Source organism: Tympanuchus pallidicinctus, unplaced genomic scaffold (assembly GCF_026119805.1).
Source record: "Tympanuchus pallidicinctus isolate F22 unplaced genomic scaffold, pur_lepc_1.0 scaffold16, whole genome shotgun sequence".
NCBI classification, from domain to species: Eukaryota; Metazoa; Chordata; class Aves; order Galliformes; family Phasianidae; genus Tympanuchus; species Tympanuchus pallidicinctus.
In genome coordinates, this window is record NW_026294679.1 from 27,812,141 (window position 1) to 27,956,319 (window position 144,179).

Genomic DNA, 144,179 nt, shown 5'->3' on the forward strand with positions numbered 1-144,179 from the left:
TGAAAGCAGTATTATTCATAACAGTAGTTCATGGAGGATGTGTAAAAATATCCAGGAGCAATGTCAGACAGGTACCTTGCACTGAAGTCCTAGCACTAAAGTGTAAGAGTCACAGACTGTCCCATGCAATTCACGTCTGACTCAAGAGGTACGTCCTGCATGTAGGTGGTGTGATGAGAAACCTGGGAGCCTTCACTCCCCTCCCACCCCATGAGTGTGTTGGATGTGACTCAAAACTCCTACATGCAGTGGGGTGTTCACCATCACGCCTTTCCAGGCAATGTGCACAGGGCTGAGCGAGGCTTGGCTAACATGAGCCGGCAGTGAATGCTGTTCTGATGATGCTCAGACTCAATCCCTAAAACCTTTTAAAATTGTTGAAAGAGTTGCTAATGATCCTGTTTTATAACAAACATTTACAAAATGGCACTCTTTATGATTCATTTTAGAAATTGTAGAGTTGCTCTCCTTTGAGAGAGAAAATCTCACTGTGTTGACCTACCAAGATTTTCTGGCACACACATGGTCTGTATTTCATACCTTTGGCTTTGGTTAAGCATTTCCAAATAATGACAACTGTAGCTACGATTGCCTGCTGCTTGTAAACAGCCACAGACTCCTAATTCTGAGTCGTGCTCTCCAGGGCCCATTGAGAATGCTCCTAGACAGAGTGCAAACAAACAAACAAAAGATGTTTAGGATTATACTGTAATATTAAGTCACAGGTCCTATAGAATGTTGAAGATTTTGACCATCTCAATTTGCTCGATTGCTTCAACTCTAAACTGCCCCAACAGAATGAAGTACTCTCAGGCAAAAAAATAAATGGAATTGGTATATGATGCTGAAAAACTATTTACATGCATCTTTGGAGTAAAATACAATTCATATAAAGGAGTCAATAAAGAGACAATGTGACAATAAAATTACTAAGCCGAATGAAGACGCACTACAAGCTATGCTGTAGTCACTGTATAGGATAGCAATAAAAATCTGTGACACTATTTGAGTACAGTACATTATGATGTAACTAGAGAATGGAGAGCATGTGTTTGGATTTTCCCAGATAACAAGTACACAGCCATTTCACCACAGAATTTCTCATAACTGGTTTCATATGCAGTGTGCATTAACCACTGATAACTGTGGCAGCTATTGAGGAAGGAGCATGTGAATATTCTCTTACCTTGCTGATGTTATTCTGCATCTCTCTCAGGAAAAAGGCAATTTTAAGAAATTGCTGATGCTTTTAAAATAGAACAAAGTATCAAATAAAACACATTAAGATATGTATTGATTACTGGCAGTGCATTTCAGAACTGATCTGGAAGTTGTTTTGTCCAGCTGTGACTGTGCTATAAAGAAGGATTGTACCAAATTGCTATCTGGCCAAGAGCAGAAATTGCAGCAGCCAGGACAGCCAACAGTGTCCTCTGTGTTTATATGAGACTCACCACAGTTCCCAGCTCTGCAAGCAAGCTCTCCAAAGCAAGAACTGCTTTGCCTGTCCTAAATTTAATCCAGTGGAAGAAATCTTTTATATTATTTCACTGTCCTTTACTGACCCTCAGCTCTTACCGGTAGGTCTTGGTGCCAATATCTTAATTTTTCATTTTATGCTGGTTGCTTTAACAATGTGCTCTTTGGCAGTGAGCCATGTCTACAGCACTCTTACTATTAAAATGCCCTCTCTCTACTGCAGCTGTCCATTTGCTTTATGGTCTGATCAGCCAGTAGAGTGTAATTTAAGAGAACAGGAATAAGTCATAGTTGAGGGCACAAAGTGTAAGCTGATTGCTGTGTGCAGGTCTGTCCTTTGGAGATTTTGAACATAATTTGTCATACTACCTGTTTATTTTTTAATTAGTGCACTATGTGAAGAGGAGGAATGACTTGCTATGCTGCACACAGTGGATAAATAAAATCAATGCTGCCCTTATGGAAATACTCTTGGTACCTAGAGCACTCAGGAGTGATGCAGCTTTCAAAGTGAATGCAGCACTTACTGCTTTTCTTACTTAAATGTTAGTACAGGTCTAAAGGGCAGGATAATTTGAATTAGTAATGGCAGTAATTTTACAATTTGAAGAGAGCAAGAGGATGATTAGTTCTTAGGAGACTCTCACATTGTAGGCTTTATCTTCAGATGTTAACGAGCCAAACCAAACTGTAAACTTTACTTTTAAGTGAGACACATTTTATAAACTGTCCTATATGCCTGTAGCAGTGGATGTTGAGAGACAATGCAGAGAGTGGCTTACTGCAGCAATGAAAACAAAACCATCTACTGATATAAGCCAAGGACTGGGTTGATATCCTGTCTAGTAAACAAGGGAAGAATGGAACCAGAAATTAATGGATCCTAATTGACATGTCAGGAATTAGAACCAACTAGCAGACAGGATGGTGGGGGATGACTGCTCCAGATCTTTTCTGAAGCCATTAAAAAGTGTGGGAAGTGGCAATGGAGAAAAGCGAGGAGGATGGAAGGAATTTTTCTGTCATGTTTGTCATCCTTAGTATCCCTGGGATTTAAAGAAGTCCACTTGCTTCCTCCCCACACCCTTCTCAAAAGTGCATAATTACTGGGCCTGATCAGCAGTACACATTGAGTAGAAAAGCCAGAGACAAGGAATTGAGATTACCATCTCATCCAGGCCAGCAAACAAAAGCTGGAAAGAACCCTTTTTCCTCCTCTGCTTTTTTTCTCTCCTCTCATTTTTTACTTAAAAAAATATTGGCAATAGCAAGACATGACTTGCTCAGCCTCAATATCCCCATAAGCTGTTGGCCTGTAAAGCAGTTAAAAGCAGTGACTCAGATGGCTTAGTGATAGTGTAAATTTGCCAAGTCTCAGAGCAGCCAATGTGAATGAGTGCCTGAATTCATCCCTCCTAGAGCAAATTGGCAATGTATAGGAATTAATACACATGATATATGTTTATATATAGAAATAGATGTAAAAAAAAGCAAGAAAGGAAAATGAATGATAAAAATAAGCAAAACTACCCCCAAAAGGGATCCAGGTTATCTTCTTAAAGTTTAGTACAAACAAGAATGCATCAGACCTGAGATAATTTTTTCTTTTCTGCAATAAGAATTATCTTTGTAGAAAGAAGACCTTCAGTATATTCACACTCTCACTCTTCCCCGAGTTTATTTGTAAGCTGTCAAATACACAATTTACTACAGTAATACAAATATAGCCTCCTGCTGCTGACTGCATTTTGATATGGAAATGTATTCTGACTGTAAGTATTATTTTACAGAACTCAGTCCTTGCAGAGCAAATATAAAAACCACTCTTACTAATCTGTTTCTGCTCTTTCTGTTTACTGTGCACATTTATGAACTTTTGGTGTTCACTCACTGTTGGCAGTGACAAAAGACCATCTAATATAATGCTTGAAATGTATTACTAGCTTTTGACTGAGTAATTTTTAAAAGAAATTACACGCTCCAAAAAATGATAATGGATAATAGGATCTTTATCTCGAAGGAGTTGTAGAGGGAATATAGTAAGATTCAATTCGCAGCCACCGACCGGGTCACATCTCAGTGAAGAAGATGTATTATTTCTGACAGCCATTATGGGCTGATGGCTGTGAAAAGAGCAACAGAGTAAATTTCATGGTCCTAGTCTAGACCTCAGTGGTCAAACTTACAGTGAAAGCTAGTGTTCTCCATGGGTGTTAATATTTCTATCTTGCAACCATGTGGTCTTCATTCTATAAAGCCAGATGTCAGTAGTTTTGGTAAAATGACCATGGACTGACTACACATGGATCTTGAACTGTCTTTTCCTTTCAAGATTTTGTAGAGAAGATGTGCTGGCAGGGCAATATGTTCCTTGCAGTTTTTTTTTTGTTTGTTTGTTTTCCAAAACTGTGCATAAAGAAAGGATTTTTCTTTCAAACTCCTTAATGTGATACCTTTATCACCACAGATTTCTAAATTTATAAGAGACCCAAATCATCTGCCACTGAGTTATTAGTCATGGAAAAATCTGAAAGAGGCTATCCACGCATTTGTGTTGTGCTGGTTTTTTTTTCTTTTATTGTTAGAATTCATGTTTGCCATCAGCTCTGCACAACTGGTAAGTTCTGGTGCATGTAAACTATTCTTAACATAACTTTGTGAAACTGGGGAAGAAAGCAAGCAGCAGAGTGTTTTTTTTATGATCTTTAGAGTAGTGAAAGATTAACTACTTTCTTTTCCAGTAAGGACCAATTCTATGCCACAAATCAGAGCAAATTATTAATTCTCTATATTTAAAAGGTAACACACTATCCCTGAAGCTGAGCGCTTTGTGAATGAAATGGAGAAATGTAGCAAACGATCTTTCTGCAGGGCATTGTGCAAGGATGCAAGCCTTCACAGAATCACATAATCATAGAGTGGGTTAGGTTGGAATGGACAATTGTATTATAAACACATAGGGCTAAGTAAGTGTGCATCTGTGTTGGAATATTTCTCCCTTCTGCACTAAAGCACAAAAAAAATAAAATCATATAAGACATGTAAGAAAATATCTGTACTGTCAAGACCAAGAAGCCCAGATTCTGCAAGACCAGCTTTATGACTAAAACTGCACAAAAAGGTGCATATCCATGGAACACTGAAATAACATCACTACAGGTATGTAAACATCAGATCAGCCCAGCTGAAGCTCCGATGGTGTCAGTGGCATTTGCTCTGTGGCTTTTCTTTGCACAGCCATGGCACAGCTCAGCAGCTCTTAAGAATTCATTACAAAACCAACATGACATCAAAAGAATGCATGGCTGGTTCTGTTACCAGTGAGATTTGATAAAGGATATGAATTCCCACAAAATATTTTTCAGGGTGAAGTGAGTTAACTTCTAAATGGTGTTGAGTATATTGCACTGTCTTGCAGGAGCAACCATATGAAAAAATTCAGGTGAATCAAAAAAACACACCAGTTGCATCATGTGCCAGTCTCTCTTCTTGCTCATCCAGCTGAGAAAACAATACTACTGACTTTGTTAGCTGAACTAACAATAGGTAACAGAAACAACAGACGTTAAATGCTTATAAAGGTATTTCACTTTTCCAAAGCAATAAGGCACTGATATGAGAAAAATAATCTAACTTGTAATTCATTTTCTATACCTGCATTACTATTAAATGTGTAGTATGTCTTGGCAGTGCACATTGTTGGGGCTGCAGGCAAAACGATAATGTCTTCCTACATGCCTTCAATCAAAATACTAATTTTAGAATATATTTCTGGACTGCATTCATTTAAGCAATAATCCTGCAGATTCCCTGTGCTAAAGCCAAAAGCTTCTGAGGATGGCAAGTGTCTGTGCATCCATCTTGAACTTGCAGAAGATACACAGAAGAAGATAAATGAACACAGAACGTGTTCATTTACACAGAATGTGTTCATTTAAAGTGAATTCCAAATAAAAAATTCCCCAAGCTGATACTGAATCTACAAGGTACACCTGGGTACTGAGAGTATCACAAGACTGCAAATCCTTGTCTCAGCTTTTTTTAGAAAACCAGTAACCTTGGACACTAATGTATTAAAATTGCCAAGTAAATTCTGCTTTTAAAATGACAATAGATTTCCATGACTCATGAAATGGCACAGTAAGCTGTACCAGCACCTACCTGTTCAGTGACTAACAAACTAGGAGGTTCTCATGCAACCAGAAGCACTGATGTAGAAAACAGATTTAAGGGCTATTATTCTTCTATCTGATACATACATTTTAATTCATTCACTGAATATGCTAACTGTATGTTTAGCTAAGTGCTTATAATTGGCCCCAGGTGTAAGATTCTAAAGATCATTATCGTTGTCTCCATACTGATACTCTTGTGTATCCACCTAGAAAGAGGGTACCCCATATTATCATAAGGAATTAAAGGCAATATGAAGAGTGCATGCTAGGGGCATCCACCACTTCAGGGAAAAATGGTGGGCCTGGTTTTTTTACTCCTCACTTCAATATTTCATAAGATCATATTCGCTTACCAGCAAGATTCCCTTTTTCCTTCTCATTTGGAAAACCTTCATCTGTCTCTTATTTTAAATGTGTATATTTGTTTCTCTTCTTTCTAGTACCTGATTCCCCTGTTTTATCCCACCTTTGCACCACTCCAGGTCATCTGCAACCAGATAAATAGTGCTTAATATTCTTATCTGCAGCTCTTTCTGTGATCTTTGCATTTTCCACAAAATCAAAAGACTCCCAGGATACCTGGACTATAACAGAAGTACAGGCCCAGGGAGAAAATGACGTTCATTTCTCCTAGCTAGTGTCTGCACTACTACTCATGATTTAAATGCATCAGCAGCACATGCTGATGTTTTCTTAGCATCAAATACAGCCTTCTAAACACAAACTACCACACTGCTTCTACCAGGATGAAAGGTGCAGTTATTTACTTAGGTGATTAGAACAGTAAGGAGTTCTATTCTAAATAAAATCAACATTAAACAATCTTTTTCCATCTACTGTCTTGCTAACTACTCTGGAATCAGCAAGACAATTTCAGCTGCTGAATTTTCACCTTAATAAGGGTTGTTATCTTTGAAGATTTTCTTAAGAGTTAATAATGAGGTATCTCTTTTCAAATGAAATGAATTAAAATGAAAATGCCTCCAAATCCCTTTTCCCTCTGGATACCAAAGTATGCCTTGAACTAATTACTGTCAGAAATTTAATCTCTGAAATGATAACTTCTTTATCTTCAGTGCTTTCTGATGAACGTGAAGAAAATGATGTTCCATGCAATGGTTTGTACCTCTGTACGTAACTGATGCAGCGGCTGAATCTGGAGTCTTAGGAGGAATTAAATGCTATAAACATAGAGCAGAGTGCCTGTCACTGCCTGCAATGGAAGAACCAAGGTCCAGGTGATACTATTCTTACTTCAGTAAGTGAACAATACATTGAGGACTATAGTCCCCTTTCACCAATCTCCTCTTTTACACATAAGTACTATATCCATACTCAGCACCTCTCCTTTTGTTACTGATTGAATTGTGTGCAATATTTGGCCTCACTTTTTTCAATACATACAGCTACATTGCCAGAGTATCATTTTGTTCTTGAAAATGCATTGCATTGTATTATAAAAATGTAACATAAAAACAAAATCAGACACCTAAAAAATGGCTGTAAATACACAGTTTGAAGTGATATTGAAAGATGGATGAAAGCCAGGCACTCCTTAAAAGCTTATCCACCTCCCTGTGCATTCAGTGTAGGTTTACTATTTTATCAGTGCTTATCTGCTATTACTTTCACTACGTGCATCTCTGTGGCTTGAATTAGTTCTGCAGTTGGCCTGCATTGTCAATAGAGGTTTCCTTTAGCTTGTCTGTGTTGTCCTCTTTTCTGCATCTCCAAGAATTACATGCACCTCAGTCATACCTGTTCTTAACCACCAGCATTTAGATGAATATCTCCCAATATTTCTTATTTTACTCCAGTTACTATTACAGCTTTCTTACATTCAGAGTATTGGATTTTATGTTCTTCCTCTATGCCATTTTGGTAGGGTTTCATCCTGGGTGTTGGTTCAGTCATAAACACACAGATTTGAGGTGAGGATCTGCTGATTCCAGATCTTTGCCACTGGCTTTTCAGTTTGACCCTTGCACCTTGTATACCCCAGTTTATGTGAAATGAATTAGAACTAGCCTTACCTCTGCTAACATGTATTCCAGGGATGCACTCATGCTTGCAGAGCTCTAGGAGTTCCCTGATTTTAAATGATTTAAAGGAGAAAGTATTTTTCATAGCTATTTTTATAGTAAGGCAGGAAGGGCAGCAGTTTTATTCACTATTTTGCACAAAACTTTTGGTCTGTAAGAGTTTTCTAATCGATTTTTCACAATGTGGACCAAAGACATATTTTTAGCCATTAAAATGCCAGTCATGCTGTTTAGAATTTGTCCTTGAGCCTTGTGACAGACATCTGAAGCACAGCCACTATTATTTATTGCATGCATTTCTAAAATAGTTCAGTCTTTTTCCAGCTTGCTGCTATCTACAGTTAATAATTATTAACTCAGAGAAAAACACCTTCAGCATCTCCAGGTTTAAAAGTACAGCAGAACCTTGCTAAATGTCTTACTAGATAAATCAGCTATTGAATCTCTGGCGCCAGTGTTTCTGGCAAAATCTCTTGGGATGATGGCTTCAGAAGTCCATGAATCAAGGGAAGGCACCTGCTTACAAGAATAACATTTCTTCTGTTTTGCATTTGTGAGAATCCAGCTTTCTCACTTGACAGGAAAGCAAGTGGCCAACACGCACTGCAGCCAAAATGTTTGACTTTCACAGCGGTTTCCAAAAGATTCAGTGGTAAGGAAGGACCCTGGAGACAGTGACAGCATGTCCTTCAGCTGATACTGAGGTGAACCAACCAATTCCTTCTGAAGGAACAGTCAAGAGCAACGTGTATAAATTGCATCTCCAACAGGCCGAGGTTGCTAGTTAAGAATCATCTAAATGGCCACTTACATTCTCCAGATGATTGCCAACGCCTAAAGAAAAAGGAAAGGAAAGAAGCACAGGAGAGAAAAAAAAAAGCCTTATAAGACAAAACATTTCTGATGTGACATTTCATGATTTTTCCAAATGATTCTGAGTATACAGTGTTGCTGTACGTAATGTTCCTGTGGAGCGCTGAGACATTCAGTTAATTATTGAGCTGTACTGGGTAGGTTGGTCACACAAATTTAGATAAGGTCAGCTCTTTTCTCGGAGCACATGTTACTGCCACGTGCACACAAAAAAGGAAAAGCAATTGCATTTTTTAATCTGCATCTTTGAGCTCTTTATTTTCGTTGCCAGTTAATACTAAAAATGTAATCTAGTCACTGAAAAAATGGAATTTCAGCTTTCATTTTTTATCTTTGGATGCTTTCACATGTTCTGACAAGAAAGATTAGGGTCAAATACATATAGGGAATAAAATTGTTTCTGAAATCCTGAAATGTATTTTGAAACTGCTGTTTGCTATTGGAACAGTCTGCTTCTTTTTTGTTTCTGTTTGTTTGCTTTTTTAATGCCTCACAGTTAATTGAAACTAATGGCTTTCATATGAAAATTTAATATAATTGAGGAAATATTCATGGAAACAGTAACACTGTATTTAATTCCTTTCTGCAGTCTGCTTCAGCTATGAATCTGGACTCACAAACTGGACGGCTCTTAGAAGGATCCTCTCTTGGATGAAATAAATGAGAATTAATACTTTCCATTATTATGTACCTTTTCATAGGGTTGCCCAGTTGGTGGGAATTTTCCTTAAGAAAGGAAGGGAGATTATTCTGCAGATCTGTCACTGCACCATCAGCTTCCTTTTGTCATTTCTAAGCATTTTCTGAACGTGGCTCAGAAGGCTCATTTTTGTTTTCATCTGCTGAGTGATGCTGATGATCTCTCCCTGTGGATGAATGTTAAGATGAATGCTGTCAAATGAAAACAGATAGATACATTTGATGCTCTTATATTTGTATTCTTTTGCTGTTTGCTTTCTTGCTTTTTACATTTGATTTCTTAATATGTGTAACTCCATTGCTATCTTATTCACTCCAAAATTTACCAAGATTATAATTTATCAATATTGATCAGCTTAGGAAAAGCAGACATACAAAACAGAGGGAGCCAACAAACAGGAGGGGAATCAACTCTTTGAAAAGGTTGATAACTGCAGGACAAGGGGAAATGGTTTTAAGTTGAGGGAGGGGAGATTTAGGTTGGATGTCATGGAGATGTTCTTTATTGTGAGAGTGATGAGGTGCTGGAACAGGCTGCCCAGAGAGGCTGTGGATGCCCCGTCCCTGGAGGTGTTCAAGGCCAGGCTGGATGGGGCCCTGGGCAGCCTGGTCTGGTATTAAATGGGGAGGTTGGTGGCCCTGCCTGTGGCAGGGAGGTTAGAGATTCATGATCCTTGAGGTCCCCTCCAACCCTGGCCATTCAGTGATTCTGTGAGATTTCATTGAATTCCAGCCCGTTATTCTGCTACATTTGGATGGAGTTATTAGAAACAGTCTGAGTTATTTTTTCTATTTTGTCATGTTTTCATAGATTGGGTTAAAAGAAATCTCAAACACACTAGATAAATTTCCATAATAATGTCAGTACTGGAAAGATATTTTTGGATTCTGAGATTATTAGTCAACATTTCAGTAACAAACTGTGGTGAAAATGTTTCTCCAGCCTGATTTAGAATAATTTTTATTTATACAAAGTGATATAATTTCCATACCTATAAATCAAGCTGAAAGAAAATTTTTTTACCCATGTGTCAGGAGCCTCAAAATTCCTACTGACTCAGAGGAAATGTTAGACATTTGTATTCCTTGGGGCATTCAGGCTATGTGCATACCAACTAAGCTGGAATTAAAAATAAGCTATATCAGACTTAAATGAAATATATGCTAATTTGTTTTAACAGTTAGATACTGAGGGAAACATATTTTAAAAGAAATGAAATACTGCATAGTTGGATTTTAGGCACGTATGATATAATTTTATTTGCTACCTAGAAATGCTTTTGCATACTGTGGAAACACGGCTACTGAGGACGTGCAGAGAAAAAGGCAGTATTTTACAAAGTAGTTTTAATTAGACTGATGAAGTAGTTTAACTAGTCTGTTACAGCTAAGCAGGTCTAAATCACTTAGACTGATGTGGTGTTTTGAAGCATTATGGCTGGACAGCTCTTAGAAGAAAGGGCAACAGCAGTGGCATGGTGTAAGGATTGCCCCAGAAAGGTTTTAACTCAGTTCTCACTGAACTGGTCCAGGCAAATTCTTCAACAGCACTGCCCCAGCAGAGAAATGATAACATCAAGCACATGATAAAAACATAAATATGGGAACTTTGTCTTAGGAAGTCCAAGGCAAACCTCTGAGCCAAGTACCTAAATAACAATGTGGCTGCGTGACTGATAACGGACAGTTCTTTTTTAAATGTTATCCTGTGCATGGATTTAGAAAGCAGTAGGTAGCAGTAATGTCTGAAAGCGTGTCTAATGCTCAGCACTTCATTTCAGTACAGCTGGATTCTCTTTCAACCAAGTATGAAAAATACAGGACGGAAGTGCAGCTCGGCTATCACATATCTCAGCAGTGAGCTTCTGCTCATTTCTGTTTTCCCACATGTACGCAAAAGAAGATGCAGTGATGGTGAACTGGTAAAGACCTCAGCTTGCAACCAGCAGAATTTCCTACTGAAATTATTAAATTATACATATATATACATATATAGTAATTACTAAGTTTATGTAATATGAAATTAAATATATAATTATTGAATTTATCATACAATTATTTGTTATACAAAACTGTGTTTTTTGTGGACCTAATGCACAGAAATAGTAAACACACATATATGAGCACAGTCATGCAGATACTTCTGTATATGACATTTGCCCATTGTTTTCTGTCTTCATTATTTCAGAAAACAAGTTAATCAACTTTTCGAACTTGTTCTAATACATATTTCTAAGGTACTATGAAAATTAAGTTATTTACATGGTTTACAAAAGTACAAGTTGAAAAGGCAAGAGATCCCCTCCAACCTAAGCCTCTATCACTTTATGATTTTGTTTCTTTGACTCAGAGAACCCTGCCAGCCTCAGCTGTGCTGTGACTCTATGAAAACCATGTAAATGGCTTTATTTTAGCTAGGACAAATTGAGGGATAGTATTATTACTTAGTAATGAGGTAGTGTACAGCAAGTCAGCTGAAGATGAAGGAACCAGCAAGATTATGGCTGGATACTCTCAAAATACTTGCTTATTACAGGGAAAACTAGGCCTTCCTACTGCTCCCTGCATTTGCCGAAACCTGAACAAACCAATGGGAACATCCATCTTTGGATAACAAGTCCCTGATCTGCAAACTGATGGAGGGTGGCACAGTAACTGTGCAAATGGCACACTCTACTCATCCAGCTCTCACACTCTTCTCCGTGTGTTCTTCACATCTATTGCCACGTCTGTGGTTTTTGGAAGTAGCAGCACAGTTCTGCACCACGTGAAGCGGATGAATGAGCTTCTAGTCCATCTCCCAGGACAATAACATCACTTTAAATCAATTGAACAGAAAGTCCTCAAGATGAAGACACATCAAATATTAAACTGATATGGAAAGATAGCGCACTTGATCATGGCTAGATCTTAGTCTGTAGTCTGACAGTAGGACTCTCAAGACTGTCCTTTTACTTCAGCAGTCAGAAGCTCAAGTACAAGTAATGTGTCCCCTTCTGAAGTTATTCGAAACAGCTATGAGTTTTGCATCTTAATTATGAAGCTCTAAAAGCACTGTGGCAATTTGTTAAATGTCTGAACACATAGTAGATGTTCTCAAGTCTACCCTGAATTATCTCTAGGCTATTCTTCTTTTATATATATATAGATAGATAGATATTAATTTAGAGTTTGCCTTCATAATAATTTTTGAATAGTAGGAGTTAACAAGGTGATTCTACCACCATTTCCAGGTCAGCAGACAGTGTATGTGCTCTCCTGTGCTGCTACAAGTGTTCCTGGTCCTCTGATCTGGCAGAAAAGCATGATGATAGGGAACAATTTGTTCCTTAATCAGTTTCACCTAGAGCTACACCACTGAGGCTCCACAATTGTTTTCTGAGCAGGTATTTACAGTGCTGAGGATGAAGACATTACTTGCCAGGGCCTGAGAAAGGCAGTGGGAATTTAAGAATACTCTGGTCAGTCTGTGATATAATTTATCTTAATTTTGGGAAGGAAATTGAGAAGTTGAAGGAAATTTCAGTGGGAACAGTAAAGTCATTCTGTACAAAGTAGGAACAAGTCAAATCTGTGCTAATGCTGTTGATGTTTACATCATAGCTCAGAAGCTGAGAATGACTGAAAGAGGATGACTGTGCGGTTAAAGCAAGGCCGCCTGACTCAGGAAATCTGAGCTCATTTCCTGGCTTTGCTATCTCTTCAGCTTTGCGCAAGAGATTTTATCTCTCCACTTATGATTTCTTTTTCTTCCTGTACCATCGGGGAACAATTATGCTCCAAATTGTTCTAAGAATAAATCCATTAATGTGATGGGTACATTCAAGTTCAGGCTAAAAGACATACAAAAGCTTTGGCTGGTGTTTCTTATTTTTAAGAAGGCCTTTACGCTGCCTATGGGGCAGATGTACTGGAGTTCTCAGCCCATGTGTGCAAAGGTGCTGGTGGGGCTGACACTGCCAGGAAGGCTCACCCAGGGCAGCGTGCCTGACTGCTAGGAGGAGGCTGTACCAAATGATGCTTATCAGCAACAGGGCTTTTTTTCTTCCACATGAGCACAGCTTGAAGTTACCGCATGGCCCTCCTCTTCTGGGAGGGCTGCAAAGCAGGTGTACAAGGGTTAAGAAATTATGCTAAATTTCAGCCAAAACAGAGAAATGAAACTTTGAAGATCTGAAGCTCAAGCACAGAAATGCAGATGCTGAAACAAAAATCCCCAAACAGGAAAGAAGCAGAAACATGTGCCCCAAATAAAGGCATGGGTATCAACAGAGCCACTACAGTCACCGAAGCAAGCGTAAGGAGCCCCAGGGAAAGAACAGTGTAGAAGCTTTGATTGTTGATTGTTGTTGAAGCTTTGAGCTGTTGGTGGGACATCAGGCCAGGAGACGCCACCAGCAGTGCAACAAGAAGAAAGGCCTGGCCCCACCTGGCTGGCAGCACTGCTTCGGGCTCTTCATGCAGCGGGCACATCTGAGCGCTCTGCGTGCCTCCCTCACAGCTGGGATACCTGCAGGCCTATCTGCCTACGCTGTAACACACAGCCCGTTATTCCGCCCTGCTAACGGCCACCTCAGGGCAGACGTGCAGCCCCCCCAGGAGAGAGAGCGAAGGTCAGACCGCTCACACCACCTCCTGACGGCCGCGGGGAGGGCAAGCCGCGCTCCGCCCGCCGTGACGCCGGGGTGGGGCGGGGGACGCGGAAGGGAGGCGGCAGGCATGCGCGGCGGGGCCGAGCGCTCTGCCACTGCCTCCCGGGCCATCCGGGCGGGGCGGCGCGGCGCGGGGCGGGGCGCGCGGCGGCCGCTACCTGAGCGCGCGGCGAGGCGCGGCGCGGCTTGAGGAGGGGGCGGCGGCTCCGGCCTGTGCCCGGCACGGCGGTGAGTGCCGCTGCGCTGCTGAGCGTCCCTCAGCCGGCGGCAGCGGGGGGTGGCGGGAGGGGGCCGTGGCATCTCCGGCCCCGCAGGCCGTGCGGCCGGAGAGAGGGGAGGGGCGCTGAGGGCTCTGCCTACCGGCTCGGCTCCCGCGGGCACGGCCGCGCCCCGGGGCATGCTGCGTGCCGGCGGGGCTCTGCTAGCCGCCAGCCCTACCCCAGGTGTGCGCGGGGCCATGTGGGCGGCGGGCGAGCGGGCCGGCCCCGTTCGGCCCGCGGTGTCGGCTTCAGTCGGGCGTATTTGCGGGCTGCGAGGAAAGCGCTGGGATGTTATTTTCCGTGATGTATTTCAGCTATGCTGCGGCTCAGATTTTCCTTGCACCGTCCGGAGCGCGTTAGGCGCGTCGCAGCGATTTCTGCGCTGTGACACGGCTTTGCTTTGCATCGCGCGCGGCACGGCGCCGCTGCCCGCGCTTTGACGCGCCGTGAGCCGCCGGCAGCAGCAGCACTCGGCTCGCGGCGCTCCGGCCTGCTCGGCTGCGGCTGCACCGCGCACGCTGCGCGGCAGCTCCCTGCTGTAGCGGCGCGGGGGGAGCCGGGCAGCGGTCTGAGGTAAGAACGGGAGCTGTGGTACGACGGCTTGGGGAGCAATCGGTGATTACTAGGGGTGGCGATTCCCGTTCTTAGAGGGTTTGTTTCCGTTGTACGTGGGCCTCTAGGCTTGGTTTAGTGCAGAGCAGGAAGTTCTGTCGTTATCACGGTGTTAGAAACAGAACGAGATGATGTCCGACGTCCTCTTTGTAGTGCTTTTGTGATGGGGAACGCTTGAGGCATTTCTTGCAAGTTGGAATATATGTTTTCTGAAGGGGTGAAGAAGTGCTTCATCATGTTAGTGTGACGCAGTGAGTATTTAATCTTGTGCAGTCGCACTGAATGGAACTGAATGGCTTCTCAAGTATCTGGCTCACATAGCCATAAACCGTATGGGCCCATTTAGGATTCAATACTTCCAAGCTGAAGAGGTGTCACCAAGCAGATGTTAACCTAGGATCCGTGTCAACATACAGTTTGCAGCAGCTAAACTGTGAGTTTGATCTTTGTTCACAGCTAGCACCTTTCAGAATAATAGTCTCTATGTTTGGGCTCCAGAAATGGCTGAGTAGTGTCTTTAATCATAAGACTGCTTTAAAGAATAGAAATACTTGGGATTTTGGAGATTTCCACAGTTACTTTTTGTGCATTATGATACCTCGTATTTCTGACTTTAATTATTAGTATGTATGACTATATGAAACGTGAATAATAATGACCACAACTAACATGATGATCTCAATTAACATAGTGTTATACTAACAAGTAATCCTGTTTAATGGAACTGCTCGTGTAAAAGCTTGCTGGAGTAAAACCTATTAGTTTTGGACCTGATCATCCTTTAAGATGGATTGGTTGTTTGGAATAAACCATTTGCAAAGAAGAGTTGGCACAGGCTTTTCTCAATGTAAAGCCATGGCACCTTCAGTCTTCAAATGAACTTTGCTTGTGTGCAGTTTCTGAAAGAATGCAGGTCTGTGGAAATGAAGGAGACAAAAGGGAGTGAAAGGTTACAGTTACAGGTGTGGTTGTGTTGTTTTCTTTTTGCCACTGTTGCAAATTGTAAACAGCAGTGCCATCCCTTAATTAGAAGCTTTCAAGAAGGATTAAATTATTTGCCAACAAGGATGCTAACAAGATGAAAATACTAATGGTGGTTGTGATAATTAGGTTTAAAATCCTGTATTGTGATTCAACTGAAGCGATACAAAGGCTTATGTAAATCTCTGTGTAAATGCGTGTATGTTAAAGTAAGATCGAAACAGCGTTAAACTAATCATTCCGAAGGTGAAGCTGAGCTAGTCAGTGTGGGTCTCTGTATTTCTTCCTACTTCTGGGACGCATATTGAAGCTTGCTTCTGAACTTCTATCAAGTTAGATGCAGTTTTGAGGATGTTCTGAGCATACTGTACTATTCTCAGTCTAAAGCAGCTTGATTCCCAGAGCCTTAGAGATCTGGATTTTACTTTCTAGCTACTTTCCCTCTGTTCTAAAGGGGAGGACTTAGCTGGAACACTTCTGTTGACTGTATTGTATAGTGAGACAGGACTGCTGGGACTGGGGAGTGTTTTTCTTTGATTATATGGGGAACTTGTGACACGAGGTCTCAGTGAAATGCCTTTTTCACAGTACAGTTTGTTGGGATTTTCGTGAGCTCTTAGTCTCTGTGATGATTTGAGGTAGTGATCTGCAGAGTACATTTTAATGGGTTTGATTGAAGAGGAAGTATGGTTACTGTTGGCAGTGCTTGCTCTGCTTGGAGTGCCTAGTTTTTTAGCCAGAGGAAGACAACTCTTTTACTTTTATGTGGTGGTTGAACAAGTTTGGGGTCTGGAAGAACCCTTAAATTGCAAACAATTTCTGAATTGCAAAAGAACTCCTATGTTTTAAGCTTCATTGGCTCAGATTGCTTGTGACAGCATAAGTTAAGTTTAACATCATGGGAGAATGTCCTGAATATCCTGGGTTCTCTTGGCTCAGAAATAATGTGTGTGGTTTGGGCTCTGTATAGATACAAAGATTCTCAATAGTCTATGAATTTGTGTGATACTTAGTTTCAATTTGTGAATCATATTAATCATAGGAACACAATAAGAAGAACTTTATATAGTTATACTATTACATAGTTAATCAATATTTTTGATGAGTGCTTGCTCCCAGCTAATATGCATCTCACCAAGGCAAATTTGCATAGGTTTAAGCTTGGGAGGCCAAAGGTGCTGTTGTTAGTAGCAGGAGATGTGAGGAAAGGAGCATTCGTCAGTCAGGAAACAGATGATAATTAAAAAAAAGCACAAAACAATGCCTCAATCTCATGTAAATCTTGCAGTTGTGAATGTGCTCTGAGATGGTTTGTATAAAAATAGCGCTGTACCACAGATGAATTGAGGCGTTGAGTAAACAAAACTAATCACGTGTCCCCACGCCCTATAAGTTCAAGTAAAATGTGAGTACAGGTGACATCTCTGCAAATTAGTAAGCTGATATGGGAGAAATGGCTGCTTTGGTCAAGCTGTCAGTATTCATGTTGAGTTATTTATGTTCCGCATGTCTACTTCATTCAGTTTGTTAGAGAAACAGTTTTACTTTTCGGTTCTGATTGGATGAAAGTATAACAAGTATCTGCAGCTTCTTCGTGTTTAAAAGCTGACCTTGATGGGAACATTCAAATCTGTGTATTGTAAAATCAGTAAGAAAATGTGCAAATACTTACAGAAGGCTGTTAGTTAGCCTGTGGCTAAAAATATGTTATTTTTTAATTCTTTAGCAGACTTGCTAAGTTGTTTGTTCTGGAATATTTTTCGGAGTTTGTTTTTGAGGTGGGGAGCTGATTTGGAGCTTCTGTCTATGATGTGATTACTACAACTGCTCAGCACTAATGAAATTCCAGCGGCGCTTTGAAAATCACTTTGGTTTAGAAATTAGCAGGTTTCAACTGAAAGCTATGCAGCTGATATGGCTGCAGCATTTTTGATTAAGCATGGATTTTGAAGAGAAGTCAAATAAATACGATAGCAGAAAATGCAAGCAGTCTACTATCATCTTGGAAGAACATACGAAACAAATGGATCCTCTTAACTGGTTTGTTTGGTGATAATGAGGGCAGAAGTCAGTGGCCAGTTCTTGTAATGTAGGGTTTTTTATTTATTTATTTATTTTACAGTAGTGTTGGACTGGAGTATGTATGAAGATTCCTGTAGTTTCAAGTAACCTGGGTAGCAGCGTAGTCATAGTCCCCTCTGCACGAGCTGTATGTTGGCATATTTAAGTCTTCAGAGAAAGTATTTTGGTAGGAGAAGTGTAAAAGGATGGTTAGAGGAGGTTTGATGACCTTTCAGGATTTCCAGCCTTGGAAGAGGGACCACTTCTTGTAAAGACACAAAAATCAAGTCTCTTAAAGGAAGGACAAATATGACCCTGCCTGTTTGCAGTATCCTCCTATATGAGAAGTAAGCTCTGTCAAATTAACCTTTCTAAGAGTTAGCAGCAGTGCTCAGGAACTCTAAAGGCAGTCATAGATAGAATAAGGTTGGAGGCTCGAGGACAGGTTGGGCAGGATTGTGGAGGAGAGATCTGCAGAGAGTTCTGAATCTAAATATATCAAATTCAACAAATCCTATGAACTAGAAATAGTTGAAGTCATATTATTTGCTTGCTCTGTTCTTCTTTTTCCTGGTGCATTGTTTTGAGACTAACATGGGAGACAGTATTTTCTTATTCATGGTCTTTAAAATAAGTTTAACTGCTGGAACTGGATGGATGAGCTGGAGAATTGAAACTAGAGCTCTGAATTGCTGGGATCCAAACCCAGAGAAATACAAGCGTTTGTTTACTATTTCAAGCTCTCACAGTTTGCTTTCTTTCATGAGAGAAGTTTTAAAGATTTCCTCTGTTGTTCCCATATTTAGTGTTGTGTTGTTGTTGTTTTTTTTTTTTTTAATGCAGTAGTGTCTGATTTAGGAATATGTATCTGTTTCTAAAAGTCTGTAGCCACAGTTTGATACTTTGTTTTTTCGAGGCCATGATCTTCAGATAAAAACTAGATTAGTTTAAAATAGCATTGGCAGCTAGAAGAAATGAAATTAATAGAATTTTCATCTATCTGGCTGCTGTTTTACCTTATGTAGTCTTGTTCACTTTTCATCCCTGAACCTCAGGCTTATCTCAGTCTATATATAGTATCATTATAATGACTATAAACTGCATGTAGTCTCAAGTATCTATACATGTTATTCAGCTTAACCTCTAACAAGCGGGCTTATTTAAATACCAATAGGAGGAAGAACATGCATCAGTTGGGAGGAGGGAAAGGCTTATGTATTGATGGTAAGTAGAGCTTAGTTAGGAGGTTGAAACTGATGGGAACTGTTGACTTAAGATAGGTACATGGGCAAAGTGCTCAGGTACGGTTGATGCTGGTATTGATGCAGGGCCTCCATTGTATAATAAATTAAAAATATATTAAGCAGTATCAGTTTGTACAATCAAATAGGGCTTTAGCTTAAGACGATTCAGTGTCCTTATTTGGTGTAGTTTCATCACATAAATGAGTGAATTAGAAGAGGAGAATAGGCAAGGTGGCTGTTTCTATTTGTAATCAGTTACAGTCAAAGTTTTTACCAGCTTGCCTGTTATCAGCAGGGGGAAAGCCTTCCTCGGGTAGCATTACTAAACAAGTAGCAGAGAAGTTTGATGTGAAGCAGATTCTTCAGTTTGATACTGAGGCAATGGTGGAAAAAAATCTCTCATAGCAGAGTTGGAGGAAAGAGTGGCTGTGTTTGATTCATTGGGTGATGGGATAGTTCTGATGCAGAAGTGATGCTCCTCTTCATGAGTGTAACTTTTTGCTTAAATCAATATGCTTATTAATATATGTGTTTAGGACATCAATTATTTGATGTTGGAAAAAATCACCAAGTCTTTGAGAGTAAACATTTTGCTTCTAGAAACCTTTTATTCTGGACTGTGGGCTCTGTTTGGCATTGCTCAGTCAATCTTAACTACAGAATAAAACTTGATTAGCCTTTATGACATAATCAGTGATAATAGCTTAAATCTTTTTTGAAATGCAGTTCTGTCTTTCATTCACACCCCCTCACCTTATGATTACCTTCCAGGATAGAGGTCTTTCCAAATACAAGGAAGTGTTAAGACAGCATAAAAGAGTGACTTAGATAGAGGTGTGTTTTGTGGTTGCGGTGCTGCTTACATAATGGGATGGCCTAACTTTTTGTAGCAGTAGGGCTTTTGTCTTTAGGTTCCAGGGCATTCTATCTGTATGGCAGACAGATGGTGCATATCTCTTCATAGCTTGCTTTTCTCCCTTGTGTTTATTGTCCTTGCAAATTTGGTATCAATTTGAACTGAGTAATGTCATTAATGAATTGAGACAAATAAAGACCCTTTATATCTGTACATCAAAACACGTATTGTTTTCAAAATCCTTGTTGAAATGTAAGCTGCCCTGCTTAAGAAGTGTGATCTACATGACTCATTCACAAGGGCTGAGTCTGTTGTGGAGGTTCTGTTCACGAAGTCTATTTCTTGGTATGTGACAAAGTAATCAGTGTATTTTAATTCCTTCTAGCATGAGTGTTTTTCCATTGCAGTTAGGTGTACCAGTCATGAGTGACGAATGTTTGAAAGAATACCTAAACTCATTGAAAACCTTACATCAGTCTGTCTAAGCCATCTGTAGTTCTTACCGAAGGAGTTGCTAAGAATTTTGACAAAACAAGTTAGCTTACAATGATGTTTCACCTCTGCTGTGAGTGGAGGAGTAGAGCTTACAAAGCAGGGGAGCTGATTACTCTGTGTTGACGCATCGCGTAGCTGGCAGCTTCAGAGCAGTGTTGTGCCTCTGCAGCACTTGGTTCTGGTTGCTCAGTGGCCCCTGCCCCTGAGAGCACTCTGCCAGCCACCAGTGTAGAAAAAGGCTAATCTCACTGGATTTCACTTCTCAGTTATGAATGAACTGTAGTAACTTGTATTCTTCCATTCAAAAAGAACATTAAAATGGAATTGGAGTGAAATGCGTTAATTTTGGATCTATTTCTTCTATTCTTGTTCGGACCCTGAAATGTTTTTGGGAGTAGAACATTCTCCTTTCTCAGTTTCACCTTTAGTATTTTTGTCCTGAAGCTGCTCCTGAGCTTCTAGACCTTCCCTGCCCTTCACCTCAGTAGTCATTTGTGTAAGACTGCTGAAAATCAGCACAGAATTACCTCTTTGAGAAACCCCACCAAGTTCTTCCTTTTAATTGAAACTTGATTTTTTTTTTCTATTTCAAGTTCTAAAGGTCATATGATAATGCAAATCCTAGTTTGGTCTTTTTTTATTACAATGTTTTTTTTTTATTTTTGAGAATGTTTAATTTCTGTTTTCCTATTATGCAAAGCACAGGTGGGCAGAATAATACAAACTAAACATTGCTGGCCAAATACCAATTAGCATCCCCTCTTCCCCTTCCCTTGAGGTGCCTGATGTTCAATGTCGGTAGCATTAATAACAGTGAGTTGTGTGTGTGGCTCTGAGGGATGTGAATGGAGTTCTTTGATTCTGTAAGTATTCTAGTAGCTTTATCCTACAAAAGCAGAGCAGCATTTTTCTGTTTCCTTTACTCTTTAATCTGGTAAGATTTTATGTCCTCTAGCCATACTAAATGTTAAGAAACAGTATTCTAAGTAACAGTAACGCTTATTTCTAATGACTGCAAGGGATGCAGTCTTTAGAAATATCTTTTTGCTGTATTGATTGGTGATATTGTTCAACTTTATAAAGAAAAAATAAGTCTTTTTATGATGTCTTGTTCTCTTTTCATCTCTGTGTTATCATCCTCTCTTTATATTCTTTGGCTTAGTGTGTTCGGACCAACTGGAGTTGAAATTCAGCTCAACAGCAGCTTGGGTTCCCAGAATGAACTTTCCATGTCATTGGAACATCAGTGTACTTTAGGATGGTGGAGGAAGAATAGAAAAGGACTTAGTTCCTTGAAGCCTGGAAAAGGAAATCATAGAACTTTAAACACATAAAAAAGGCAGAAGAGCATTAAATGTCTTGGAATTTCTTACCATGCTTTAATCGCAGTACTCTCAAAGCACCAGCTGTCAGGAATGCTGATATGAATCGCCATCCAGCTTGGCGCTGTAAAGGGAGATGCCAAAAATTCATGGATGCCCTTGTGAAGCATTGGTATTCGATTCAAGAGTAGTGGTGCTTCAGGCTGAATACAAGGGGAGGAAAGAAGGCTTGGAGGATATGCCTACAGTGTAGATAAACCTTGAAGTTTACAGAAAATGCCTTTTTCAGCAAAACTGATGGTAATCTTCAGGGTAAATAACGCTATGGAACGTGCAATACCTTTAAATACTCAGAAGTTCAGTCTCTCTACCATCAAGACTTTTATTTGTATTCTCCTAGTTTAATCCATATGGCTTGAATGATTTTCTTAGGATTCATAGTTTTTTTAATTCTTCAGACAATCCAGGCTTTATCCTGCTCAGTGCAGGTGTTTGCTGGCCAGATTTTCTGCTGGTTTCTTTCAGGCTGTTCAGCTCTCATGAGTTCCCTCAAAACTGGAAGCTGACTATTGGCTGTGCTACCCATCCTGCAGTGTTCCAAAGTAGTTCCTAAGGACGCTTCTTTCTTTCTATTGTGAGGGCCTCCCTGTGTTTTTTTTTTCCTGACATGTCATTCAGCACCTCCCTACTTTGATCAATCAATTCATACATAGTACATATTTTTAATGTTACTTTTAAGTAAAACAGTCCTTAAGCTGACATACTTTGCACTCAGAAACGAAGGCATTGCTAAACGTGTGGTCAGAAGATCTGTATTCTTTGTGTGTCCTGAATATGTATGAGTCGATATAAAGGTTGATGTATTAAAACAAGAACACAGAGGTTGTTTCCATAAGCCACGCACAGTGTATGCAGTTGAAATACTCACAAAGAAAAATTCACAAAGAAAACCATGTATCTAGATCCAGGAAATAATTGAAGTGCAATACAATCTTTTTCAGATGGACAATTATTTTTTGGTTCAGAGGGCATCGTAGTTGTAATGAAAAGCCCTGAGATGTTAGGAGCAGCTATCTTGAAAGCATATCTTGAATGCATTTCACAGCATTTTGAATATCTGGTCTTGTGTGCCTGTTTTCAACTGGGCTCTGCTTTTATAAGCATGGTGCAGAAAACAGATGTAACTGTTATTTAAGGTGGTAGATTTGGCCTGCCTCAAGATATCCATTTGTTACTTTCTATTTGCCTTTCAGTTATTAGGGGTATGTTTCACTCATTTTCCATGCTACCTGGGTGTTGGTGAACAGTTCCTCTGTTCTTCGTTTTTCTTCAGCTCTAGTGTAGTGGTGTGGCTGAGGAAGCTTTTCACTAGAAGAGATAATTAAGGTTTCCGTGGATGAAATACCTTTATTTCATTTATACCTTTCTATCTGTATTGTTTTCATGGGTAGAAATCTGCTTTTGTTTTCTAGGAAAAAGAATGAAGGTCCCTGGAAGTTGCCTTGCCGCATTCTTGGTGCTTGAAATACATAGATGGATTTGGATAAACTGTTGTTTCAGATCAGCTGTCACTGAGCCAATCTAGTGAATTAAGCAGTCTCTTAATTTTTAGGCTTTCTGGAGAAGTAATAGGAGTGTAAGGTCAGGGTTGGCGCATGTAATTACTAAACTTCTGACTTCTGTAACATCCAAATTATAGTGGTAGAAATGCAATTAATGCTGCTGAGCTTCGTTGTAGTTGTTCTGTCAGACTGCCCAAACCAAGTATCAAACAAAACTGACTGATCTGCACTTGGTGTTTGCCATATGTGAACACTATTGAACATAATGTTTCTGGATGAGTAAGGAAGCTTGTGTACTGCAGCAGCTGTCAGCTTCTTGTAGGCTGCAGGAAAGTGCTGCTTCTGTTATCTGAAAGTAATGAGGAGATGTTGAGGAGGGTTTCTAACACCATCCTTCCCTTTGAGCTTGTTTGTTTCTAGCATCATGAAAAACTTGTTCATGCTGGTAAGGAAGTTGCTCAAATAAAAGCATTTTAAGTTAGACACTTGATAATCTCTTTATTTTTTCTACTTAAAATTTGCAGGATTGGCAAAAGCTACATTGAAAACTGTTGGCATAGTGGTAGTTCTGTGGGATTGCTTGTCTGTCACCAATCTGCTGTCTGCATTTCATCCTGCAGCTCCTTATTTCACACTGTTACGACAGTAAGAGGAGGTTTGGTCCCACCAGTGGCTGTTTGGAACTTCAGACTGCTATTAGCTCTCTGGCATGGGCTATAGGGACAGCAGTATTCTTAAACTGTCAAAGATGAAAATGTGTATAGATTGCTCTGAAAGTAATGTCTTCCAATTATTTACGTGGAAACTACAACAGATGCAAAGAGCGCAATAGCACTATGTGATAGAGCAAATTCTCAGCTACAGAAGTCTATTTTTCTGCATGTTTACTGCCATTCACTGTGAATTTTTGCCTGTGATGAACGAGAGCCTTATCTGCACCAACGGAGGTGACCCACTGCTGCCACTGGTGAAATGCACCATCTGCTGCCTCACTGTGCTCACATTCACTGCTTGGTCTCCATAAGTGTTCAGCCACTGTCAATGAATGTCACTGAGTGCAGTTTCTACTGCATTTTTTACTGTTCAGTGACACACCTGTGCTTCATTCTCACTTCCATGTCAGACCCTGCCATCTGTGACACAACATCATGGAGTGGAATGTTGGTGGGAAGGTTCAACCTCTACTGCTGTGCCACCAGCATCCATCTCTGATGTCATGAGCCAACATAATGAAGTAGTAGATATTACTTTCAGAGTAGCGCTTACATAAACTTTGTTTGCCTCTTATGTGTAAGATTCAATCTAGAATGTGTAGGGTGGAGTCTCAGATGCAAAACCAAACTTTGCAGAGACAATTGTATATAGGAAACTCTTTTTGAGGCTCTTGAAGCAGAGACTATAGGTGTTGTGGTAGTTGAAGCTTGTGTCAGAAGATCTTGCCTTGAGAAACATAATCCTACTTGGAAAATGCCAAGGAAAGTAAAAATGAATATCCTTTCTTATCACCAGAATCTTAAATATCCTTGAAAATAGGGATATAGCACCTTTTTCAGTTGGTTTGGAAGGTTTGTAGATCTTAATTCCTTTTCCCTGGATTATTATGTATGCCTACGCTCTTCATAATTAGTTTAACTCCTGATTAGACTTGTGGGATAAAGCATTTCCCAGGGCAAAATGTGTAAGGCTTGTTTGTTCAAATGTTAATTTAAGAAAAAATCCATAGATTGCTCAAATCTAAAAGTATGTTGAGTTTTTTAAGATACATAGGAACACAATGGAGATTGTAATGAACCTGAATTTTGTGGAATGCAGAAAACAAACTGTAACTCGCAGGTACTGTGCTGCTTGTGAATGGAACCTTTAGTAGTAAATGTAAGTTGAAATTGAGGAAATTTGAGAGAGAACTTGGGAAAAAAACTTCTAGATTTTGTTGCTTTCTATTTGCCTTAAAATAACATCTGCCTGAGTGTGCTGTTAAGTTTTATTTTGATGGCATTTGTACTTCAACCAAACAAATGAGACCAGTAATAGAAAATGTGACAGTAGTTATAGCTATGTAGATAATAAAACATAAGCATGTATTTGTTGTATTTAATTTAATTATCTGAGGTGTTTTAAGCAATCAGTACAGTTTTCCTGAAGATAATATTTTCTCTTTTCCCAATTAAGGATAAATGAACAACACCCTTCTGAGAGAACTGAGCAGTGTTTGAATTTAATTTGCAGCAGTTGTTGGAGGATTAAAGTAATATCATTAACTGGCCTCATTTAAATTTTATGGTCACCTGAGAGATGGTAGACAGATGTCAAAAGGGATTTAGCCATACAGCATGAAAACAGCTTTCTAGTTTAACTTTCTTGATTTTGAAGATTTCTTTACAAGAATGGAGCTTTTTTTTTTTGTCACACTTGGGTACCTTTTGATGGCTCTGTGTTATGTTGCTTGCTGTCAGTCAGCACTTCATGACATTAAGGATAATGTGCATGATGTTACTTTAAATAATTATAATGTACTTTATTGACATGTATGTGGCATTAATCTTGGAGGTTGATGTTTGATTTTGATATTTCATTTTGATAAGGTATGCAGGGTACACTGTAGGCAGGCTGCTTTTTTTGTGGGTACGGACACATGAGTGAGATGCTTTAAGTGCCTTCTCTTACCATAAAATGGTGATCATTGTGTCACCTCAGGAGTGGTGATGTACCTTGTGAATGACTCTGTATATTTTCTTTAAATGTATAGAAAACAGGTTGGCTAGGTCATACTAAGGTACAATCTGCAGAGTGACTCTCAGACCAACTTCCACAGTTGCACAGTACAGTAGGATTTTATCATGTGCTACGTGCTGTGTTGAGCACATCTAGAAATATATGGTGTTTTACTAGTTCATAGATTGGTTATGTGATGCTTAAATTCAGTATAAAATTAAACTGTTGCTGTGAATGAGGCTTGTATGTTTGTACAACTCAGTGTGGGTTATGTCTTCAGTGTGTGAGAATTCACTTAATGTTTGAAAACTGGGGATCTGTGTTTCTATCAGAGAATATCACAGAATGGCCTGGGTTGAAAAGGACGACAGTAATCATCTGGTTTCAATCCCCTGCTATGTGCAGGGTTGCCAACCAGCAGACCAGGCTGCCCAGAGCCACATCCACCTGGCCTTGAATGCCTGCAGGGATGGGGCATCCATAACCTCTTTGGGCAACCTGTTCCAGTGTGTCACTGCCCTCTGTATGAAAAACTTCCTCCTAATATCTAACCTAAACCTCCCCTGGCTCAGTTTAAAACCATTCCCCCCCCATCCTGTCACTATCCACTCAAATGCGTATATGGGTGTGTTCTAAATAGGTGTATGCTACCTGTTGCAGGATGTGGATCCTGACGTTTTCATCGCATTAGGAGCCCTTAAGAAGCTGTGGTTTCTGAGTATGTTTCTTTTAATATCTTTTTAGTTAGACCTACTTTCAGAAGCAGAGCTCTGGGGCATCCTATTCATTTACAGAATCCTGGGGGGTGCCTGATTTTAATGCCACTTTGATTTTATCTGGTGTGTTTCTTATTGAGGTCTTGCAGCTTGGGGAGTGAGTCCCTGCGAGCTAATGCTTACTGTGGTTACATAGGGTATTTCCTGTCCCTCAAGTATAGCAGTACTTGCTGTGTGTTTTTTTTATCAGTGTGTTTGCTGTGGTTTAAGAACTTCGGTGTTTTTCAGTCCTGCCAGCGGTTTGTGAAAAGTCAAACACAGATAATAGTTTATGGGAATAGAGTAAGAATGAACAGAATTCTGTGGTGGTAACCTTGTCAGACCAGTGGGTGGAACTGACTGATAAATAAAATCAGGGTAGCAAAAGCAACATATTCTTTCACAGCTGTCTTCTACAACAGAAACCTCATTTTGCTAATACAGTGTTTAATGTAAGAGTAAACTTTGTGTTGATATGCAGCATTGAAACTTGGAGACTTTGTCTGTCCTTACTGTCTAAATAGGCTTCAATGATAATAATAATAACAGTTAGGCAAATTCTTTGTATTGTATTGCTGTGCAAAAGGTTGATACAGATATAGTTATCTGCACAAATAGTAGAATGAATATGTGTTTAAGTGTGGAAGTATTAAAGCAAGATGGAAACTCTCAAGCCAAGAATTGTTACGGCAAAGATACTGGGATTTTATTTTATGAAGCTGTATTAAGTAGACAAAATGACATTGTCCTAACACATTTTTGGTGAAGATGGTAGTGCAATATTTCCAAGGGGCCAGGGAGCAAAAGTCACGCATATAAGGAAAGGAATAAATGCTGTAAATATCTTTATCTCAGGACATGGGGGTAGGTTTTAAGTGTTCGTGCATCTCTGCACAGAAATCAATTCATTCATGCCAAAAAATCACGGAATCACAGAATTGTAGGGGTTGGAAGGGACCTCCAGAGATCATCGAGTCCAACCCCCCTGCCAAAGCAGGTTCCCTACAGCAGGTCGCACAGGTCGGCATCCAGGCAGCTCTTGAACATCTCCAGAGAAGGAGACTCCACCACCTCCCTGGGCAGCCTGTTCCAGTGCTCCGTCACCTCACTGTAAAGAAGTTCTTGCGCACATTTGCGCAGAACTTCCCATGCTGCAGTTTCCAGCCGTTTCCCCTTGTCCTGTCTCCATTCACCACTGAAAAGAGTCCGTCCTCGCCATTCTGCCCCCCACACCTTAGATATTTATAGACCTGGATCAGGTCCCCTCTCAGTCTTCTTTTCTCAAGGCTGAACAGACCCAGTTCACTCAGCCTTTCTTCATAGGAGAAATGCTCCAGGCCCCTCACCATCTTTGTGGCCCTCCGCTGGACTCTTTCCAAGAGATCCCTGTCTTTTTTGTACTGGGGAGCCCAGAATTGGACGCAGCACTCCAGATGAGGCCTTACCAGGGCAGAATAGAGGGGGAGGATCACCTCCCTCGACCTGCTGGCCACACTCTTTTTAATGCACCCCAGGATGCCATTGGCCCTCTTGGCCACAAGGGCACACTGCTGGCTCATGGCCAACCTGTCATCCACCAGGACACCCAGGTCCCTCTCCGCAGAGCTCCCCTCCAGCAGCTCATCCCCCAACCTGTACTGGTGCATGCAATTATTCCTCCCCAGATGCAAGACTCTACGCTTGCTTTTGTTAAACCTCATCCGGTTTTTTTCTGCCCAGCTCTCCAGTCTGTCCAGGTCTCACTGAAAGGCAGCACAGCCTTCAGGCATGTCAGCCAATCCTCCCAAGAAACGTGTTAACTTGAATACTGCATGCAGTTGCTATCCTGTAATTTTTTATGGGAACAAAAAGGCAACCAAAATTGGTGTCAGATTCCATATGAAGATGAAAAATGCCTAGGGATCTTCATCCTGAATGGGAATATGGAAAAAGAAAATGCTGATGGATGATCAGTGATTTTTTTTTTTTTTTTTTTTTTTCTTTTCTGTCTTGTAACATAGAAGTTGGGGAAAAAAAATGATCAGCCACTTGATTGTCATCAAATGAAAGCAAAGATTTGTATCACACAGTGAATTTCTGGAACTCAGAACTCTGAGACTCTATAGTACCAGGGATACAGTTGTGTCCAAAGTATTTTGACAAAATTGGTGGAGATAGAAGTCGCTGTTAAATGGAAGGCTATGAATGCAGCTTTGTGCTTGGGAAATTCTGGCATAAACAGAATTCAAGAGAAGATACTGGGGACAGATCCATGTGGGAAGGAGGAGAAATGTACATAGAACATTTGCTAGAAGGCAGCTTTTGCCTCCATGTCATGCCCAGGTGACAAAGATGATTTTTTTTCTGTTTTTTGCTGATGGTTCAGGGTGTAAATAGCTTTCTTCAGTAGAAACATTTTTCTTCAGAAGATGATCTTCAGGGCTCTGTTCTCGGGGTCAGTGCATTTGTTATTTTTACACCAGCTGCAGTTCCTATAGGCTGTGCTGGTTCTGCTGGCAGAAATCTGAATCACTTTGTTATTCTTGCTAAAAAGTTAAAACAAAAGCACCCTTAACTCTTAACTGTGTCTTTGAATCTTCTATGTGAAATGAAGAGCTAGGGCAATCCCTAAAATAGCAAACAATATTTTTTCAGGTGGCTTTTAATTATATTTCTACTATTTTTGTTCATACTTGAGAATGTGTGGTGTCTGTCAGAATCTCTTTTCCTCTCGATGCTATGAGGGGTACAGTGTGAAGATTCTTGGCTAGGAAAGATAACTTTGAAAAGAATAGCTTTCGTCCGGTTTTTGGGATGTAGCTTTAGAAGTTTTAGATTGTTGACTACAGGTTTGTGCTATGTTTTCAATTTGTTCTTTTTTAAATATGAAGTCTTAAGTATGTAATTGAATAACTGCAGTACCGTTGAAAAAATCAGTTAGCTATTCAAATCGGTAGATTAAAAATGCGCACCCTTTATAAAGCTTATCTTTAATGATATAGAGGAAGAGAAAGAATAGGCAATTTAGGCAACAAAAGCCTAGGTGGCGGGGAGTGACGACTGAATAATATATTACTGCCAAATAGCTGCTGCTCTACTATTGTTTCTCTGGATATCATAAAGTGTGAGTTATTTTGTACAGTTACGGTGTAGTTGAGCACATGGATGTAGTAAACATAGATGCGAATGCACGTGAAATTATATTGTTTTGTGTTATTGCTGATGGTCTAATACATTCTTTCTTTTTCCTAGATTCATACACCCTCTGAGGACCAATGTACCCAATAGCTCATGGAAGAAAAAAATCAAATCAGGACATCCTTGGTTTCCAGGCTACCAAAATATGGAACGAAAACTTTAGGAAGCGTATTGCAACCGACGTCAAATGGGACAGCTGTTAATTTAGCAGGGAATAATGGTGGCAAAAATTTCAGCAAGCACAATGGCACTGTTAACATGTCTTCCTTCTCTTTCAACTGGAGAAAATCAAGTAAATATCAGCTTCATGATCAAAATGAGAGAGAGACTAACTCTAAACAAAATTGTAATGACAAATTAATTGATTCTGAGAAGTATTCTCAGTCTCAAGGAGCATTGAGTAATGATATGCTCAGGGTGGGTTTGAACAATACTGCTTCAGTTGGGTCAAAAACAGCAAAGCAAAACAATATGTTTGTATCTTCTACTGAGGAATCAAACCCAAAGTCTTTGCCTGGACTGTCTAGTTCAGCAAAATTCGCCAAAGGTGCCCTGTCAGGAAGGACCTCATATTCTGGACTCAGTGCTCCAAAATCACACTTAAATGGATTTTATGGTAATCGGCCAATGGTAGGTTTGCAGAGACCTAGGGCAAATTCCAATGCCTCAAGGACAAGTTCAGGAGAAAGCCTTGTACACTCTACAGACAATAGCAAGTCTTCTTCCTGTGAAAAAATGGTAAGATCACAAAGTTTTTCACATTCCATTCAGAATGCTTTCCTCCCCACTGCATCGTTAACCAGGTCACATTCCTTTAATAAAGCTGTGGATCTTACAAGGCCTTATCATAGTCAAAATCTAGCTGCTAGGACATCTCAGAGGTCAGCTCTGTGGTCAAGAAATGCAAGACAGTTGGATGTACCCAATGGAAATGAATCTGTGAAGTATGGATTTACAAGGCCATACTCTAGTATATCATCTCCTTGCACAAAGAAGTCCTCGCTGTCAAATGGATCTGGGTCAGCACCTTCTTTTGGATACAGATTAAGTCGGCCTTCTCTGTTGAAGCCTACGGGCCAGCGGTTTGCTGGAAATATTATTGTGGATGGTGGCAAAAGTACAACTTCTGACACGTATATAGTGGAGAACTCTGACATATCAACAAATATAAATAGAACAATTGAGAAAAATAGCATTTTGGAGAGTAATGCTCAAAGAACAGAATCTGTTGAAGGCCTTCGTGAAAGCATGGGAAAACATGGATCAAGTGTCATGTGTATGAGCGATGATGGAGACGAAATATCTATATCTTCTTTGTCGTCCTCTGAAAAAAATGACTTGAGTGAAGACTTCAGTGATGATTTCATAGATTTAGAAGATCCAAATAAAACAATACAAGTACAGCAGAAGGAGAGCTGCATTCAAGAGTTAGAGCACGGGAGCATAACATCAATAGAGCCATTCGCTTCTCTCAAGGAAAGTGAAGGATCTTGCTGTAATGCTGATGACTGGCTTGATATAAATGTGTCTGGTAAATACTTTGTTGCATTTGATTTGAAATTTTTGGTACTAAAATGAAGATTCTGTAATTGCTATTAAGTTACTTTATATGTTTAACCGTTCTGTTTTTTCATAACAGAACTGTACTCACAGTGCATCTTCTGCATGATAGTCATCTTCTTCAAGCATGACTTTTTTTTTAGGAGCTCTTTGGAATAAGAATTAATGGTAGCTCCTTTAGCTACTCTCATGGAAAGGTGGTGGAATTCCTCTTAGCCTTGTTTTGAGATACACTTATTTTGGATTAGTGGTTTCTGCTTTTTTCTCCTCTCTATAGGGAGAGAACAGCTGTAACTGCTTTAAGTAGTGGGAATAAGTGCAGAGTGTCTTATTTAATTAGTTAATTTTTAAAATTGGAGTGTTACTGGTTTTCTTCTAGTGGCATGCTGTATTAACTCCTAAGGGCAATGAGAGAGAGAGAGAAGGTACTTTAAAGTCTTTTTCACATCCCTGATGGACTTTCATGATACAAATCTATGTTGAAAGACTTTACAGTTGAAAGTTTGCACTTAACTTTTGAACCCACTTTATTAAAATCTTTGTTAAAAAGATACAGAATTCTGAAAGATGAGTTTTCTTGAGGGATATATTACTGCATTGTAAAATGTTAGCAAAGATGTAGGTTGAAAGGATTCTTAGTTATAACTTCCAGTCCAGCCTGAACTTTTTACTTCCTGGGGTGAGTGGTGTTAATAATATATAATGCTTGTGTTTAGAATTTGTTAGAATATGATTTGGAAATACTAAAACATGAATAATGCATGCTTTTCTTTCTTTATTTTGGAATATTTGATTGTTTTTGATTGTTTTTTTTTGTTGGCTGTTTTTGTTTTCTTTAAGCAATGGATGACAACAGTGAAAGCACAAAGCACACTGCCGAGAGCGTGATTTCTCCAGAGATGAATTACAGAGCTGGGTCCTCTTTTGAGCTTTCTCCTTCTGATAGCTCTGATGGCACGTATATGTGGGATGAAGAGGGACTGGAACCTATTGGAAGTGTCCATCCATGTGGAAGTTATGAGTCATCAGAAATGAACAGCATAGTATGTATTTGTGTATAGCCTGAATATTTGTAATTTTTTATTGTCTATTGCTGAACTATATTTTAGAAATAGAATTAATTTATTTTTACTTGGTAACTGTTTCTTCTCACCTCTGTAGTTGACAGATTTCTGAAACTTCTTGTTAAGGAATTTCTGTTTCTAGACAGATGGCCTTGAAACAGACTGTTTACATACATGTCTTCCTCATTCTCAAGTTGTAACAAAATAGATCAATCCTCATGCAATTTCATGGTAGCACTCACCATTTCATTCAGGCTTTGATTTCCTATTTTACTGGGGTTGGCTATGCTAGCCCTCAAGTCAGAACAGGATTTTCTTTATCCTTATAATGCTAAATATCTTTTACCAATCTTTAAACCTAAGAGTGAAAAAGCAAGATCATAGCAAATATCTGTCTTCTGTTGCCTTGTTTCTAGTCTGTATCTGCTCATGATCCTTTTGAACACAAACTTATTTTCATTTGTCAGTTTGTTCTAACGTAGTATCTTTGAAGTAGGTACCTGGCTGTAGTTTGTCAGGTGAGCTGGACTATTTGTATGTCTGGAATACATAAGAGGAACTACTGTTCTTTTTTTTTTTTTTTTTTTTTTTTGCTAAACATTACTGATCTGAATCAGACATCATTCCATCTGGAGTGGATGGAGAGTAGTAGAAGTCCCCCAGCTGACATAAATTAGCCAACCTCTGGATTCTGGCAGCCTTGATGAAAATACTGTTTGTTTTTCATCCCTTTTTCACAGAAACACTGTTCATATTTACTTATGAGTTGTTTAAGACTGTTCAGATTTTATTAACATTACACTAATAATTTGAAACTTCTAGCAACATCTGTGTATAATTGATTGGCTTCTCGTGCTTAAGTTTTGGGAGTGTTAGGTACTGCCAATAGCAGTACTGTAGAAGCTGTAGTACTGTGGTACTAATTCAGGCTTTTATTTCTTATTTTACTGGGGTTGGCTATGCTAGCCCTCAAGCCAGAACAGCATAGAACTGGCCTGTAACTAGGGCATGGCTATCTAATTATACTGTTAGGTATGACTACATACAAATTTCTGGTGTATTTTCAGCCCCCTATGGTAGAGTTTATTTTCTGTCTTAAATTATGGTCCTGGGGTGTGGTGCCTAAAAGAAAGTTTAGAAACTTCACATGGTAATTATGGCTGGCTTCAAAAAGCACTGATATTTTCCCAGCATGAACTTTTTACAGGAAAAAGTTTAGTGTAAAAACAAATGCCCATCTCCCTGACACACACATGAAGGCACCAGGAAAAGTTCTTGAACTTTCTTCTTGGTGAATTTTAAATACAGATATTTGTATAAATTCCACTATGTGTATCGTAACAATTAAGTTACAACGTCCACTTGCTTTTGGACTGTGGAATTTGTTTGATACACATGATCTGCATATATTAATTCATGCAAGGGTATGAACTGATGGTCAGTCATAGATGGTCTGTCGGATTAATAGAAGCTGTTGTAAGGCTCGTACAGCTGAGGTACATTAGGTTCTTCTGATATTTTTTCAATATTTTATTGAAGAATAATCTGATTTCAAATGGATTATGAAATAGTAATTGAAATCTGGCTTGAAAGAGATGGATTTTTAGCTGCTTTGCTTAAAATTTATTTGCTCTTGGTGTGAAATCCACTGAAATCTCAGAGTGAATCTGTTTTGTCACTTACTGATGTGACTAGAGTTTCAGCCACGGAGTCTAAGATGGTTGTTTTTCTCTTTTTTAATATCTCATATTTGTAGATTTTTTTTTTTTGTTTTGCTTTCCCTTTGTGATTGAATTTTTGTGATAGAATGTTCCTTCCTTGGGTTTCAGAACTAGTTTGAGAGTGTGCAGGATGTTTTATGGCCCTAAGGACGTGGCTAGTCTGGGAAATATGCTTTTTAAATTTGCATACATGTTACAGAAAATAAGCTTGCAGAAATAACACTGTGTAATATTCAACCTGTGGTACTCACTGTTTTCTTACAGTTATCTTAGTTGCAAGTAATTGAGCATTGCTTTATTTTTTTTAATAATTCACTTTTCTACATGACATGGATAATCTTTTAAATTGACTTTCCTTTTTCTGTTGTACTTTCTGTCCAGTGGGTTAATGCCAAATCCATAGCTCTTGTTCTGTGGGAAGGTGGACTTGTAACAAAGTAATCCAGAATTTCCAGCTTTAATAAAAATACAGCTGCAAGTAAGATTAAGATAATGTACAGCTATGGAATAAAAAGGTTTTTTGGATAAATGTAAGGATTCTTTATAAAGTAGTATTTTGTCTTCAAACTTTACCATGTGAGATAAACATCACTTACCCAGTGTTTGTTTCTTTTTTTTTTTTTAATTGAGCTCTATGATACTTTCACAAAGTGCTAAATTTATTTTGTAAACAGTACAAATTTTCAGTGCTCATTCCAGATATGTAAAAATTGCATCTTCATACTGTGCTGGCAGCACTGTGTAACATCCATTGGAAATGTTCAGAAAGACTTCATCTTGAGAACTAAAAGAAGTGTTTGTAGATTTGAACACAATTTAAGTAGTATAATGAAAATGAGGCATGGTTACATCAGGGAACCTTTCGTCAAAACAATTGCTGATTTAATGAGGTGTTCAGTACAGAGTATTCAGAAGGTCCCATGCTTCATTTTTCTTCTTCAAGAGGTTTTAGTGAAATGAAGTGCATGCATTTCCTCCATGTAGGCACTTTTTTTTTTTTTTTTTTTTTACCAACAACTTCTTGAAAAAGAAGAGCTGTGAAATGAGAGCCCTTCAGGTGCAAGCTAGTTATGAGAATCACACTTAAAAAGCAGGTTATGTCTAATGAGCTAATTTAAACTAGATTTTTTTCTGCATTTCATGCTGCAAGTGAAGTGTCTAAGATTTTAAGAAGTTGAAGGTAAAATTAAAGAAATGTATATTTTAATGTAAGGTCTACATTTCCATATGAAAGAATATATGTAATTTTAGTACTGAAACAAAGACTCTTAAATGTATTTAGATTTTGATGGTATCTTTATGTAAGCCATTACTGAATCCCTGGATTTCCAAAATCTGAGGCTTCTCCCCCTCCCCCCATTCCTCTGCTTGCTTCTCTCTTTGCAATTTAGTGTTAAGATGCCCCATTATTAGGGGTGTGCCAGTCAGGAGCTAACTTGCATGCCGCTTGGCTTTGGCCACTCTTCCACCCCTATGAGGGAATAGAATCAGCTGAATGTTTCTGATTGCTGATGGGTTGTGTCTACTTGCAATTAGTATATAAAATATCTCTGTCTCTACAGTGGAAAAATTCCAGCTGATCTACAGAGCTTTGTGACCTTGAGCAAGTCTCACGGAGCTCTGGGTCTCACTTATCTATCTTTAGAATGATGGGTAAATTAAGAATGAATAATAGCACTTCATGTTGTAATCAGTGTATTTAATAGTACTGATGTATTTGTACCTCATGCTCAAAGTTAGGTTAATCAAGAGGAGGGATTTCTTTTGATTTATTCCCAGTGCATCACAGCTGAAGGTGAAGTGCTTATGTCCAAGTTCCACACTGACATCTCATGCTGTATTCCAGGCTCTTATAGAAATGAAACTGAGGACTCTTGAATAGTACTGTCTTAACTCGGTATTCTAACTTCATATTTTTGATATAATTGCTTTCAGTTTTCCCATATTACAAATACAGAGATCTCTGGCATGTGTTTTTCATACCCTCAACATCAACAATTCTGACTCCCCTCTCCCTCCCCCCAGAAATCATCGCTTTCAGTTATGCTTATAAAATTATATTTGGAGCAGAATATTATTTATATTATATACTGTAATATTTCAGCAATATTAATTTTCTTACAGAACTAAGTGTATGTACTTGTTTCAGAAGGTTCTGCTAGCAGTGCTGTTAGACCATTTATTCTTTCAGGAGACTTTGGTGGCTGTCAGTTTTCTGATCATGGCATAGATGAATGTCCTGAAAGCAGAAGCTGTGACTTTAGAGGTACTGCATCGGAGTGAAAAATAGCCATTGTCTGCCCTCCCACCACTGTGTGGCCTCCAGATTTAGAGCTTAATGATTACAGCAGTGGGAGGCAGTAAAAAACTGCATTACTTAAATGAGATGACATTTCTGTCTGTGTCTTGTGTGATGTAGGTGTCCCTGCTGCCAAATATTATTAAGAGGCTATATGAATATGTTACAGCACACAAACATCTTGTGTTGCTTTGAAAGGCATAACATTTTATGAACAAGCTTTTATGGTAAATTAGTTTTTCCTTTGGGATAGGAGAGCACATGCCTTTGAGAGCTGTGTGATTCAGAACTGACACGGTAAATATTCTCACACTGTTTTGGTTGGTAAAATGAAGCAAGGCAACCTCACTTGAGCTTCCATATTTCATTTGCAGTGGCTGCTCATTTCTGTGATGGAGAGAGTGAGCAGCAGATGTATTGAGTGCAATATGATAAATGCTGGTAGAAATTAACACTTGCTTTATTTCATGAGCTTAAAGTGAGGTTTCCAATATGACTTTATAACTGTGTGTACAAGTACAATGTTGTATTTTAATGTGAGTTTAGAATGATTCCTTACAGTGGTTTTCTTTATTCTACCAAGTAGTTCACTTTTTTTTTTTTTTTTTTTCAGTAACAGAAGAACTTCAGATTTACTCTAATGTGCTTCAAACTAATTGTGTTGCTGTGTTTTTTCTTAAGGAATTACAGTGTTTTATTTATTCTGTAAAGGGTGTTTCTGAGTACACAGCATTTTGTTGTTGTGGTTTTTGTTCACTCTGAAATATGCCAGGATAATGTAGTGAGAATGTAATTTTGCAGCAGTGCAAGTCAGAGGATGGGTTAAAATAGAATAAAAACCTCAAACAATTCCTAGCTTTTTTTGTCCTTCAATTATACCTGAATTAGTATAGAGTAAGAATAATATACCTGAATAAGAATAGAGCACATTGATACTATGTAATGTTGTAGTCAAGTAAAAAAAAAAAAAGTAAAAAAAAAAATTAGGGAGGTTGTAATTGTAAACTTGGTTTCCAGGTAGCAGTCATAGAATTACAGGGTGGCCTGGGTTGAAAATGACCTCAATGATCATCCAGTTCCAACCCCCTGCTATGTGCAGGGCCACCAACCAGCAGACCAGGCTGCCCAGAGCCACATCCAGCCTGGCCTTGAATGCCTCCAGGGATGGGGCATCCACAGCCTCCTTGGGCAACCTGTTCCAGTGCCTCACCCCACCCCCTGTGTGAAAAACTTCCTCCTAATATCTAACCTAAACCTCCCCTGTCTCAGTTTAAAACCATTCCCCCTTGTCCTATCACTGTCCTATCACTATGCATCCTTGAAACATTTTCCTTAAAAGTATCTGCCTATTTAAAAAAAACAGAACACAGAAATAAGCACTGGAATTGCAAAGTATTTTTAAGTCCTGGTGAAATTCACAGAAAGATAGTCAAAATTCCTTTTTTTTCTTTTTTTTTTTGTAGTTAGGTTACTGATGGCTAGATGGCAGTAAAGGAACGTGACTGCGACTTCACTTGAGCTACATGTTTGGAAAGTACTATTGTTTATGAATTGATGAAGTCTCTGCAAAATGATTAATATTTCAGGTGTTCTTCCCCTTGATGCTATTGATTTTTGAGATTTTTTTTTATGTGTTCTTTTTTACATGTTTTTTTTTACATGTTTACATATTATGAGATACAGAAGTAAAGCACTGTGCTTAGCTGCCTCTTGAGAGATGATAACATCTAAGAATTAGTTCTTATCTATGTTCTATAAACCTAAATTAAGCATACTGTGTCTCTGTAAAAATGTTTTCATGGAGGAATAAATCTTTCAATCTAATATCCAGTAGTTAAAATATTGTGGCTTTTCAGATCAAAGGCCTGTTACACTTGTTGTCATGGCAATCTTGCTTTGTGGAGTATGAACAAAATGATGAATGACTTGTTTGGATGTTGTGATTAATTATCTTTAATATAACTTGTAATATACAGCATTTAATCTAGCTTCTTTCCTATGCTGCTTTTCTTATTCTACAGAATTCTATTCTTGCTCTCCTCCCTGTGAACCTTCCTCTGTTATTATGACTATTTAGTTTTTCTCTTCAGTTGCTTCTTTGTCCAATTGCCCACTCAAAGTGAAATATGTTATTAACTTTGTTTTCTTCCTTCAGGTAACCATTTTGTATAGTTTTTCTTTAATGTCACCTTTTGGGAGACTTGTGTTGCATTTCTAGTTCTTTAATCATCTTTTCTCTGTCTGTTTGTGGTGTTGTTCCCAGACCCTGGAAGAGTGCCTTCTCCGTACTGTTGGTGTGGAGTTGTATTGGACTGACTTCTGTGTTCAGATGTCTGATTTACCCCCATCTGTTTATCCTTTGTTTTCAGGTCTATTTCTGTTTCTTCAGGTGATTCCAATGACACTTTGTTAATTCTTGTACTCCCTTCATATTTTCCATTGAGGGTGTGTTTTTTTTTTTGTAGGGGTAGAATTTTCCTTTACATGCGCTAACCTTCTGCACGTTGAAAATTGTTCTGTGGTCTCTCTGTAATTTTTTCCCTCTTTTTTTTTTTTTTAAATGGAAATAACATTCATCAATTTTCATTCATCAATTCATCCGTTACCTTAATATTTCTTTACAGAAGTTTCTTCCCTACTGACAGGATGATTCCTGTATTTTTTGAAGTAAAAAATATTTGGATGCAGTATTGCGTGTAATGAGAAGGTCATCATGCAACAGAAGAGCACTGATGTTACAGCTACAAGGAGCAATGTGCTGTCTGTTTTTATGTCTGAGGAAAGTACACTTTTTGTATGAAGTGCTGTTTGTTGGACAGTCTCTGCATGAAAGGATTGTTTTGATGCTGCTTGATGCTCCACTCACTGCTAAGTGGATTAAACGAGTAACTGACCTAAGCTGTCATATCATAGAGCCTTACCCTTTAGACTGGAATTTGAGCTTCTTATCTCAGTCTCAGCTCCCTGCATCATCTCTTGTTTCAAGAGTTTTGTTTTTTTTAATGAGAACTTACTTTGCTTACTGTTTTCTGCTGTGTGATTTGAATCAAAATCAGTATTTGCTGAATGCGTAGTAATGTGTCTGTTGCTGTAGCATTAGTTTCATGTAGAAAACTGTACTGTGACTTGTGCTGATAGATGTACAAGCTTCTGTAAATGAGGGGTCATTAGCAGTAGGAAAAGCAAGCTGACATCTGACTAGGATGTTTAACTTTTTTTGTGTGGAATGTCTCAAGAGCAGCTGTCTGCTGCTCTGTAGGGACATTAACAGCTGCTTTCCAAGTGTGGTGTAATTGTTTCCAAGCCTGTACACTTGCCCGTCTTTTTCCGTCTCCCTACTAAGTAGGAGCATTCACTGCTATTAGGGCTCTCAGCTCATTCAGTTATAGCAATTAGTCACGGATCATCTGTTTCTCCTCTAGAGCTTTTGTTGTTACACAGACAATGGTGCTTTCTTCACTTACTGAAGTATTCAGTTGAAAACCTGTCTAGAGGGACAGCTAGGCAACGCCATTGTAGTTGGATGAGATTTAACACTTCCAAACATGTATCTCTTTCTAAGTTGTACCATCTTGGAAAATCTAATGCTATACAAACTTGCAAAGTTACTATAAAGTAGGATAGCTCATTTCTGAGGGACTTAAAAATATCAACTTCAGTGATAACAGTAAGTTAAATGAATGAAAGCATTTTCCTAAAGTCTCTTGATCACTGACAGACTTGAAGCATCTAGCATCTCTCTAGGAAGCCTGTTTCAGTATTTGACACCCTCACAGTAAAGAAATATTTCCTGATGCCCAGTCTGCATCTCCCCTGGTGTAGCTCTGTGCCTTTTGTGTCCTGCCATCAGTTCCCAGGAGCAGAGCCTCTGTTTCCCCTGCTCTGGGAGCTGCTGAGAGCGATGAGGTCACCTCTCAGCCTTCTCATCTCCACTTTGGACAGCCCAGGTGTCCTCAGCCTCTCCCTGCAGGATGTCTTGCAGCTCTGCTATCAGTTCCATTGCCCTCCTCTGGGTGCTTTCAAGGTCCTTACTATTCTTTTTATGCTTTGGAGGCCACAGCTGCACACAGTGCTCAAGGTGAAGCTGCACCAAAGCTAACTGTGGCAGGGGAGCTGCTTCTTGCCTGGTTGACTATCAGCTTTTAATAGGTACTGTTTCTTTCAGCTGCACAAATAAAATGGGATTCATCTCTTACAGTAAATCCTCGTAAGTGCTAAAACATGTAATATTTGGTAGGGTTCACAGTGATGCATTTTGAAATGTTTCTTTACTTTCTGTTTTGAGATTGTTGCCCAGAGTAGCATGATGATAATAGCTGCTAAGTTCTCATATTAACAGTGTTTCCGTCGTGCAGTTAAGTTCATTATGCACCAGTAAGAATAACAACTGGAGTCTGTAAGTGCAGGTTTTGATAAGTACTAATGAGCACATGAAGCCTGCAGGTTTTCTCAGCTATTTCAAGATGGCAGTGCTAACACTTCATTTACAAAGCGTGTCTGCATTTATCTGCATCTAAGTAGATAGCAGTAGAAAATACTTAGAGAATTCACATGCGGTGCAGCTATTGCAAAAATTCTGTATTCAGAGCTTTGTTTTCTAGTATGGAGTTTCCTCAGTGTAGTTCAGTAATGTATAATTAGAGAAACATGATGAAATGTGCTGTTGACAGAGAAGTATTTTTGGCATCTCAAGTGCTGACCTTGTTTGACATCGTTGGACTTCTGAAGCTCTGATTCAGAGAGCAAAGTGGCCTATCCAGGTTTATTAGTTAAAACTGGCATGCTTCATTTTTGTGTTGTACTTTTAAAATGCTTTTGCACAGTAATATCTATGGTTCTTTAAGTGTTTTTGGGCATTGAACTAGTGTGTCATCTTCACTGAGGTTCCCATAGTAGAGGAAAACAGTGCTTTTCCTGCTAATTTTGATGATCCAAATGTGGTATAGAAACAATTTATCAATTAACGAACTGAACTTGCCCCTCAAACACCTATGTTTCGCTGCCTTTAAAAAAAAAAAAACAAAAACATGTTGGTTAAAAATCCTTGAGTTTCTGGAAAAGTGTAAATTAGTGGATAGAAAAATAACTATGCATCTGTAGTCTGAATGCTAAAATCACATTTTCTTTAAATTACTTCCATTTCTCTGGAAGTTTTTCTGTGTACATTTATTATTCATGATGCTCTGATACTGTGTTCCTTGCCTGTGAATGCTTAAAGAACCACACGTAAACAGTGTTATCTACACGGGACTTTGAAATACAGTGAACAGAAGTGGTTCTCTCTCAAGTATTCCACCTTCCTTTTATATAGCTCATGTTTTACCAAATGGATGTTAACTGCTTTCATCGTGTGTCACAAAGCCTTTCTCTTAAGTCAAGAAGTACATCCTGTTGCAGAAATGGACAATGTTTGCTGTTCTGTCATGCAAAAAAAGTCTTAAAATATGCCTTGCTCTTTGCGCATTTGTAATCAAATGGGAGTACTGTATGAATGCTATAGAACCACTGCAGAACAGATGGATCAACAGCGCAGAGATGCCTATCAGTGTTCTTCCTTTCTATCAGTACATCTGAAAAATAGCCAGCAGAGGGATAGCTTTCCATGTGAACAGTGTTTTGCACTGTGTTGATGATCTGTATGCAAGTATACAGTGAAATATTTACAGAACAGCTTATTATCCAGAAAGTAATCAGCAATACAGTATTTAAACTTAATGGTTTTCACTATTGCTCCTATGAATTGACTTTAGATGTAGTGATAAGGCTAAGAAAAATCTGCAATTCTGTTCTTAGAAAAGAAATGGATGTGAAATACATGAGTATAATCCTAGACCTTAAGGCCAGGGCTTTTATTTGTGGGATACTAGAAAACAGAGATCAAGAGCTTTAGAGCTGTGTGACTGTTAACAATTTCCTTAGACCTGCTTTGTGCAGTCACTTAGTAGCCATAAGTTTCTTTTTTGAGCAGTCGTGTTAAACAGAGGCTGTGTTCTCTGATCAAGTACTGCACTTTGGTGTTCATGTCGCTTTCCAGCCTCAAGTGCTAGCAGCATCCAGCACCTGCCTGCTCAGTTAAAAGTATTCTACAGCCTCTTGATATTTTTTTTTCTGCTGCTGGTATTTTTAGAGAAGGAGGGGTTAGCCTTTTTTGTTTGTTTGACAGACTTGGCTTTGCTGACATTACAGTTGTTTTTCTTTGAAATACCTGACTGGCCGCATTTCTGAATGGAGCATGATTCCATTTGGTTCTAACATTTGATGGCCTTTTTTTTTGTACTACTGACATAATCTCTGCAACCAACAGTTCATGGTGACTTCAGAAACAGCTTTATATGAAGCATAGCATTAAAGACAAAGGGCAACAGTGCTTAGTGCTGTAAACTGTTTTAAGTTTTGCTGGCTGAAAAAGGTGCTGGAACACGATAATCTCATCAGTACCTTAGAAGTGTGTTTGGTCAGTGAGAGACTGACATGTTTAGGTATTTAGGAGGTATTGCTGCTGTTCCACACCAAAGTTTCCTTAAAAGCCAGAAACGTGTTCAGGTACTGTTGCTTTTCTTGTGGATCCAAAGATGCTTTTGGTAGCATTTAAAGGATTATAGCCTCTCCATTCTTTATTTTAGGGAAATAATATTTGACTTTAGGTTATTATTTATGCTGAAATACAGCAGCTAAATAAATCTTAATCTGAAAATACTGTGTCTAGACATTTAAATTGAGTCAAAAGGTGTCAGAGTTATGACACCTGAAAGATGCAGTAGAAGCTAATAGGTTAATGGAGTTAATCAATTATACTTAGCAATTGCGTTTTGTCTCTTGCTGTAAGATAAGTGTGCCACTGCCTGAGAAAATCTGTGATTGCTGGAAATTGTGGAATGTTGTTATTAGATTTAATGGAGGTATTTTCTTTTAACAGTATTCAAGAAAAGACAGTGTGTATTTCTGTCAAGAATATGTGTTCAAAACACAAGTGTCTGGTATTGGCATTATGTTTAGCTTTGAAAATAGGAAGATTCAGTTCGGCTCCGTATTTGTTTAGCAAACATTCTTCCCCATTCTTTTTTTCTTTTCTGAATAAATTGGTCTTTAATCCTTCAGTCAAGCCTACATTTAGAGGAGAAGAGTTCTTAACTTCCTGATGTTTAAATCAAGATACTACAGGTTCCCTACACCTTTCCTTTGTGATTAACTTTTGATCAGTGTGACATGAGTGCTGGAACAAGATAGTTTAATAGTTTAACATCATCTTCCCACAAAGTTGCCTCTGAATTCCAACTGAGCAAAATCAGTTTTAAAATGCAGGCAGAATAATAATGAATAGAAAATTACTTGGAGATTTGCATAGGTCCAAGGTAGGAAATTGCTTTAATCTTTCTATCTAGTGCTGTTATCAGTATCACTGACCTAAGATGAGTATAAAGATGATTAGTTGCTGTAGTCTCAGGTAAGTCTGGTCTTGGCCTTAAGGAGAAGTGGCTGTTCAGTGCATCAGATGTTGTATCTAATACAAATGTAGCAAAGCTTTGAAGTAAGCCTCTATAGCAATAGAACAAAGTATATGAAAACACCTCAATTTGTGGTTTTCTTGTAGGATATCTTGAACAATCTTGATTCCTGTGATCTTGAAGATGATGATCTCATGCTTGATGTGGACCTGCCTGAAGACCCACCTCATGATAAAGGTTAGTTGAGTACCCAAGTGTTTTTACTGTCAAATTGCATTTGTTGAATTTTATTCTTCTGACTTCTTCAGTAAGATGATGCTTGCTTCAAATTTTTTTTTAAATTTAGTTAGCTTTTTTCTTTGCTGAAATGCAGGATTTAATACAACAAACTTCAAATCTGAGTCTACAAAACTTACTGCCTTTTATAAAACAAGAAATAAACAAAAGTAAGCCAACCAAACTTTGTTGCAGACTGCCTTTAAGCTGTTGGAGGTTTGAAGTTTATTTTGTGGTAACTTAGTCCTTCAGTCCCATGCATCAGCTATGTTTGAAAATGTTGCTACAAATTTTACTTTTTAGCTTTGGTGAATGACAGTGTAATTTTTTTTTAGGTAGTTTTTTTTTTTTTTTTTTTTTTTTTTTTTTTTAATACAAAATAACAACTATATCCTAGTATATTCTATATGACTCTGTTACAGTAGCCTTAGGTTTTGAATTGCAATATATTGAAGAATCTTCTATTCTGCTTCTGTTGTTAACTTCTGGTAACCTTTTAATGGAGACAATAGATGCCACTAAAATAGTACAAATTCAAACCAGAATGAACTGGTTCAGGTAAATAATGCCATCATTCTCCTATCTGGAGAGTTGCAGGCGTTTGGTTTTGGTCATTCCTGACCTGCTCTTAAGAATCGTTGCTGGCTGTTGACCAAAGGTCTGACCTACACTTCCCATTTCAGTGGAGGCCAACGTGTCTTAAACTGAACAGAAACATTGGATGTGGACCACAGTAGTGCCCTGCCCTGTACAAATGACACTGAAAATTTTGGGCACTTTCTAAACCTTTTTTAGCTACCTACTTAAATATCTTTGTGTGTTTTTCTAACTTTTTAAAGGCATGAAGATATTGTTGTTGTTTTTTTTTTTTTAAAAAAAAGAAAAAGCAGAATATGTTACTTCATATTACTGTGATTTTTCTTCCTTCCCCATAGCCGTGCCTTCTCCAAATGATTTTTTTTAGACCTGAAATATTACAAAGGCTGACCTAATTTCTGCTGCAGATCGCTTTTAATGTGTGCATGTTACTAAACTTGTTGATACTTAGTGATGATTGTTTGGTATAATTCAGCTTTTCAGCCCAGATGCTTAAGATTTTTATTGTCATTGTCTGGAACAAATAAAAAACCAAGCATAGGGGATTGCTCACAGTGCCAGTGGTTATGCACTAACTATTCTTTCAATAATGGTAATTGTTATCTTGTTGCAAAAACTCAGAAGCAATTATAAGGGGAAGATCAAGTTTTTGGTAAATTTCCTTGTTTATGAAACATGCAATGCATCTGCATCAGTAATTCCACTTAAAATTAATTTGAAAACTGTTCAAAATACATGTATTTTGAAGATGAATGTTTGCCACAAATATAAAAAATTAATTTGCCATTCAATCTAGAGACAGGTGATATACTGTTTTTATTTTACTGCTTTCTTAATTGCATCACAATAATAAATCTGTACTCACACTGCTATTCAAGTGTCAGTGGTGTTCAGTTAGCTGGAATATATCATGTAACTACAGCAATCTGGGCTGACTGAGTCAGTGGTTCAGGTGAAGAAAGTAATGTTTGGGATCAGTGTTAGTTAATTACTACTTTTTTGCATTTTTTTTTTTTTGAAGTGAAATTAATGTGGAATAAATTAGATATCTGTGCCATAATTGCTTCTCTGCTGAAGATTTGGTGATTTCAGAATAGCCTGAAACTGATTCATCTTATGCTTTCCCTTCAATAAATAGGACTACTGAAAAAGTGAATTTTATTCTGTTAATATTCTTGTGTTTTTATTTAACATCTCAATTTGTTCTCCAAAGCAGAAAAATCGTAAGAGTGTCATAACTTACTGGAGGGTTATTTTGCTTTGACCTATTTGGACTTCCCTGCAGTGCAAGCTGTAGAAGGATGCCTCTGATGGAAAACAAATATTCTGTTATTTTAAGTGTACAAGTTACTTTATTACCTAAATTTTGGTTGTTGTTGATCTAGTTGATGTTAAAAACAAGCGAAAAAACCCAAACCAACCAAAAAAAAAAAGACTGAATTGTACGATATGAGCACTTGTTTTGTTTGGCAGCGCTCCTTGCCGACCCCTTTTCCATACTTGTGTGCAGCTACAGTGACGTCAGCCTATTAGACTCCCCAGGTCAACAGAAACTCCCCTTGTTTCATTTTGGAGTCCAGGATGCTGCTCGGACACTATTTATAGCAGCCGTTCTAGTTCAACAAGTATGCAGTGTGTGAGGATGGCAGCCTTAAATCACAGGGTAAAACTGGGCTCCCTTCCCACCAAGGCGCAGGCTGGGAGCGCAGCAGGAAGGAAGGCCTGTTTATGAGCGTCTCACGTGGCTAAGGCTGAGTAGGCAGCCGAGCAAAACAATGTCCTGTTGTGTAGATTGATTCTTCTAGCAAAGGACTGACGATGTGAGGAGAAGCTCGTTGGGTAAGTGAGAGAGACAGTGTAATGGCAGGAGAGCGTTTCAGGACTCTGCTGTGCCTGACGGCACGGACAGCGTTTGCTTTGGCTTTGTTTCTAGTGGCTTATGAGCTGTTGCCAAATACAGCATTTGCTCACTTCAGAAGTTTGTGGAATTTCCTTTGCTTTGCAGAAGTTAGTGTTTTAAAGAGATGATTTGGTTTGCTTGTTTTAAATTGTGCTTATTGTCCTGGTAACTAAAGTTTAAAATTCTCTCAAGTAGAAACAGAGGAGTTTCTAGAATGAGATACGTAGGCATATTAAGTAATTGTTTTGTTCTGTAACAAAGTACTGACCTTTCTCTAAAATTACCATATTTCTGTTTATCAGTTGTTGTAACTTCTTAAAAACCTGAAGATACTGTCTATAAGAGAGGAATATGTTCCCTCAGATTATTTGAATATTTTTTCCCATTCCTGTAGCCCTATTTCCTTCAAATGATTTTCTTAGACCTGAAATACTTTAAAGGCTGACCTCTAGTTCTGCCACAGGTTACTCTTTTTCTTCTTAAAAGTTTTGTATGCTAGTAAAATCCCAACCTCATTACAGAGATCTGCTTGACTGTTCTTGGGAGGGGGAAAAAAAAAAAAGCACTGCATCTGCTGTCAGCAGGTAGTAAACATCTTATTTACATGATTCTGGAGAACAAATTCTATATATTTTTCTAATTTCTTTTCCCTGCAGATGAATGTGAAAATATGAGCCGTTATGATAGACAAGACAGAAATGCTAGGCAACATCAGGAAGGATTCTGGAAAAGAGCACCACAGCAGCGGTGGAATGCACAAGATCACTATCATCTTGGTCATACTGAGCACTATATTCATGGTAAAAATGATTTGAACAGGTAAAGGATTTTTCTTTTCTCTTCCTGTTTTGAGAAATCTCTTTTGTCACTAAAGAATGTCAAGTGATTCTGGGTAGTGTCTGTGGATAGTATGCCGAAGTGGGAGCACCACTGAGATTTGTAATGATTTCTTTGTGAAACTCAGCTAATTGAAATGAGAATGTTTTAACTTGAGCTGGAACCTACTTGGAAGTGTGGTTTGTTATTTGTCTTCACAGGGTACTGTAAATGCTTGCTTAAATTACTGTATCTGTGTGAAAATTAGTGTCTTGTTAATTTCATGTTTCAAGTGTGAACAGTTTTTTACTTCATTTTTAAAATAAATTTAGTCCTATAGATCTTATAGGCTAGCTTGCATGAATGAACTTATAGGAATAGTGATAAGCCAAGTGGTTTTAGGGTCCTGTAGTTGTTAGCCTGTGAGAGATTTATGCGAGTGGGAAGGAAAATGAAAAAGCACTGGCATTTTCTGATTCTTTTTTTCATTTGTGTACTACAGCACATAAATATAGCCCATGTTACATAAGTTTGTGTTACTAAATGCTCCCTAGCTCTAGTTTGTTAGCCTTGTGTGTGTGTGTGTGTGTGTGTGTGTGCATCTATATATAAATATATGTATAAATAGATATATGTTTATTTTTATCAGGGAATCAAACTACCTAGAGTCTTCTGTTGGTCGCTTTGAAAGCTATGGCACACCAAATTTTTACCAGGCTCCTAGACAGCTGGTGAGCTTACCGGAGAATACTGTGATGCTGGATGAGATGACACTTCGGCACATGGTCCAGGACTGCACAGCTGTGAAAACTCAGTTATTGAAACTGAAGAGATTACTGCACCAGGTGAGCTGCTTAAATGGAATGAAAGCCAATATGTACAGCCCAGATGGGCTGGTCAGCTGGTCCTATTAGACTGCCATTTTCTGCACACATTGATTTTTACAGTGTTTAAGAAAGCATGCACTTTTCATTGCTATTTTAAAGTAGCACTTTTCTGACATTTCAGCACTTTACTGAATGCAAAAATATCGGTATTCTGCTTCTCTGTGGAAATAATGGGAAATTAATCAGTAGATATGAAGACAGTCTTTTATTTAATAAGATCCTAAAAAGCTAGGAATAAAAAAAATAAAAATCAATCAGATTGACTTGCCAAATGCAAATTTGTTCAGTGGTAGTAGCTTTTTCTTTTAATAATAATCATGAAAAAAGCTTTGTGTTCTTCGCTCTTTTAATCATTGCTATTTCAGCAGGAAGCTCTGCAAGTCCTGCTAGGTCAGCTCTTTTGGAAGTACTGAAACTTAACCTTACCTATGTGTTGTCATAAATTTTTAGAGCTTTTTCATTTCACCTCTGCTTGACTGAGAATCTTTTGGACCCATTTACCTGTTAGCACTGAAGAATGTGTGATATTTTATTTGTTTATTGCAGTTTTTCTCTTAACAGCACAATATAACAAAAAGAAATTTGTGCCTTAAAAGTAAAACACTGCAAAACAAAAAGCAACTCAGTCGTGAGGCTAATGGGAGGTTATGACTCTGCCTTTGAGAAATGTGAGCATTTCCTTCCCATGGTAACCAGGAATGCTAGAGATGTTTTTCCAGTGATGAAATCAGGGGTACAATTGTACAAAAAATAACAGCGTTAGGGAGGATGTGTTCTTAGGGCCTCGTGTTGGAGCAGCAGGCAGCATAGGCTGTGCTTTCCAACAGCCTCAAGCGTGTGATGAGTGTACAAGATAGCAGAGGACTTCTTAGCCAGAGCTCTTAATGCCTTTAACACAAGGATAATGAAACAACTAGGCAAATGATGTGTGCTTGAAGTTCAATGTATAAAGGTGTGCAAGTTAGAGCCAAATAGCGTGGGGCCTTGCAGAGTACTGTATTTGAAGTCTTGGTCTAATTTATAATAGGCTTCTCAGTAAAGTGACAAGTCATCTTGTTTAAAAACAAAAACAAACTTAGGAAATTAGTTATTCCTAACTTGTACATTCTTAATCTGCTGCTTCTTTTGCCAAAAGTTTGATTTCTACCACTGTTGCTGTAAAAGTTAGTTTTGTAATAAGAGCACTAAAAGCTTTGCATATTTTTTCCCCCTTGATTATAAATAAAGTTTGTGTAATTGTTCTCAAACTGAGCACTGATCAAGGACTAGAACTCAGTTTGGGTAATGTGGCAATCTTATGGTGTGTAGAAAAGCAAGATGAAGTCAGAGCTCCTCTCAAGTGCAAGCTTTAGTAAAGGAAGCAAAAGTTCTTAGAGGTGGCATCTATGCTATGAAATGTGCAAACTTCACGTTTCTAGATTTGATTTTAGGAATGTTTCTAATTGGGGTGGGAGTAGAGCTATATTCAGATCTAAGGTGTGAGAAGTTTTTTCTTAAAGTTGTATTTGAAGTTGTTATACAAGTGATAAACTGTGGTATGCCATACTACAGAGCATAGTGCGTAACAAACGTATACCTAGGAGGCTCCTGGAGAGACTCGTGCTGTTCTGCATTCATTGCTGTGACTGTAGTTCATATTGCCATATTTAGAGTATCTTTAAATAACAGAGCTGCATCAACATGGTTTCATGTTGTGTTCAGCATTCTGCCTGCAAGAATAAGGAGTGAGAGCAGTTGAGCCTTGTCTGAACTCTTTGTTACCAGGATAGCAATGCCAGCAGTTCACATGCTGCTTGCTTCTCACATGCTGCTATCATTCTATCTTAAAACACTGAAGTACCAATTAGGGGGTTTATCTTATGCAGATTTTTTTGAAATCTTTACTGTGCTAATTGTGAACTTCTGCAATTTTGCAGTTATGTTGTATTGACTTACACAGAGGGAACAATGTACCTTCTTGCACTAAATGCAGTTTAATTATTTGAAAGGAAGATGTTGAGCTGCTGGCACATGTTCCTACATAAAACTTAACTGAATCACTAACTTTCTGTTGTAAGCAGTCAGTGACTAGTATTAAGTGGCATCTAGAATTTGAAGCCTCTTAAATAATGGCTAAGGTACTTCATTTGTGTACCTAATAGTAAATATGCTTTACTTTGATCTTAAAGGTTGCTTGCTTCTTCCTCAATTTCTTAAACTTGTTGCTCTAGATTGAGGCTACAGAAGTAATATGCCACTGCTTCCTTAATTGTCTCACTCCAAGTGCACTGGAGCCTTTGATAGGTAAGGGCTGACCATCCTCTGTAGTAATTCCTCTCAGAAACAGCAGCAGTGATGCCCCCCACCTTGTCTTATCTCAAAGAAGCACTTGTATTTTAAGGAGGACTAAAACATGAGATGTGTAGGCTTATGAAAATGTTTCTTTTCAATGTAGCTTTCATTAATGGAAAAGAAATTCTGTTTTTCAAATAGTTGTAATATGCTGTAATTGCAACAAACACTTGTAATATGTCAGATATGAATGTTTCAACTGTATGAGCAAGTGTGAATGGGGAAAGGAAGTCTGGTGTAAAATTTCCAAGTGTGCCAGTATATTTTTGCTGAGGGATTAAACCCATAAGTCACTTGAGTTCCTTTAAAGTATATAATTGTGTTCTCTTTGATTCTGGTGAGATCTGTCAGAGATATTTTCCTTTGTCACAGCAGTCCTGAAAACAAGACAGCTACAGACTTAATTGATAAAATAAATACAAAGGCTTCTCTTTGTTGTGTATAACTTGTAACTGTGGGGGTTGTTTTATTTTTTTCTTAACCATGAGATAGTTTGCCTCACTGGTTAACCTTGGCTGGATTTGACAGTCGTGTGTTTAAGTCAGCAACTAAGTGCACTCTTTCTGGACGCATCTTTAATTTTTTAATTGGAAGTTGCACTTTTTAGGAATATAATGATGTCTGAACTGCATGTGTGCGGTTGCTCAGTGGTTGTTGTGAGATGTTAAATTTTAATCATGATTTCAGTAACTTTTACTAGCATGGACACTTTTGAAAGTCAACTTTAAATGCAGTCTTACATTGTGTAATTTAAAAAGCCCATGAAATAAATCCTTCCTCTGTCAAAATACTATGTAGTAACTCACCTTATATTACACACTGGCAGTTTAAAACCATCTTCAGATGGAGTTAAGAACTGTAATGGATTTTGCTTCATCTGGAGGAGGAAACCAGTAGTTAACTAATATTTTGCTATGCTGTTTTCTGAAGTTGGCTGTTTTCTGGAGTAAATTCCTAGCTGAAATATGCTACTGTCATAGGAACAGTAGCATATTATTTCTCTGTTACTACCCAGTAGGGGAACTGCAGAATGTTCTGAAGACTGTCATTGTTTGTCTTCTGGTTTTGTGTATTTTGAAACTGTAAGCTAAGTGATAGCAGGGGAAAAAAAAAAAAACAAACGAAAAACAACAAACCAACAATGTGGGACACTGGAAATATCTGCTGTGTATTGCTGTAGGGTTGTGCTGTATATTAGGAATGGGTGGTGATTAGCTGTTACGTAGTCCTGTAACTTGTTGTTGCTAATATGAAGGGAACTTAATCATGCCTAGTCATTAGTAATAACAGTAGAACAGAAATGTACAATTACTTGAGAATGTCTTGTTATATATGCAGAAACCTTTCACACAAATTACTTTCAGAGTGCACCATCTGTATTACATAGCAGATTTTTCCAGCTGGCAAGTGAATCTTATAGGATCTGTCCAAATGCTCATCTGCTGACTCTCCTCTAAATCATTACTTTTTGCTTCAGTGGAAAGTGGAGGACTAATGGCATTAACAGAATAAGGTCTTGGTTTATACTGGGAAAATTTAGTTTGAATTTAGTGCTCTGTAGAAAAACGAATACCAGTAGGAATCTGCTATACTTTGAATACAGTACAAAATGCAGCACTACTAATTTAGTTTTCCTCGCTCTGTCTGAGACATGATGGAAGCACAGACAGAAGAAATAGTCAGGACCTTCCACTTACTCAAGCAGGAACTGAATTAAAACAAAGAAAATGAATATGGGGAGCTGAAGTTTGAGAAAGTAAGGGAAGGCGAGCTTCAGAGCCTGAATTAACTTGAAGTGTTCAATTACTCTGCAGTGTGATTAAGTGCAGTAAAAAGGTGATCGATAAGCTGACTAATACTGGATGGTTAGACTGTCAGTACTTTTAATGAAACACAGTGACTTGAGCTCAGTGATTTGAAAGAATTGAGTGACATTTAAAGAGGAGCTACCAAAAGAGAATGACGAGTCAGAAATGAAGTAAATTAGAATAAATTAGAAGCCTGGGAAAATCAGCAGCCAACGAGAGAGTGAATAAGATAGGGCAGAATGTGTGTAATTGTAAAATAAATAAAAATAATTGTTTTACTGTGCAGCCAACATGAGAAGAAAATTTTGACAGTGGAAGCAAAGTGGAAATTGTTGCACTGAGGAAGATAAAATGTGTGTCCCTATGTCGACAAGGTCTGCGCAAACTACAGAATAATGTGGCTAAGGCTTATAAATCAACTTAAGATCAGGGCTGTGCCTCACTCAGTGATTAGGAGTCTGTCTTGAAGTTAGTGCTGGTGCAGTTTTTGGTGTTACAGGATATTTCGCATTAGCTGGATAGGGAGTTTGTTGATGTGGTTTAGATGCAGCATACTCTGTAACTCTGCACAACTACTGATGGGAATTCACAAGGCCAGTTCTGTAAATAGTCCTTTGTAATCTTTTTGAATTTGGCCAGTAAAACACTAGGTGAAGGCAAGTGAATTATTTGCTTAGACTGCTAGAAAAGTTGAGCAGCAATGTATTTCCATAACCACGGTTTCTAGTTGCTCCTGCCACCATGTTCTGCCTGTATGGAATTCTCTGTGGATAAAGCACAGCTTAGTGCAGGTGCTTGCTAGTCCCAGAAAGGGGATGGTGGGTGGATTTGTCTACAACCTGCCAGTTGGCTGTTCCTGTGTGCTGTCTGAGCTAAAAGCTACCTTCCTCACTGACCCACTTTGTTAAGTAACTGGTGCTAAATTATGGAATTTGAAGTAAGGGTTCAGGCTACTGATGATTTGTGAAGTAGGAATGCACTTAAGAGAAAGGGGAAACGTGGTGGAGATGTGTTTGGTTAGGTGGATTTTGTTTGTTCTTCTTTAGTCCTGATTTTTTACTAAAACCCTTAAAAACAAGGAGAGCTAAAGAAATAGGCAACACAGCAAAAAAAAAAAAAAAAAAAAAAAGGCATATCGTAGCTTCAGACTGTTGGTTACTATTGGGCTGTTGTTTTAACAGTGTTTGATAGACAATTGAAACTGTGACGTTCATGGTAATATTTCAATGAAACCAAAGTCAAATGCACATTAAAATGTCAAGTGGTAAGCAGGCAAATAGCACCCTCTACTTGATGAACAGTTTTCTGTTGGCTTATTTACAATAATGCTGAACTAGCAAATGAAGCTACTCAAGTGACCATTTTGTAGTGCAGGAAACTTGGAATCTTTCTGTAATCTGCTTGAGAATCAACAGCCCAAAAAGCCTTGAAAACTTTGTTATTTTTCAGCTTTTTCATGAGCTGTAGTTGTTACAGTGCTCAAAAAATTCTCCACTTGAAATTATGTTCCTGGCAGTATATTCTTTTAAAATCCTGCATGTTGAAAACACAGCTTACATTGTAAGGAACCACAAGATAATTACTGAAAATTAATTTGCTTCCAATGAATAGAGTTTACTACTTAATAGAAGAATCCAAAATATGTCAGTGTAATGAAAGCTATGGCCTTCAAGGTTTGAGCTTATTTTTCTGTGAGCCAATGTAGGAGTTGTCTTCTAGAACACAAGAGAGAAGGGTATTCTTTCAGGAGTTCTACCTGTGATCTTACATGTACGTTTAGCTGGGAAGAAAAAAAAACTGCATGGAAGAGAAATAAAAGAAAAAGAGAAATTAAAAGAAAACCTGCAGTGCAGAGAAATACTAAAATGTTACAGATGTTGTAGCAATGCTGTAACATCTGTTGACATCAGTTTTCAAAAAACCAGGGGTAATTTTTTCTTTTTTTTCAGGACCAACTTTGTTTTGAATGCTCAGTGATTATAGGGAGTTTGTGTGGGTGTTTTTTCCCACTCCATCAACCTGTTTCCTTTAAGTAATTGTTAATAAGTTTGGGATGATTTTCTAAATCTTGCTGTTGTATTTTGTAAGTTTCCAGCTTCAGACTTCCAGCTCTAATTCTGTAAACCACTTTCAGACACTTCTCAAAGCTTGTGGTTACCCCCAGTTTGTTGCACAGGGACCACCCAAAACTGGGCACATGCTGCAGTGGATGCTGCTGTTGACTGAAATAGTGAGAAATTTCCAGTAAATGTGACTGAACTGAACTGAAAACCACTGTAGATTCAAATAGATTGCTGATGAAATATCAAGCAAAGGGTGTAATCTGACACTGCATTGATTGTCAGTTGCTTGATTGCTACTTGAGAACCAGCTTGATTAAATATATAGATACGTATTTCAGGTTATGAAAATGAATCTCTAGCTAAAGACTCTGCTTACATGGCTAAATGTGTCAACATGTACAGCGTTAGTCTCTTAGCCTCATGCCTACAGTGGAAGTACTGTTTGATTGTAACTAACAAGAGAGTTAGAATGTATTGTTTGATGTTTTAATTGATACTGCAGCCTTAAATCTGGGAAATAGTAACAAACATTGCTATTTCTTTTCTCCCCAATGCTGCTGTTTCACAAAAGCAGTCTTCTGCTAAGGAAATTAAAATGTTTTATCCTTGCTTGTTTTAAGTTGTAGCTTATTTGTCAGTATGCTTGGTAAGCATTTGATTTTGATATGCTTAATAAGCTATCTTGAGTTGCTGTTTTGCTGTTTCTTGCATTCATTGTCCATGTTTGGCACAAATGAAATTAGTTAACTGTTCTCAATGCAAATTCATGGTATACTGAATTTATGTATTCTACTATTGTAAAAAAAAACAAAAAAAAAACAAAACAAAACAAAAGCCAAAACCTAAGCACAAAATAATGCCATACAAACACAAACAAAACAAAAAGCAAAACAAAGTCAAACAAAAGCATCCAGTTGGGTTAAAAGCATCAGCTTGGAAGCTTTCATAGGTAACTGCAAGGTGTAAGGTTTTTAACTGTATCACAGACCTAGGGTTTGAAGTGATATGTTCTGTCCGAGTTTCCCAAAGTTGATGTCTTGGTGCATGATTTCTAGGCAACCAAAAATAATGTGCATTAAACCAGTTACACTGTTCTGCAAATTCTTCTTTGTTCTAATTCCTGCCCTTTTTCACGGTACTTGGAAAGCCTTCTTATTCATACTGCTTTCTTTCTCCTTTCTTGTTGCAACACAATTGAGAAAAAAAGCAAAGCAAGGAGATCTGCACAGATTAGTCCAATATATGTTCACAGTGGGGTACACAGTGATGGTGTTAGATTTGTGTTCTTTCCCACTTGCACTGAGATTATGGTATGTAATAAAATGATTAGAACAGGGGTAAGGGAATTGGTACAAATGGACTTGGCTCTTGCTTTGCTGGTGAGTATCAGGTGCAGTGTAGGGTGTGAGTGCTTGAACTGCCAGAGAATGTGTGACTTAGGCTGTTTGCATTGGGGTCATAATCTGCTGCTGTAGAACATTCTATTTGTCCAGTTTTGTGCATTGTATTGGTATTCTACAAATACCAGCTGTAGAGCTTTAAATGCTGTGAGGCTTTGTACACTTATTTTGCTTTATATTTTCCCATTCCCATAATGAATCCTTCACAGTTCCAACTGTGACACTGATTATATTTTTTTCTGTGTGTAGTAATTTAAGTAGTTATTTAAAGTTGACAAATTTTATCAGTGTTTTTTATTGTTGCTCCCTTACTTTAGCATTTTAGAGAAGTTTGGGATGAAGTAAGATTCTTTAAGATATTACTGTGCAAAATAATGAAAAATATTTCTAAATGCTGTAGAAGTAAATATTGCAAATTACTGCTCCAAATTACTTTATCAGTCTGTCTCCTGCTGGTGGTCTGCCCAGGGGCACACAGCTGCTTGTGGATTGAATTAAACTGCATGTTGGAAGGCTGAAACATATGCCTTAAAGGGCATGAATAGGACTATCTTTTTTTTCCTCACAGTTGATCTTTAGTATTTGAGCTGCAGTTTTATTTTGGTGATTTTTGAGGGTGGACTTGCTGGCTCAGACTTGCAGTGGTTTCAGACAGGTTTTGAGATGTGATCATCTATGTGTTTTGTGTTTCCTGTGGATGTGCTCTTAGTGTCAGTGCTTCGCAATATATCCAAGTAAAATTATCCTTTGATATCATTGCTTGTTTTTGCATTTCTCCTTATTGTGATTAGTTTCAGAACGAGAAGAGGAAAGAGTGCTCTTTCACACTAATAGTTTTTTCTAATTGTTATTTAGTTCTTACGACCATGAAATAATTTTGTATTTGCTTGCACAGTTGTAAATGTTACTACTTTTAATGAAGAACATTTAGCTGAAGTATCTTGGCTGCATATTTTGGTGTTACTTAGACATATTTGAAAGGATCTAAAGGAAATGAAGCTTTTAAAATGGCACAGCATCACTATTTCATCCTGATTTAAAGCATTTAAATACGATGGCCAATTTTTGCACAAAATCGATGTTTTGACATAGCTGCAGCTACTTCGTGAGGAGAGGTTGTTCATGGCTCTGGGCAGTATACATGCACTGCTGCAAAGCAGGCTTTTATATCAGAGAAAGGAAAACAGGAGAACTAACAGGGAGGGACTTCAGGTGCTGTAACAGGCTTTTCAGAGAGATGATGTATTCATATCTTTGAAAAGGGGTTATTTAAGCAAATACTTTGACAGTTTGTTCTTGTTCTCTGTCAGAATGATGAGAATGTGTCGCTCCAGGACATCTCACATTCGATACCATCAAGTCCAGAACCACAAGAACCTGAGTCAACTTATTTTAAGGTAAATGGCACCGATTTACTCCTCAGAAAAAGGGATACAAACTTGTTTGTATTTGTCTTGTGAAGTAGTGCCTCTTCCATCTATTAAAACCTACCAGATATGTGTGTGTCATAGAATCATAGAATGGCCTGGGCTGAAAAGGACCACAATACTCATCTGGTTTCAACTCCCCGCCATGTGCAGGATCACCAACCACCAGACCAGGCTGCCCAGAGCCACATCCAGCCTGGCCTTGAATGCCTGCAGGGATGGGGCATCCACAGCCTCCTTGGCTATATGTACAGATTATCTGAGTTTTCTTTAAGCGGAATGGTTTATTCGACCTTCTAAAATACTCACAGATGGCAGTACAGTTAGGTAGTTAAAATAACTTTGCTTTTCTATGTTAGTAGCAGTCCTGGGAATTATCAGCTTTAGAGTAACATCTGAAAGATTTTTCTCACTATTTGTTAATTGTTAAAGTTTGAAAAGGCCAAGTTTCCTTTGAAGCATAATAATACTATAATTATGTACTTTGATTTTCTGTTGGATTTGTATTCCATGTTCCTTAGATGGTCTAATATTACTAATGCAAGTACCACTAGAGGTAGTGTTTGATGATTAGGGCTTTTTTCTCTGTGATCCTACCTTTTCATACAACAGATGAGTCAGCATCAAAACATCAAAACTGCAGATGATTTACTTACACAGGCTGCAAATTGAGTGAGTTGGCTAAATTTTTTTTTTTTTAAAAAAAAAAAGACTTCAAGTTTCTTTGTTCATAAGGTGTACTCCTTACCACATCTCTCCATGCAAATAAGATGAAGAAAGATTGTGCTAATGTTACTGCTAGGGTTCCATGAATCTCTGCTGTGTATCCTACAGAGCTGTTGATTTAGATTGTGGCCCTTAGGGGAAAAACTCATATTGCCTAATGCTTTTTGTAGACAGAAGACTTATTGAATGAGATCAGGCAGCTTAAAGATGAACTGAAGAAGAAGGATGAAACAATCAACCAATTAGAGCATCAACTGGTAAGTATAATTTTTAATGCTTAACAAAATGCTAAGGAAGCACTGCAGAGTGCAAAGTGAATAGATATTTCTTATGAAGGCTTTAAAAGGGATAACCTTTTAGTTTTTACCCTTTTCTGAGGGAGTCTTTCATTCAGGAGGCCAGTCATGATTTGTATTTTTTTTAATATTGAGCAAATAAATACAAGGTGTTGCTCTGAAACCAGGGGAAACTTACAGATCAGGTTCGGACGAGCAAACATTCTTAAGCAAAAGTATCATATAGCTGTTCAATTTTTATTCCTGTTCTATTCTAGTTTTGGATTTTGCCCTGTGTATTTCTGCATTATCTTCTGTCAAACGAGTCCACTGCAAAGTAGTCACATTTTCAAGCCATTTACTAAAGTTACTTAAGATAAATTACTTTTTAAATTTACTTCAAACTGATTGTCTCAACTCAGTCTCAATCAAAAACCTGGAGGAATAGCACAGAGGGAGGGAGTGTATGAACCCACTTAAGTGTATTTTGGCCTTTCTAAGAACATGGCACATGGGAATAACTTTTTCTTCAAATTTCCTGTGCAGTCCATGCATTTTCTATGACAATGATACTGTATTCTTATCGTTGCTTTCAAATACCTACACATACTTTTTCAGTTATTGATAGTGAAACAGACTTGCACCACAGAATGTGCAAGACTGACATGGGGTATGAATTGTTCATTTTATAACAAATTTTGAAGTAGTTGCCATGTAACTTCCTTTGTTAAAGTGCAGAAGCCTCTACAGTGTTGTTCCAATTTCATCTCTTTGCATATGCTGAGTAAAGATTTTGTATGTGCTGTTATGTAGCCATTCATCATGATATGTGCAGTTACTGTTTTTAGGTGCATATGCATATATATGACAAATCTTCCAAGTGCTTTCCTCATAAAGAGAAACAATCCAGGGGAGCAAATTGTTTGATAAGCAAACTAACACAGGGACCAGTACTTCATTTTTATCAGTGCATAATAGACACAGTAACCAAATACTGCCAGCAGGTATTAGGTGCTGGGTCAGAATGGTGCTTTCCAACAATCTTAATTAGCTATTTTCTAATAGTTCTCCATTTTCTTTCTTGGGGGGTGTTTAAGGCCAGTAGATGTAATTGCCAGAAGGAGAGCCAAAAACCCACAGTGGCAAAGTGCGCGTATGCTGATAAATTCACACAAACTTCCTGGAGGAGGAGTTCTGTGAGTAAAACTTGTGACTTTTAGAGTTTCATTCCTCTATTTTATAGTTAGTGCATATGCATGAGTTTGCCATACTTCAGAGATTATGTATGCTGTTTATTAGTTTTTTTTATCTGTATGTCCTTACTGCTGTGCTTAGCTTAAACATTCTTTTGCAGACCTAATCGTGTTTGAAAAAATAATTACAAACATTTATTTTAATATATGTAAGTAAACTTCAGAATTCTCTCCTTAATCATCTTCTGAACATTTGTGTCATATTCAACCCAAGCTGTATATCTAACCATACATTAAGACATTTTCTTATCTTGATTTTGAAGTTGGTTTTGTTTGAAGTTTAATCATTTCTGTGTGTGCATCTGAGGAAAAGTAACAGCATATTCTAACCTTAAGTCCCTAGATGTAAACAATGAAAGTTACTTAATTTCTTCACAATCACCTATTTGGAGAAATGGTCAAATTAAAAAAAATTGTTGCATGAATGTCAGCTTGACAGAGGACATCTTTGTTCTCATACGTTGCTGCATAGAAATACTGCTGCCACATACAAAGTTATTGCATTCTCAGTATAACTGTAAGGGAATGCTTCAGATGGAATGTTGGTGGGGGGAGACAACATTTTTGTTATTTTATGGGAACAGTTTTTTTCTGAATGATGAACAAGGCTTTTATCAATCGCCAGCAAGTAGTCTTCAGATTGGTCTTCAGGTACTACTTTAGCTAGAGAATCCTGAAAAATCATCTTTACAAGATTAAAAATGGGTTAGACTCTTTAGCTTCCTTTTACCCTGCCATAAGTTTTTTGATACCAAATTGTAATTAAGATGAATCAACCTTGCCGCCCGTCTAAAACTATTCTAAATATCTAGTGCTAGGGTAGAAATGCCACCTTATGGCATGCTCACCACTTCCTAGTGAATCTTCTTTTCCATTGAGACCATGCTTTCCAACCTTCTGTTGTGTGATTAGAACCCAGGTAAACGAAACATAACCTTAAGTGGCTCTCTTTTTTTTCTTTCTGTGGCACCTCTGTTTTTCCACTAAGCACATGGAATGTCCTTGATGCTCATCCCATTCATTTCTGTTCTCCTGTACCTTTGGAGCTCTTGAGCTCATGTTTTTTCCCCAAGATTTAGTTTCATGTATGGTGACATGCATGTGATGTTTTTCCATACTGATACTGTTGCTGAGTTAGTGGCTATTGTTGTTTCCATGGTCTTTTTTTCCTTATCTCATTTTCTGTATGAATTCAGAATTAGATTAGTAACTATTAGAAGTTAATTGCTAGGTGCAAAAGCTTTAATTTGAGCAATCTGTAGCGTTAATTGTTGAGACCAAGATATCGGGAGATGGAGGATGGAAGAGGCAGGTTAATATTTCAGCTAAGAGCATTCAGTAGGCCCAATAATCTCTTTGGTCAGATAGAAGTATGTGTCTTCTTCAAAATTCAGTACTTTTGTTCAGAAAGACACTTCATTGCCATACAGAAATCGTCAGGTTGTAAGGGAGAATGTCTATAGATTAAAAGAAAAATAACATAACCCATGCTATGTTCGTAGCTGGGGGCGTGTGTGTATGTATGTACACATGTATGCACAAACTTATGCAATATAAGCTGCTTTTCAGGAACTGTTACTTGTAAATCATACAGCTCAAAGTTTGGGGCACAGTGTTTGCTTTATCTTCTGGCTAAATATACAGTATAAATATAGCAAGCCTTGGCACGAAGTCATTGTTGATCTGGAACTTGATGACAGTGTCACTTGCAGTAGAAAGAAGAAACAAAAGACTGCATTTTCTTGAGGGATGAATACAGTAAAAGCAAATAGCAGGAGACAGGTGACAAAAATGTATTCTCACTAGAAGAAAGAGTCTTAAATTTTTTTTTTGCTCTGTTAACATTTTGTTCATTTTAAAATAATAGGCTTGAACTGAGGGTGCAGGCTGGTAAAAAAAAAAAAAACCAAAAAAAAAACAACAACAGCACAACAAAACAGGTTCATTGCATCTAAACATGATTTAAATCACAAATGGATATTGTTTATGGAAACTGTGAAGGTTTTGTGTAGGCTATGGTTTTAAAAATGAAATTATAATTGAATTTTTTGTAGTAGATGTAGAAATCAGAGGCATAAGCTTTTTGTATCTTTTAGTGTATTAATAATTAGCGAAGTTGATATTCAAAACAAAACTGTTTTGTTTCTTTCTAAGCTCTGACCTGCCAGTTACTTTAAATGATGTCAAATATCAGAAGTTACTTCAGTTACATTGGTGTAACTTTATTCAGAAATTCTAGCAAAACTGATACTATAATTCAATTCATGAAGCACAAGTCCTTGTACATACTATAATTTGCTGTGTCAGAAAGTACTTCGTATTTGTACTTAATGTAGTATTTCATAAAGAATGGACACCAGAATGAACTAGACAATACTGAGAGTGGAAATCAGCTATTAAGAGATCTCAGGAATATAAAAACTATATGCAAGTTATTCCAAGTTTAGTCTCTGTTTAAAATAGCTAATAATCTTGCTAGCATTATGGTTTCCCTAATTAATAGACTTGTAAGTATCATTAATCGTATTCTTTCACAGATGTTTTTGTTTCTTTCTACGTTTCTTGAAAATGGCCCATCTTGATGTAGTAATGAATTTATCTGTGATCACAGTTTTGTGAAAGTAGCTTTCAGGTTTTTTCTACCTATTCAAAGATAAACATGTATGTAAATGTAAGCTATATAAATTTAGGTTCACTCTTCAAACTCATTTTGAAAGCTGAGCAATTGAGATTTGATAGTTAGCTATCTGTTGCCCAGCCACCCTCTGTTACATAGATGTTTTCCATGTAGTGTCCTGCTCAAAACTACATTCTGTAGTTTTATTGTCTGTACAGTCAGTGATAAATTAGGGGGAGCCATTATTTTTGGTTAGCTATCCTCAAGAGTAAAGTCTTCTGCAATTATTGACTGACAGAGCTGGATCATGACATTTCTGGAAGGACTTTATATGGATCTCATTTAATTAATTAACTCCCAGTCAATATGTGCCTCTTCTTTAGTTGTGATGAAAAATAGAAGTAAATAAAGCATTGAAGAACATACTGAATATAAATTTGCCTGAAGAATTCAGTGTTGGTGGAGAAAGCTTACAGTGTGGCATCTGTTGCTGCAACTGTCTGGCAGGTTTGCAGCACTGTTTCAGTAATAATAAATACTTCTCCAAAATCAGGTTTATGTGTCAAGCTTTTGCTTTATATGGACAAATTATTTGGCTTCTAGGACTGGAAAGGTTGTTTGCAGATGCTGAAAATCTGAGCAAATAATGATAAAACCTTGAATTGAGACGAAGATGCCTGTAAAGGATTCTCACCCCTGAGATCAGTTCCTTAGCATCTTCTTAATTTGTATGTTCCCCCATGCCCTGGAACAGTAAATATAGTGCAGTAAGAGTTGACTTCTTCCTTTGTCTCAGAGAAGTAATGATAAGGTCAAGTTTTGCTTCCTATGTAAGTTCATTCACATCTCTTTTAAAACACTGTGTGGGAGCATGTGTGTTCTTGCTATATTTCTTCTTCTGCACTTTGCCTTTCATTAGGATATTGTTCCAGCGTACTTTTGCGAAGCCTCTCACACAGTTTTAGTAAACCTTCATAATCATTTGGCTGCCTCTGTGTTCTGTTGTCATCTTTGAGTTTCTTCTTTCACCTTGGCCTTAGATTTTCGTGTATGCTTTGACTCTGCAACTGTTAATTCAAACCCCCAGATGCTGAAGCCTAATCAGTGTGTGTTTATCTTCACATTTAAGACAGGTTTCTGCCATTGTCAAGCACTTCTCTATTGTTCACTTGCTCTTCTGTTATACAAAGGTTGCTCTGAAAGTAATGCTTCCTATTTATTTTCATGGAAACTACAACAGCTACAAAGGGCACAATAACACTTTTTGATAGAGCAAGTTCTCGGCTACAAAACACCTTTTTTTTCTTTTCAACATAGTTACTGCTATTAGCTGTACATTTTTGCCAACAACAAACAAAAGCCTGCATGCCATGCTCATAAAAATCTGCACCAATGTCAGTGGTGCACTGTCTCACAGCTGCTGTGATAGCTTTGTTGCTAAGAAGATATTGCCCACGCAGTCTGTCATTCATTAGTCTGACCAGATAAAAGTCAGGAGGCCCCAAATATAGACTCATATGTTGGATGTGGTGGGACAGCCCAGCCAAGAATTGCTATGTTCTCCATGGTCTTCAAGCTGGTATGGGACCTGACTTTATCATGTTGCAAGAGAAAAGTTGCAACCTTCTCTGCCCTGACTCTGGAAATTTGAGCATTCAGCTTAGTGTCACAATGTAGTAGTCAGAATTTATGGTTAGTCTCTGTTTCAGGAAAATCCAAAAGGATTGCCCCTTTCCTATTGCAAAAAACAGTGCACATCCCTTTACTTGCTGAGGGCTGAGCCTAGAACATTTTCTTTGATGGAGTTTACATGTTGTCACTCCATCAACTGCTGTTTTGACTCCAGCTTGTAGTGGCACCACATCTTGTCACCAGTAATGGCGATCCAGGAAACTCACCTTTAGCCTCATATTTGTTGAGTAGGTTCTGACAAACTTGCACATGCTGTTCTTTTTGTTCCTGCTGAAATGTTACCACCTAGCCCCTCATTGTGCTCACATCCACTTCTCATCTCCATCAATATTAAATAAGCATCAGTGAATGTGTGCCACTTGTTCCACATGAAGGAACTGAGTTCCATACCTGTGCTTCATCAGCACTTCCATGTCAGACCATTCTGTCAGACTGCCCTTCTGCTGCCATCAGCTGCAAAACAACAATATGTAACAGAATATTATCAGGACGGTTCAACCTCTACTGCCTGTGATTTCATGGGCCACCATAATGAAATAGGAGATAATACTTTCAGAGCAGCCCTGGCAGTATTACTAATACACTTTGTTGGTAGCACAGAAAGTAAGTGGACTATGTAGTTACGTTGTACATCTGCTTCTTGCTTTGTTAAATTAACACTGTTACACTGTGTAACACGCAGGCACTTGCCCAGAAGTGGGCTGTTAAAGCTCTCATGAATGATTTTTGTTTAGTGAAAAACTACCATGTGGAACTTAATGTATACTTTCAAAGTTATCATTGCATGCCAGGGTTAATTATTTGCATCTTCCTGCTGCTGGGCTAGCAAAAGGCAACTGATGCAAGAACATTTGGTTTACATTGATGCTTAAAGTATGTTGTATGATTCTTTATGATGTGTTCTTGTAACAACTGAGGCAACTGGTAATGCTAGGTGAGACAGCAAAGATCATCTTATTAATGCTCAAAACCTCCAGACATGGATCTTTCCTGCATTTTTTCTGTGCAGTAGGAAAAATTTCTCTTAATAGTAGTAGCTTTGAATATTGGTGTACCCATGGAAAAAGAGTTGCACTATTTGGCTGATAGCCTAAGACTACTAAAACAGGAGTAGCTTAGAAATTTTTCTCTTCTCCCACTGTGGCAGAAGCATGTTATAGAATCATGAAGCTTGGAAAAGACCATTAAGGTCATCTTGTCCAACCATTAACCCATGTCCTCTAGCTGTATCTCTCAGTTCCATATCTACCTTTTTCTTGAAGACCTCCAGGAGTGGTGACTCCATCACCTTCCTGGGCAGCCTGTGCCAATGCATCACCATTTTTTTTCTGAGAATAGAATGTTCTTAATATCCAATTTGAACCTCCCCCTGTTGCAACATAAGGCCATTACCTCTCATCCTATTGTTAGTTACCTGGAAAAGGATGCTAACCCCCTTTTGTACCCCTCTTCCCTGAGCCTCTTTGTCTCCAGACTGAAACAGTCCCAGTTTCCTCAGTCGCTCCCCATAATGCCTGTGCTCCAGACCCTTCTCTGGACACACTCCATGGCCCAATGTCTTTCTTGTAGTGAAGAGCCCAAAACTGAACATCAATACTCAAGGTATGGCCTCGCCAAAGCTGAGTACAGGGTGACGATCCCTCTTGCGCTGGCTGCACTGTTTCTGATACAAGCCGTGGTGCTGTCGGCCTTTGTGGCCACCTGGGCACACAGCTGGCTTATGTTCAGTTGGCTGTCAGCGAACACCCCCAGATCCTTGTCCTCTCTGCGACTTGTCAGTCACTCTGAACTCATGCCTGGTAGCAATGTATGAGGTTGTGAGCAAAGTGCACGACCCAGCACCTGATCCTGTTAATGCTCACACAGTTGCTTCTGCCCAGCTAGCCAGCTTGTCCAGATGACTCTGTAGGGCCTTCCTACCCCCAGGCAGATCAATATTTCCTCCTAATTTGGTGTTATCTGCAAACTTCCTGGGGGTGTGCTCAGTGCCCTCATCCAGGTCATCAATAAAGGTAGAGGCCAGACCCCAGTACTGACCCGTGGGGCACACCACTCATAACCAGTCACTGGCTGCATTTAACTCCATCCGTCACCACTCTTTGGGCCCAGCCTTCCAACCAGCTCTTTACTCAGCAAGGAGTGTATCTGTCTAAGCTGTGGCCTGTCAGGTTCCCCAGGAGAATACTGTGGGAGACAGTGCCAGAGGCTTTGCTGAAGTCTAGTTATACTACGTGAACAGCCTTTCTCTCATCCACCAGGCAGGCTACCTGGTCATAGGAGATGAGGCTGGTCAAGCAGGACCTGCTTTCATGAACCTGTGCTGCCTAGACCTGATTTCCTGGTTATGCTGCATTTCCTTTTATTCATGTGATGGGTTATTCCAAGGTTCAGGTCTCTTTATAGCGCTGGAAAAGTCTGGTGGTGATATTTTTATATTTTTATAAGGGTTTTTTTTTAGTATTTTTTACTAAAATTTAAGAACAACAACAACAAACAGATTTCCCAGTGCATTTTGGTTTAAAACTTCACAAAGCTTTTAGCAACAATGGTACAATTTGTCAGGATCTATGGAAGCCGTTCATCTTGTTCTGGTTTGTGTGGACTTTGTTTTGGTGGATAGTTAACACTCTGAGTCACTTTTCTACTTTTCTTATAGGATGGTTTTACTGTTTTTGTTTGCTTGTTTGTGGGTTTTTGTTTTTCTGCTGTTTCACTGGTTCAATATCTGGGGAATGAGAGGAATGGGATTCAAGTTCAGTGCCTTGATGCACATAATAGCTGAGAGGGGAGGATCTGTTGAGGCTTCTGCCTAGCATTGAGGTGCAGGTGGGAAGCCTTGTATCACAGCTGCAGAACCTTGAAAAATCCAAACATCTTTAAGTTTATTTTTTAAAATAAAAACGTAGGTAAGTAATATTCTCATCTTTTAATTCTGCTATTGCTTGCTTATTGGTTTTAGAGACTTTCTGATAACTAAGCTATTTATTAAGAAACTGCAGTTTTCTGCGTACGTTAAGTATGTTCTATAATCTGAAGAGACATACTTATTAGTGTGTATATGCTTATTTTTCTTGGGCATCCGAGAAAAATCCATTGTGTATTTGGCTAACAGAGAGAGATGAGTATGAGGCTTTTTTAAAAAAAGAAAAAGCTTTGTAAATTGCTTTGCTGGAGTCTTGTACACTATTAAAAGAAAAGCCATCTTTTCCTAAGTCAGACTTAATGTCAGATAACTATCTCTTAATGTAATTTATGTAGAGGATCAGTATAATATTTATCACTTGTAAAATCAACGCAAGTTATAATACATTAATAAATCTCCAGCACTGTATTTCCTGTTCCCTATTTGATTCCATTGATGTTGATTTTTAATTACTTTCTTTTGATGTACAATTAGACAATGCTTTTGATTTTTACGAAGGAGAAATTCAGCTTTTGTTTGAGACTTGTCCATATGGAGCAATGTAAACTTTGAAGTCTGCTGCCAGAGTAATAACTAGGTCTGCTTCTTAACTTATAAGATGTTCCTTGGCATTTCTGAGAGGGGAACTGAGCCATGCCTGGAGAGCAGTTCAGTCTAGCAGGCAAGACACTGAAACAAGTTAATTGCCCATTCTCCATTTACTTCAGTCAACCAATAATGATTAAATACCACGAAGAGTTACTGAGCAGACTGTATTTAGGGCTGTTCTTTGAAGTGTTAATATGGATGCCTAAAAGGTACTGAAATGTATCAAGACATCTAAATATTTCGTCACTTTTACAATAGTATCATAGCTATTAAGTAGCTCAGCTGGCTTGCTCTTAATCTCTCATTTTAGAGAGTGGAAGGAAGAGGGTATAAAACTTTAGCCACTCTTCCTAATTTAATACATTAAAATATCAAAAAAGTCTGGGGAGGAAAAAAAAAATACAACAAAACAAAACTAAACAATCAAAAAACAAACAAACCAACAACAGCAAAAAACCACGTTGCCAACCTGAACAGTTCTTTACAAGATGAAACCGGTGAAACTGGCCTTTTTACTGTCTGGAGCCTGGACTATATTTAGAGAATGGAAGTCATTTTCTATTGTTCCTCCATGCTGACATAATGTAGGATGCAATGTGAGCAAACTGTATACAGATGGCCTGAAAAATGTGGTGTTTTGTACAGTGCTGCGGATATCCAAAGCTTTTCTTCATGTCTCATCAGTCAGGGATCAATTTGTCTTGTGCCTAGGAATATTTGTTTTTTAATACTAGTCTTGGTGCATTATCTTATGTTGTTTTGTCATACTGCTAAAGCTGGGAGCGTTCTTTCATGCAGTAGTCTAAAAATTGTGTGAACCCTAATGGCTACTGAGAGCAGACTGTGAGGACATGTGAGAAGTAATCAGTATCTCCATCGAGAGTTTATCAGATGACAATGAACTTTTTCCTGGTGATTTCTCTTAAGTAATTGTTACAACTCTTCTTCTGAAGAAGAATGAAGGAGTCTTCTCTACTCTGTCTTTGTTTTCTGTTCTAGTTCAAGAGTATTCTACCTGGCAAGTTCCATGACTTGATTTAGAAGGATATGTTAAATTACATCTTAACAGTAATGAAACTTGGAATAATGATGTATGAAGTCTAACTAGATGTAGAAAAGTGGTGGGTCAGGGAAATGTTTAAACTTGCACTAGGATTAAAAAAAAAAAAAAAAAAAAAAAAAAAAAAGGACTGTTTATTTGTAGAAATCATATAGTACTTAATAAACTTTGAAAAGAATCATGGAAATACTATTTCTCAACCATGGCAGTGAGATGTGCAACAGGCTAGCAGAGAAACTAGAGGGCAGGGGCAAACCATTGTTCTGGTTCTTTTGATAGAGATGTTTGTTTAGGTATGAAATTCCCGCTATCTGAAGAAATAGCTGCAAATGGTTGCTGTTGCTGTCTGCTGGTTACCGGTAGCTGGAAGCAAGGAAAGGCCTTACTCTTGGAAGCAGTGTTCCAGAACCCTTGGTAACAGATTTTCCACTGGTAAACAGTGAAGGGGCTGTAAAGACTTAAAGCTGACTTGCTGGAATGGAACATTAAGAGTATCCAATTTGAGAGGGCAACCTGGATAGGCATTTTTTAAAGGCCTGGGTAGAGAGAAAAATATACACATGAAGTTACTTTTTCCTCTTGTCAATTCTGTGATGATCTGAAACATCTGATAGGCAAACCTGCAAGTAATCAACATACACAGTCACAGTTTTCTGATCCTGTAGTAGGGGGCTCAAGCTCCTAAAGCAAAGTGCAAGGCAAGCAGGTCAGTGTCATGCCTCCTCTTTCACAATCAGTAATGCTATCAAAAGATGGGCTCAAAAGCATTGGGATTTATTGGACATTTTTTTTCTGATAAAGTCTTTTTAATTATAAACTGTTTGGTTTTCTAGAGGATCAGTGTTGTTAGCCAGTGTACTAATTAGTAAGGCATTTAAGAAACATATTGAAACCTGTAAAAATAAAAATTTTAGCATGCATTTTCAACGTGAAAAGTTCAGCTACTGTATTTCTTCCTGGAAAAAAAAACAACCAACTTGAACAGATTTGTGTGCATATGTAACGAATAAAAATGGAGGTGTATTACAAGAGTTCTGGCTTGGTTAGGGTGTCACAATGCCATCACGTCCTGTGGACTTGAGTAAAATCTCACATTTACCTCAACAAAGTAGAAAAATTGGTAAATATATTGATGCCTTTCTGGGGGAAAACGGAAAAGAATGGTGTGGCTTTTTGGTGTCTTGTTTTTCCCTGTTCTCTTTTTTTATTATACTTCTCCCCCTCTCTCTTTCTGCACAGGGTGGGTATTCTGCTCCCTCCTTCTCTCCCTGGCAGGGCTCATTCCAGGGCATCCCTCGGACTGTTCCACCGCACCGCAGACAGAGTGAGTCTGTACTTCTCACTCATCTCCCTCACCGTGTTCCAGTAGAAGCTTCCCTTTGCACGCACTGTTCATCTTGTAGTATCCTCCTTTCTCAGGCAGATTTACAGGCATACACAACAGTCTGTGGCTAACCAAAATGCTTCCTTCAGCCAGCGTATCAGCAGCTACAACTTAGAGCTTTGTAACGGTTACTGAATGCTGATCCACTTCAGCAGATCTTCAGGCAAACCGGAGTAGTCCCATGTTCCCAGTCTTGGTCTTGTCTTAACATAAATCTTGCTTGCTGCATTTTCCCTTTGTTTTTCATGGCCGTAATATACTATCCCATTTGCATTTGTTCTGTTTGCCCATAAGTCTGCATGTATGCGTATGTGGATGTATTTACATGAATATGTTGTGGACGTACATAAAAAGATATTGGTGACAGTGTAGTTGTCATTGCCTCTCACAATAATTTTTCTTAACTTTTCAGAATGGCTTTCCTGAAACTAGTATTTTTTTTCTCCTTATGTTTCTTGTAAAAATACTTCTAATACATTGAAGTGGCTGTTGCAAGACTTGCATGATTTGCTAACGTTGCTTTTGTGCTAGCTAAAGTGTGGGCTGATATAAGATGCTTTTGTTCTCTTGGCTTGGATCTGCAAAACAAAGACAATTGCTGATTTTAAAAATATGCACTTACGTAGATGTAGAGAAATGGTAAGTCTTATTTTGTGCTTTGGATTGCATTGTATACAGATAATTGTTCAAAGAAATATAACTAGTTAATAAAGCAAAGTTATATTTTTTAAATTCACTGTAATTTGAAAATTACAGTGTTTGTTTAGCAATGTCCAAGAGTGTATTTGGATGGGAAATGCAGTATAATTTTGGAAAAAGTAAGATTTCCAGGGCTGGTGGAGATCTGAAGAGTAAGCTTACATTTATTTCAGTTTGAAATAATCCTGACAATTATTTCAACTGTAAGAAAAGAAAATCTTGTAAGATATCTCAAATTGTATTTCAAATACTCTCTTGACGTTTGTGACAATATTCATTTAATCAACTCACCAGGAATGCACTTCCTGTTCCATAGGCTATTCTCTTTGCAATAGAAGGTTATGCTTTGTGTGTTTGCCTGTGTGTAAATGTAGTGAATGTAGAGCTCCCAACGCTGATCATCACGTGTTCTGTTTCTGGCTAGAGGTTAACAGTAGCACATCATGGCTTGTGTGCTGCCATATCAGCAGGGAATTGAAGTTTGAAAAGATTGGTCTTAAATCTGAGGAGCATGTACATACCACAGTTCTGGAACTTAATAATCATAGAGCCAGAATTGACGGCAGTAACTGAGCTCCCAGATATGCACCTCTGTGTCATGTCATTTTTCTACTTTCTTAGTGGTTCTGAGCTCCTGCTTTTTTTCCACCCACTGCAGCAGCCTCTTATTCAAGGATTCCACAGTGAACTTCCATTGCTAAAGCTGGTTGGATTTTAAGTATACATCCTACACATTAGATTCTATAAATGAATAGTTACTGGAGTTATCACTAGCATCTTTGCTAGTGATGAATCCTCCATACTAGGTTTCCTTTTGGTTCAGACAGATTTTAGGTCTTCTGTCTTTAGTAAGGAATGCCAAAGGGAGGGAATTGAGGCAAGATGTGAGCTGGGTATCGCCACTGAGAAGAAAAAAAAAAAGCAGTTCTTTTGCAATAATATTGAGATGGTGATGGGAACACAAAGGAGTGTTTTGGCAGTGTTTTTCATCCAGAGATAATTGGAATTTAGCCTTTTGCATAGATTATGCACAAACTTGAAAACTGGAATGTGGGAGGTTCTGTCCAAACATCAGGAAGCACTTCCTTATTGTACTGGTAGTGGAGCAGGTAGTGGCACAGGCTTCTCCTTGGTGGTCTTCAGAAGCCTCCTGGACGTATCCCTGGGCACCCTGCTCTGGAGGTCCCTGCTGTAGCCAGAGTTGGGCCAGCATCCAGAGGGCCCTGCCAACCTCAACCACTGTGAGATTCAGGATCCCAAACTTAAGACAGCACTTGTGAATGATGCAAGTATTTGCAGTGTTATGGACACATGATAGCTACTTAGAAACACTGTAGATCAAGAATGTAAGTCTGTAAACCAGTCATATATAGTTGTTTGATATAATTTTACTTAATTTTATGGCTGCTGGACTGCTAATTATAGAATCATAGAATGGCCTGGGTTGAAAAGGACCACAACGATCATCTAGTTTGTGCAGGGTCGTCAGCCACCACACCAGGCTTCCCAGAGCCACATGCAGCCTAGCCTTGAATGGGGCATCCACAACCTCCTTGGGCAACCTGTTCCAATGCGTCTCCACCCTCTGTGTGGAAAAACTTCCTCCTAATATCTAACCTAAACCTCCCCTGTGTCGGTTTAAAACTATTCCCCCTGGTGCTATCACTATCCATCCTCATAAATAGCCGTTTCCCCTTCTGTTTATACACTCCCTTCAAGTACTGGAAGGCCATAATGAGGTCTTCCCAGAGCCTTCTCTTCTCCAAGCTAAACAGGCCTTTTCTTATAGGAGAGCTGCTCCAGCCCTCTGATCATCTCAGTGCCCTCCTCTGGCCCCGCTCCAAGAGCTCCACATCCTTCCTGTACTGGGGGCCCCAGGCCTGGACACAGCACTGCAGATGGGGCCTCACAAGAGCTGAGTAGAGGGGGACGATCACCTCCCTCTCCCTGCTGGCCACCCCTTTTTTAATGCCCAGAACTCAGTTGGCCTTCTGGGCTGCAGGCGCACACTGCTGGCTCATGTCCAGCTTCTCATCCTCCAGGACCCCAAGTCCTTCTCTGCAGTGCTGCTCTCAAGGAGATCTTCCCCTCCATTTGTATAAATACCTGGGATTGCCCTGACTCAAGTGCAGCACCCTGCTCTTGGCTTTCTTGAACCTCATTAGGTTTTCATAAACCCACTTCTCCAGCCTGTCCAGGTTCCTCTGGCTTCCCTTCCTTCCTTCTAATGTTTCGGCTGCACCACTCAGCTCGGTGTCATCTGCAAACTTGCTGAGGGTGCACTTGATGCCATTGTCTGTGTCATTGATGAAGGTGTTGAAGAACACCAGTCCCAAGGCTGACCCCTGTGGGACACCGCTTGTGAGCAGTCTCTGCTGATCACATGTGCCCCTGCTGTCAAATATTATAATACTTTTGTGCATATGCTTCTTCTGTAAGCACTGATTTCAAGGTTGGTGTGCTTGCAGCCCAATTTGCCCTAAGATCCATCCATTCGAGGGTTTGTTATTTATTTATTTTTTTCCATGCTTTGGAATTATGTGCATGTTTTGTACTTCAAAGGAGAAGAGTTTTTGTAATATTTTGTTGCTTCAGCAGCCTTGGAGACGATTCAACATTCCATATTTCATAAACGCTTTCCCAGTAGCGTGTGGATTTCTTTTTAAGAATGAAACTGGTTTTGTTATTCCAGGTGTGCTGAACTTGATTCGTATATATATATGTATATAGGATATAATTTGATGACATAGCAAACTTTCTCCAATACCATTCAAAACTTTCCTATTTGTATCCTGGAGTTTTAACAATGCATCTCTAGAAATACTACATTTTCAATAAGCCAACTATAAATTGTTACAATATAAGAATATAATACCAGTGTATCTCAGCACCTACCTACATTTTCCTTTCAGAATAGAGATGAAAGCTGTTCTTTTGCTCACCTGAAGCTCTGCAGTTGTCTACATTTGTTTACTAAGCACTTCATGGGAAAAGTATTTAGAGTTTTTGTATATAAGAATTACAAATAAAGGTAACAAAAGTAGTTCCAACAGAATTTCCACTATAAATACATGAATTTCCTGACCAATTTAGGTTCTTGCGATGTCTTCATATTAACAGAACAAATTTGCTTCAGAAAATTAACTTGGAAGTTCTAAGAGTGATAAATTATTACAGATGTCCTGGAAAGACATTATTGTCCTTTATGCTCTCACAACACAACTAAATACATACAGTGTGCAGTTACACAGCCATACTTTTCTGTTAGTTGCCCATATATCTGAATCTGTGGACAAAAAGCCTGCCTTGATGTACTATATTATTTTCAGCAGTTCTTTTTTTTAGAAAGTTCTGTTTATACATGCACTATGCAGAAGAGTCCATGCTATGCCATATTATTATTTTATTCCCTCACACAGTGGTGAATGATGGTCTGAAGAAAGGGGAGAGATTCGGTCTGTTATGTCTCATAGTCTGATGTCAAACTCCATCCTACCAAATGCTATTTTACGATGCTGGAACACAGATTTAATACAGCTAACTAGAAGAAAAAGAAAGGGGAAAAAAAATCAAAATATTAACAAATGCTACAGATTTAAGGTGTGAAATCTTGATTGTAGAAAGTGACAGCTTCTCCACGTAGCCTTCCAGCAAGGCTGCATTTTCAAATGGAGGTGTGTGAAATGACAGCTTATCCTGTGCAATGGCAAAGAGATGTGATGTCAGAAAATGAAGCATATATGTGGTGGACTTTGTGTTCCTCCCTGCTCCTTTTCCAAAAAGAAGACACGTTAGTTTGGAGTCTCTTCAGACTCATGAGTGAGTTGCAAGGAAGATGGATGCAGTCAACAAGGTTGCAATATGTAATGCAGTTTAACTTATGATGTTGTTTATTGTTAGGTATCTAGCATATATGTGTTTGGATGCAGGTATTTTTGATGTATGTGCTTATAATCATACACAAATGCTGGTTAATATTCTGAAGGGTATTTGAGGTGTAAGAGATTAAACGTGCTAAAGACTTGAAGTTAAAAGAACAGAGGTATTCCATGTGGATTTTGCTGTAAACATGGTTTGTGCTGCATTACTTAAACACTATTGCTGTCTTTATTTCTGGAAGATGGGTGAAAAACAAATGTGGGATGTGCTAATTGCAATTTAAATGATGAAAAGTTGCAGTTCTGTCATGGCAATTGCTCAATGTTTTGTCTTGGTCCTCTGACATCATTGTCCTTGTCTTTTTCTTGTCTCTGCTTTCCCATTATGCCATTGGCAAGGAGTTGAGAAGTTAGTCCATTACTTCTGTGATAAAGCGTGGTACAGTACAACTTCAGATTTCTTCCCATCTCCTCCTCACGCATTTTATTGTTGTTCTTTTGCCCTATGCATGATGCATGTCTATTGGAGATGTGCATGTGGTTTTTATTTCTCATTCCTTCATTTCCTTTGTTTCTCAAATTACTGCAGGGAGAAAATGTCTATATTTAGTTCTGCAGAGATACTGTATGGGTAGTTGAGATGGGTATTCAGATTGGAGAAACAGTAACCAAAGCAAAAATGAAGTGAATTTTAAAGTAGAGATAGTGCAGTGCCTGTAACTGTTATGACTGCATTGACATAACTGCTTATCAGTATAACATGCTTATTTACATCTTCATTAGTTTTGCATCGGAAAACTATCTCAGTGGTTCAATACCTTTATACTAATGATAAACCTATTCATGGATGTTGTTGGCATTTTTCAATAGATGATCAGAGAAACAAGGAAAAATCCCCGAGGCTGATGTGATAGGAACTCCAATTGAATGATCTTGATTGGTGCATCAATATATCCAAGCAGTTGAAGCTTTTGCCCCTACAGAAAATTCCTTTTCTTCGTCTTGCAGTGTGTTCACAAAGCATTTTGTCTGCTATACTTTCTGAGGAGAACTAGCTGTCCTCAGTTATGTGATACTAGAAATAAGTTTGAGCATCAAACTTTACATTCCAGGAACATCAGAAAGGAATGTAGGTGGTTTTGCCTCCCTGGATTTTTTTTCTTTGGACAAAAGAAGAAATCTTAGCATGACAGTCTCCACCAAGTCGTGGTCCATCTCCTTGAAATACTGTCTCGTGCATTTAAAGCAAGATAGGTGACAAATTTTTAGGAGTCCTATGAACTGAAGTATTATTCATAGGAGGGGAAATGCTTTGTTATCTTTTAATTCTTCCTCCTTGTGGCAGATTTCACCAAGCAGCGTTCTACTGGCTTTTAGACTAATAGCTTAGTCATAATTTGTTAAAACCTCATGAACAGGAACTTGCATGTTTTGGAAGTGGTTTTCTACTTTCATTGCCATCTTAGATATGTAGCAACTTGAGATAATCTGTATTTCTGGTAACTGACCAGACTTTGAGTAAGTGGAAATATGAAGTTAGGAAATAGTGCAGTATTTAAAAAAAAAACTTTGCAAAAATGATATAATATCTTTAGTGCCATCTTTGTAATTTTGGGCACATACCTGTCTTCTGTTTGAATTATGAACCTCATGGATCTTATGTTGCTTGTACCCTTTCAGATTATGAAAGGTAACAAGGGAGGGATGTATTTGGCTATTTTTCTACATAAAGCATTAATGCAAAATAGTCCAAATTAAAAACTCTAAATAATACCTATTCTACTGTCAAAAACCTTGAAATAACAGCATTATCAAAGGCTTGTTTCTCTGTTGTTTCTATTAACTTTCTTTTTCAGCAAGTTAATTTTTTTCTGATTAGTATAACTAGCATAATTAATTTCTAAGTTAGGATTTGTAGTGTCAGGAAAAATTTGCATTTTTTAAGACTGGCATTTAGAAGCCCTTTCCAGGAGAAAGGAAAGGTTTTGGTGTTGTGTACATATTTGAACTCGACATAATATTACTTGCTATAAACATAACTTTTTTTTCTTCATTAGATGAGAAAATCAGTTATTTAAGTATTTGTACAGTAATAATATGTGCTTTGCTTTGATTTCTGTGCACATTTTTAGCAGTTTTGTTTTTGTAGGTGTGCTCTCAAAACAATAAGCCAGTTTGGCTAACATCTCATAAGCTGGAAGGATAATAATTTCTGTAACCCATTACAGAAACTCTGAAAAACAGCATTAATATCTGTAGGATTTCTTAAACAAAGCTGTAACTTTTAGAATTTAGAATTACTTCTTGTTTTAGTACTTCCTGTAAGATTGCTTGATTAAGAAGGATGGTTTTGCATTTGACAGCACTCAGAAAAAATAGGTTGTTATGGAAAAGTACATTGATTCTAGACTGTTCAACGTGTTTCTCACTTCACGTATTGATGTCACTGGTCCAACTTAGATGTTGCCTTTTCTTACAAGGACTGGTGTATTTTATGTGGAAAAAGGTGGCTAGCAAATTGGAATTTGATCAAAGCACCTCAGTATTTCTCTCATTACCATTAATTTTTCTCATTATGATGACTGAGGATTCTGTTTGCAGTAGAAATATTACAAGATGAAAGATGAAAATCTAAAGAATCCTGGAACGTGCTCTTGTTTTAGAAACATTATAGAATTTTAGCGTGCATTGATATCATTATAGTCTCTGCTAAACCTGAAAAGAAGAAAAAGACTGAATGAATAATGTTTCACATTTTGAAGCTGAGAATAATAATTCAAGAGAGTGCCTGAAGAGAGTTGTACTCAAATCCCTTAGGACAAATGTTGCTTCTATTATGCTGACTGTATTTTACTTGTAAGCAAATGCATTAAACATGTTGACTATGTGCATACACACTATAATTTAGTCAGGATTCAAGTAGTTTCAGCAAATTTCATGGATAGGACTAGCTTGTTGCAGTTGAGTTCCTTTATAAAGAAGATGAGAAAATCACCCAAACTTGAAGCTTGTTAAAAAGTATAGTTTAAGTTCTAATTGGTTTTGGGGTTTGCCATGCATTGCAGGCTTCAGTAATTCTTCCAAGACCTGTGTGCAGGTTTAAGGTTTAGTTTGTGTTTGTACACGTTAAGGTCTTTTTACAGGAAGGAACAAAGAAAACATACAAATGATAGAATTGTGGAATCACGGAGCAGCTCAGGTTGGAAGGGACATCAGAGATCATGTAGTTTCAACACACTGCCATGGACAGAGTTGTCAGGTTTGAATGTGCTGCAGAATTTCTCAGTGGTTCAGACAGTGAGGTCACCTCAGACATGGAATAGCTATAATTTTTCTTTTTTTTCCCCTTTTTTTCTGATTTCTGTGTTTCTGTCTCCTAACCGCTACCAGTGCAGCAATCGCAGTAGCCACAATGCAGTTCATAGCCAAAGGTGGAAGAAGTATGAGAGAGAAGTGTGTCAGATTCGCACTGGACTGGGAGACACAGCAGGGTTCATGCAGTGTGTGGAGGCTGCAGCAGACTGTAGCTAAAGCCAATTGATATACAAGGGAAAAGGCCGTGCCAGCCACCTGAGCGAGCTTCTCTCATTCACAGGCACTGCTGGTGAATATTAGCATGGTTATTTATTATGGATGAAAAGTATCAGGAGGGATACTGACTGAATTGTAGATCCCCAGAGCTTACCCTGTGCATAACATTTTCTCTACATAGTCAGATGGGAATCTGAGGTAGACAGAGGAAAGAAGGATATGCAGCAAAACTGTGAAGTAATAGGAGAGCTGTGGTGTATCTATTTGGTGGAGACAAAACCTGCTTATTCATACGTTTCAGAGCCTGATGAAGAAACTCCGAATTCTCACAGTGATTTGCCCTCCACAGGTATTTTCTTGACACTTGGTAGTTGGAAGCAAGCTTAAACTTTACACCTTACACCTTAATTTAAATTGAAGCACTGCTGTTATCCATAAAAATGACCTGTCCTTCTTGGACTTCACTTTCTGATCCAGAAGAAGTACTGGCAATTTTCTTGTCCAGTACTAAAATGTCTCTTCTGGCAAAATACAACGTCTTTGTTATTTTTCTCTCTTTGGTTATTAGCGTAGCACTATGTGATCTCTAGCTTAACATGTACTTTGTTATACTATTTTGTTGAAGATCATTTCTATACCAGCCCATCTGAATTCACTTCAAGATCAAGCAGTTTGCTGCATCTATTCTGTAACCTAATTATAGCATACCTGTATCCAATTTTCTGGCATCAGTTATGCAAAGAAAATGTGCTGTAAATTCGTTTACTTCCCCTCCTTTGTGCTTGCTTAGTCCCCAGCAGTGGTATTTTGTGAACTTCTGCTGCCCTTGGGCTGTCCTCTCCCTGTCCCGGATTTCACCCAGCAAAGGGGCTTATCTCTATTCATGAGGAAAGAAAGATGCAGTGTCAGAAAACTGGGTGAGAACTGTAAAGGGACACCTTCCTCATGTTTATAGCTATGTAGTATAATTCTCTGGACTTCACTGGGTTTGTTGTTTCTGCTTACTGTTCTGCATGTGAAGGAAATCAGAAGTAAACCACTGTCCAGTACAGGGAAACCTTAATGCAAATGAATATATTTTATATAAGCTCTGTTCCTGTGTGTACAGTATGTAGCAATGATGGAAGCTTTGGGGTAGCTAATTTGAGTACACAGTGTATAGAAGCTAGAAGATGGATAGTCTGATAGCTGTTGCATTTGTTTAAGGATTTCAAATCAGAATTTAAACAGTATTTTTGTGTTGTTGTTAGGATGTCCTGCAGACTTAAGGTAAAACCATCAACCAAATCTTTTTATGTCTCTTACTTTATACTTTTTTTTTTTTTTGTCGTTATTGTTATGTATTCCAGTACTGGTTTAACTTTTTCCACCTAAGTTACAAATCACATTTGTTCATGTCCCATAAACCATCCTATTTTACCAAAGTAAAATGTTTTACTTTTATAAAAGATATACAGCTGTTACCAAGCATCCAATTAGCATACTTGGGGTTCAGAGCGTTATCTGGTGCTTTCTTTGCCTAACATATTACTGCATTCTTTTCTTTTTACAGCCTCAAGTACTACAGCCTTCCAGCAGCCTTCCCAGTTCCACAGACCTCGTCCAGGGAAAACTAATAAAAATGCCACATATCGAGGCCCCCAGTGAATATTCTAAACATGGTGTGCATGAAAATGGCAATCATCAGAATCAAAATGCTGCAAATATATCTCTGAGAAATAGCCTGAATAACGTAAACACTTCAGTGAACACACAATTAAGCATAAAAGATGAGAATACGTTGCATTTGGAAAATGTGAAAAATAAATATACTGAAGATCCTGGGGAGGTGGCTAGTGATAAAAAAGGTATGTTACTATCATGTTCTCGTCTTCAGACCTCTACACGAATTGATGCTAGAGAGGTGCGGACTGAGGTAGCCGTGAAAGGTCAATCCTCGTTCATGTACCAGGCTTCTCGGCCAAAGACTTCAAGAATTGCAAAGCCCCCAACTGCTTTAGTGCCTCCTACAATGGCCGTACTCGCAAGGTCTGCAAATCATTCCTCTGCTTCCAAGGAACCTGAGCTTCTACCATCAAGTAGTTCGACTCAACTACAGCCAACGTCTGGTCCAGAGGACCTGAAGGGTAAACAGAGTCAGAAAGCGTCCAAACTTCGCCCACCAACTATATCCTTTGTTAAATCTAAGCAAGTGAGCAATCAGAAATCCACGTCGGTGTCTCAAGAGCCTCAAAGCACCAGTCTGAAAACTAACATCCCAAAGCCACAAGTGCAGAGAAAGGAAAATGTGCAAACACAGAACACCGCTTTGCATTCTGGGGACAGTTTGCCCTCTAGTCGGCAGTCCCGCCTCCCTAAGCCAAAGACACATTGAGGACATACCTACGTCTCGTTGGGTGATGTCACATGTTAAATTGCTTCCTCTGTATTGACGGCCATTGAGGCTGTTTCATCTACAGCCTGAGTGAATAGCAAAAAGAGCGTTTTCCTTTAGTGTTTGCATATTCTGTTTTTTTGTTCTGAAGCTCACGTTACGAGCTGTGCAGCAGTTCTTGAGAGTGTTAAATTATATTGTAATTCTGTATTAATTGTATTGCACAGTGATCTCGGTACTGAAGCCTGGTGGCCGTGAATACCAGAATGCTGCACTATGTATTCCAGGAGGGCAGAAATGATATCTTACCTCTGTTAACTTGAGTAATTAGACAATGAAATTACTATTCAGTTAAACTTCTTGGTTCTTATTCAGTTTAACTACTTGGTTCTGAGGACTCGTTAGGTTAGAGTGGTAGAAAGTTAGAATTATTAGCAGATGTTTTATTGGCCATAATTCTGACTCTGTATTTCAGAGGCCTATGCAAAAATCCTCGTATTTATCATTATCTGAAGACTGACATATTTAATGTTATTTAATCGGATGGGTTGAGTGGTTTGTGTTGTTTTTGCTGTAATCTGAAGTTGCTCTGTTCTTTATTTATCTAGTTTTCACTCTTCACAGACAACAGGTTTCACATGGTGAAATGGATCTTCTCTCTTAAACAGCATCATTTGTTAAGATATTGTGGTATGTTTTTATTGTGTAATAGGCACATTACTGGGTAGATTCTCAAAATGTAGTGCTAAGGATATTTGTGCAAAACCTTGCAATGCAGGCTCTTATGAATTGGTAAGTAAGGAGCCCAGGGGAATTAGGGGTCCATAACACCTATGTTGAGGTTGCACAACAGGCATTTTAATGGATATATTTTAACTTTTATTGTACTGTTTGTATTTATTGATTTCTGTTTAATATTGAAAGACTCTGAAGTACCTGACTTGAAACGTTTGCACAAATTTTGCCATATGTGTAAGGATTTGAAACTATTTTACGTAATAAAACTTGTATTAAAAAAGCAACTATTTTTAAATAATAATAAATTAACCCAATTTATTTGTCCTTATCGAGAGCTGGTACTCTAAGAGTTTTTCAGAGATGTGCATTTTGTTTTGGGAGTTTTTCTGTAAATTTTTTTTTTCTGTAATTACTCAAGAAGTGCATGATAACTGGCAAGGAGCATTTGGGGGGAAATAAAAAAGGAAAATCAACATTCTTCGGCTTTATAGGGTAAGTTTTTTTTTTTTTTTTTTTTTTGTTATTTTTTTTTTAAAGTGATGTGGAAATGTGCCCATCATGGTGCAACTTGGGACCATAACACATGAGCTGTGAGTTGAATATATGCATATCCAGTCACGTGTTCTGGAAACTTAATGTGATGTCCCATCTGCTTTTCTCCTCTTTCCCTTCACTGAATAGTAGATGTTAATGTTTTGGGGTTGGTTTTTTTTTTTTCTATTCTTGAGTTGTTTTTAAGATAAGCAGCAGAAGGCTGTTACAGTTCACTTAAGATCTGTTTGTGTACAGCATATGATGACAGAAAAATGAAATATAGTAAAAGTTTGTTCTAGGCTTTGGCCTTAGGACATTGGCATATTGCAGTATTTTCTTTGAGAAAATGAAGTGAATGGGCATAGACATTTCATAAATATTTTCCACAATTACGTTGTGTTATATCAACCCTTCAACTCAGGATATCCTTATGGATACCTTGGTTGGATGGGTAAATGAAGAAAATGCATGCAATTTGAATTTCTTGGTACATAATGAGTGTCCCCCAAAGGTTTGGATTCATCGTGCTGTAAATTCTTCTAACTGTCAAAGTATAGAAAAATGAGAGGTTTGGAGGAGGAAGGAGTTAGGGGTGGCTTACATTCCAGAACTGCTTCTAAGAATCTGAAGTAAGAGGCCTACAGGACTTCCTGGTAATTGAAGGGGCTGTGTTGAGGATAATGTAACCTAGAAGGAATGAGTAACAGTAAGTGCTGTAGTTGATACAAGATGAAAATAGATGCAACTCAAGATGGCTGTTACAAATACTCTCCAGGGGGAAAAAAAAAAAGTTGCGGAGCATAGAATTAGATGGCCTTCAGTGTAAACGTGTACTTTTGATAATGATTTTTTGAATATTTCCCAAATGAGCTCCTGGCAGCTAACTTTGTTACTCAAGAGTTGAAAAACTGCCAAGGGAATGGTCAGGTTCCCAGTTTGTTTTCTGGTCCGTATAGATTTCTGCAGAAGGTTTTTATGTTCACTTTCCTTGAAGAGAGGCTGATTTTATTTTTGGTTGTATGTGTTTTTATGTAAAATAATAATAATAATAATAATAATTCTTTTCACTTAATCCAACTGATGGATATTTCACCATGAATTTTGTTGCTTTTTATTCTGGAATTGTCACCAGTCTGGTTTAGTGATGTTAAAGTTTGTATGTTTACATTTAAAAGAACAGACATCCATCTGACTGCACCTTTACTGAAAACTTGGGAACGAAGCAGAGAGATTACTAGGATTTTTGGAATACAGAAGGTGGCTCTTCATTTTATTTTTAGAATAACAAAAATACATTATTCGGTGGCTTTTCTTCCCTGTTAAAGGGGCGTAAATTGATTATACTTTTTGATGTTAATAAATAGCACTTCTCCTTTTTGTTCTGTTGAAGATTAGAGAGACATTGAGCTGGAGATACTGGGATTTGCTCACGGATGAGACAGGTGCTAGTCTGAATTGTTTGTATTCAGCTGCTAACCTCACATCCCTGTAAAGTAATTTAGGTCTTCTGACTTTCCCAGGAAAGGCTCTGTTGCATGTATAGTAAGTCCAGAGTATGAGCAAAGCCTGTCAGCAGATAGGCGAGGGGGAAGAGTAGCAGTGAAGTGAAGTTTGAAGGCTCACTTCGGTGAAGGATAGGAGTTGGGGGGGAGACAGGTAAGAGGGTGTTTGTACAGCTTGTAGAATGGGATTAAGTAAGTATTTTCGGGTAATTTATCTACCTTATGGAAGGTGCAGATATATAATCAGTACTTGTGCAGATTGTTCTAAATGCATAAATTATTTTATATCTTTAAATTTTTGGGTTTTTTTAGATTATTGCATTTTTTTAATGTCTTATTCTTTTGTGCAGTATTCACAGAAGTATTAGAACTACTGTTCAGTATGTGTGTACAGAGGCAATTACATGTTTTAACAAGTGAATAGACACAAAAGAAAAAACAGAATTGCACTTTAAATGAGCTTTATTGCTTGGAGTTGTGCCTAAAATAATCTAGATGCCTCCTGCTGTGTATGGCTTTTGTTTGAAACTAATTTCCCTGCTAGTATTACTGTTTCCAAGATATCTTCACATCACTTTCACAAAATTGATATGCACTCTAGCATGTTTGAAAATAGTCATGTAGTGTACTGAGTTTTTGTTGTGCAATGGCTTTAAATTTTCTGTGGAGTTTTAACACTGCTGAAGCAGCCAGTTACCTTCCGCTTCCCTGAAGCCAACACTTCATTTTGCCAATCTAGGCCAAAGGCAGCATTTTCTTAGGACTAGCATAGCCCTTCAAAAAAATTATGATCCCAGCATATCTTTTTGCTGGGGAGAAAAAAAAAGTGCAATACTGACTGTTAGAATTCCTGCAAATAATCACAAAAGCCCAGAAAATCCTAAATTGCACTGAATTTTTCATGTAGTTCTGAGAAAGGTGGGTTCTTTAGACTCACTGCTGTGAGAGTCGAAGTTAGACGTAGCAGCTAGACTGCACCATAGCTCAGTAAGATTTAATTCATCCTCGATCTAAATGCCCATGTGTTGTAATGATGCTGGAAAACTGGTTACCATTTGCGTGATTTACTTTGTTTGCATGTCACAACCATATGCACATCCTATTCTAAAATGTCATATTGGGTAGGTTGCATGTTGGGGGGGGAGAAGTATTTGTTTTTGCACAGCACATAATCCTCTTATTGTGGACATTTTCTTGCCATTCATAATGGCATTCTGTTCTTGAATTGGGCTTCCGTAACTATTCCTTATCTTGTTATAGTGGCTTTTTCTGAGCAGAGTGGATTTAGTACATGATTCTGGTGGTAGGCCTCAGTATAGTAATCTTAACAACACTATTGAGGAAATTCAGTCACTGTTGTGGGAAAGCTTCTAGCTGCCTACTCAACTATAAAAGCATCATAATAAAAAACAGTATAATTCCAGTGTCGATGAAATCTTAAATTCAGTACTAGCTAAAACAAGAGGTACCCTTGCTTGGTTGGTTTTGTTGGTTTTCTTTTTTTTTTTTTTTTTTTTTTTTTTTTTTTTTTTACCCAGGCCAGAGTAAATATTGTATATTGGGATTTGCTTGTAAAGTTGATTTAAAACCCTGTATGTAAAAATTCCTTCCTCAATGTTGCTCTAGTGAATAAAAATAAAAGTCATAATTCTAATCAGTCACTATTTCTCCTGACTGTTCACTTCATATATATATGTATTTAAATTGTCATTGAGTGTGCAGAATTATGCGATGGAAAGGGAGTGGTGGCAGTGGTGGGAGATTCTTTACGCTTACAATTGTTTTCTCACGAACTTGTCTTTCTTCAACAGACTTGCAGCTTTTTTCCTCTGGCTTAAATCTTGAGAGCAATTAAAAACAGACAAAAGGCATAGAAAAGCTATGAACAAGGACTGATGTGGTTAGTTTTTGAAGGTATGTTATTTCAATTCTAATGCACAGTTGAGGAGAGCAAATGGTCAAGTCGTAGTTTTATTGTGTAAACTAAATTGATCTCTTATGATAATAACTTTGAGTATGTTGCATATGGCTTCCAAGTTCAAGCATAAAATACAAATCTTCCTCATCTGAGGCCCATAAAGCTAGTCATGTACTGCTGGATCCTCCTCCCTTGTTTCTGCTGGGTTAGCCTGCTTTTCATTGCTTGATGAACAGCACTGTATTTTAGTGGTGTCTGATCCTATCTGTGTGATCGCCAGAAGATAAATAGCTGATGCAGTGACTGTTGTTAGCATACTTAAAAGCTGGAGTTCACATGGCTCTCCCATTCTTTCTTCCCTGCCATCTCCTATCCAGAGGCGTAGACCCTACAGCAGTGATGTGCTTGGCCTTAAAACAGTGTTCTACTCACACTGCAACAGATCTGCTGTGCTGTCATTGGGCATAACGCTATGTGTGAGAAGAAAGTGTTAGGTGATGACATTTCCCTCCTTTTGAAACCCAGAATCAACATCTTTGTCACCTTTGCTGGTACAGAAATGGCATTTTCATGAGTACACATGAATATTGCTGAACCACAAGACAAATTATTATTGACTGGTGAGGTCCCAGAAGACTGGAGGCTTGCCGACGTGACTCCCATTTACAAGAAAGGTCGTAAGGAGGATCCGGGGAACTACAGGCCTGTTAGCCTGACCTCGGTGCCAGGGAAGGTTATGGAGCAGATTGTCTTGAGGAAGATCATGAGGCATGTGCGGGGTGACCGGGGGATCAGGCCTAGCCAGCATGGGTTCGTGAAGGGCAGGTCCTGTTTGACCAACCTGATCTCCTTCTATGATCTAGTGACCCATCTGGTGGATGAGGGAAAGGCTGTTGATGTGGTCTACCTAGACTTCAGCAAAGCCTTTGACACTGTCTCCCACAGCATTCTCCTGCAGAAGCTGGCAGCCAGAGGCTTGGATGGATACACTCTTGGCTGGGTAAGGAGCTGGCTGGAGGGCCGGGCACAGAGAGTGGTGGTGAATGGAGTCAAATCCAGCTGGCGACCGGTCGTGAGTGGTGTTCCCCAGGGGTCGGTGCTGGGGCCTGTCCTCTTCAATATCTTTATTGATGACCTCGATGAGGGCATCGAGTGCACCCTCAGTAAATTCGCAGATGACACCAAATTTGCTGGAAGTGTGGATCTGCCTGGGGGAAGCGAGGCCCTACAGAGGGATCTGGACAGGCTGGAGAGCTGGGCTGAAGCCAATGGGATGAGAATCATAGAATCATAAAATCACCAAGGTTGGAAAAGACCTAAAAGATCACCCAGTCCAACCGTTCACCTATTCCCAACAGCTCCTACTAAACCATATCCCTCAACACAACATCCAGTCTTTCCTTGAACATTCCCAGGGTTGGTGACTCCACCACCTCCCTGGGCAGTCCATTCCTGTGCCTGACCACCCTTTCTGAAAAGTAATACTTCCTCATGTCCAGCCTGAATCTCCCCTGCTAATGAAATGAGTTTCAACAAGGCCAAATGCCAGGTCCTGCACTTCGGCTACAACAACCCCAGGTGACGCTACAGGCTTGGGGCAGAGTGGCTGGAGGACTGCATAGAGGAAATGGACCTGGGGGTATTGATTGATGCTCGGCTGAACATGAGCCGACAGTGTGCCCAGGTGGCCAAGAAGGCCAATGGCATCCTGGCTTGCATCAGAAACAGCATTGCAAGCAGGAGCAGAGAGGTGATTGTTCCCCTGTATTCAGCACTGGTGAGGCCGCACCTCGAGTACTGTGTCCAGTTTTGGGCCCCTCACTGCAAGAAAGATATTGAAGCCCTGGAACGTGTTCAAAGGAGGGCAACAAAGCTGGTGAGGAGTCTGGAACACAGGCCATAGGAGGAGAGGCTGAAGGAGCTGGGAATGTTCAGCCTGGAGAAGAGGAGGCTCAGGGGAGACCTCATTGCTCTCTATAACTTCCTGAAGGGAGGCTGTAGTGAGCTGGAGGTCGGCCTCTTCTCTTGTGCCATTAGTGATAGGACCAGGGGGAATGTTTTCAAGCTACGGCAGGGGAGATTCAGGCTGAACATGAGGAAGTATTACTTTTCAGAAAGGGTGGTCAGGCACTGGAATGGACTGCCAAGGGAGGTGGTGGAGTCACCGAGCCTGGAGGTGTTCAAGGAAAGGCTGGATGTTGTGTTGGGGGACATGGTTTAGTGGGAGCTATTGGGAATAGGAGGACGGTTGGACTGGGTGATCTTTTAGGTCTCTTCCAACCTTGGTGATTCTATGATTCTATGATTCTTGAACCATGTAATATTAACCAGATTCACGTGGTTGCTGCTTTCCCTGGGTTACAAGTATCAGCTGTTCTTTCAAATGAGAACTGACTGCGCAGAGGATGTTGAATGTAAGTACTGCAGCTCTGAAAATATGAGTCCCTCAAGTATGTAATGAGAACTAGGCAGTCTGAAAAATTACAGGAAGATTTTTTGTTACTAGTTCCAGTTGTCTTCTGTGAAACCATAGCCATGTGGAGTCTTTGGGTCCAGTACAATAGGTGGAATACTTCTATATGCTTAATTCTGATTATAGTTGGGGATTTTATATACAGCTGAAGACAGGAGTAATTGCTCATATACAGAGCAGAAACTAACTTAGAAGGATTCCAGTCTTTGGTTATTCCAAAGCAGAGCAAAAGCTGATAACTTAAAAGCTATCAAAGTAAAATTCTTCCCTTCATCCGTCGCAGCCTCATTTCAAGTTGTTGGAGGAATTTCCTCATCACAAACCTCAGAAATCCCTGAACCATCAAGCATGTAAAAACAAGTGTGGGGATGGGATGCTCCGACAGTTGCTTACATTATTTTCCAAAATATTTTATAGAAATGAAGCAATTTCAGAGAAATGTTTAGATTTCAGTGGAACCTCTCACTCTGATGGAGAGGTATTAAGGAGAGTACGTTCCAATCAAAGGAATTGTTCATATTTTACTCTGAAGAGGCCTAACACATCATTATGGGTGTTACAGTTAGAAAGATCCTTGAAAATCAACCTGGGCAAATTTCTGTAATTTCGTTATGATCATCAGCCTAAACATCTTTTGTGCACGAAGAGTGATTAAGTGTTCATGTAGTAGTAAACAAGTTAGAGATATCCTAAGTGTATGCATATAAAATGTATAAGCATCTGAGGTCTTGGGTGACAGTCTGATAAATTTCAGTGTGTTGTAATGTTGAAATTCAGCAATTCTTGCAGTACTTTGCTCCCTTGTAATTGCTGTTCACTTTGGCCAACTAGACAAATCATTCCATGCTACCTTTAGTCTCGGTACCTTAGTTTTCTTACATAAAAAATGAATACCGGTATTGCAGTTCTTGACTTTATCAAGATTCTGTGCTGATGGCATGACAAAAATTCCCACTAAAAGGTGGGATCACTGCTGGCTTTTGAAGATGGAGGCCAAATTTCATAGACTTCACTGGAGCTGTCGCCACCAGACCCAGAAAGTGTCCATCTTAGTAGGGTTTCATATTTGCAAGAATTCTTAAATGTCGATGAGTGGCAGTAGTTGTGACAGTGTGACTGTGAGTACCACACTGGGCAAATTATGCTGACAGTATCACAGGGCGACAGGAACCTGCCTCCCTAGCTTCCTAGAGGGTCCCAAAGATTAAATTAAGCTTACACCCAGAAAAAGCTGCAATTTCATGGTGTTTTTTTCTTTTATATTATGGTTCTTACTCACCTTTTGCAAAGCAGCTTCTGTGTTGTTCAGTCTGCTGTAGGTAACTCCACGTTCAGCCCTGCCCCTTGTAAATTCTATTCTGTTAACTGATTTGGGTTGTTGCATTGCAACCCAGCAGACTGTAGTCATAAGGGAGAGCCCTTTCTGAGAGATGTATCAAAATATGGAGCAGAAAAGCAGGTATTGTTACAGCAGAAGGTTGTCAGGCTGAGTTGATCCTGCCAGGATCTGAACTTATGTTTCTGGGAAGTCTGATGTTCAAACCATATGCTTATAAGCTGTTGCAGATTTGGTAATTCTGTGCAGGGAAGCTTAATGATACACAGGCTCTTTGCTAATAACACTCTTGTGCATTTTGTGCTGGCATTCAGCTCCTGATTTCAAAAGAGTCAGATTAAGGGCTGTGCATGCATGTTGCATCAACTGCTGAATGCTATGTGTGGCATTCATGGGATGTGCACGGTACTGAAAAAATACTGCATTTCTGTTTTTGTACATGAAAACGATGTGTTTCTTTTAAAGTGCACTTGTTTGTTAGCTCCTTTGTGAACGTTAATTTCTGAATGGCTTATCTTTGACAGTTATTGTCCTGCTGTCTAATATTATCTGATTTACTTATTTCTTCTAACGGAGAAATGGGGATAACAGGTTATTTTCACACTGTGGTATGATGTCTCTTGCACTGCTGACAGCCAGGCCACTGAGTCATGTATGTGTTGTATGTTTTCCGGACTTGTCCTGGAATGCAACTATTTGAGGTCAAACTAAACAAGAAACTAAGTGCAAGGAGGGGAGTCAGAAATGTACCTGAGGATAAACCTTACACAAGGGCTTTTCAAATGTTACTGCAAGCAACAGTAAGTGTCACTACATTGCTAACTGCATCAGTGCAAGTTGCAAATGACTTAGCAAACGTTTTTAGTTGTCTACAAGGCAACCAAGTCCAAACAGTATGCCTTTTCCTGGTAAAGCACTTGCAGTTTTACTGATGAAAAGGACAACAGTTGTGTCATTTTAATTGTAAAAGTATAGGTAACAGGTGGATAACAAGCAAAACTATACACTTGCTGGGAAGTCTCATGGAAAATATACTCCTGTTTGCCTCCTTTGCCTATTCTGATCAGCTCAAATGTGAACTCGTATTGTAACCTCTCTTGATAGCAAAAACTTATTCTTGCCTTTCCTCCTTGAATGCAGATAGCAGGCTGCCTTTTGCTCCTGTCAACAGCAGAGGGCAGTGCAATGCAAGCAGCTGAAAGATGCACACGTACAAGCACGCTATGTCAGAACGCCTTCCCGAGCATAGGTGGGGCTCTCTCTTTAACTAACATATTGAAGTTCATCACTGTCCCGTTTGCTTAGATGGAAAGGTCCCGAAGAAAGCAATACTGATTCGCTTTGTTGTTTTTTTTTTTTTCTTTTTTTCTTCAGTGAGCAGGAGCAACATTGCTTAGTCAAAAGAAGCAACCATCTGCTTGGAGATGGAGAGTACAGCAGACATTGATAACCTTAACTGAAGCATCTGCTTCATTTGAACTGGAATAACTGAGTTGGTTTTCCCTGCTTGGTCTCTGTGACAGGCTCCAGCCACTTGTATTTATCACACAGTTCACTGACTGCTTAGGCTGGAAATCCACAAGGGATGTGGGAGATAAAGACTAAACGTGCAAATGTGTTCGCAGCTCCAAGCCTTTGCAGAATCTTTAACTGCTCACTTAGTGCACAAGGCCTCTTTTCTGGAGAGAAAGGCCTGCCTGGGAACAGTCCTTCCATTCACTCCAACAGTTTGCTGTGCTGGTCATTACTTTTGGAAAACCATTTAGGGAGATTGTGTGTGTATTCTTTTTTGTCTAATCAGACATAAACGTTACCTACTGCATATAGTGCAGATTAAATAATCAGAAATTACTATTGCTTTTGGATCCTCAGTTTTCAGTGCTCTTAGAATGACCCTGATTTTTGGAGCACACCTTTGTTAAATCTGTTTTTGTTAAAAATAGAAATAAGTACTCCAAAAGTTTATTGAATTTGTTACCTAGTGGGTAACACTTCCTGATCAGACCTTGTCTCTGAAAAACAGTTTTTGTTTTTGTTTTTATCTGAGAGCAAGCAAATTGCTTCAAAGTATTAACATACATTAACTTTACAGTAAACAATCAGAGCTTTATGCCTGGGGTGCAAGCTCTGTAGAAATAAAGCATAGTATTCAGCAAATATAGTTTTTACCATTCTATCTGTGTGATCTCAGGGCCATAGTGCTCTGCACCACTACTGAGCAATAATAGATTTTTTCAGGCTGAATCCAGTAGAGGGAGTTTTGGGGTCATTTTTAAAGTAGTGATGGACTTTTCTCTTACGTGTTTCCAATGTGCTTTAGTATGGTGCACACCTCCTACCAAATAAGCACACAAAAAAAAAACAAAAAACCAAGAAACTGCCAAATTAGGCCATTATAAGAAGTATGAAAATAGCTGCTGCAGGCAGGAAATAAGCTGCCTAAGTGAAGCTACAGAAGAAAGCTTTAATGCCAAATTTTGTGAAAAGGACTCTTGAAGGAAGGACCGGGCTTGCAATCAGCATATATTTTGCACAGCAGAATACAGTGCAGGCTAACCTGAGACTGTAGTAACTCCAAGAGCAGAGGTAGAACTCTTAATAGCTGTACCTGCCCCATATATAGAACTCTGCGTATTAGAGTGTAGGCACTTGTTGACAGCACTGTGTAGGCATATACCTGCCTCTTGTAAACAGACATTTATGTCTCCCCTTTCTACCCTTACAAAATCTGCCACAGACAACACGATTGAGCATGCAGGAATTTGTATGCTTATTCATTCTAAAGGAAGTATACATGCAGAATGTACCTAGCCAAGCTGGAGCACAGCTGTAGGTATGTGTGTATATTTGCTAACAACAAAAATTAAAATGTTGGGGATGATTTTTTTTCAGTCCTTCAAGCTGTATTGTATTCTGCCTACAGAAGTATTTTGACTGTGCTTTCAGATCATCATCACTTCTCCTTTTACATCTCCAGTTTGATTACATGCCCAGTCTCCCCGAGTTGGAAGAATGGAGGAGTGAGGCAGCTGAGATGCTGCAGCTCTATGGATGTGATTGTACTAGGTTAATCCCTTGTCTTTTTTTCCCTTTAGAATACTTTATTACACATACACAGACTGTCACCTGCCACACATCTCCACAGTCCCTCTGGCTGTTAGCAAAATAAATTCATTTTAATGAATATTGTAATTTATTGCTATATACAGGTATCGGTCCAATTACTTTAAAATGTCCTAAATCTTTTCCCATCATAAATAAATATAAAAAATAAAAAAGCTTTTTTTCCCAGCAACTTTCTTAGCCTTTGATTACATGTGCTCTTGACACTTATTTGACTATTGTTAGTAACTTCCTTGCTCCTCTTTTCTGTTGTACCCCAAGGACAGCAGTGGATTTCATCATGTGACTACAGCTGACAGAAGGAAGCGTTCTGATAGTATAGAGTGACAATGAACTGACTTGCTCCTGGAACTAAGAAAGTCACTTTTCAGTCCCGTGTCTGCTCCTCAGAGGTGGTTCCTCAGAATCATAGAATACTCAGAGTTGGAGGGGACCATTGAAGGTCATCTACTCCAGCTCCACTGCAGTGAACAGGGTCAGGCACAGCTCTATCATGTTGCTCAGAGCCCTGTCCATCCAGGCCTTGAATGTCTGCAGGGATGGGGCATCCAATGCATCTCTGGGCAACCTGTTCCAGTGCCTCACCACCTTTTCTGTTAAAGACTTCTTTTATATCCAACTTAAATCTCCCCTCTTTAGGTTTGAAACAATTTTCTCTTAACCTGTCACCACAGACCCTGCTAAAGAGTCTGTCCCCTTCTCCCCTGTAGCTTCCCTTTGTACTGCACTGACTAAAGTCATGTTGTCAGCTTCTGTCCTGCTGAAGGAACGGGATGGGGGCTGTTTCGTGGAGGCCTGTCCAGCACTGAGTGCCCTGCACATGGAGTGTGCTTGTTCAGCAGCTGTGTGCCGCTCCCAGTGGCAGCGACCGCCTGGCACAACCGACTGGAGAGCCGGGACCAGTGAGTACTGGAAACTGGAAGGGTCTCTGCACTTTGTTTCACTTCATAACAATCTTTTTGCAGCAGACTGACACCTCGCAGAGCCTGTGGCTTTGCTGGAGGCAATCCTGGAACTTCTGTGATCCCTGGGAGTACATTAGGCACTATGAGGGCAGCCAAGCCGCTGCTCATCACAGCGAGGCCACGGGGGCACAACCCCGGTTCAAGTTCTGCATCTCCGCAGGTACGGCGAGTGTCATCCCTAGGCATTACTGCTAACCTGCATACAGGGTAAAGAGCTATGAGTAACTTTGTAACGGGCACTTCCCCAAACAGCCGCACCAGCTGCGTTACGCTGCCCCGCAGCCGCCCCGCCAGCCGCGTGCGCCCTGCACACCTCGCTCTGGAGCCGCGCGCGTGCAGCTGCTGCCCGCTTAACGAGACCGGACGCGCGGCGGTCAGCGCTCCAGCAGTGCCTCGCGCAGCCGGCGGACCGTTGCCGCCTAACGGTCGGAGCGGCCCGCCGCCATTTTGCGTGCGCTCCGACGGCCGCGTGGAGCTGTGTGCTGCGCGAGGCGGGGCGCGGGGAGCGGGCAGAAAGCGCAACAAGTCCTGTGAGGAGGAAAAAGCGTGCATAGGTATAGGGAAGGGGTTGGGCGACAACGCCTGAAATTTGCCCTGCTGATGTTCTTGGGGAGAGAGGATGATGGACTGATGTTGCAGCACCTGGGGGAGATTTTCAGCCTCAACCCAACGGGGCAGAGCTGAGACGCCTGATGTTGCATAGGAATGGAGGAGCTGGATCCCTGGGAAAGATCAGCAGTGTGCATTCCTGGACATGGGTGTGATTCATGTGCTATTAGAAGGACTAAAAGCCTCCTGGCACTTTTAAATGGTTGCTTCCTTCTCCCTGTAAATAACAGGAATGGAGAAAGGAAAAAAAAAAAAATGTGTTTGGTTCTGAGGAAGAAAACACGTTTTGTTTTCTTGTCCTGATGCTTGGGATGCTCAGTGGACACCGGTTCATTTTCCTTTCACTTTCAACAGCATCAGTCAGCCGGAATATGTTGGTGTTTACTTCATCACAAGTTAAACAGGACCTTATGGACTCTAAGGGAGGCTCTGGGGGAGCACAGCCCTTCCTCTGGCCTGAGCCTGGGCGAATTGCAAACACAAGCACCCAGATCAAAAGGCGATGCTTTTCCTTGCTTGGGCCCCAGTGTGCAGTTGGATCGAAGCGCACTGCTGAGTGCCAGGATCGCTGGCAGGCATGGAGTTTTTGCTGGTGGATCTCTGGGGATGGAGCTGGTGACAAAATTCTGACCCAGCATCAGCTGCCTGTAGTTCAATGTGTTTAATTCTGCAAGCAGGCGATCCAAGGTATGTAACACGCTGCATGTCCTCAATCAGGAGCCAGAACAGTTCTTGCCTCACTTGAGTGTTCAGCTGCCATGCACTCTACATTTGTGATGGAAGGTTTTTTGCATTATGCTATCTGTTTATGTGATAGCCTCGTTTTCCCTCTTCCTTTTCTCAGATTCCACTACAGAAAACAAAAGTTTTGTTTCTCAGATACAGTGAACTGTTTCTCACTAGCCTGTGATACCTTATTTCCAAGCTACGGCAGTTCGACTTACAGATGAAATTATTTTAAGGTATGAGGTAGTTTTATGGTAAAATCCAGAAAGGTTGCTGGTTTGCTTTTTTTGTTGTTGTTGTTTTTGTTTTTGTTTTTTACAACATCAGTAATAAAATAGACAAACATCAAAGAACACGAATGCATCTGTTTTAAAAGCCCTTCCTTGCTAATCTCTTGGTGGTTCTGCTTTAGGCTGAATAGTTGCCCACTGAGATTCCTACTTCAGCTGGTGCTCCTTGGGGGTCTTACAAGTGTGATGCTCCTGAGCTAGAGCTCATTATTATTAATTAAGAAACAGCTCCCTTCTTGACAACCTGAGGCACAACTTAATGAATCAAATGTTAACTGTGCTGAGATGATCAATGAGGAGGGGGTTCTGTTGCTTTGTGAAACTATAACTAGCGGTTTAGAGTGTAGTGAAGATTTTGGGTTATTTGTGAGATAACTGCTATAAGATCAGCATTAAAGGATCTGGCAAAATCCATTTTCTCCTCACAACTTTATGCCGTGTGATTGTTCTTTATATTTGAATGATTGGGAGATAAGTGCATAGTTTTTAATTTGTTTTTAATTCTCTCTAGCTCTGGGGGGTGGTGACTGAACACATCTCCAAATGTATTTATTGATCTCTCTTCACAGCTCCAAATTATTCTCTTATCAGCCTTTGTTACAGGTTCTTCTCCTCTTCTATGTAGGTGACGAACATTGCTTTTTTTATTATTATTATTTTAATGGAGAACTAGTGGGAAACTGTAAAAGAGCAGACGTGAGTTTTGAGCTGTTGCTGAGCTGCGTTCTGAGCTCTTTTTTTTTTTTTTTCCAAGTACCATACTCATGTATGAACACAGCTGGTATGAAAAAGCCAAGGACCAATGACTTCTTCTGGAGCAGAGAACCGAAGGGTCAGATTGTAAATTCAGGCTAAGTGTTTGCTGAAGGTCTCCTACCAGAAAGTCTTAATATTTTTCCTAATAGACTGTAGTAGCTTCTGCAGGTGCTGCTTATTGTACTGCAGTCTGAGATCCATAAAGCTGCTACTTGGAGCTCATTTTGAATATTTAGAGAGCAGTATTTTCTCAATAGGATTCCACTTAGGCTGGATACACTGTTCAGATGCACTATTCAGAGGACTGAATAGGATTGGCTCACTTTTCTATCTGTTATTGCCTGGCTTTTGTATGGGGTATGTCATTGCTTGGTGGTCTTGCAATACGTGAGGTGTAGAAAAGCATACCATGAAAAGCAAGAAATGATTTGCAGTTTCTGGCTTCTAAATGCATTGCTATGTTTGATGTGGACAGAGCTGGTCTGTCTCCTGCCCTGGTTAGTTTTTTTGCAGGCTGAGTGGTGAGTCAGACAAGGACTGCCAGAAAAAGTTTGCCTGCAAGGGGACAGTTGGGTTAAGCCACTTCTGATCTAATGCAGGTGATAGACCCAAATTTTCTTGAGTCCAAACTCTTTCAGTCCAAACTCTTCTTTTGAGGTCTAGTTAGAGATAACAAAGTTTTCATCTTGAATTTAGCAGAACATGCACATCTAGTTCTTTCTCATGGACTTGATCACCTCTAGCAAATACTACTGCTGTCCTGGAAGTGGCTGTAGCACAGGTCTGTGTGCCACCCTGCTGAGTGTAACTGGTCAGGGATGCCTATCAGCAGTGGCTCTCGGTGTCCTCTCCAGTGCCAGCACCAGTTGTGAGTATAGTTCAGGAAGGAAAATGTATGCCATCGCAAGTCTGAGAGGTTTGTATGTGAGCCACTGAAAAGTCTTTTAAATATTCTATCCCACTGCAATGGGGAGTTGCAAGGAGAGAACCTGAAAAGTGGAAGAGAGAACCAGTATGGATTTTTCTCATCCAGAAAGCTGCAAAGGTGTTTGTTGCTATCAATACACCCCAGCTGTGTGGGTGGCAGCCAGCTGTTCTTATGTGGGAAGAGGAATAGGCAGAGGCCCTTCTGCCCAGTCCTACAAGTAATTGCTTTTCCTGTGCTTTTTTGAGTGCAGTCAGAAGATGGTGCTGTACTGAAGATGGCTTGTGTCAATGAACAGCATCTTGTGAGAGGTATTGGCTCTCGCTACACTGGGCCAAGCTGGGTCTCTGTTGGGGTGTGCTTGGTAATTAAATCTTGGAGGAGCAGCTAAGTTGTTTGACCTCTTGCGTGCAAGTACTAATTAAAAGAGCTTGTAATTAATGAAAACCAGGGAGGGAAGTCAACTGGAACCTGTCAATTTCAGATGTGTTTTGATGGTGAAGATTTATGCAAGGAAGCAGCTGGAGTTGCCTTTTACTGCTTCTGTAGCTCGAAGCTTTACGTGACCCTACAAATGGCCAGAGAGGCTTTGCAGCTCTATTAGATGTACTTGCCCTGCCTAGCCAGCAGGAAATAAACAGAACTCATTAACTATGTTGAACAAATTTGTTTTTTTCATTTTACCTGTAAATGTTTGAGGATGCCTCTTCAGTGGTACAAGTAGCTATGAATTTGTGCAGGGGACGGAATCCTTGATTTAGATACATATGCATTTCCTTGGCAATGAGAAAAGCCTACTATAGTAATTAAACCCAATAAATTCCTCCCTTCATTTTTAAAACTGCATTGAAGAATACTCATTATTAACCAGCTGCTGTAGTTAGTCTAGTTAGTCACCTGTGTAGTCTGTCAGGTGATGACAGTCTTTTTTTTTTTTTCCTCCTCTGCTGCGGAGATATTGGAAGGCTGGTTCTTGGTCAGCAAAATTCTGTACTTCTTTAAATACTGAGAGCTCAGGCTCCCCTTCTTCACATTCATCAAACCCTGTGCACGGTGTGGAGTTTGTGGCTGCCTCCTGGGCTTTCTGTGGAGCTCCCTGCCACCATCTAATCTTGGAATATTATTAGGAGGCTACAGAATCAAGTATAAGGAGGAGAATTGTGCATAGAGGAGGGGTTTGCTTTAGGTGCTAGAGGTAGAGGGTAGTGAAATCAGTGCAGCAGTTATTTTTCAACAGTTTAGCTAGTGCCAGTGGTGGTTTTGTGTTTTATACTTTGTCTTCTATCAGTAGTGTCAAGTGTACATTACACAAGATAACACAGTATAATACAATTAAAGCTAATAAATAAAATGAGAGAGCGTCCAAAAACCTGAAGGCCTTACTCTAATGCTGAAGACTGGGATGCGCAGAAAGGGAAAAGACAAAATGTCTTGTGAGCTGCAGTTTTATCTTTCACTCTGAATGGAAAATGGAAACAGAACAACGCAAAGTCTCCTAGGGTACGTAGGAGTTCTTTTCTTCTGAGAAACAGGTACCCAGAAATATCATCAGTCCATGGAACTGGAGCATGAACTCTCTAACTCCCAGTGCACTGCATGATATTATGATGTGGAATAATGGTAACAGAAATCATAAAACCATGATATAGTGTTACTGCACTCTTTTTTGTATTGTGCTATTGATTTCCATGGAAATAAGTGGGAGGCAATATATGCAGAGTGGCCTATGTAATCGAGATGTACTGACCAAGAGACAAGGAAGCTCCAAGGCAATGAAAGAAAATTTGTTGACTTTGTCCAGGACTTTGTAGTCTTGTCTATATCTGAGATAACCGCCTTGTTGAAGTGAAATGTCTCCTCTAGAATTTAAGTGTTACCTTTGAAGATACTTCTCCCTGCTCTTTGCGGACCCTGTGTAGTGAGAACCCAGGGGCTCTTAGCCAAGGTAGGAGTTGCAGGATTTCCATGTGATGATTTGCAGCCAGCCAGCCTGCAAGGTACATCTTGCCTTGGGAGTCTCACAGAGAGAACAAGTGTAAAAATGAATGATGTAGTAGACAACAAGCTGGAAAAATAAAAATATCAATCTGTTTTTGAAGATCAGAATAAACTGCAGCTTTGGAAGTTTTAGCACCTTTACCCCCATCTGGGAAGCTTAGCAGGGTTACAGAAGAATGGGGCTCCATATAATGAAGTGTGAAATGGAGCCGCCAATTTTTTTTCTTATATTCTACCCATCCCTTTTCATGTTCTAACTGTTCTGTCATTCCTCAGCCTCTTTCTCCCTTCTCTTTTTGCTTAATTGTCGAGTCATGGAGGAAAGGTAGTTTTCAAAGGCTTTTTAAGGACTTTAACTGCTCAATTCTTGCTGTTCCTTATGGAGCTAAGCAGACAAGTCCTGAACCCAGAAATCTGAAAGGGTCAGGTGAAGTTAAACTCCACCTATGTGGTGCTGCAGGACTGTCCCTCTGCACAGCAGGAGCAACAGTGACCATAGGTTTAGTACCAAAGCTATCTGTCCATTGTATTATTGCCATTGTATTATGGCAACCATTGTATTATTGCCTCTGTGATACTGTTGTACTAATGTAGCAGTCATCTGTCCTGCTGCTGAAAGCAGCACACTTGCTCATAAGATGCTGAGGATATGCTATCTAAATGCTAGAATGCCCTATTGTACGGGAACTGTTGAGTCACGGCCTAAAGCACATGGGGAAAGGACCAGCTCAGCCCTGGAAGCACAGGTGAAGGCAATTCAGCTGTGTGACTGGAAGGGGTGGAGACTGGCTGGACCTCTCTTAGACCCTATTTAAGGGCTGAATGCCTGTGGGAAGGATCTCTGTCTGGAGATCCCTTTTGGAGTTTTTCCCCGAGAGCCTAGATCTTTGGATTTGAGTGAGTTCTTTTCCTATTCTTTTCCTATTTGTTCTTTCTGCCATTCCACCACGCCAGTTTTTCCAACTGTAACACCTATGAAAAGCTTTTTTGCTGAAAAGGCTGTGAGATGTACTCAGTAAAAAGTGAGCAAGAACTTCCTAGGACAGATCCCCCTCTGTTAATGGACTCAGTATTCTTGACAGGTAAGTTGTATTATCTGCCCATAGTTTTCATCAAGCAGGTGAAGGGCTGGAGCAAGAAAGGCTGAGGGAGCTGAGTTTCTTCAGCCTTGGAAGATCTATGAGGAAGAGATTGTACTGCCACCTAAAAACAGAGAGAGTCTGGATTTCTCCCAGACTAATTGTTTTCTGCTTTTTCTTCTAGCATTCCCATGAGTGTGGTGTACAACCTGAATGCACATTGACAGTTCCTGTTCCTTTTGGCTAACCAGTATGAAAAGTCCAGTTACCAAATACAATCTGATGTGTTGAATGAAGCCTCTTCTGCCGTATGAACAGTCCTGAGGCAAGAGCTGTCGCAGAGCAGGAGGAGTGCTGCTGGGTCTACTATGAGTGGGTTCCAACTGTTCGTCTTGTAAGGAAGTGATTGCACAGTGGTTAGTGATAAAGCAAAGAACTCTGTGAAACACAGACAAGAACAAGTTGCGCTGTAGTTTTAGCCTGTATCAATAAGAGTGAATCCTCCCATAGGGTTAAATGCATCCATGTAGTTAAACTTAAGTCTGTAGCAGCCTTCACAGCATTAAATACAATGCTGTGCTTCTTATGGAAGCTTTTTATGGTTTCATTTTATTTCATGTTATAAGCCCAAAAAGAAAATGGTTTCTCTGATGTTTGCAGATACTCGGTAAAATAAGTCAAGACCTTCACGGAAACCATATGAAAAGGAATTTACAGCATGGAAATGAAGTCTCTCATTATGTCTGTGTATGCTGAAACTAAATTAGGTGGGCTGTATGTGACAAGAAGAGAAGAGTGGCGTAGGTTAGTTCACATTGTTTTTTCCATAGTGTTTCTTGAGGCAGGGTAGAGGTGTGCTGTCTTTGGGTTCCTGTTTGCAAATTATTCATATAACTATTTAATTTGCATGGGTGTTGTCCATCTGAATGAAGTTCCTCAGTAGCAGGTGGTACTGATGCCCATGGGGCTAGAAGGGAGCTGTGCTGGATCTGAATTAGGAAGCGGTAAGCAGTGTTAAGGTGGTAATATCAAATCTGACTGGAAAATGTGAAAATAAAACAAGCAGGAAAACAATAGAAAAAGAAAACTGTAGTCTGAATGATGGAAAACAAAGGGCCGTATTGGTTATGGATGAGTTCTGGTCTGATGGGATTTCATTTTAGGCATTCTGGTATGGTATGAGTGGGGTAATGGATTTTTGAGATAGAAACCATGATGTTGTTTCTTTTGCTGATTCCCAATTTAAATCATACAGCACTTACCACTGCCAGCTTTGGAGGACTGCTGGTTTCCAGTCCATTAACAAATAGACATAATGTCCCAAAGCTGAAATAAAATATTCATTGGAGCTTGTTAGGCTGTGTTAACAGTTAAGGATGGAGACTAATGAAGGCTCTCTGAAGTTGTGCAGCAGCTGAGACTGGGCCCAAGATCCTTGGCTTCTCAGTCAACAGTACTACAATGGAGGTGGAGAAATGGCCCTGTCAGGTGTGTGTCTGGCAGAGATTGCGTGGCACTGCCCGCCTCTCCTTCCACAGAAAACTGACAGCAGGATCAAGGCTAAAGCAGAGTTCAGTGGGCAGTCACTCTTATTTTCAAGGAAGTACAGACTACTCATAACAGGTCTTGTCCTAAATACTGCCCTTCCAATGTTTCTCAAGATGTTTGTTTACTGATATTAGCCAATTCATTAAAAAAGTGTTGTCTTTGAGAGGCAAATGCATATTGGAGGATTCCGTTGGCTGGTAGATGAGGAAGTTTCCATATTTGGACCATGCTTTGGATTTGTGTTTTGCTTACTGGCAGTGTTCAAATGTAGTATTTGGTAAAAATCTGATGCATTGAAAGTAGGATGAGCTAAATTCTGAGTAGGTGGGAATAATTTAAAGACCTTCTGAGCTCTACTACTCCATAATTAACCTTTCTTACTGGTGCTCTGTCCCACGTGGTGTATCTTTGAAACATGGAGACATTATAACTGGTATCTGTTGTATTGAGATGCTCTGAGCAGACAGACTATGGCTGTTACTTTCTGAAAATCCCTGTACTTGTGATTTGAACTAACGTTGGTACTAAGTGGAGCTGATGAGAATTTTTCACTTTTCTCTGTTTATTTAGATTTCTGTGGGAAAAGTTGGGAAATGGGAGAATATGTTACAGTGTAGTAGCATTTTTTCACGTTCTCTCTGAGCATTTCTTGTCCAAATATGTGGATGACAATTTGTATTTTTAGATTTTATCAAACTAAATTTTTATTTGCTGTTGGAGCAGGACAGAGATCTAAGTATAATTTCAAACTTGGTACATTTAAACCCCACTTACAATTTAATATCATGCAATGACAAAGTTGTCTTTGGGCAGCGGGCTGTGGGTGCATTTGCTTCAGGGAATGATGGAGAATTCTTGTTTCTTGAGAGGATTTATTTTTTGCTAGTTTTATTGCTTGCCATAAGAATAATACGTAGCTAGAAAGAGTGTACGTGAAACAGCTTTTCTCTGGATGAAGAACTATCCAGCAGAAGTATGTGGGCTGTGCCCTTACAAAGCAAGTTTGAATTTCAGATCGGGATAGGAGCAAGTTCCTAATGGTTTTGGCAGCATAGCAATTTGTCTCTGCCAGCAAAATTCCTGTGTCTTACTTTGGTCTTTCCTCTGTTTTGTCCACGAACTTTCCTTCATTGGGAATGAGAGAAACCTTGGATTTGTTTACATTAAAGGTTGTTTTGCATTTGCACTAGTCTTTCTGTAGGGCATTCTTCCCTCTCTCTGCTCTAAAACGCTAGCGTTTTCCTTTCCTTATACTAATCTCTTGTGAAGAGCTTTTTCCTATACAGCATTATTCTATATAGCATAAATTGTCCCAGATTATTGTTGTCTTGCAGCTCAAACCAGCCTATACTCCTGCTAGGAGCAAGGCAATTTCATGAGAATCTAGTGCTAACTGTTCAGTGTTATTTATTATTACAGGCAGAAAAATAGGCTCAGCCTTCTGCCAAATGCCCTTTCCTTACCACACCCTTCTTACCTTCTTCTGTTTGAATAAGATTAGTGAAGTATAGAGAATGTTTAATTAAGTTTAATTGCATGACAGCTTAAAAGTGGGAAGGTAATTACTCATTTAATTATTCTGCTGCTTCGTGCTTAAAGTGTGTATATAATTGCTCTTTTTATAAGGACACTCAACTTTGCAAGCTTGCATGAAATTATAACCTCATACTTTTTGTTATTGTTTTAAGTAAAACTAAACAAGTGCCATCTATAAAACGAGAGAAATGTATTCTGTTACCTCAGCCATTCTCCCCTTTCTCTGCTCAGTTTTGATGGTGTCATCTTCCCCTCATCACATCTCTGTGTTGGAAAGGACTATAACATTAATCATATTTAAACACACAACCCACTGTCACCTGTGTATTTTTCATTAACAGGTGTAGAACACGTTGAGAACTTGGGATTGAAGACATGCAAGTGTAATTTATTATTTCTTACACTGTCTTCATTATTTCTACAGTGGCAACCTGATAAATCACTGAACGTGATTGCTTGAAACAGTCAGAGGTTAAGAGACATCTAGTTATGAGTGCAGATAGAAAACAAGGACTTTCTCAGTGTGCGTAAGTGCTCTCAAAGAAATCTAAGCAAGTGTCCTTTTTTGCAACAGGCCATTTCTCTTCTCTCTTCAGTTGTACTAGCAGTAAGTTTGAGTTGTAGAGTTCTGACAATCCAATAACTCCCAGAGCAGCTAACAGAAAGTTGCTTTTTCTGTAGGAGTCACCAGAGTGGAGAGAAGCAGAGCGCAGTGGAAGGAGAGCCAGTTATTCAAACAGCGATTTGCAATTGCAAGGGGGCTCAAAGTCTGAGGTAGCTACAGGCTCTATCAGATTATTAATTTTTGTTTAAATAGCAAGCAGATTACCTGAAAATACAGTGCACAAAGTCCCTTCACGGTCATTAGTCAAGCAAAAGAATTTCTCCAGCTCTCTGAAGGTGACTGTCAATTTTTGTATTGGTGAACTCTATTTCCTCACTTTCCCAAGTAGAGGGAGCCGGTGTGCACGTGTAAGGGGATCAATATGACAAGTTAGTGCTTTGGTAATTCTGAATGTGACACATCTAAATAAAATCAAGGCCAGTACTCTGTGACCTTTCTGCCAGAAAGTTAAAGCAACTGCACAAACCCAGAAGACTGCATGTGTCTGGATTTTTTTCCCCCCCCCGCTCTGCTGTAGTCTGCAGCTATGCCTGTGTGTCACCTTCTGTGGATGAGGATATCTAGAGTAATTCAGGATACCCTTCTTCTCCTGCACAGGAGAGGCTATTCCTTGTCACTGTGAACTGCTTCACTGCCTCTTGGTACCTATATCCATGTTACCTTTCTGCATGTCGTCCCAGCCTTGGCTACTCCTAGAACCCTTCTACTGTTTCAACATTCCTTCTGTTTCGCTGTTTGAAGGAGATGATTTGACCTTCCAGTAAACCTTTAGGTTTACTATTTGCTACTCAGGCTGTATACTTCTCATACTGGATTCTGTGGCTGTTAGGGAAACTTTTCTCAGCATGGTGAGGTTTAGTGGTGTGGCTGCCTCGTGTAAATGATGCAAGTATCCTGATTTCCATAAGGCTGTAGTGTCAGCCAGCAGAGCCTGAATGTAAAGGAGGGGCCTAGCGAAGCATGTTTGCAGCCTAGTACTGCTGTTTAATCAGTATTGCACTTAAGAGAAACTGCAAAGTGGAGTAGATAGAAGCAGGCTGGAGAGTCTCAGCTGTGGGAAAAGGAATCTTTGACTTGATTTTTAATTACCTGCAAAAAAGCATAGCCACAGGGTGCATGGATGTGGAGACAAAAGTTGTGCATAGCTGATGCTGAGGTAATTATATATATCAAGCAGAATTGGCTGAAATTAGTAAAATATGACTATTGACATTAATGCTGAATTAAGCTGATAAAGAGGACTGATTTGAGAATAACAGTGTCTTCATTTGATGAGCTCCAGATGAGCTTGATTTTCTTTTATTATATGTGAACTGCTGATTTCCTCTGCTTATTTGGTTGTTGGTTTGGAAAAGCAGATAATGAAGTGCTGATTTCACGAGGTGTGTGTCATGGAGGTTCATAGCCTATGGAAAGTTCTGTTGACCATCCAGAGGCTATAGTTCTGCACCTGATATGGGCTGATACAGCATCACTGTGGAAACAACAACAGGTAAGCAGCAGTTGCTGGGAACGTGTGTGAATGTTTTGCTGAATAAGTGCCTGACTCCTCTACTCAATTAGTTTGAACGAGTTAATTTTACTTTTTACAGGGGGAAATAATTATAATTTTTTTTAGTTAGCATTTTCTAACTAAATTAAATTTTCTAACTAATTCTAATTTTCTAACTAAATTTTCTAACTAAATTTAGTTAGCTAATAAATTCACAATATCAATAAAGATAAGAATGTTAGACTCCTGAGGTGCTTTTTGATCAGAAATCCTGTTGTTAGTTTGTCACCCAGAGGGCGGTGAGGCACTGGAACAGGTTGCCCAAGGAGGTTGTGGATGCCTCATCCCTGGAGGCATTCAAGGCCAGGCTGGATGTGGCTCTGGGCAGCCTGGTCTGGTGGCTGGTGATCCTGCATGTAGCAGGGGGATTGGAACTAGATGATCACTGTGGTCCTTTTCAACCCAGGCCATTCTATGATTCTGTAATAGCAATTTTGATCATTATTATATGTGGTTTCTTCAAACATTTATAAACAATGATGGAAAAGGCAAAGTCAAGGGAAAATGATTCTTAGAAAATGAGTCTTAGAAAGTATGAAGCGTAACTGAAACTTCCAGCGTTCTCCTGGAAGGAAATTGTATTCTGTGGGTCTGAAAGAGCGTAGGGCATAGGACGTGTGTTGAAAGGCATGGTTTCCCACTGAAAAGAGGTTAATCTAGCACAATTAGCCGAGACTTATTTGTAAGAAGTAAATTAGATTTATTGTGTCTGTTGTTACTTCTTATTCTGAAAGGCTTCAGGGACATCTGATGCTCTAAAATATTCTCTGAACTATCTCATGATTAAGTGATTCTGCCATACATAAGCTGATAAAACTGGCTTACACCAAAACTTATTGGACACAGCAGCTTGGTACAATCACAGGTGAAGAAGTATTAGCCTTCTTAAATGTTGTTAGCAATGGGTAGCTAAAGATGTCTGAGTGGAAAGCTCATTTTCTCAAGAGTCTTTCTTCTTCCCCTTTGTCTTGGAAGATGAATAAGAAAAATGTTTAGCTGGACGCTGGGTGTGCAAGTCCCTGTCAGATCACCAGCACTGGCAGTGGTGCACACTGAGGCACACTATGCCCTGGGAAGCACCAGCACTGATATAGCTATTGAACTGGCAGTTCCCTTGCCAGTATGGACCGGAATTAAGAAGCTTGTAGCCACATTCTTTCAGAGTCTGTAGAGTTCTTACCTGACTTCTGCACCCAACAAAGAAAAAATGGAAATGAAACTGAGGAAAAGATGTTTTGGAATAGGTGCTTTTAAGATATTTTACCGTAACTTGGAAATTTTTCTACTGAATGTCTCTTCTTTGGATTGATTTTGGGTAGAGGCCATGTACTATGACAAAATTACTGAGGCTTTTAGTCTGGAAATGCAGTTAAATTGTACTGTATTGCTGTGAAAATGGGTGCTGATATCATGCTCAGTAGTTCAGAGTGCAGTTGAGTAGTGATGCTGTAGTGATCTAGCTGCTACAGACCTTAATTGCATAGTCACACAGAGTTGCATCTATGTACTCTAGACATTCTTGCTCCAGTCACAGAGTGAGTAGAAGATCTGGAAGTGTTGCAGGTGATACAGATCTGCTGGGAGCAGGTGTGGGAGGCTTGTGAAGGCTCAGCCTGGACTTTCTTTCCTGTTCAGAACCTGAGGATTCTTTTGAATGAAGTGGTTAGTGAACTGTGGGATTTCTCAGAAACTAACTCTGCTTGTTTGTTTGTTTGTCTTGGTGCTTTGAGCTATCCAACACTTCAAAAGACTTCATTACATGCTATGTAATAAAGTCTCTTGAGCAATGCACTCTGAGGGATGCTCACCTGCCATCAGAGCATGTGTCTTGAACTCAGAAGGTGATGCTTCCCTTTCTCAGCAGAGCAATAGGATGTTCCAGCATGCCCCTGCAATGGCCTATCATGCTTCTATTGAAACAAATCTTCTCTTCTCAGAAAAGTAGAATAAATTATATGTAGAATATATTAGATGTGATACATCACCTCTGCACTGTTTGTTTGTGGATGTACACGCGTGCTTCTTCTAGCACAGACTCTGTAACACATGCCATCTGTACAAATGTCCTTGTTTCAGGTCAGTCCATTAGGCATACTTTTTTCCTTCAAAGGGTAAAGGAGAGCTTTGATTCTTTATTTGGAGTCTGTCTATTGCAGAGAATACTCTGCTCTAATGCAAATTCTTGCTCTTGAAAAGTATTTAGCATACTGTTTTAGGATATTCCCCCTCAGCTGATAGTGATTGTCAGTGTATAGCTATGCACCATGCTTGTGATCTGTAGTGCTGTCTTCCCCCAGCCTGAGGCTTTGCATAGCAGAGGGTTATTTGACAGATGAATTCATGAAACATTCTGTAAAGGTGATAAATTTTCTTTAATTTTTTTTTCCACATTTCAACATATTAAACTACAAGCCAGGCTTAAATTTATCTTTATTCAGACCATGACCAGCAAGTAACAGCCTTGTGTATTCTTTTTATCTGGGGGCACTGAAAGTGCTTTCCAGAGGAAGGTGTACAAAATGAGACAGTTGGGTAATATGGGTGGTCCACTGTGACAGAAGGCACTGGTAGCAGAAAAAAGGCTAAGAGCTCTCTTTCTGACACCATTTTTAGTATATGTTACTTATTGGATGTAGGTGGAGATGTCTCAGAGTGAGCAGTGGTTATTTAAGTGAATCATAATATATACATATTTTTTTAAACTGTAAATAGAAATAAAACCCTCAAAATTTCCTTAGACAAGGTCATAAGACATTTTTCTTTTGTGTAGAAAATGGAATTGCAGGGAGCTGCAGTCCCAGTTTAGGTTAACAGCAGATTTATTTATTTATTTATTTTTGTAACAAAGAGATCAAGAACATTTCCCAATATTTTTTATTCAGCGTTACAGACATTTTGATGTTCCAGCAGAATTCTAGATGATGAAGAGCTGTGAGTGAGATGTATACTACGGTGTGTGTGTGTGTGTGTGTGTATATATATATATATATATATATAAAATATATGTATAAAATAAATATATTGTATGATGCTTTACACTCACATTTACACTCAGGTGACTGAGCATGTGCTACAGGAAGAGCCATTTTGCCTTTATTAGGGACATAATGGGTCCTATTTTGGCTTGTGTGCTATAAGTAGTTAGCATTGGGGAACACTTGATCACGGAACAGCAGGCAGAGTGCAGTGATGGGAATATTTCTGGTGAGATGATAAGAACATCTAATGCCAGCAGTAATGCCCGTCTGCTGTGATGAACTGGTAGGGGAAAAACTTCTCTATGCAATTTGACTGTCAGGCATCACCCATGGCTGATCCCTCTTCTTCAAGCACAGACAATGAGGGAAAGACAAACGGTAGTGATATCTCTGGAAACAGGAGAATGGACAGGTATGGCACAGCTGCAGTGACTGGTTGGAATGTAAGGAAGGGAAGGAATGGGAAAAAAAGCCAGTCTTCAGTGCAGGAGAATCTGGGAGATGTAAACATTTCATTTTACTGTGCTGCTATCTTATATCCTGCAATGCTGGTAATGACCTGAAATAAGGAAATATATATTGACTGTGCAGACAGGATTCTCCTCAATATCAGAAGGCCTTAGGATTCAGTCTGTTCTGAATGTCTTTTTGCCTGATGTTCTAATTTTCCTATGTCAGCTGTAGTGCCCAAAAGCGAGAATCCATGACTTTGAAACCTCTTGAAGTTATGTCACACCTTCCAGACCAAGTCCACACTAGTACCATTTGCAATATGTGACAAGTGTATACATTCATTCTTGTGAAGAGAATATTAATGGATTGTGTATATATCTCCATATATTACTAAGGGATTTCAATTTTTAGAATAGCGAAGACAATTGGACCTTGCATCTATATTTCTTCCTGAAATATTCAAATAAACTTTTCAGCATGTATCTGTCTGGAAGAAGGAGTTGATTTTACTTGGTTACTGAGGTCTGACTTGAATATGCATTGACTCAGCTACACCATAGAAATGATTGGGATCCTGTTGACTGCTTATACCTACAGGATAAATATTGTTCTGCTGTAGTTGGTGATGCTTGCCATGTAATTAAGTGTAGGTTTATTAAACTGAGGTAGTGCTAGCATAGCCTTTTATCTAGTAGCAAAGTAACTCCAGATCTGAGATATGTGCTACTATGTTCCTGTGTTTTGGTCTGAACAGTTTTTGAGCACATTACTTTAACAGCAGTTTATACCATTCAGTTGGGCAAATTCTGATTGGTTTTCTGGATACAGAGCACACAGCTAGGAACAGGTCTGTGACAGCCCTGGCCTCCCAGAATTGTTGCACGTCAGGGTAAAGCTGGTAGTCTCCAATAGTGCAGAAAGGAAGAACTGTGAGAAGGAGAGCAGGGCTGGGAGAGCCCTCCCCAGCAATTGTTTGTGAGAGGCTGGAAGAAATTGCTGAACAGAATGTGCAACAGAAGAGCAGAGGTGATTTGTAGAGAGAAAGATGAGAGAAATCAAGATTTTTCAAAGGGCAAGTACTTGCAAAGATTAAATGTTACAGAGCTTGATCTACAGCTGGTAAACAGGAAAATGCCAGGGTGATATTTCTGATGCAAATGTTTCTGCAGATTAACAGTAATTAAAACTGGACTTAGTCTGCCTGGGGCTTCCTTTTCCCTCAATGACCACATGCTTACCCATTAGTGCTGAGAAACAAGCAATATTAATGTTATTTTTAGATTTGTTTTTTCTCCAATAAATTCTCCTAGATTTATGAGTGAATGTGTAATCCCAGTTGTACCAGTGTGTGTGTGTTCCACTGTATGTTAGAGAACTTCTTTTCAACTGCACCTTTCATTTACAATCACATGCTTATGTCAAATAGCATTCAAGCTTCCCCACATAAATGATTCCAAGGTCACTGACATCAGTGGGTGATGTTTATACAAGTTGCTTACAGCTTGGTTATTTGTTAATAAAATCTACTCTTCAGTAGACCTATTTTGGTGCAGATTTTTTTTTCCATGGTTTTTTCATAATCACCTCAGTACAGAAAGGATGCAGAGGTACTGGAACAAGTCCAGAGAAGGGCAATGAGGCTTGTGAAGGGCTTGGAAAATCAGTCCTATCAGGAGAGGCTGAGGGAGCTGGAGCTGTTTAGTCTGGGGAAGGTGGCTGAGGGGAGACCTTATTACTCTCTTCCAGTACCTGAAGGGTGCTTACAGTAATTGCAGGGTAGGTCTCTTCTCACTGGTGACAGGTGACGAGGGGAAACGGCCTCAAGCTGTGCCAAGGTAAGTTTATGTTAGACATTAGGAAACACTTCTTTACAGAAAGGGTGGTTAAATATTGGAATAGGCTCCCCAGGGAGGTGGTTGAATCACTATCCTGGATATGTTTAAGAGCTGTTTGGATGTGGTGCTCGGAGATAAGATTTAGCAGAGGGTTGTTAGAGTTAGGGTACTATGGTTAGGCTGTGGTTGGACTTGATGACCCTTGAGGTCCCTTCCAACCTGAGTGATTCTATGATTCTATGATTTTTATTTTGGTCCCTTCTGTTTCCTACTTTTTTCTTTTTTTTTCCAAGAATATCTGCATTAAGGAACATGCTGCTGTCTGGAAGATGCTATTTTCATGCAAGAAAGCTTGCACTTGGGAATATGGAATTCATGCGGTTGCATGCTTGCATTGTCTGCATAGGCTTGTTACCTGCAGGCTTTCATTAAGAAGCATAAGGGTGTGTTCATCTCCTAGACCTTGCCCCTTGTGTAGTTACAACTGAATCTTTATCTGTCCCCAATCCCTCTGCCTCCCTGCCCCAAGGATGAGGAAATAAGACTCAGTCAACCTAGATGCTGTGTGCTGGCTTACATGCATCAAGGAATCAGAAGACTAAATGTAAGGACAAGAAGATTGTAGTCCAAACCTCTGTATTATAAGCATGGTATTGCTTATATGTATTCTAGCACCATCTAAGTCGTCTTTAATAATATCACAAAATGTGGTATTCACATAACAAGAGGTAAAGCTATGAATGAGAAGAAAGAAAGGGAAGAGGAAGATGAGAAATACATAAGGAAAAAAAAAAAAAGAAGAAAGTCTGGCTTAATTCAGAAGAATACATTATTTTGGAATGGTTTCTGGAGGCGATAGCCATCCAGCAAAGACATGGCCACAGTTCATGAGGGCAGAGAGAAGAACAAACACTAGAAAACATCTGATGTTTTCACTGTGCAAATGGCTTTGAGGAAAGTCTTACAATGATGTGCCTGGTGACTTGTGCTTTGACTGCTCATGTGTTAGCATGAGTGGATGGTTCCCTTTATCAACAAGTTCTTGGTTTGCTCATGCAAAGCCTATACACAATTTTAATCTTAAGAACCTGTTACATCACATTTATTTCCCTTTCTTGCTAGTATGTGTGGGTGCTGGGAATAAGACAGTTACAATCTGTTAAACACTGCTTGTAAGCAAAGTCTTAGTACCGAAGTACTTGTACTTTTCAGAACAGCTCTTTGGCCGCTTTACTTTCTTCTATGTGACTGTGATGCATTAAATGGAAGGTGGTATTCTGAGGCATGACAGTGCAAAGCTAAAATTCCAGTAATGCAAATCCTTTCTGGAGATGCAGTGGTGTCTTTGTGATTGTTGTCTATTCAGTAATGCTGGTATGAGAAGTGCTCATTGACAGCATATCCAATCGAATGATTTCCTGCCTGCTTCTTCCTGCCCTCCTCCAAGGTGAAGTTCTGTTACTACATGTGCATAGGTGCTCATTTGGACATGGTCTTTAGAACCTTTAATCCATCCCAGTAGATAGGTTATGATCCTGTTCATCCCTCCAGAAATAGAACATATTTCTCATATTTGTCCTGCTTGTGTTACTGTATGTCCCTGTAGTTCCTATAGTATGCATCTAAGAATTATCTTCTCTAAAACATTGTTTGTCATAATGCAGTGTCTTCTATCTGAACAACTTAAGGAATAAAAATCAAAACCTTCAGCTTCAGAAGAGTGATCATTGGTTGTGCTTCCAGGCCCTCTGCCTGACCAATGCCTGTAGATCTGCTTACATACTGCTGCTTCCAAAACTGCTCAAACATGCTAAATGTAACCTTGCTGTTAATTCCCATAGCACAATTGAAAACGTGACAAGCTTCCAATTTCTAAATTTGGATGGGACGTGAGATGTCGTCGTTTTTGTTTTTGTTTTTTGTGTGACATCTTACTGTGTGTGAGGAAATGAAAAGTATGTGCTTTAAATCTAAAGAACATCTGGAAGCTGACTGTCATGTTAAGGTATTTGTGCCTCTGAAACTGTTTTTAGCACGCTTGTGGTTAAATTCTGATATCAGGTATTGTTTGCCTGGATGTGTTTGCCTGGACCTTACAAGACTACAAGAGGAAAAAAATGCATTTATTTCCGTGAATTGTGAAATATCAGAAAATATCAGATGACTTTTTAGGTGTACCTGTCTGGGAAGGGAGTAAACACACTGGTTTTCCAGAGGAAACCAAGGCAACGTGGCTAGTAAACCAGTATCCAGGCATCAGGTTAGGCCAAGGTCTACATTCAGCTCTCATTCCTCCACTATCTTAGAGATAAACAAATGCAATTTATTTGGTATATCTGATTTCCCTTTACGCAGTTTTGATCTCTCTTGTAGAGGAGATTCATTAGGTCGTGGGAAATTATCAGAGTCTGAATTATTTATATAGTATTCTGTTCCAAGCGACTTCCAAAAACCTAATGGCTCTTCCTGCTACATCCATTATGAGTGTTCTGCCTCTCATGTGGTATTGCAGTGATTTGCTGTAATTCAGAGGCCAGAACTTGTTGGGAGGATTCCAATGCTGTGCGGCCCTCATACTGGGGTTCCCAGAAGTCTGAAATCGGTTTCCACATCATTGGACTCTGTGATGTGACAGTGATACATTACATCATTTTTCCTGACTCTCGTTTCTGTAAGAACAATAATGTTCTTTTTTTTTCTTTTTTTTTTTTTTTTTAATCTTGCCTGATTAGATTATGAGAAATTTTGAAGCAAAGGAGCAAGTTAGCAATGGTATGTGTGAACATGAAGCAGTTTCACTACTGTGAATGGCTACTAGTCACTATAACCTGAAGAAATTGAAGGTGGCCAGATAGGAACAACAGTCACTTTGCTCCCTTTTCATACTGGCTCCAGTAGCTGGTATGTGTTAACCTCTCTAATCAAGTAAATCATTCTGGCTGAGGAATATCATGTTTGGCTGGCACAACTTTCTAGGTATTTTCACATTGTTCAGTACAGATAGGCTCTGCTTTTGTTTGGGACCTTTAGACTGGTGAGAAAAGCTTGAAGTATTAACTAAATAGTTCTTCAGTAGATTGAGTCAAAGTTAATGAATAAAATATTTCATAAAATGCAGTGCCACTGTGCATGCTTGTAATGGTGTGGATAGCTTTGCCAGTTTTACCAACTGGAGTTTATTCTGTTGTTGTTTTGTTGTTTGTTTTTTCTCTCCATAGTTTCTGGTTTAGTTGCTACCTGGTTTACCTTTGATCTTCTCCAGTTTAACAGTCTCTGGGGTGAATTTATAACAATCAACTCAGTGAAAGGAGGGATAAGAGAGTCTCTGACCTGTGTCCCCAGAGTAACTTCAACAACCTGGAAATTGACATCATTACACTTGCGTCAACTGCTCAATAGACACAGGATTACATTCAATAGGAAGTATGTACCAGAGAGTAAAATTGTACAAGCAGCATCAGGTGTCGCTTAATGAAACGGGGACTCACTATGAAATGTTTCTTATTTCCCAGGTACCGCACTAAGAAGGTCAGCTTTGGAATCAGGAGGGACAGAGAAAAAGAAAAGGTAGCAGGGAACAGTACAGGCAGCTTTCAACATAGAAATTTCACTCAAAAAATAAGTGAAGTGACCTGATTCCTGGATAGTCCTGAAACTTATGAGACTTAGCTTAGTTGTCAGGGAGTGACTTGAAGAAGCTATGTAGCCGGTGTCGTGGCAGCTAGCAGTTAGTGAGTCGATCCATTGCAGAAGAGTCTTTATTAATTCTTATTCTAAAATGAAATCAAACTACAAGTGATGCATTTAATGCCTAACCTATCTGAGACGCAGCTTGGGGTAAGATGCTCTCTTATCACCCGCAGAGCAGAATTGAAAAGATCTATCTGTATTGCATTTTGAAGACGTTTAGATGAATGGTTGCTGTGAGACTGCACAGATGTTTCACAGGAAACTGGAGTTACAGCTGCAAATTCATCCTGTGCTTTCAGACATTGACGAGGCTGTCAGTGTGGGATGAATCCCAGTCAGATGGGCCATGGTTAAAAGCTTATGGAGTCCTGCTGATCAGAGCAGGACATGAGCAGGTGGATGATAGGGTGGAGTATTACTGTGTACCACAGGACTGTTAAAAACAGTATGTCTTCCATTAGGGTTTGGGCAGATCAATTTCTTTCATTAAAAACCTGATCATTTAGACTTGGTGTTTAGACTTTTTTCTGGATTCATATCCCTTATTGTAGGGATACATTTTTGATATGTAAGCATTTGATAACCTCTGCTCCTTTGCTTTGCAAAATTAAAACTAAAAGGACCTGAACACACATTGGTACTTCTGATTTAATGTTGCCCAAAGTGCGCATTTGCTTCCTTTTGGTTTCTAACAGATTTTATTAATATAATAAAGAATGTTATTAAAGAATGTTATATCCTTACTGTACAACAGCTGCCACAAGTCTGGCTGTTCTTTTAAAACTGAAATTTGTGATTAAAACAGTAACCATTTTTCCATTAATTTCCTGGTAATTTGAGGCTGGAAGAAGCTGCAAAGAACTGATCAGACTGTCTGATGCCAAAGATACTCTCCTAGCAATCTCTTGACACTGTAGTTTCTGTTTTAACTAGAGCATTTCTCTCAACTGGATAGGTTTCTGTTTGTTGTTGTTGTCGTTTTAAGTATTCTGGTAGCAATAAAATATGTGAATTGTGTTCCCTAGAAAGGAACGCTTAAGTACACAGCATTAATACGTTACTCTAGCTTCTCTAGATCCTAATTTGGAAATGATGGTTGCAAAGGGAGGAGAAGGATATACAAGATAAGCATGAAGACCTAATTTAGTCATACTTTTAGAAATGCACAACTTTAAGCGTATATGTAGGTTTACTTAAGTTGATGGAATTATTTGTTTCTAAACCATATATTTTTAAAAGTCCAATTGAGTAAGAAATGGAGGGGTGGAATTATAAACAGCTTCTTCACGTACAGAGGACACAAGCAATAGGACTCTATCTGAATTACTTTCTAAAGTGGAGTAGTTACTTCCCCTTAAATCTTCTGTGGAGGCTCTCCCACAATTAACTGGACTTTAATTCCACTTGTCTTGATTCTCTTGCAATTCCATGCTAGAGATGGAAAATTTTGTTAATGACCGAAACTTGGGCATAAGCTTGTTTAGCAAATGGTTGTGTTGTGCTGTTTCCAAAGACCATTCTATCCTGCTACAGATAGAAGTGCCTTGTGGCCTCAGAGGTTCAACAGCCCTAACTGTGATATGAGCTGATTTAACTAACCTGCTAGGGAATGCTGGAACCTTAACCTAAACTCCAAACTGCTCAAATAACACCATCATCACTGTCTTACTTGCTCTACTGCACCTATTTTGTAAAGACTATTTTGTGACAGCTTATACAACTCTTTTCATTCAGTGCAGCTAAAAAGATGAGTGGTGCATTTTAAATGTAGAGGAAAATTTTTAAAGGTAGGGGAAGACAAAAGTGACATGGTAACATTTGAAGGATATTGGAAAACTTCATTGGGACTTCAGCTTTTTCTCCTATATCAGTAAAAGGAGAACAAGCAGTTTTTCAAACAATTCCTTATCTGGCTGCTGTTATCTCCCAGAAAACCAAACGAGCATGTTGTCTGGGACTGTAACTCTCTGAATTTTGATATGCAGGCAATGAGTATTTTCAGTTATGTATTAGTTAAAAATCTAAGCGGCAGTTAAATGGAGGCATTAAAAATCTAATTCTCTGTATTATGTTGCATCTTGAAATAGCTACTTTCATCTTCATGTAATCTTTGTATTGCTGAGGGTTGCACTGTATTACCTTTAAGAAGTGAAATAATTTAAAACTAAGACAAAGCAAATAAAATCAACTGAACAGTTGTGGCATGGAAGTGGAACTACGTAAGAGGAGAATAACCTCTTGAAAGGATTTTTCAGAAGCTGTTCATCAAAGGCTGAACAAGTGCTAAACTGAGACTCCTTAGTATTGTCATAAAAATATAGAGGTAATTTCTAGACATGTTTGTTAAATGTGCCTTTGCAGATAAATAGGTAATTCTGATCATTCTGACTGTGCTCATTAAAATATCAACCTTGGAAAAGCAAACTTCTGCAACTTGTGTCATAGTCCATTGTGATGGCTATTGTCAGACACATTGCAAATGCTGCTAGCGTACACTGTTTTTCTGTGAGTTATTATTTGCAAGTACTGTTATTATTGGGTAAGTTTCTATGGTGATAGATGGATAAATGTCGCCATCATTACTGCAAGGAAGCAAACTGGATCCTTTAAACATTCTGGTGTTCTTTACCTTTGTCTATTAAAAATCAAAGGCTTGCCGTGCTTCTGTAGGTGTAACACACAAGTGGACCTCAGTTTAAACTGCAGTAAAATAGGAAAATGTGGGGTTTTTTTGTTTTGTTTTCATTTCTATCCTTCTTGCATATAATTTGGATGACTAATACCGGTCTATTTATTCCTCTTAGGTTCTTGCAATGTTTTCTCTTTCCTATTTCTGTTGCTCTTTAGGGTGCTCTGAGCAAGCCATTGCTCATCATTATTTGACCCTCTGACCAAGTAAGGCATAGGCAATGCTCCAAAGGATTTCATTCTCAGAAATGAGTTCAAGAGTAGAAAAGTTAATTGAATTAGAGATGCTTTTGCTGTAGGCTTTCAGTGAGCAGTGTACATGTTAATATTTCTGTCTGAAGACTGACTTGCAGAAAGTTAATAATAAATATGTGGAACAGAATGAACACTAAGTCAGGATAAGATGATTTTAAGAATTAGATAGCTTAGCTACTAATTGTGATATGTAATCCTTTAAATTTATGACAACTAAAGGAAATGGAATGCTCCTAGTGGAACATGAATTAGAAAGTCTCTTTCCAAGAAATTTAAGGGAAATTTCTAATTAGTAGCCTCAGTTCTGCAGCAAACTGATGAAACAATGAAGAGGTGGGATGGAGTTGGTGAGCACATACATAAAGTGATCGTGTTGGCAAAGTATTTGCATGGGGGAAGGAAGTTGTGCTCAGGAATTCTCCAAGTGTTTTGGAGTAGCCAAAAAACAAGTAGATAAGGGCAATCCCAGTGATAAAGACATTCTGAATATTGAAGAAGCACTTGGCACTTAATGATCACTAAAGGTGGTTCAAGAAATGAAGGTGCTGAATGAATTGCCACAAATTGCATATCCTTGCTCTTGTGTGGATAAATGATCAGTTAAAAGATGGAAGGAACTTAGAAATGAACAGTTTTCAGAGTGTAGAGAAGTATTGGTGTTAGAGGAGTACGTATTTGAAGCAGCACTGCTCAACATATTGTCCTGAAAATGGCATGAATAGACAGGTGACAGTTACTGATAGTACCGAGAATCTCAAGACAGTAATGATAAAGGACAGCTTCAAAGAATCTCAGAATTTTCATGCACCAAAGTCATTAAGTGCAAGAAGTGGCAGATGGAATTATAGAGGGGAATGTAAAGTTATGTGCATAAGACAAAAACAGTCCTATCTGTACATAGATAATTATGACTTCTGAGCTGTTTCCAGTTAGGAACAAGATCTTACTATCTTGATGGATGCTGTGATGAAACCACTAGTTCACTTCTCAGAGCTCTCCTAAAAAGCAAATAATCTATTAGGAGTACAAGAGGAGAAGAAAAAGAGAGCAAGCCAAAACTATCTGACCGCAGTGCCTGTTCCTGATTCCCTCTCTTGAATGTGGAAATAGACTTCTAGATATAGCTGGAAAAGATGAAAAGATGTAGAGCAGTGTGTTAAGGACCTCCTTAACTTCTGTGCTATCAAGCATGCAGAGGAGGATTCTTCAGCTTGGAAAGGAGATGGCTAAGAGAGAATATAATGGAGAGGCAGAAACAGGGAACAGTTTGTTCACGTGTTTTCTCTTCAGTACAAGATTTAGAAGGTATTGAAGAAAATCAGCAAATAGTCATTCCAGCACTAATAAAAGGCAGTAGTCGATCATACGACGTACAAAATGTTCAGAATGATGAAAGTTTGCTTGAGTCCACTGAGGACTTGTAAATATCAGGGCAGTTCTTTTAACTTGAGAGATCTCTGAACCACAATCTGCTGCAGAGTGAAAGAGTATCTTGGGGGAAATAATACTGCATTTGTCCTTCCCATACACGTTTTTCTCTGTGATATAGTCCTCTGTCAGCCAGGCTGAATTGAACAACTGGACATGGTAGAATTTTGATATGATCTCTGTTATATCTGGGTGTATATGCAAAAAAAGTGAAGTGTCCTGATTCCATCAGTCAATTTAAGGAGAACAGATTATGCAATTTCTTAAAAACATTTTCTTTTTGGAGTGTTGCAGAATTGATAGCTACATGAGCAATGGAAAAAGCTGCCTCCAATTATTTTTCTCCTTTAAAAAAGACACTTCTGAAAGTTCATAAGCGTTCCTGCTTTGCTGGCTATGCTGGCAAATGCTATCTTTAATGGAGCGTAGATCATGTTTCATAAATTCAAGTTTAAAATTAAAAACTGAGAAGGTAATTTCTCCTGTCTAACCCACAAGGGAGTGGTGTTTGTTCAGTATGCTGGAACAGTCTTTTTCTGAAAGCATAGCAAATCTGAAATACAATAAGCTGTATTGTTCTGCTTGCTGTTTCATTAGATTGTTCATCCTTTTACGTGTTCATCAGCACGCTAAGAAAAAAGAATTGAAGTTTAATTGTACAGGGAAGATCATTTTCACACAATTGCTTCATATTTAAGTGAAGTGTGACTTGTTCTTACTGATGTTCATTTCTTCAAGTGTCTTTTCTTTTCTACAATAAGCTGCGTGCTGATGCTAGACTTGAACTTACCAGTGACTTCAGCAGTAACAGTCTGCTGCTTGATTATTATAGGTGTGGATGAGCAAAGCATGCCTGACCGTCATTGCCGTCTGATCCTGTTTGGACCAATGGCTTATTGCATATCATCATCAAGTAAGGCAATCTTGCCAACATGGCAAAATGGTTCTTCTCCATCCTCCTCTTGCTCTATCTTGTGATTTGACTGGAAGAATTGTTGCAGATGAGCTAAACATTTGTTTTCTCCAGTTTTTCTGTCTTCAGCAAGCTAGAATGTAAGCTAAGAAAAGCCAGGAATAATTATTTATTACTATTATTACTGTTACTTTCCAGACTGTGCAATCAATTGTCCTTGCACAGCCTATCTCTATCTTCTCTGAACTTTAAACTTAAATTCAGTGGAATTTAAGTTTCCTTAGAATTAATCCCATATTTAAGGTGTGTTTTTTTTTTTTTTGTTTATGTGAAAGTGCAAGCATGCTATCTAGGCCACCAAATAATTAACAATCTTATAGAAAGTGCTGTGGAAAAGCTTATTACAGAGAAATACACTTCTAAACTTTTCCTATATTTTTCCTGTTTTTCTGCCTTCCTTTGTGTCATCTTTCGCTTGTATTTGACTCATAGAATATACTGAGAGCTGGCATTTTAAAAGCCTGTATGGACTTAAAAGGCCTTATTTACAGAAATCTAAGCTGTATTTCTCCAAAGAATGAATAAAATGAAAGAAAAAGAGGGATTTGATAAGTTTTGTTGCTGGAGTTGTTTATACTGTAACTTTGGGGAGCATATTACTGTTGAAGTAGATTGAAGTGTATGCTTTTCTTGTTGCTTTCTTCCTTGTGTGCACATCCTTGATTCTGGTGACTGCCAGAGTAATTACGTCTTTGTTTGCCAGGAACATTAAAATTGCTGTGTTTTCTAAAGAAAATGTGCTCAAACTTCTGGAAAGTAAGTTCACAATAGGCTATCACAGCTGCCTTTTCTACTGGAATTGTTTTAAGTAATAGTGGTATGTAGTAATTAACCCTTTGTGCTCATAGTCTCAATCAATGGGCACTTAAAGAATAAAGGGAGGAAGTATGAACAGCTTAAAGATTCATTTTTGAAAAGTGTATGGTTGAGCTGCCTGTATCTTCAACAATAGGCATCTTTCAATAGCATATTGGATTTCTCAGACCATTATCTCATGTATTAAGTCAATAAAACACTCGGTTTTGCTCACTTGGAAAAACGTGTGGGTGAAGATAGAACTTAAAAATTGAGATACTGCATCTGCTGCAGGAGACAGCTCTGTCATAATGGTAGATGCTGTGCAGACTTTCCCAACTTACAGCCTTGCCTAAAACCTGGCCAAATTTGCGGGCCTCTGCATACCTGTGCTAACATCTCTTTGGCACACAGATCACTTCCCATTTCTGGTCACCTGAGCCAAGGTAGCGTTTTGCTCAAGCATTTCAATTTTTGTTGTTGTTTGTTTATGTGGGGAAAAAAATGAGACCAAGATATTTCAATCCAAAGCTGAAAATGATGTTGATTTCCAGGGTTTCAAAACAGGCAGGGAACCCCATGGTCTACACAGACGTGCATCCATTATTTAAGCTTTACTCCAACTTTAGCTGATATCAATTGATTGACTTGCATGGTCAGTTTCATGGAGACAAACATAGTGTTTTCTGTGGTACTGGTAGATAAGCAGTTAGCTGGAACATATCAGAGACTTTTGGAAAAACTTGCTCATGTCTAGTGCAGGAGACTTATTTCTTTTAATGCTTTTTATTGTAAAATGAAAAATCCTGTAAGCAGACATTGTGTGATGCCATCTGACTTACTCGGAAAAAAGATGTCTTATGTGCTTAAGTTCTTACTTACGTGTATGCAGATGTTGAGAGAGCCTCTCATTTTTGCTCTTCATCTTAAATCACTACTAGTATTGGCAATTGCATGTCCTTGTTTATACTTCAATTTTCTAGAGAAAGAATGAGTAAAGAAGCATGAAGCCTGGTTACTTGGTTGAAGTTTCTTAGTGCATTGAGTACACTTGTGTCTAATATATTGACAACTCCTTTCTAAGTCTGGCAAAACTAGAGTTTGTATGCAATGACAGTTTCTTTTTTGTTAAAATTAGAGCAGTGCTCCTCAGAAATTTGTGGAAACTAAGCTCTGGTACAGTTGCCCAGATTCATTGCAGTCTTCTCCCTGGCAGTCCTCTAAAGCTGCCTGGATATAGCCCAGGGCACCCTGCTGTGGGTGTTCCTGCCGGAGACGGAATGGGGCCAGAGGGCCCTGCCAGTCTCAGCCATGCTGTGATCTCTATTTGTTCGTTGTTTTTTTTCTTCTTCTTGTGTTTTTTTATTTTTTGTTTGTTTGTTGTTTTTTGTTTTTTGAAAGAACAATCAGCCAAGAATTTAGTTGCATCTATTTCTTGGCTCTGGAAAACATAATCTTTTTTCCTGTATTCAGTGCCACTTTGGAAATCCAATCAACAGGTCATAAAATGCAGGAGCGGGGCAGTGAATCTCTTAAATAATGAAATAAAAGTTTCTCTCTGTATGTAAATATCCCATGAAGAATCAACTTTGGGAAATTAATTTCATACTCATGCGACTGTTCAAAATACTGTAACCTTGCAGTTAATCCTGAACTTACCTGTCATGCTAATGCAACAAAGTGTTGGACGACTTCTCTTGTGGAGGTTGATAATTATCAAGACTCCATGAAACAATCCTTAGGAGATGTTCCCAATTGGTTGGCCCTGAAGGAGGCCACCAGAATAGAACACCAGAAGGGGCAGAAATTAGTCCAACCAAACGATTATGATGTATGTGAGGGAGAAATAATTGGCTTGTGTGTGCTCCTTAGATAAGAGGAATGGTCTTTTGCAGCATATTGGCTGCAGTTCAGAGTTTGTGCCTAGAAAATGATGAGGAGCGCTGAAGAATGTCCAGGTCCTGCTCATTTTTGTAACTATTCGTGCACTGGGAATTACTGCTTTGTAATCACTGTGAGATCTTCAGTATTCTCAGCATTCAAAGCACATACATCTTGGAGACTGAGAGAGAGTAGTTCAGTCCTGAAGTTCATATGGAGGTCCTATAGTTGTGAATTATGTATCTCTGTGAGGCAGACAAGAAAAAAAGATCTTACTAAGATAAAAATATATTGTGATGGTAATTTTGAGAAAGAGGATCAAAAGAAATCTTGATAAAGCAGGCCAGATATCTTCTTCCTCTCCATCTTTCACAGAAACAAGAGTGTATGATGAGTGTGGAGAGACTGCGGTTTAATACATGAAGTGTTCTTTGCCCCTCAGAGATCTTGTAGGCAAAAGCCTTGTCATTGCTAATGTGTGATAGCTTTGCAAGTGCTCTGGAATACACTTGAAGTAAAGCCAGAATAAATTTGAAATTAAGATCTGAATGTTATGGAAGGCCCCTCAAGCTCTCATATTTCAGTGGTAAAATATTCAAATGAGGTTATTTCTTTGCTTCTATCTGGGCTACAGTAGATCCCAAGTAATGTATTGATGTAACATATAGGTAGTTTGTTGGCAAGTTGAGATAGCTGTAGCCATCTCAGCATTTGCTGTGTAATAGCGTGTGTTTTACAAGACAGACAACATTTTACGTAAGTCTATACATCTATTTATACATTCGGGCTCATTTGCATTTTATCATAATTTACTGATAATGGAAAAAGATCACTTCTGATTATTTTAGTCCCATCTGTTTTTACGTTTATTTGCTTTCTTTTCTTTGTTGTATTCATCCTTTCCTCCTTTAGATTTTTCTAGTTTTCTGTTAGATTAGTAATTTATCATCTAACTCATATTTCTAGTTCTTCTGTTTAATTCTTCACCTGTTTTTCTCTATTATGACAGTACGTACACTTCTAATATTGCCTTTCCATTTTGCCCTTCCCCTTCTTTTAAAAGCAGCTTTAAAGCCAATTCTGTAAGACAGGCAGTATCTCAGAATGCAGTGTATCCACACAGCACTCCCAAACATGTGATTACTCTTTTCAAAGGTGAAAGGCTACACTGCATTTTCATCCCTTTTTGCTGTTGTTTGCTTATTTTTATTTCCTTTTTGTGTTGCTTCTTTTGTTTAAACAACTCTTGTCAGAGGCTTGGATGTTATTGAGCATTGACGTTAGACAGGAGAAAGGTACCTGAAGCAGTGCAGCTAAATGTTGCTGTTTCTAGAAAAGTCATATCCTGGGAATTATTGTGATACAGCAGTACAAAATCACAGATCACAGAATCACCTGGGTTGGAAGGGACCTCAAGGATCATGTAGTTCCAACCCCCCTGCCTAGCAGGGCCACCAAACGTACACATTCAGATCAGGTTGCCCAGGACCCTGTCCAACCTGGCCTTGAACACGTCCAAGGACGGGGCATCCACAACCTCCCTGGGCAGCCCATTCCAGGGCCTAACCACTCTCCTTGTGAAGAACTTCCCCCTAACATCCAACCTAAATCTTCCCTCCTTCAACTTGGATCCATTTCCCCTAGTCCTGCTGTTGTCAGCCCTTTGGAAGAGTTTACTCCCCTCCTGGGTGTAGGTTCCCTTCAGATATTGATAGGCTGCAATGAGGTCACCCCGCAGCCTTCTCTTCTCCAGGCTGAACAAGCCCAACTCCCTCAGCCTGTCCTCATAGGGGAGGTGCTCCAGCCCCCTGATCATCTTAGTCGCCCTCCTCTGGACCCTTTCCAAGATCTCTATGTCTTTCTTGTACTGAGGGCTCCACACCTGGACACAGTATTCCAGATGGGGCCTCACAAGAGCCGAGTAGAGAGGGACAATCACCTCCCTCTCCCTGCTGACCACCCCTCTCCTGATGGAGCCCAGGATCCCATTTGCCTTTCGAGCTGCCAGAGCGCACTGCTGGCTCATGTTCAGTCTGTCGTCCATCAGGACCCCGAGGTCCTCCTCTGCCGAGCTGCTCTCAAGGACCACTCCTCCCAGCCTGTACGGGTGCCTGGGGTTCTTCCGGCCCAAATGCAAAACCTTGCACTTTGCCGTGTTGAACCTCATAAGGTTCATCCGAGCCCAGCCCTCCAGCCTGTTGAGGTCCCTCTGCATGGCATCCCTTCCTTCCACCGTATCAACTGTACCACTCAGCTTGGTGTCATCAGCAAATTTGCTGAGGGTACACTCAATTCCCTCATCAATGTCATTAATAAAGATGTTAAAGAGCACCGGTCCCAAGACAGACCCTTGGGGGACACCACTTGTTACAGGCCTCCACCTGGACATAGAGCCATTGACCACCACCCTCTGTCTGCAGCCTTTCAACCAATTGCTTATCCATCGGGTCGTCCACCCATCAAATCCACTTCCCTCCAATTTGGAGATGAGGATGTGGTGGGGGACCATGTCAAAGGCCTTGCTCAGGTCCAGGTAAATGACATCGGTCGCCTTCCCTTTGTCCACCAATGCCGTCACTCCATCATAGAAGGCCACAAGATTAGTTAGGCATGACCTTCCTTTGGTGAAGGAAGTAAAACAAGTAAACAAAACAAGTAAACAAAACAAGTAAACAAAACAAGTAAACAAGCTCATCAGGCTTTAGTACTAGAAGAACCAGATATGCAAACAGTATGTTGTGGCTCACGTATGTTGTGAATTCCAAGGAGAAGGTGAAGGATTATCCTATTGCTGCTCTCTTCAGAACTATTGAGAAAATGGTTCTGAAAGACATAATCATGGAGGAACTCTTCCACTCACTTCCCCCAGAAAACTTGTTGGTTAGCTGTGGGTAGTTTTCCTTGTCAGTGTGAAGGAGATGAAGTCAGAGCACTGCAAAAGTAATGATTAAAGACACATAGCCAAATCTCAGTGTCTGTTGACAGCAGTGTTCTTTTAGGATATGCATCATGTTTTTTACCTGTGTCTGATTTTCACAGCTTTGGGGTAATTTATATCTTTCATGCTATTATTTTGCTCTCTCTCCTTCTGTATGCTTTGATTCATCACAATGTGCTTTGTTTGATTACTTCTGCTGTGCTTGTCTCTTTGTTCTGATTTCTCCTTGTTTCTACTGGTTAATGAGGAAAAGGCACCGAACTTCACAGCTCAATCAGTTTGGTTATGCAAGAGCAGTCATGTGCAGTACTATAAATGTTTCTAATATTTGTCCCTATCTTGCAAGGATATAATGCAGGATGAAAATCTGTACAGAGCAACAGCACTGGACAGACTTAGAATTGGGGAAAAAAAAACCCCGAAGTATTTAGTTCCATAGTTTGGACTGTATTTCTGGGTGTGAAAGCAATCCATTAGTTTCCTATAAGTTGTAGCATGAAATGAGCTTGCATTGTGATGATGAAGTGCTTTGATCTCCTGAATTAGCACTATCATGCAAGAGCAGCCATGCAGACAATGAGAAGTGAATAAGCATAACTAACAAAAACAGGCAAGCTGCTAATGCTGCATTTCGTCTTTGATTCTGCAAACAAGGCTTCAGCTGATGTCATTGTGAAGACTTCATATGCCCAAAACACAGATTGTGTCTCTCTAATCAGAGACTGAAGGCTGCAGTAAGGTACCAAAGTGAGAATGATCACTGGAAAGACCTACGAAAGGCAGACAAAACTTTGTGCTTTGTTTAGGGCAAGACAAACCAATTTAAACAAGATTAAAACAAACAACACAGTAAGAATAATAATGTCTGTGCTTAAATTGGGTAGGAGTTGACCCCAAATAACTTCTGAACTTTGCAGAGCTTCCTTTTCTTCATCATATATTTAGCTGCCTGTCCTGAATGGAATGAAATTGATGAAATGGACTAACCCACGGGAGAGAAGGAAGTGGTTGCATTCATGTTTGAGAACTGAAAATCAAAGGGTTTTTCTGACAAGTGAAATTCAGGAGAGTATCTTGAAGGTATTGAGGAATGCCCCAATAATGTCATCTTAATGCTAGTCTTTATCAGAGATCTATTTTGTTATTGCAGTCAACATCTCTTGCTGGGTGGGTAACTGCATTTAAGTACTTTTGTTTTTGTGTGGCATTTCCTCCTCCCCTTCCCTGCCCCCCCCCCCCCCTCCCCCCCCACTCCATGAAGCAATCACCTTATCAGCTTAGGGAGAAAGTATAGGTACTTAGAAGTAAGTTTCTTCAAATAAACTGCGTTGTGCATGAAGCATGCAAGTAACTCACTGTGTAGGATGAGTAAACGCGTTCTTTTTGTAGATAGTATAAAACTACTTACAGGCTAGCAAAAAGGTAAATGCTTTATTTTCCCTCTCCATGTGTTAATTGGGAAGTCTTTCACTAGTTCCAGCACAGGACTTACTAGGGATATGAAACTTCCTATGCAAATTGTCTAACTGTATTTTATTCAATGATAACGCTCGGAACCATGAAATGCAGCAAAAAGCAGCAGCCACGTTTATGTTCTGAGTTGACAAGGCAGTTGATTATTTAATCTCCCAGAGTTGGTGTGCTACTATGGTACTTGAGTTCTTCTTTCAATTATGGAAATAATTCTTTATTTCAAATGCAAATTTTGCATCTTTCTCAGAAGTCTTTAAATTATTTTTGAACACTGACAAATTATTGAGCATTTTAGAGGCTCTTACCAAAGCCAAGTGTATCTTTAAGGAGTGTGATCATGCTGTATTTCCTCTTAATTGAAAAAATCTCTGGAAATGGAAGATGTATCAAAGAAAGATATAGATAACAAAGGAGACCTAATTTGCCCCATTTCCCTCGACTCTAGAAGGATTTTCGTTGTTTGGTATTTGGCTAATTAAAAGATGAAGGAACTGTGAGGGGAGAGGAAGATTAGGATAAAGTCTACACCAGCCTGAGTGCCAGAGAATATAAGACTGTTCTAGTCTTATTTGCTAAGTGTTCCAACTTTCTGTGCTTGTACAGTTGTAACTTTGTGTCTACAAATGTATTTAAATATGTAGGCCACTCTTCAAGTAATGCCCCTTATTTAGTTCTGTGTGAAACTGCAGCAGATAATAATGCTATCTGATAAAGCAAATTCTCAGCTACAAAGCACTTTTTTAACATAGCCACTACTATTAGCTATGTATTTTCTCCAGTGATGAACAAAAGCCTGCATACTGTACTTGTAAATATCAGTGTGGCTGTTTGGATTGTGTCTGTCTTTCACATCACTGTTGCTGCTGCTGAAATGCACTGTTCTCCACCTCTCTATGTTTGATCTCCATAAAAGTTCAGCTACTGCTGGTGAATGTCAGTTGGTGCTATTTTTTTCAACATGGAGGAATTAAATTCCACTCCTTTGCTACATTTGCACTTCCATGTCAGATACCACTTTGTTGGACTGTTCTTCTGCTGCCAACTGTCACACAACAACAAAATATAAAGGAATATTGAGGAATTATACAACTCTTTAAGATCCCCACACACAGAGAAGGAAACAAAAGTATGAACTGTAACAGTTAAAACCTGTTGCCAGAGGAGTGATTTTTAGGAAGACAGTTTTGTTTTCTCAATGAATATCACAGTTATTTTCCCTTGCCTTTTTCAATTCCGGGATGCTTACGGTAATAAATAATGATACTTTGCCCTTATGCAATGCTTTTGTCCATAGATCTTGGAGAAGTTTAATGACAAACAAGTTTTGTTGGTTTTTTTTTTTTTTTTCTTTTTAAGAGAGAAACAAAGAAGTGAACTGAGTTGTTGAGGGTTATCCAGTGTGGGAACTGGCAGAGAAATCTTTGTCAGTGTCATTTTTCATTAGAAAAAGCTGATGCACTGAAACTGAAACTTTTCATGGAAATAGTAGCAATCAGGAAATTACAGTTTCAGAAGCAGCAAAAGTGGCAGACACTATGGCACAAACGCAGCTAGAAGCCTGGTGGCAAGGGCACCCAGTATAGATAGGAAAGACCTAGATTTCGCTTTCAGCAAGTGAAAAGAAATTTGAATGTTTGAATGTCTTTCCCAAGGGAATATCTCAGTCCCTAGACATTGTATGTTGCTAGACATGCCTGCCTGTCAGCCACAGTATCACTTTTCTCAGGAACATAGTCCAATGAACAGTGAGTGAGTCTAGTGAAGCTTAGTCTTCTAAAATAGTTTCTCTGGTTGATCACTGGTGTGGATTTTCCGGTGTTTATTGAGGAGGGAGCTTATTTTATAGTCTGCATGTCTTTAGTGTGTAAGGAACAAAAATTCCTTGCTGTCTAAGATTTTACAGGTAAGAAGACTCTCTGTCCTCTGTGACTGTCATTTTAATACAATTTCTTGGAAGTGCATATTTCAAACTTACCAAGGGATTAAAAGTTCCCTTTGAGGAAAGAGAAGAATGGAGAGTGCGGATATAAATGTACTTGTGAAGTCTTGTGATGTATTTCTACAGGCACTCCATGTGGAGTCATCAGAGTTTGGGTTTTACCATGATCCTTATAAGAAATTTCAGAAACAATAGACAAGCAAGTGTCCTATTTTTCAGTCCAACATCTCCTCCAGCTGATGACTTTGGAGAAAGGATCTTGGTTATGTGGAGAAAGATAGTGGCATCTCACCAAAGAAAAGCTGAAAGTAAAAATTCAGAGCAAAACCCTCTGGCTAAGTATTTTGTATGGGAAATTCACTCAGGTTTGAAAGTAAAAAATGCAGAATAGCTGGGAAGTTTTTGTTAAATTTAATGTAAATAAGCATGAAAGCAAGAAAATCTGTTTTGCCCAAAGGAGGCTGAAGCATATGTCAAGCTTTGGAATGACACTTAGAGGCTGCTTGACTCAGCAGAGAACAAGAAGATAAATAAAAAATAGCAACATTTTAAATAATTTAGATTGAAACTCTGATGAAGGGCTTTATTTCTGAGCATGTTCTTTGAAGAAGGGTTGGCATTCTCACAGAAGAGAGAGCTGGGAGGTAGTTCCGCAGATCAGAGAGGCAGCCTTTGTGCACTATTTTGTGCTGAGCTGGAGTCAGAAATGCAAAGAAAAGGGAAAGAGGATTTTGGGCAGTAGAGAGAAAGAAGCCTCTATCCTGAGGACATCATGAGTTGTGGTGTGCTACAGTGAGTAGGTCAGTTGTTATCCTCCTATGTTGATTCTGCCTCTCATGTTGATTCATCCTCTATGTTGATTCACACTCTCTCAGTGAAATCGAAACCCACGTGCACTGTGCTTTATGCGCATTTGTACCACTTGGTGAGCAAAGTGCAGTGATTGCCAGTATTGATATTTCAACCTTCCTACACTTGTGTGTACCTGTGAAGATGTGAATTTCTTGTTATTAAGCAGGTGTGTGTGATTTCATATTTAATTCTTAAACTTAGGCTTGTGGTACTTCGTAAAATAATATATTGATACCTTCACTGTGGACAAAATATTCAGAGTAGTGTTTTGTATGTGGCCCAAGACAGTTTTTCTCCACTCAGTGTGGCCCAGGCAGGCCAAAAGATTGGATACCCATGGTTTAGATAGTGCCACAGTTGTTGAAGATTCAGTTTAACTGTCAGAAAAAGAGCAGAAAAAGAGAAAATATTCACTCTAATGAGTGGGAGGGGGATGGGTAAGAAAAAGGCAGGAGGAAAGAAACCTGGTGGTAGACAGGAAAGGAAGGAAATTAGAGGTTGTTTTAGTCCCAGTTGTGGGCCTAATCTGTTCCGTGTGCTTGCAGCAATGCCCTGTGCTTCCTGGCTATCTTTGTTCCCACAAGAAATATGTCATACCAGTTAGTATGTTCTCATAGTCCAGTTGATGAGAAGTGCTGGTGGATGTGGGCTGCCATAAGTTAATGTGTACAGCCCTCTAAACCATTTTAACAGGAGGCCTCCGTTGCCGGAAAGCCCTGCTATGCCCTCTGTGCCTTCTGTGAGATCTTTCCTATTACCTTGGTCTGTCAAACTGGCCAAGATTTGTAGGCAGTATAACAGCCTCCATGACTGTGTCTGTGAACCTCATTACACCTTTTTTCCCCCTGAACTGAAAGTCCACCTCTTCTTAATCTTTGCTTTATATGTATAAATATATTCCTGTCGTGGGACAGTATTATAAAAAATTTTGGAAAAAAAAAAGTGCAGCTGCATTAATCAAAGGAATATTGTGCTGAAGGAAATGTCAGGCCTAATAGCTTGTCAGTGATCAGTGACAGAAAAGCTGCTTTCAGCTACTTGCACGGTTTCTTCGATACTAATTAAAAGATTCAATGCCTTTTTAAAATATGATAAAAGGCGAGGGATAGGGAGAAGAAGCCCTGGACATGCTGTACAGGGAGTGGAAAACAGGTCTGCCACGTGTGAGAAGCTTTAGCTAGAAGCACTCTTGTCTTTAAGGCTGTTTATTGGTTAGCAGTACATGTGATTCCTAGTGAGTCAAAATCCTAAGCTGATTGTCAGATGTTAGTCTGTTTTTCTTCCCTGGCCAGACAGGAAGGCAGTGCTTGATTATGAAGTGGCTGTACCCATCTGCATGATCAAGGCATCATAATAGCATCTGACTATTGTTACACTTGGGACCTAAACTGTAGTTCATTGGAATGTACCCAAGTTTATTTGACGTGAGTTGGTTGATATGGGTTGGTGACTCGTTAGAGAATCTAATCTACTGAGCTTCTCCACCATCATGGTGCTCTTCTCTTGTTTATTACTTACATGAGAATTCGCATGTTGTGTCCCTGGTTCTTCAGCACAGTAGTTCTGTCTCAGAAAAGTGAAAGAGGTGTTTGGCATTTATCGTGGCTAAGCTGTGGGAAAAGACAACGGTGCACCAAACTACAGCTAAGCAGGATCATATGTAATTTAATTAAAAAAAAAACCAAACGTACCTGAAAGGAGTTGATCATCTGCAAGGGACAGCCAAGGGTAGTGATGAGTGGGTTTTAAGATGACCCACGGTCAGAATTAGGAATATACCTGAGAGATAACTGTAAAATACTCTTTTTACTGCTAACTTTGTTGTCATTCAGAGGTCTCTTGTACTCCATAGTTCAGTTTACTGAAAATCCTGAATTTTCAACACACAAGCAAACGAACTTCAGAATGAAAGTGAGACATTTTTCTTTCTCTTTCACATAGAGAGACAAACTTCATTAACTAATAGTTCAAAGAGTAGGCAAATAATTTCAACAGTAAGAAAAAAAGAATATAATTATTCCTTTGCCTTAATTAGTACAGTGGCTTGTATCTGATAATGGGTGATTTGTTATGAGTTTGGCAATACTCTTCCTCATTTTACCCTCATATTTGCAATTGAGTATCCTTCTGGGGATTGTTGATTGTTTTTCTTTTCTTTTTTTTTCTTTTTCTTTTCTTTTTTTTTTTTTTTTTAATTTAAGCAGCCACATTACAACAGAATTTATTTGGTTTTGACTGTCTTTTTGTGATAAACGTTTGGCTGAAAACCTCTGAGCTGTTCCAAACAGAACGCTTTGCCAGCACTATTGGGTAGTGAAGCTGACCTTGCCTCCTCTTCTGTTGCTGCCTATTGTGCTTGTTGTCCTGGTAAAAAAAAAAAAAAGAAAAAAAAGTGAAATTGCAGATTCTAAGCTCCTTTAAATTCTTGCCTTTCCACCGAGATCTCAAATTGACTGAAATTGTGTTTCATTTGCGCCTGTGTTTTGTGAGGAGAGGGAGGTTGTCTTGCTTTGCTTTTTTGATTGGCTTTGGAGCTGCTAGGATGTTTTTTGTATTCCTTCCAACTTCTCTCAGCAGCCAGGAAAATCACGGCTTTTAAAATTAAAACCATGGTATTTGTTAGTATGATTTCAACCACCAGGGCTGAGCTTTAAGACTAAAATACTGAAAAAACCAGGCTACTTGCAGCACAACAGGGAGCAAAGACAGTGCTAGAAAGGTCTGCGCATCATCTGTCTTGACAGTATGATTGTAGTAAAGTATGGTCCAGAGTTTTGAGCAGGTAGCTACTCCCAGAGTTGGAGATGTCACACTATGTGGCATTTTTACAGCAAGAGAAAGAACTGGAGCTGCTGATTTTGATATGTGGGTAGGGAAGAGGCCTCAGGAGTGCATCAGAAGCTGAAAAATACGGAGAGCTCACATACAGTCCTGGCCTGGGGGAGCCCAGAGCCTCCCAGTGAGAATGTGACTGAATAGTGGAAAGCCAAGCCCAGTCTTTTAAAGAAGGTGATGTGGAAGAATATCCATAAAGTTAAATGTCAGGAAATCTCACTTTGTATCTTCAGGCAAGCAAATCTGTCTGCCTATCTTTTTTTGACCAAGATTTGGAGCTATACCTGCTGCCTTAATTTTAGGACCCAGTTCCTGTGGCAGTGATCGAACACAGTTGTACAACAAACAGATTCTTGATAGGCCTCTGGACTACTCACTTCCCTTGTATGACTTCTGTCCTCTTTTTTCTGTTAGGACAAAAAAAAAAAAAAAAGTATTTGCTTTGGATGAACTTACCCAGAGGAGATTTTCAACCACTAAATGTAATGGAAGAAAATAGAATTGAATCAAACAAATCCAGCCTAAAGTCTTTAATTTGTGTTGGCATTTGGAAGCTTTCAAATAATAGGTCATATTCACAGAGAGGCTGAAAAATAATAAATATTGTCAGGTGTTCGCTCTTCAAGTATTTTCCCTGGGTATGTTAGTACTAGTATCTTTTTCAGAATTAAGCTGAAGCTTGCAAATCATCTAAAGCATCTTGTTAGTGTGTCCAAGCAGTAACTCTGTGGGAAGAATACTATAGCATTAATTTTAACTCACTTTTCAGTGCTTAGTGTTACAAGCTCTTTGTGATATCTTTTACAGATCACATAGAGTTTATTTGGAAACATTTTAGCTATTAAGATGTGTAGCTGTAAGAGATCTATAAAAACATCCAGAATAAAATCCTTTATTTTCCATGTCATTGACCTAAAGGTCATTCTGGTGCCATAGAGAAACAAATGAAACAGAGTTCCAATTTTCAGCTTTCCGTTTGATTAAAATGTAGTGTCTGAGATGTAAAGCTCTAGCTGTGCTATGCCATTAGGTAAATGTTCATGAATTACAATAGTGGGTCCTGAGAGAAAGTTTTAAATGTGAATGCTCCGGTACTTGTGCGTGCTGGTTTTCAAATATGGCTCTGCAAAGCACATTGTTACAGAAATATTGTTTCAGAAGGATGAGTAATATGATTGCTGCTTACTTGTTAGATGTAATGGGTTCCAGAGGGACTCCTTATAGTTAAACTCATGTTTAATTGCTTTTGCTGGATGAACGTATTCTCTGGTCTGAAACTGCACATGAGCTGTTGTTCAGTTCGTAATGGCAGTTGTATTTTCAGTATCTAAAGGGGAGCTACAGGAAAGAAGGGAAAAGACTCTTTAGGAAGTTTTGTGGTGGTAGAACAACGGAAAATGGTTTCAAGCTTGAAGAAGGTAGATTTAGGTTAGATATAAGGAAGAAGTCTTTTATAGTGAGGGTGGTGAGGCACTGGCACAGGTTGCCCAGACGTGTTGGGTGCCCCATCACTGGAGACGTTTGGGGTCAGGCTGGATCAGGCTTTGGGCAAACTGATGGAGCTTTAGGTGTCCCTGTTCACTGCAGGGGAGTTGGAGTGTACATTCTAATTAAAGACTTCCAACTTCAAGGATTCTGTGAAGTTACTGCACTTATTCTTCAATGTGAGAATCCAGAAAGCTAACATGAATTACAAAAAGTTTCTATCTTAAGGTCCTTGTTTTTCTGATAAATTTAACAGTCAGAAGTTACAAACCTTGTGATCTCTAGCTCTTGCCAGCTAAAATTCTACGGGTAATTGATCAGTGATTTTATCCCAGTTATTAATAAAGGACAGGCCATGCTAATACATGCTTACATCAATCTTATAGTTTTAAGCAGAGACAAGAGGTTTTCAAAGGATACTGAAATTAATCTTTCCCTGTTGTCAATTTAAGTGATCTTTCCATGCCAGTTATGTACAATATGCCCTATAAGTGTGACTATGCTGGAGTTTTCCACTGCCTCTGCTCATTAGAGCCTTGTTCTACTTCACCTCCAGGATTGACAAATTGACTCTTGACTAGTTATTTTCAATTGGGCTTTCTATGCAGTTACGTTTTGATTGAATTCAAGGTTAAAAAAACAAACAAACAAACAGGAAAATCGGTAATACCTTCAAAAACCAAAATGTTTTATTTCACCTGTAAGAAAATACTGGCACTGCCTAATCTATGGGACATAAGTTAGTATTTCTATTCTCCCAGATTACTCAGTGGGGGAACACTTTTATCAGAAGGGTACTCTGAGGCTCTAGGTAGAGGCCCTGAGCTCAACTACTCTTCAGAAAAATTTTTTTCTTTCCTAGATCTGCAGAAGTAATGCCTTCACACAGAGCTGCCTTTTGGCATCCTGAAACCGAGGCAGTAGAAATAAGTTTCAAGGTGATTAATAAAATTATGCAGATAGACCTGCTTGCCTGACAGGCGAGTGAATGTCTAAGTCTGCTATTGATTCCACCTGGGCTTAAGAGAATGCCACGGAGAAGGAGATAATTAGTGGTGTTATGTCAGTTAGTAGTTAGTGTTTTGTTTGTTTGTTTGTTTTTGTCTTCTCTAAATTTGGATAGAATGCCAGGTAAATTAAAAAAAAAAAAAAAGGAAAAACATGTTTATTTCTTAAAAGTATTATATTTTTCCCAACTTAATGGCTACTGCAGTAGTAATTTTCACTTAGCAGCACACTTTTCCAGCAGCTATGTCTAAACTGAAGAGAAGTTTGCCTCCTGCTTCTGGAAGCAGCATAGTACAGTTAAGTGAGTGACTTCATAGAAAAGGTATACCTGTAACTCGTGGCGTGCAGATTAAAAATGGTCGGAATTTAGAGCTCTTTTGTTCTGGACACTGTCAGCTGCCAAAATTCCTGCAAATGTTGAATCCCTGGGGATTACTAACAGGGGCAATCCAATTAGTGCTGCACTTTCAGCTTTGCAGTCCCACCTGATTTCTTTTAGACCTGCCTCGTGACAGCACAGGTGTTGAACCTCTATAGCAGAAAAGCTCCCATTTCAGCAGAAGATTAACTGATGACCAAAGTGCTGTGTTCCACCAGCTCTGTTTTCTCAGGTGGAAGAATGCAGATTCTTGATTATCTCTGGGCCTGCTGGGAGTCTGCTCTGGAGTCTTTCCAAAGTACAGGGAGCCATTTGCAATGGCTGAATCCTCCAGTCACTAGGGATTGTGCTGAGCTGTTAAAATAAAGTCAGCCTTTTGTGCCATGGGGAATTTCTTGAGTTGCTGCCCATGCTAACATTTGTCCCCTGTAATGGCTGCTATTTTGGGTAAATGGCAGAGAAAACCTTTGGTTTATTGCTGGATGATATTAAGCTGCAGATAAGTCACTTTCTTGCAGAGTAGCTCTGAAGTATCTATGTGTTCTGAATTATGCCTGATCATTTTGGTGACAGAAATAAAATTTTACTGCTTTTTATTTGTCAACCTTGCAGATTCAGCACAGATGTGGATGAGTGAGCTGGAATTTATTCTGCTTGCAGGTGGCTCACAGAATCACTAACCATTTGCTGTTTTCATTGAGAATTATTAACTATTTCCTTATCTTTATTGTTGTGGCTAATACATAAGCCTGAAAGACTTGACTAGAGTCCCAGAAAACCTTTTGAATATTTCAGTACTGGCAATTATGGAAAACATCATATCTTCTAAATTGAGCAAGGTTGATGTGAAAGACAAAATAAACATACACTGCTTTTTCACAAAGTCACCTTAGAAAATGTAGTCATCTTTTAATTTGGAGCAGTGCCTTTGGAGGGCAGCAGGCAGCACTGTATGGTGCAGTAAAGGGTACTACCCTTTCATCAATTAGAGTTTGACTCTAAAAATTCAATGATTTTAATGTTTTTGTGAAGTCAAGAAATAAAGAGAAGAACAGAAATTCATTATGTCAAAAATCTGTGTTCCTTCTCCTTTCAGGATAAGGAGAAAAATGCCTGTAAAAATACAATTTGCTCTCATGCACAGGCGTTGTGTTGCTGAATGGAATGAAAGTATTTTTTTGAAACTGTGTTTTGTTCCAAATGGCTTAACTGGTTGGCAGAGGATAAATCAATGACAAGAAGTTCTTATAAGCAACTAGCATAAATGTATCCAGCGCTTAGCAGTTTATCCTCAATTCTAATGGATTGCATTACTGATGAATTATTCCACCATAAAAGTTAGTCTCTGCCAAGATTTCAGTGGTGACTTTGGCTTTCTGGGTACAAAGGAGACAAGTGCAAGTTGGAAATAAATTTCAGGTATAGTCTGCTATTGAAAACACTGCAAAGCACAAGAAGGGCAAAGAACAGACGCACACTAAAATTCCTAAGGATTAAAAATGGTAATTTCTGGGCATCTGCTAGTTAGGCATATATAGAAATATCTGTAGGTTTCCTGAAATAGGTTTCTTCCAGAGAAAGCATTGGATTAATTGTTTTTTGTTTTTGTTTTTTTAAATCTTGCTATTTAATGTTGTTGAGAACTGTAAAGAGGTAAACTTCTTTTTTAGGTTTCCTTGATATACTTCAGTCTTATTCTGCAGACTCTGTGCTTTTCTTTTTTACCTTTTTATATTAAGGCACCTATTAGTTTTTCTGGTCAGAGTGACATAATCTGAGTTTCTTTTGAGTACCAGCTCTCATGGTGCCTGTGCTTTATGTATTCTGAACAGGGATCTCTTTTAAGGTGTATGCCCTTTCCAACTTGTTGTATTTCCCATTTCAGATCATAAGGAATATTAACTCTGCCTGCTTGTCTCAACATTCCCAGGAGATATGAGGCAGATAGTGATTTGATACCTTCTTTTCATCTTCTGTAGAAAACTGTTTTCTTAAAGCTTATTTAAGTGCTTCAGCTGAGGGAAGCACCAGCAGTTGAACTGCTGTAGTTTTTAATTGATAGTAAACTTATTACTTGTGATAATTGTTCAGCATTGGCCACGGCATATTATTTGCAGATACACTGCTTATGATAGCTGTACACTGACAAAAGATCACCATCATGCATTAATATTGTATTTTCATACTTATTTTACACTCTGACCCAAAGCTTAATTTATTTTTAGAAGAAAATCTAGAATGTTGTTTCTTCTCAAGGCCCCTGGCATGGGAAGCCATTTGTTGATGTGGGTGCTTAGGAGAACTTTTTAGAGTTCAAATGAGGTATTTTTGTAGCTATGAAAAGCATCCTCCGCTGCAATGGAGAAGAACAGTTATATAAAACATGGATAAGCATTGTCATAAACCAGCCTTTTGAATGATAACAGTTAAGAAGAAGCTTTTTCTGTGGTAAAATAGTGCTCTAGTTTCCCACATCACATTGTATGGCTATGGTCTCTGACAGAGATCAACAGAATCCTACAGGGGATGGCAGTCATCATTTCCCTGAGTCAGAAACAGCTTGAGTGTTTGCTTTGTAGTTGAGATGCTCAAAAACATTTGTTGTGATCTGTTAAAAAATTATTTGTAGAAACTTCACTTTTTTAGTCTGAGGTGGAAAAGCAAACAGCTATTCAGGTTTCTAACTGAAGGCCAGAGGTTTATGAATATCATGTATGTATTTTCTGAAAGGAGTTGGATCATCTCCAGGTGGGGCTGGACACCCAGTCAGGTCCCTGACTAAACTTGATCATCCATCTCAACAAACAAGCTGTGTTTCACAGCAAGCACTGTCTGGAAGAGCAGGAAGGCCTCTTATCAACTGCCGTGCATGCTCCCAGGCTGTAGTACTTTCTGTTCTCAGCTGCACAACAGTAGATTGGTACTTTGCTGTCACACGTGCACATGATTCTCTGTGTCCTCAAAGGAGGTTTTTTTCCTATGGTAAATTGCCAGACTCCTGTTCTCATTTGTCAGTCTCTTCTGACAGGAAAAATATTTCAAGAGACTTGTTACAAATTTGGGATGAAATAAGTATACATGAAAGTACATCTGAAAGGCCAGATCCAGTGGGGGAAACTAGTAGTTGTGAAAGTATGAGTTACTGGGAAGCTAATAGTTGACTCAGTGTAGTATTGTGGAGTGGGCTTTTCAATAAATTCAAGAATGTTCTATGTTGCAGATTATTTCCATCTATTCCATTTTGGACCATTGGTACCCTCTTCCCCTGTGCTTGGCATCTGGGCATACCACTGAGCCTTTCTGACATTTTTTTTCATCTTCAGGGAACACTGAAAGTTTTGTTTGAAAGCAAATGGGAGTTGTAGGTCTTCACAGTAAAGTGATACTTCTGTGCTGGAAGTATAAGATTTCTCAATTTTCAGTCATGGTTTTCATGGTTTTGTCTCAGTTTTATTACCCTGCAACTTCATTTTGCTAAGCAGACAGCAAATACCATTAAAAACATTGAAACGTATTGAGTTCTTTTTGCTTCTCTTGCCAAATGTGTTTCACAGTTGAACAGAAAGCCATCTGTATGAAGAGAAGAAATAGTTCAAGTTAAACCTTGGGATCACAATTTTGAATGAGTTTTAACTGATTATGAAAATTGATGAGATCTTTCTAAGGTCTTTGAAGGCATTTTCTGTGGATGACATATCTAGTGAGTGTATTCTATCAGAAGTTTGCGAACAATTGAAATATGTGCTGCTTAAAATGTCCACTAAGTATTTCTGATATGTATCTATACCTATGTGTATTTCTTAATCTGTTTTTTTTAAGTGTCCTGGACTCCTGGACCTTGAATGCCTTTCATTACATAAAGTAGCCTGAAGCACTGATCCTGAAGGAACAATCTATATATATACGTATATATACACACATATATATAATGGATTTCATGAGTACTAATGTAATGTTCAATTATAGATTAATGTTAGCCAATAGACACACTGAAGTGCTGTGTTGTAATTTTGGTAGGTTTGCTTTGGTGTTTTTCCTCCTTGGGTAGCAATGGCAATCACACTAATTTATTTAGCAACATGTCACCTGTATGAGTGCAGTCTTTGATGATGCTATAATTTATTCATTTCTCAGTTCAAAATTTGAGTCACTTTAAGTATAATTGATGGAATTTCTCTAGAACTTCTGCTTTTTGCTCTTCATTTTGTTTGCTCTGGACTCCTACCTGGGAGAGATGTGACCTGTCCTGCAGAGATGTTAGCTTGACACAGGTGCAAAAGTTTTGTAAGAGTGCTCTTGGTTTCCAAGTTCTTATCTTATTGCCTTTAACTGCAGAACTTTTATTTTCACTATAGGGTAATTTTACAGGCTTCCAAGCACTCTGCTTTGTCAGACTAGCATTGCATGTTCTTTTGTTTATCCCAACGTGAAGATAGCCCTGGTCCAGTGGTACTGAGTTCTCCCCCTTAGACACACTAGAGAATCCTAGCAACGTAAGAGCACTTTTCCTCTCTAGTTTGAGAAATGGGTGGAAGCCTTTGAATTTTGTTTGATTGATCTTTTCATTAGCATTAATTTTGATTTTCTTTTCATGGCACTGCTCGTAAAATTGATCTTCATTCAAGAAATGTCTCCATGATACTGTTGCTTCAAACTCAGTGGTGCATGTTCATGGAGAACTATACAATTTCTGTTTTCTATATACGAATTAAGAAGAATTGTACTGTTGGACTGTGCCAGCATAGAAGTTTAAATAGCTGAAATTATCAATTACATATCGTAAATATTTAAATTTTAAAATACTCAGTGATGGAAACTGCCTGATAAGTAATTGTAGGAAAATGTACCTTCTGTCTTTTTTTTTTTTTTTTTTTTTTTTCTCAAAAGGATGGTAGGGGTCATATTATAAAGCACGCATAACTCCCAATGAGTTCATCTGGAGCTGTGAGTGCTCAGCACTTTCTAATGTAATCAGCCCTGTGTCTCTTGATAATTATACCCTTGGAGCTTTCTTGTCTTAATTTTTTTATCATATAATCCAAACTATATTATCTTATTGGGAGACTCATTTTTAACTCCAACAAGCAGCCTGCACCTGTCTGTTTACCAGAAACAACACAGTAACTGTTCTGCCCATTTCAGTGTTAAAGGAGATAATTCAGTTTGTAAAGTGGGGAGATTGAGTCAACTTAGTTAAAAATAAGCACATTAAATCTTGAATGGAGACATGTTTTATGGTTTTGTTCCTTCATTATTTGTTTTATATATATTGGGTGTCTCTGGCAGATGGGAAGAGAAAGGCTGTTTTGGAGTACAATTGGAGAACTTCAGGTCCCTGTTTGGAATAGATTCTTATAAATTCTTATCACAAGCTATGGTACATAGCCTTGGAGTTCTGAAGGGTGCATGTACTCTGGTTGGTTTGTTCAGGGTGGGATAAGGATGACATTAAAGAGGAGCTACTATTACTTACAAAGTGCTTCTACATTATAATACACAATGAATTACCAGTCAGGCATAATGCAGAGTTTGAGCTAATGGTTACTCCCTTCACAAGCAAGTATAAATACAGCTGCATTGTCAAAACTTTGGGTTGTCCCACACTCTTATGAAAAAGAAGTAAGGAGTGTGTTACAGCAAAGTATTTTTCTTTCCCACCTCCACGATTAAGTCTTTTCTGTTACTTCAAAGCTAGGTGGTTTGAAGTGTTTTGTACTATTTTTGCTGGCATCCTATTGAGTAAAAATGGAAAAGAGAAGTGATATTTAGGAGGTGAGAATTTAGCCAATGGAAAATTTAAGGAAAAAGTGTTGTCTTTAGCAGTAAAAGATCCACAACATGATATGTAGCATAGAACATGTGTTCAGGTTTTCACAGATGAACTGTGAATGAAGGTCTTTCTCAGATGTTTGAATAGCCAAGAAGCCACTGAAGCTTCCTCTAGCTGCTGTGAATTTTGAGGAGTGCTCTCCAGATTAACTTTCTTTTTGCTTGTGTGTGTGCACGATAATATAAATTCCTGCTTATGGAGCTGAAACCTTTGGCATATTTGTGTGTGTTACTCACAGAATGGCATGTATGTGCTGCTTGTGTGTTATGTTGGCAGAGATGTTTGATAGAGTGGAGACAAAATCTTCAAAATACTTTCATTTTGGGGGAAAATAACTCAGCTTTCAAGATTAATAGCTTTCCTTTCCCTCTCCCTACTTCTTTAAGCTTGATAGAAAGGCAGATTGATGGACGTGAAGAAAAGGCAAGTGTAACAATCATGGATTTCTTTGAAAGATGTTATTGCTGTGAGCTCATGGTAGATGGCAGGTCCATCTGGGCTGAGGACGATTCATGTTTATTTTCTCTGCTTGGTACTCATCAGTGCAAAGGAAAACAAATTATATCTGAGGTCCCCTGTTTCTGTCTATCAGAGTGAGAGTGATGGCAGTTAACCCATGATGAAGTGCCTCTTGTTCTCACTCTTACCATCAGATGAAGAGGGAAAACACTGCTGTTTTAGATATGCCTTTGTTTGTAGTTGCCATTTGGTGATGAAACAGATCACAAAATACTTGACACAGTCTTTGCTGTGAGAGGAAGGAGCCTGTGGGCAGTTTGAAAGTGCATGATGGAACTTTCAATACTTTGGGGCATATCTGTACAGAACTAACCCAAGCCTCTTTCAGCTGTCACTTAGACCCACCAGCTGATGTGCAGTTTTCGTGTTACTCTTCAGGAGTCATCTCAGTGGCAGGCTGACAGATAACTCTTGCCAAGTAATAGATCTTTCAATATCTTTGTTTGATGTGAAATAGTTAAGCATTCCTGATCTTTTGGCTTTGAATGTTTCTGCAAAGCAAGAAACAGCCTATGCTACTCAGATAAGACTATGAATGAAAACCTGAACAGTTTTCAGCAGTCTCTTGCTGAAAACTCTTGCGCTGGCCATCTGTTCTCTATCTCTGGAGAAAATAACGTAGAGGTAAAGCTGGTGCCTTAGACAAAGAACTTTTGAAACATACTTGGATCTTTTCACTTTGCAAATTGCACATAGAAATCTTTAAACACTTTCTTAAAAAAAAAAAAAGAAATATATATATGAAGTGTGGATGACTTTTTTTTTCTGTATATAATTTAAACATAGATATTTCAGCTACAGACTGTATGCAGCATTGCACAGATTACTCATCAGTCTACGTTTTTCAGACATCTCAGCCCCTACAAGCAGGGATAGGACTTGAAATACAAAAACTTTTTCGTATTTGCAGAGGTGCTAAAATCGTAAGCAGGCCATTGTGTTGTGGGTTAGATACCTGGTGTTGGGATTTAACACCTGAAAATCAGTTTCTGTGGGAACTCCTGGAAGTGGTCTTCAATTCTTAGGACTTTTTCTCGGAGATGTGTGTCAGTGTCCTGACAGTGGAAGAGTCCTGGGTTCTGCCTATTATATGGCCAAAATAAGTACTCTGACCTCACGTTACAAACCGAAGTCTGTGCATCTCTGCAACATACTTTACATGACTCCATTTGATTTTCTAGATTGAAATTGTTGGTTTTTATAATCTTCACCTGCCTCAAAGTTACTTCTGTACAGAGCATAGCAAAAGCATATGCACCACTGAAAGTTTAAAGTTATAGATAATGAGAGCCACATGAAAACTTCTGCATCAGCTTCTGAACAAAAAATTTCACCTTCACAGTCCAGGATCAAAAGTGCAGTGGAAATCATTGCTCTGATGTCTCTATTGGAGAGAAGAAAAAAAAAAAAAGTACTAATGGTATTGTCTTTTAAGTGCTATTTCTCTCTTGTGTGCATTACCATTAGAAGTTCCAGTACTAAAATCTACATTCATTTCCTTTTGAAATGAGGGTTCATTCTGTGCCTTCCCTGGTTGCTTGAACTATGAATGATTGGCTCTGCATGAAGCACTTTGTAACCCTCCCGGTGGCGGAAGCCATATAAAAATAAATGTTACCATCAGGTATATCTTACATACTGTAGCTGTGTGTAATTACCCAGTCTGGGATTCACTATTCTGCTGACCCTGAATTCACCAATGTGCTTTGTGCAAGTTTTGTGGCAGTTTAAACAAATGTAGTTTCAAAGGATTACAGAGATTACAATAATTTTTTTTCTATTATCTTAGATGGAAAAATAGGCAACTGGAATTTAATATATCCAGTGTTATTAAAGCATGTCCTTTTTTGAAGGACAGTCACTTAAAGGTCTGTCCTTACAAGGTTATTAACTCATCATTTTCAGATTGTGCTCTATGGATCCCTTGAGGTCTATCATCTGTTTCTAAGAGATCTGAGAAAGGTAATTAAGAAAGGCGAGGTTATTGTTAACATACTGACACTGGGAGATCTGCAAGGAAGTACTTATGGGTCTGCAAATAAAAAACTGAATTGTAGTGAACTAGAGTTTCTAGGGAATACATGAATATGCTCAGGTCATTTTCAGGTCATTTTAGTAGGAAACATTTAATCTCTCAACAGGTTCTTAGTTCTGTAATCTCATAGTTTAGAGGCAGCTTAAGGGCAGTTGTATTAAAAGGGGCATATTAACTTGTATATTTTTTGCAGAAAACTCTGGATAACTGAAAGACTGGCATGGGAAGTTTCTCTGGTTTCTGTTATTGCTGAAGTCGTTAGCCATACTCTCTAAAATTGTTTTGCAAATCTCAAGTTTGTCAGGAAGGTCGTTTGTGTGCCTATGGTAAGGATGAGTAAGAGGAAGAAAAGCAGCACTGTATGCTTATCTCACAGAAATCTATGTAGCTTTTAGGGAGGTTTTCAGTGAAGTATACAAATGTACAGTAGAAGGGTGTGACCTCTGGGACAATTGAAAAGCTTTTGATTTCTGGTTGTGTTTTGAGGAAAGGACAGGTTTCAGAAACCTTGGCTGCTTCTGTGTGCTGGAGAAGGATACAGGAAAGTATCATAACATTCCTGACCTTGGTCATGATCTATGTTGTTGGCTAGGTCCAGAGCAGTTTCCCCTGTGAAGTTAATGCTGACAGTGCAATTCTTAGTGATTTCTGAGAATGGTGTTGCTATTTCTGTAGCTCGTATACGGGCACGTGCATTCAGTGTCTCGTGTGTGTACCCTGGTGCTGAGGTGAAAACAGCATGGCTGCGGATACTGACCTCGCCAGCTACCACAAAAAGCACAGTTGATGTTAATGGATGGTAGAAATTGTCTGGACCTGTGCAATCCAACATCCAAATCATCATCTATCTGGTCTCCTGTTGTGGCCTGGGAAAGTCATAGAGAAAGTACAGCACAAATAGGTACTATCTGTTCCCAGATTTTAAAGACATCTCTTCCCCACCCCCATCCCCCACCAATATAAGCTCTTTGTTCGAGTGAGCCTGAGGAGTTTGTATAGCTCCAGAGTATTCTTTATGGTTGCAGCTGAGCATTTCTCAGCTTTGTCCTCTTTGTATTTGCTGTTCTCTGTAAGACAAATTTACCAAGAAGCTCAGCTTCTGACTTAGAAAAAGCCTCTGAATAAA

At 39.1% G+C, this 144,179-nt stretch overlaps 1 protein-coding gene and 1 long non-coding RNA gene across 4 annotated transcripts; one reads left to right on the forward strand and one right to left on the reverse strand.

Moving 5' to 3' along the window:
• Nucleotides 1–7,553: 7,553 nt before the first annotated feature.
• On the reverse strand, nucleotides 7,554–13,900 carry LOC128078092 (uncharacterized). The gene is made up of 3 exons (XR_008205294.1): nucleotides 13,698–13,900; nucleotides 9,261–9,435; nucleotides 7,554–8,530 (listed from the first exon to the last, which is right to left on the reverse strand). It is a non-coding gene; the product is annotated as an uncharacterized LOC128078092 (long non-coding RNA).
• A 149-nt stretch (nucleotides 13,901–14,049) lies between these two features.
• On the forward strand, nucleotides 14,050–84,984 carry CCSER2 (coiled-coil serine rich protein 2). 3 transcript variants are annotated; one of them, XM_052677973.1, is made up of 11 exons: nucleotides 14,590–14,753; nucleotides 30,012–31,488; nucleotides 32,358–32,560; nucleotides 44,193–44,283; nucleotides 47,476–47,638; nucleotides 48,285–48,480; nucleotides 57,435–57,521; nucleotides 58,448–58,534; nucleotides 59,650–59,748; nucleotides 69,925–70,009; nucleotides 79,730–79,938. In XM_052677973.1, the coding sequence occupies exons 2-11, from the start codon at nucleotides 30,051–30,053 to the stop codon at nucleotides 79,822–79,824; spliced, it is 2,544 nt and encodes an 847-aa protein (XP_052533933.1). In that variant the 5' UTR covers nucleotides 14,590–14,753; nucleotides 30,012–30,050; the 3' UTR covers nucleotides 79,825–79,938. The 3 variants fall into 3 exon arrangements, with proteins under 3 accessions (XP_052533932.1, XP_052533933.1, XP_052533931.1); XM_052677972.1 differs by lacking the exons at nucleotides 14,590–14,753; nucleotides 69,925–70,009 and adding an exon at nucleotides 14,050–14,148 and having other exon boundaries at nucleotides 79,730–84,984; XM_052677971.1 differs by lacking the exon at nucleotides 69,925–70,009 and having other exon boundaries at nucleotides 14,632–14,753; nucleotides 79,730–84,984.
• Nucleotides 84,985–144,179: the final 59,195 nt, after the last annotated feature.

Excerpts from the sequence above, each read along its gene's own strand:
- CCSER2 (XM_052677972.1), top strand. The coding sequence starts at position 30,051 with ATGGAAGAAAAAAATCAAATCAGGACATCCTTGGTTTCCAGGCTACCA. Across the intron at positions 32,561-44,192 it reads CATCAGAAATGAACAGCATA|GATATCTTGAACAATCTTGA; the intron begins GTATGTATTTGT and ends GTTTTCTTGTAG. Across the intron at positions 44,284-47,475 it reads AGACCCACCTCATGATAAAG|ATGAATGTGAAAATATGAGC; the intron begins GTTAGTTGAGTA and ends TTTTCCCTGCAG.